Raw genomic sequence first — 144,179 nt, forward strand, 5'->3', positions numbered from 1 at the left:
GTCCCCTTTACTAGCCGGTCGACCAGGTACTGGAACACATGAATGGAGCTGCACCCTGGTGCACTGGCACAGTGGCTAGACATTTGGTAAATCCTCTGGGGACTGTCAGGACCTCAAATGGTAATACTTAGAACTTACCACAACCCTGATATACTGGTAGTGAGCCTGATGTTTTGGGACATGGCAGAAGGCACTTGAAATGGTTGGATGTAATGTAGCAATCGAGCTCTTGTAGGTAGAGGATGGCTTCATTGTTTCATCCTTCTTGGAGACTAGGAAGTGCATAGAGGAGACTACTATCCTTTCTGATGTGCTGGGAGAAAGTGTACAGCTCCTTTGAGTAGGAATGCTTTTACTTCTACCAGCAGCGGCCGGTGGTGCTCATTGCGGATGGTGTGGGGTGGAAGATCTGGAGGGGTGGTGTGGAAATGTATGAAATAACTATGGGCAGTTGTGGAGAGCACCCTTTGTTCTGAAGGTATTTGTTCCCATTTAATGAGATATAACCCCAGTCTTCCCCCTAAAGGTGCTGGGTGGTCAACTGGAATTATGGTTGTGCCACTGCTTGTTGACAGAGGTGCCTGCGCCTTGGTCACCTCTGGTTTATGCAGTCACCTGTCCCTCTAGCACAGTCCTCATCTGCTCTGCTACTGACTTTCCTGAAATGACTGCTGTTGCTGGCATTGCTGTCCAGGCAGAGTGGACAGTGCTGTGGATACAGCACAGTTTGTGGTTTCTGAAATCTTGCTCTTTGGACCTTTGTTGTGTCCATGTCTTTTTTGATCGTTTCAACCATTTCATCCACCTTGGGGCCAAATAGCTGTTGACCATCGAATCTAAGGCTATAAGTTGTTGGTAGACTTCTGGGATGATGCCTCACACCCTGAGCAAATGGTACCATAATAGGATGCTGGTATTGACCTGCCCAGAGGCAGCATCTGCAGCATCGAGGGCACATCTGATGTTTATGTTTAAGAATACTTTCCCCTCATGTACGATTTCCTATGTACTCTTCCTGCGTGCCTCTGGGACGAGTTTGAGACGTTGTTCCATCTCCTCACAATGGAAGTGGCCATACCTGGCAGCGAGTGTCTTGAAATTAGCAATGTTCCACTGTGTAGATGCATCCAAAGTGATAAGCTTTCCTGCAGCATAGATCATAAGAGTTCTCTTTCATGCTGTGTGAACCACAGAAGGGCCTGGTAGTACATGCCACTGCATGAACAATGGGTTTTGTGGTGCAGGTCTCACTTTCTGTTCTAACTTGGGGGTGACTACTCTTGTTGTGGCAGAGCCTTGGAAGTTCTCAGCAACACTTCAGCATAGATTTGAGCATGGATAAGTTGTGGGGTATTGGACAACATCTTTATGAAACAATCCACCCCTCCACTTCAATATATATGGACTATTACTACATGATAAGCATCATATGCTGTGCATCCTCCTTCCCTCTAGTGTTGAGCTCAGACGTATACAACTTGTTTTTGATCAAATAAATCTTTCGAGTCACAAGTTACAGTGACTCCTCCCATGACTGGTAATGGGCATGGGCTCCATGGTTATTGTTTGCACGGAGGGCGAGGATGGAGATATAGCAATAAAATACAGAATGATGACCATGCAGAGGGAAAGGTATGAAAAGAAAACAGAAAAAAAAAACAAAGGCTTCCAGGCAGGAGGGTGTGTGCATGTGTATCGATATCACTACATGCTATGAACAGATGATAACAGGGTAACATCGTTTTGTGGATTGTGTATCTGTAGCTATACAAGCTCTGCACGGACTGTATTGTAGGGGTGGGCTGGACTCGCGAAGTTTCACTTTGCATAATTCCGTGGAGTTACATGAAAACTCCACAATATTCCATGGAGTTTTGCGAACGGGCAGAAATCGACACATTGTGCTGCTTTTTAGCACCAAGAACTCGTTCCATGCTGAGAAACCAGTGCCAACGGCACTATGTGGCACACAGGGGGCGCTGCTCCTCACGTTGAAGCTGCTGTAGCTCAAGTAGATTTTCTACACAAGTGGCAGCTTTTTCACTGCAAACAGTTGTGACCTCCCATGACCATTCACAGTGAGAAAATCACCAGCTGCCCTCCTAGCTCCCAATAACCATGCTAGAGGACACAAAGTCTCCCTCACACTCGCTAACCCACCATTGGTGAGCCGTGAGTGAGAAAAAAAAAAAAAAACGTTGCCATGCAGCAGTTGGCGGTATTTGGCCTGAACTCCATGGTACAAGCGTGACGCAGAGTGGCCAAAACTCCACCAACTCCACCAGCAGAGTGGAATTTACTGCCCATTCCTACTGTACAGCAGTTTCCCCATGCATGTGAATAGCCAGAGAATGTTGCAAAGGTGTGTAGAATTGTACACAGTACAGCCTGGGCCACTTAAGTATTTTGTCGTGCTGAGACATCTACATAGCTGTTTATGGTGAACATGTTTGGTGTGGTTAGAGAACGTCCTTACTAATACAAGCTATCGGGATGTTACCCATAGAGGCTGCCTTCGTACATGTCGAAGGCGGCCTTGGTGGAGTAGGAAACTGTTGGCTTTAGAATAGCAGCTTTGGATGCACTTAACCAGCCAGAGAGCTACCCCCGCTTTGAAATCACACTACCCTTGTGCAGTGTGGAGTAAGCGGCAAATAAAAAAAAATGTATATGGGTACAACAGTTATCAGCGTAATACATGAAGACCCTTTTTACAACTAGTCTCTGATACTGAATCTGGGTGTTAGAAGAATACCAGCAGTTCTACTGCCTGGTCAAGGTAAAAAGGAGAGATTATCTGGGGTAAAAACTTTCAGTTAGTTCTAAGGACTACTCTGTCAACGTGAGCCTTAAACAAAAGCTGTTCCAGCTTAAGAGCTGATCTCACTTATACACCTTAAAGAAGTGATCACAATCTGCTAAAAAGGTATATCCCGAAGAGAGATCTTATATCTGCTGGGACTTCCTGTGTAGTCATTCCCAGCATAACAAGAGTGCACATGTGGGGAGCTCTTTTAGCTTACTGGCCGTTAAATCCTGTAACTCTCTGCCCCTGGACTTAAAGGAAAGCTCAGAAACAGTCTTCCATTAAAATCTTAAGACACGGTTCTTTAGGCAGGCATAACTGACTGCCTTGGCTCAGTGGGGTTGGAGGGGGCTGCTGTTTTATGCTCCAGCACTGGGACACTCCTCTGGAGTAGCCATTCACTCTATAAATCATTTTATTATTATTTAATCAGGAATGATACTTTTCAAGACAAAAACCTGGAGAGGGCATGAATGAAAGGGTTCAAAGGTGGGTCCCACAAGTCTAGTGAGAACTGTGTTGAGGTACCAGGATGGAATTGAGGTAATCTAGGTGGGATAACCCTCTTAAATCCATCAATGCCTTGATAAATGGCACTTTGAATAGTGTTCCCTGTTTTGTAAATATGCTGCCACTGTAGCTAAGTTTAAATGACTAAATGAGTAAGCTAGTCCCGAACTTTGCAATTGTAGTAGATACCATACAAAGTCCTGCACTGTTGGCTTAAGAGGGCAAAGGTGTTAGGGCAGGCAGTAATGGACAAATGTTTTCCACTCGGCTGTATAGCATGCTGTAGTAGTGAGATGGCAAGAATCTTGGAGGATGGATATACATTCAGAAGGCAAACTGAGATAACCAAATTCGAAGAGCTCAGTGGCCAGTTCGTCAGGTTGAGATGGCTGGGATTGGGAGGCCGGAGCGTGCCCTGAAGTTGTGTGAGACAGTTCTGCCTGTTGGGGAGCTTTTCATGAGGAATTACAGACAACTCGAGAAGGGTTGTGAAACATGGCTCCCTGGCACACGTGTCAGTCACTTGAACGAGGGTGTGGGACGTGTGTGAGGCATCCGAATCACTTCTGGAAGGAGTAGAAGTGGTGGAAAAGCATAGACCCATATCCCTGACCAGTTCTAACAAAGCATTGTCCAAGGTCTGTTGAAACCTGGAAGAGAAGCTTGGGCATTTGCCGTTTTCTGCGGTTGTGAACAGATTTATGTTGGGAAACTTCCAACACTGTACAAGTAGGGCAGGGAGGGTTTGTGGTGGGGTTCCCACACGTGCACTTGTGGCTGCATCCTGATAAGAAGCTGTGCAAAGTCATCTGCTCCCGGGAGGTACTTCTCCAGCAGGTGTACTTTGTGGTGAATCACTGAATGCCAAATGTCCTGCACTAGTGCAGAAGTAAGGAAAAGTGCAGCCCGCACCCCCTCATTTCTGCAGGTTGTACACGGCAGTCATTGTCTTGATCAGGACTGTCTTGTGACGTACATGGCAGAAGTGCCTTCAAAGTTAATTCATCTGCCACTGATTCCAGGTAGTTGATGCGACAGGTCTGTTGAACAGGTGTTTACAGACTCTGAACAGTCATGTGCTGTAGATGTGTCCACCCCATGGTGTGAAAGAAGCATCTGTGATGATGATCACTTGGGGAACCGGATCTAAAAAGTGCCTGCCCTGCAACAAATTGCTGCTGTTCCTTCACTGCAGAGCGCGACGGGTGCTGGCCCAGATAAACACCAGATCTCCACATAGACTCCCCACTTGTGACCGCTGTGCTGCTAGCCACTCTTACAACACACGCATGTGTAATCAAGCATGGGGGACAATGACGATAAAGGAGGCAAACATGCCTAGAAGGAATATCACTCTTCTGATTGTTAGCGGATAATTTGGCTGACAAAGTGGCAGCAGTAACTGAAAGGCGTGGACTTCAGTGGGGCTGGGGTAAGCTTTCCCGGTGAGCGAGTCGAGTATTGCCTCAATGATGGGTTGTACTTGTGATGGTTGAAGGTGGGATTTGCCCACATTGATAATGAAACCCAGAATGTGGAGGAGGTGATCTGTGTTTGAGCCAGACGCTGCAACTTGCTTGCACTCTTTATCAGCCAGTAATCAAGATGAAGGAGAATATGGACGCTGCTGATTTGTAGATGATCAGCTACCGGGGGTTCCTGAACTAGTGCAAACCTGATTATGCGAGGAGGTCACCAAAGGTGCTCTTCAAAGCAGTCTGGTGGCACTTAGAAGCCACTCCATCCTAGCCCTTAGACACCTAATACACAGGGAGAGGGGGGGGTCACACCTCTCCCATGCAGAAAATCCTTTGTTCTGCTTCTCCGGCCCGAGCCTGGTTCGCCAGCAGCAGGGCACAACAGTACCTGGGGTCAGCAGGAGCCTAGGCTGGCAGCTAGACCCCGTAAGGCTCCACAGGCAGAACTGGGGGATCATCTAAGGAACTTTCAAAGTACATGGTATGGAGCAACAAACACTGGAATTGGTGTAGTGTCATGATTCCAACATGTTTGATACCAAACATGCCTAGGTTCGGAGAAGCCATTATGTAGTTGGATCACTCACATTGACCAATGTCCACTACATACCTCAAAATGGCTTCTCCGCACTTATAGAGTCCAGAAATTAGCCTGGGGTCTGTAGGGGCACCCTCACACTTAGAGCCCTGCCCTTGGGCTGAAAGGCCGACCAGAGGGGTGACTTATAATGTATAAGTGCAGTGGTCATGTTCGGTGGTGAAAGAGTGCATGCACGATTTCACGCCGGCTGCAGTGGCACGCCTGCAATCACAGTTTGTATAGTCTCCCATGGGTGGCATAATACATGCTGCAGCCCATGGGGGACCCCTGGTGAACAATGCCCTGGGTACCAAGGTACCATATACTAGGGACTTATATGGGTACACCAGTGTGCCAATTGTGGGTGTAAGAAGTTACCAGCAACTAAATTTAGGGGAAGGAGCACAACCACTGGATTTCTGGTCAGCAGGATCCCAGTGACCTACACTCCGAACACACTGACATCAGGCAAAAAGTGGGGGTGGGAACTGTGCCAGAAAGATGGCATTTTCCTACAATATGGGCCTCAGATACCCCAGATTAGAAAGTACGAGTACATCTTTTTGAGTGTTCTTGGGGCAGCACTGGCAGCACTGGCTCTATGGCTCCCGTGAGCAAGAGAGGGTGTACTTCCTCTTGTAGGAGCCTTTGGTGTTGGAAGTGAAAGGGAGTGTTTGCATGGGGGTGGTTTGGTGTTGGGGCAGTCAACTCCAGGAGGTAACCCTGTTCTAAAATGGACAGGACATGGACAAGAGGTTGTGGATGAAACCTCTGCAGACATCCCCTCGAAAGGGCTAATCTGATGGTGAGGGGGAGTCACTGTTTAGGTGGTGCAGCTCCCTTGGTCGCTGCGACCCAACCCCTACCTTTGGTGCCGTTTCCTCGAAAGGCATCCCCAGAATATCCTTGTGAGGCTTAGGATTGTTGCTCTTGCCTCTGGAATGAGGATGAGGCATCTGTGGAGGTGGTTTTGGCAGCACCACGAAATTGTGTGTAACGAAAGGTCGCCGGGGCGATGGCGACAGGAGAGCTCCCATTGGTTTGGTGCATCCGTATCTTTTTTTTTTTTTTTTACAAACAATCTCATAGTATCTGATCAACTTGAGGCCCAGAGAGGTGTCCCCCATGTTGGGGCATGCTGATGAGATGCTGCTGGTCCCCTGGCTTACATCCAGAGATATGAAGCCAAGCATGCCTACGGGTTCACAGGCTGGAATGTATGCCCCTGGGGGGGGGGATGTCTGTGGCATGCAAAGCACTCCTGAGGGTGGTGTAAGAGAGTGTGTAACCCCCCCGCCTCCTGTGCCCTCTGCTTGTAATGATCCGCAAGATGACGCCATTGCTAATGTATGAAAAACACAATCATAAAAAACACAAATAATACTAAGTATTTATTTAGAAATGTAAGAGTTGGCTCTTTTACAAATATTATATTGCTACAGACGATGAGACTGAACATTTTTAATGTTTTCAGGTGCTTTCACGTCACTTCCTATTATATTATTTGACATCACTTCCTTCTGAGCTTGTCCTTTTAGTCTTTAATGTGACAGAAAATGGCCAGTGCTTCACTTTCAGCAAAAACACACATGTAGTGCACATCTTTATTATCATGGGTGAGAATTGGTATTTGAGGACCAAAGATGCCGAAATCCCGTCCTTCAGCTAAGTGTAGAATTCCTGCTGCATGGGGGGTAGTCTGTTGCCGTAAAACAAATTCTAAGAACGTTGTCTTTAGCAGGTGGGTCCATATGATGACATCACTTCTTGTGAAAAGCTTAGTCAGGAATTTCACCCACTCAGCCCGGTGTACACGTCACGACCTCACTTCCTGTTGTCACGAATGCTGATTGGGGGTCGTCTTTCACTTGCACCGTCATCTCATGATCTCACTTCCTGCTGCAAAGTATACACGTAAAAGGATGCTGGTTCTCTGCTGGCTGTGGGTACGACGACATCACTTCCTGCGACAACACATGCAGCTGAAGCACTGGGTTTGGTCAGACCGGAAGAAGGGAAGGGAGTGATGCTCGGATTCCATATGCTAGGGCTGTGTAATAGGCACATGTACATTTATTTACAAGTTCATAAATATATAAATATTGCTGTAATACAAAAATAAATACATATTTTCTCTGAGTTTTCTTATTTTACATAAAAAGTCTCTGGGCGGCGTCTCTGGGGCTGAACCTTAACTTGTGGGGAGCTCTGGAGAGCAGTGCATTGTGGGATTGCTGGAGAGTCTTGGTCCTGGGTCTTGATCCACGCAGGTGATGGCTACTGTGCTTGGACAAAGTTCATCCTCATTGCTTCGGATGGAGTTTGGTCTCTCAACCTCTTCTACTGGTGGCAGGTCAATGCAGAAGACAACACCTATTGGGGACATGTGCGAAGAAAGCCAACATTAGCAATGCGAGAAGGCAACTTGTTTCAGATGTCTTCGTTTATCAGAGAAGGGCTAACGCAAGCAGTCAAAGGAGACGGGCAGGTCAGATATCAGCGTGTAATGGACAGCCATAACCCTAGACGCAGTCACAAAATGGGGCACGCCTTTAAATTTGAAGTTTTGAGTGAGACCTGCTCCTTCTGTCATATCCCAACCATAATCAGTAGGAGGAAGCAAGGCCAACAAAGCTCAAAGCAGGCACCTGGCCAGACTAAGCAACCCGGGAGCAGAGCAGCTCATTGGGAGATACACCAGGAAAGGGAGCGATGCAGAGGAGAGGAACCCAGAACCTGATCCTGGGCCTGAATGCATGTACCAAGGGTTAAAGTCGACAAAGAACTTTTGAAAGGAAAACGTGGGAGACTTTGAAGTGGTTTCTGACATTCTGTAGGATCAGATCATCCACCATTCTCCCTCCCACCAGCAAGAAGTGCGCTTCCAACTTGGTCCACAATCAATGCACACGAACATGCATCGAAGCGCCCACCCCCACTTCTCTCCAGTGAATGGACCAGGCGGGCATCTTACCGCTGCCTTGCATCGCCACAGCACTGGGAGGACAGTCTACAGTCAATATGTAACCATTACTGTTCCCTGTATGGTGAGATCTTCACTCGAAAGAGGACACCAGCCTGTACTCACCTTGTTGAACAAATTCGCCGACACCTGGGTTGGCGAGTTGGGTTGCCTCCCCGCGCTGCGGTTCATGTCGACACGGCTGTTGCAGGAGGTGGCTCTCATGAGACTGAAGCAGCTCTTGGGCAGAGTCATCAGGGCAGTCAGGCAAATAGCAGCTTTCCTGGGACCTCTGTAGAGTGGATCTGAGGAGAAGGCAGAAGGAAAGATGAGTTCACCGACATTGGAAAATAATCGACACAGCAGTCAGTGGTGAAAAACACAGGTCTCATGACGGCCTGGTCTACAAATCAACAAGATGGTAGATTCTTAAAAGCAAAAAGATCACAACTGCCCGCCGAGACCACACCGCATGAAGCCACATGGTCAAATGGACGTGCTCAACCACTGGGTTACCAATTTGTCCCTTAAACCACTCATTATGATCGAAGTAGACTCAGGGAGCAACCTCTAGCAGTAATTGCTTCCCACCCCAATAAAAGTGATCCCAGAGCTGGTAACTTCACTATCTGCCTCTTTTAGACAGTGCCCAAAAATAATGCCAATAAGAGGGTTAGAACTTAGCTTCAGGAGATCCCATTACCCAGCTCAGCAGTACTTTTTTAAGCTGACCTAAAAAAATATCAATGACTGAACTAACTCATCTGGTCGCCACATCATGTCACTCTGCCAACCGCCACCTCACGGCCGGACCTACGAAGCGAAGACGTTGGACGTATGAGAATTGGTATTGAGAGTCCACCCCATCAACTTTGAGCAAGGACTTCTGTTTTACAAATGTATGGCAGCTGTGGAGCACTCATGAGCACACCAAGCAGCAACCGGGCTCCATCTTCCTTGCTGAGCCAGCACTAGTATATAAAAACTTCCACAAGGACAAACCATTGCAATAGCGCCGCGAGGCAATGTACGTCTAACATTTTCTGACATTTTGTGAACAGCCATCAGACTGGAAACAGGAAGTGACGTCAAGAGAAATCTGGGTTGTAATTTGTTAACTGTGGCAGCAAAAATGCAAAGCATTTTCTTATTTTTGTAGCGTAAAAGAAAGTGCACTCTGAAATGTACACCTCTGTTTCTGTAACAGATTACAACAGTGCAGCTGCTGTCCTGCTGAGGTCATATCCTGTTTGTAAATAAGGTATAGATATGGAAGGCAGTTTTTAATGAGAATTCTGGTAAATTAAAAAAATGAATGGTACTGAACATATTTAGTTTCTGCAATAAGTGTTTCTCAGCTGAAACTCCAACTGATGAATACAGAAAGATTGTATCTACTACACTTCCTAGGCAAGGAGTGGCTTTTTTTTTTTTTTTTTAACACTGACGTAAAGATGTATTGATGGTGTGTTTAAGATTATTGGGGGGGGTGAGGGGATCTGGAACTCAACTAACAGGCGTCATTCTCCATAACCAACATACGTTTGTGTGCTTTAATATTTCACATTAAAACGTAGAATGGATCATTTTCAGCTCAGACATAAATCCCACATAATTACTGTGGATTAATTAAACTTCGAAATAAAAGTCATACTCCTCTGTCTTTTATTTTACAGACCCAGGCGGTGCTTTGAACTTTTATTTCAGAGTTACAAAACTCCCCATGTGCACACACGCGAAGCTGTGGTAACCGAGGATCTCTCTGGTTTTAGCAGAAGAGGCTCTGCGCTAGAGTAATTTCTCACTGTGGTGTACTCCGAAGGTGAATGGGAAACTGCCAATTTCCTCCCTTGTTCTCATTTCTAGCAGAGAGAACATGGAAATGCCTAAGATGGAAAGCTCCCTATAAGATGATTAGAACTGAAATGCCCCCTTCCCCACTTAACGAAATGTGTGAACCTGGCCAGTTTGGGGCTACGCGGAAGTTAGAAATGGCCTTTGGCCAGGATGCGTTGCTATCACCACCATGTTCTTGTGGAAGCTGCAGCGTAAACGGTACATATACCGATACGCTTGCAATTCACTAACTCGTGCTGCTGAAGCAGTTGCTGCAAAAAATGCCATTTTCCAATAATGTTACTTATAAGGTGTTACAACGAGCATCATTAGCATGGGGAACGCTCAATGCTTCTCCCTTGAAGGCAAGAAAGTATCCTCGATTACCGTCAGACAAGGTTCCACGAAAGCGATAACTGGTCGTTGACAGGTTGAGCGGTGGTTGTGTATGGGAGAACTGGTGCCTTCTACAACATGCGCAGTAACAAAGTAACTGTGATCCTTACCCTGACCCTTGGCGGTCGCTCGCCATCAGGCTTCCCAGAAGTGACGCGCTGGGCTCATTGTCTCTCACGAGCACCCCCTGCAGTAGCGTGTTGGGATCTGGATTTTCTGTCAAAATTCCCGGCAGTAAGGAATTTGGATCAACGCTCCCAGTTAGAATCCCTTGTAGTAAGGCGTGCCCCTCTTCCGACTGCTGAAATAAAAGAAAAAGAGTAGTGAGACACAGTGCAGCAGAAGTCAAGACCAAGAATTATCGCGGCTTCTCCAAGTCGAGAAATTTGAGAACTTCACCCCAGGAATGAACCAAGACCTATCCCAGACTGTGTGTAACTTCATCTAACTTTCTCTGCTCCCTCCTTCTTGAATCCCCACTCAGTTTCGAGTAATCCCCAAGCTGAGTGTAACTGGAAACCTTCTTGATGCATTAGTTTACCCAGTCACATTTACCGGGTCAGATGCAAATGTCTCATTCATTTTCAGCCTGGTAATCGCTCCTCCTCTTGTCACATACAGTGAGCAACATGAGCATAACTAGCACCGTAACACTGCTCCACCAATCCTGTGCTTGGACTGCCACTAGCCTGCACACCCTCAAATCTGCAACTGCAAAGTCCTCAATTCTTGTACACACCATATCCTCTCTCATCACTTCCGGGTCCGTTTCAATCCAGACTGAGTTTCTCTGTTTTTGTTTTAATTATGCACATAGTTCAACAGGGTTTCTATGTAGCCACCTCCCCATCTCCTGTTCCATAAGTCAGCACATTTCCAGACTGAGAGATGCAGGCACACCTGTGCCAGTCATTACCTGGACAGTGCCATCGGGGTGGTACCCACTGTGCTTTGCAGCCAGTCCGCTCAGTTCACCGGGGAGACAGCTTCCATTGGCATAAGGAAGCCCGTTGGCCTGGCCGGTAGAGACCCCTCGAAGTGGGACCATGGTGTACTGGCAAGAGGACGTCAGGAGCCCTGTCCGGGGGAATGCCAGATCTGTACTTTGCTCTGTGGGGCGGAGAAGGTGTAGTTAGAAGAAATAAGCCCTTTTCTCGGCCAATCAGAACTCAACATGATGCAGCCATCTACCTCATTTCATACCAGATCTCACAGTCAGTCACTGTCTGTTACAGAGGAAGTCCTAGGTGTTAGTGAACAGGTACACATCACAAGCCAGTGAATGACCCTATATTCACACTTGCACAACAGGTGGAAATGATGAAACTGATATGGGGTCAGGCGCTGTCTGCATTGTGACACAATGGATGACTTCTGTGTAGCTCATTTATCTCAAGTCAGCTGCCTACTGTAAAACTTTACGTCCACCACTGTCTACATTACTCAAGCTGGGGCTCTGCATGCATCAAACCCACCATTAACAGCATTCATGCCCCACTCAGAGCATTCCCATGGTTCTCTGTGCTACCAATCATCAGTCACAAAGTGCATTCAAGTTTACATTTTGTATATTTCCATCCTACCAATCATGTCAAGGTTGAATAGGTTCAAAGCTGCAAAACCACCAATCACAGCATTCCTTGAGCTCAGGTCCAATAGGCTTCACATACACCAATCGGAGTATTCAAGAGACCCAGTATGCTTTAGTCACTAATCATATAATTCCTGTGATCAGCTCCACAAAAGGTGAATTCCTTTTTACCCACTGCAGCATTCTGCCTGCCTCACATGAACCAATCACAGCATTCCTCTGTCCCTATATGCACCAATCACATCCCTCAAGCTCTGCAGGTCACATAATGCAAACCACAGCATCCCCCAGACCCTCAATGATTCATATACATTAAGGGCCACAGTGCACCTAGTCTGTGCACCATTCTGCCCACACATGCAGCCCTCCTGCCCCAGAATATTTGGAGTGTCACTTACTCTGTTTTGACCAAGCCCTCCAGAGGCAGCAGGGGATGAAGGCCACGATGATGAAGACGATGGAGCCCAACACAACACCTACGATGAGGTATGGCAGGTCACTGGATCGGGCTACCTTGGCGCCGATGCTGGGTGGCCCTGATTCACCCTTCGCGGGTGGCGACTGGGAAGGGACCAATGAGGGAGGGAGGCGCCCCGGTTGCCCGGAGAACTTGCGGGCTGCAAAGTAAAAAATAAAAAGTGAGAATCTTAAGTGGTGTTCTTTAAGCAAGCATGCTTTCCTACTTTCAGTCACTGAAAAAGCATCAGTATGCAGTTGTAGAGCTTTCAGTGAAAATCTGGCTTCAGTGAACTTGCCACATAATCCACTCTGCACTGCATTACATGTAGATTTCAGGGTATACAACTGTTTTACATCAAACAAACCAAAAATCACTAAAGAAATTAGGATACGTAGAATATAAGAGGCACACCTTTTATTATTTGAATTGTGCACAAGCAGTCTGGAGCTCTCCTGTGTGACACTTTGTATCTTTAATGCAAACTATCTTAAAGAAGGAGTTAGAAGAGACAATGTTACTGGGGTTCCTGTGCTTCGATGCAAGGCAAACATCAGGATGTTGGTCATTAAATGTTCACTCAGACCTTGTGAATTTATATAGTTTTTTGTATAAAGAAACCTTTATATTTTACACGGCGTTCGGATCCCTTATGCAACACTATGTTAAAACCACAAAACATAGAGAATAAATTGGCTGCATATTTTGCTTTTTATTGCTCTATAATTTAGGCGTCACTGCCACATAATTTGGTACTTCATGCCTGTGCAATTTCATTGGCTCTGTCCATATCCGATCTGCCCATGTGGGATGGTTGTGATGTTGTAATGAAATGTGGCCGGAAGTTATAAAAAAAGAAAGGGAATGTGCCGCATAAAAGCGATGAAACGGACAGCGCTTCGAGTGTTTCAAGACGCTACATAGAGGAGCTATAGGGAGCGGAGGGATCCTGGAGGTGAGGTAAGTAGGTCAGTGAAAGTTTCCTATCAACAACTTTAGGGCCTTTTAAGCACTTTATGGAAACGACACTGAGAGGATACAAAATAGAAAGAGTTTTGTAGTGTGTGACTGGACAATCTAGCAGGTGAGTGGAGAGTCGAGCTTCTGAGCCTGAGAAGGGTCTCATGTTGTAGAAAGGCACTATCTGGGGACGGGGATAAATCGTCACAGCACTGAAGCTTCAAGTCCGGGTCTCGCTGCTGGGGTTGTGACCTCATTCCCCTACAGTTTCACGTCTAAATCAGGGTCAGGCCTGATTTGCACGTGGCGGGGGGCAGGCTGGAACGGCTTGGCAAGCAAAAACACAATGGATTTAGGCCCCGATCTGTGACCTAGGGGTTAATGTTTGACATTGTTCAACAATTCGCCCATGTCTTCTTTTTGCAATTCATCACACAATGGACCAGAAAGTGCAGAGGGGGTAAGAAAATATCCATACAGGTTGCAGTAAACACGGACCCCGAGACGGCCGAGATAGTGAAATGCCCACAGCAGAAGATATTAGAATAATTTGCATATTACATTCATAACTGGCACTGCCGGCTGGCTCCTCCCCCGAAGATCTGGGCACGCCCCCTTACCTCTGGTTTCGCAGATCATGACGTTGCTGAACTCGCTCTCGCCGCCCTCGTTGAAGCATCGCATCTTGATGTCGTATGAGGTCTCAGGCTGCAGGTGGGCGATGGAGTGCCAGTAGCGGTCCCCTGGGAGCAGAGATGAAAAACACGTCCTCGTCAGTCAGTGACACTGGGTGCAACTTGGGATAGTCCTGAAAACTGCAGGAATGAAGGGGCGCGGCCCAGCAAGGAACGCGCATAGCCACAGTGCTGAGCTCCGAGTGGGAGTGACTGTACTTAAGGCATCAGTGCCTCTACATGCTGGCACGGACTGTCATTAGCTGCTGGGTCATTCTCTGTAGTGGGATAGACTACCCCTACAGCCCAAGGCCTTCTCTGTGTGAGACCCCCCCCCCCCCCCCGTGCCTAGGGCATCAGTGCCTGTACATGGTGGTACTGACTGCACGGACTCCTCAGCCCTTCCCTGTACTGGGATACACTATCCTGCAATCTTAGGCCTTCTCTATGTGAGACCTCTTCTGTGTCTAGGACATCAGTGCCTGTACACGGTGGTACTGACTGCCACTAGCTCCTCAGCCCTTCTCTGTAGTGGGATATACTACCCCTAGAAGCCAAGGCCTTCTCTATGTGAGACCCGACTGTCCCTATTGCATCGGTGTCTGTACACTGCGGTACTGACTGCATTGACTCCTCGGCCCTTCCCTGTACTGGGATAGTCTATGCCACAGTCTTGGGGCTCTCTATGCGAGATCCCTTCTGTGCCTAGGGTATCCGTGGCTTTATATGGTGGTACTGACTGCCACAGGCTCCTCAGCACTTGTGATAGGACAAACCACCCCTACGCCCTAAGGGTTCTCCCTAAGTGAGACCTGAGTGACTGGCACTAGGGTTCGGGACTCTCCTAGGGGGTCTGACTCTACTCTGTGGTGAAACAGATTGTCACCAGATCCTCAGCCTGCCCTAGGGTCTCAGCAGACAAGACAGACATGCTTGAATCCACCAGAACCTCTAGTAATTGTTCTGAGATCATTTAAATGTATTGTTTAGAGTAAATATACAAACAGGAATCCGCCATCCAAAATTCAGCCTTGGTGCTGCCACAAGGTAGAGTCACCCTAGGGTGCTGGTCCGATCTGAACAGCACCACAACCTGCGCCCAATCAGTGATTTCAGAGTTTCTCTTAAGCCTTATTCCTGCGCCTTGTGGCACAGGAACCCTGGGGCCCACATATGGACATTCCCATCCCACCGAACATCCCTCATTCTGAGAGCCCGAATGTGATGAGGAGATATTTAAATCAATTTAGACCCCTGGTAGATATTCTGGGCAGGCTGAGGGATAAGCAATTGTGTTGCTATTCAGAGGCAATGAAGCTTAACTGCTCAGGCTTGACTGTTCCTTTAACGGTTGAGCTAAGACTAAACTCCACATGGTTGGTCCCCACCAGTAATGGCACAATTAGTCAAAGTCAGTGGAATGGAATGTTGCTCAGAACAATTGCCAATAGTTACAGAGAATTCAGACATTTCCATTTACAAGGATTTGTTTTTCTCCTTGTCTATGATGGGACTCGGCTAGCACTAAGGGCCCTGCCCTCCCCTACGAGGAGGCTGCCTGCTGTAACCTGGATCGATGGGCTTCGGGGCGCTATGTCTCACGACCAGTGTTAAACATCAAGCATCTCTCTAAGGCACAGCTTTGAGGATGTGGTCTTCTCACCTTCCACCACGTCCTTCTTGTAGTCGCCGTCATTGTCGCTGTCCGTCGGTCGGTAGTAGATGTAGAAGCCGTGGATAGGTGTGTTGTTATTGCTGGACGGGGTGTACTATGACGTGGAAACAAAACAGATATTAGAAGAAGGTCCAGTTGCGTCCTTAAGTACTTTGTTGTCAATTGTGTCCCCCACGCCAAATGCCGCATCCACCCACACCAGACTAACTCCACCTTGTGCTGATTCCCACCCCCAGATCCACTGCACCTTTTGCTGCTGAGTCATACTCGGAGTACCCCAATTCCTCTTCTCGAGCCCTTCTAGACAACTTCACGGGTCCCCCCCTAACGGACCACAATCTTTCAGTGCCTCAAACCAACTCATCTCATTTCCTCAATGCCTCAGACCACCAGGTTCCAAAACTTCAGTGCCTACAAACCACCAAACAGCTTCCAATCCTTCAATGCCTCAAACCACCAAACATCTTCCAGTCCTTCAATGCCTCAAACCACCAAACAGCTTCCAGTCCTTCAATGCCTCAAACCACCAAACACATCCCAATCCTTCAATACCTCAAACCACCAAACACATCCCAATGCCTCAAACCACCAAACACATATCAATCCTTCAATACCTCAAACCACCAAACACATCCCAATGCCTCAAACCACCAAACACACCCCAGCCTTCAATGCATCAAACCACCAAACACATACCAATGCTTCAATACCTCAAACCACCAAACACATCCCAATGCTTCAAACCTCCAATAACATCCCACCCAAGCCTTCAATACCTCAAACCACCAAACACATCCCAATCCTTCAATGCCTCAAACCACCAAACACATCCCAATGCTTCAAACCCCCAATAACATCCCACCCAAGCCTTCAATACCTCAAACCACCAAACACATCCCACTCCTTCAATACCTCAAACCACCAAACACATCCCAATGCCTCAAACCACCAGACACATCCCTAGCCTTCAATGCCTCAAACCCCCAAAACAGATTCCAAGCCTCCAGTGCCGCAAACCACCAAACAGATTCCAAACCTTCAATTCCTCAAAGCACCAAACACATCCCAGGCCTTTAATGTTTCAAACCACAAAACAGAGTCCATGCCTTTATGTGAGCCTTCAGTGCCTCAAACCAGCACACAGATTCCAAACCTTCAATTCCTCAAAGCACCAAACACATCCCAGGCCTTTAATGCCTCAAACCACAAAACAGATTCTATGCTTTTAACTGAGCCTTCAGTGCCTCAACCCACCTAACTTGCCAGAGTCCCTCTATGTACAACATTTATCCAGTTGCAGAACATTACCAAATAAATACTTACTCGCCCAGACCAGCCCGACTTGCTTAGGAACACCAATGTTTTCACTCACCTAATCAGTCCACTGACTGTCCACTATCTGGACACGCTTCATTATCATTCACACACCTGGTATGTGATGTTTCAATGTAAAGTTCTATCACTAGCAACCATCATAACCTGGTTAACAAACCACATATTCTACCTGGTACTACTAATGACCACCCTCTCCAACCCCACCAAGCGCCTGTGAGCACAGCATCCATCACAGTGCTGGTGACATCATTCACTTTGGCCAAAGGAAGATAAAACATCAAAACCACGAATGCACCCCATGCACGGTTCAATTCACTTTTCCCATTTACCCGTGTGTCTATCTGGACAGTCCTATAGACAAGCAACATTTATCTCAAGATGAGCGAGATCCCTTTACAGGTGTCAACAACACTTCTTAAAAAGTCAAATTCCCTTGTATAATAAATGTGTAAGTATCCTGGCTAATACCCCTGCTGGATTAGTGTTAACCTACATCACAACTGCCGCTTACCATCCACTTTAGCATGATGGTGGTCTCATTGACTGCCTCTGTGAAGGTGATGTATGGTCCCGTCACAGGCCGCTCATACACACGGTTGCTGTAGCCAGACACCGCATAGGGCCTTGAGGCGGCGCTGGGCTGGCTCTCCCCGAGGATGTTTAGCGCTCGGACACGAAAGCGATAGGAGGTGCCTAGTGGGGAAAATTAAAGCACCAGAACTTACAGAGGGCACGAACAATACATTTGCAGCATTGAACTAGTTTAGATTCACACGTATTGCACCAAGCCACTCATCTAGTAATGTGGTTCGTAAAGCATCTTGCCGACAGGTATTAAAGACTTTGGGATGCACAGATAGGCGCAGTCAGTATGACTTTATGATAAACCCGAAGCCCACAATGCCAAATTCTCAGATTTAAACATTAACCAGGCCACCAGGACTGTAGACCTCAATTTAATTCAACTAGAAACTAGAACATCAGTGTTTGGCTTCTCCTGCACTCAGGTATTCAGACTTTCACAAGAGGTCTAAACCTATGACCCACCATGAAAATCCACACCTCACGCTAAGAGGATGGATGTCAACTGGATTTTCTAAAAAAAAAAACAACTTGTGAAATATCTCCAATCCATTCGCTAGATACCAAGAATATGTGCAGCTTGTGAATCTATAACAGATTCACACGATAGAAGTATAACTTCATGTAATAGCTGTCATCTCCCCGTCTGTCTTCACAAACATGTAGAAGACAGGAGAGACAGATTAAACAGCCAAAGTTGGGAGGAACTGAAGTTTTTTTTAATCCTGTTCGAGGATAGATCAGCCAGCCTGGAGATCCACCGGGCAAGGTACCTGCAGGAATAGCTATGTTTTACCACACTGAAAATGTTGGGGGGGGTGGGGGGGTGGGGGGGGTCGATGAAGGTCTACACTAGAGAAACAACGAAAACATTAAAAAAAAGACACCAAAGAGAAACGATAATAGGGGGAGTTAACTTTCCAATGTGACCATATAAAACCAAACGTGACAGCTGCTCATCAAACTCAGAAGTTCATAAATAAAATACATAGGGAAATGCAAGTTATTTAACAGTTGAAGAAGATATCTGATAGGAACAAGCTCAGAAATATTTTCTGAAAATCCTGAAGGAGTAGAACGTCACCAGGGAAAACAAAACTAGCAACAACAAATTTGTAAACTGAAACTCTTCCAGATTCCCACGCTGTTCATTATTCCGCTACATAGCGATGGGGTCTGGTAAAACTACTCAAAAATGTTCCCCAGCGTCATGCTTAATTTATCGAGTCTTGTACTGAAAAGCCTACAGTACCGCACTGGACATCCCATCCACCTGGAAGCAAAGGGCATTTAAATTCAAAAAACATATTTTCAAGTCTTTATGGAAAACGTTTTGCAAAATTCTACATTATCTTTCTGAAGAACATCAAAGACAGAGATTGGCTGTCTGGAATACAAAGGTATCAAAGGCTGCTGGAATCCATCCTCTTCTAAGGTGGGACCCAGATCCCTGGTGGTGGGGATGAGCATCTACACTCGCTCTTTCATGCATTCAAGGATCCCCATGAGAAGGCCAGGACTGAGTATATGCATAAGAGGAAGAATGCAGGGAAGGCGATCAGGGGTGCCAAAAGACGGGAACACAAAGGAGACAAACATTTCAGAGGCGTATTAGTGATCAGAGGTAAGAGCAGGCAGAATCAAAGTCAGGAGACACAAGTGGAGTTTTGTGTAGAGAAGATCCAGAGCTGAATTATTGAATTACTGCCAATCTGCAAACAATGCACAGGTGCAAATTTGACCAACATCCACAGGTGAATGGCCAGCATTGTGATCAGTCTTCTGCACGGCGACCCAACAAGAATGGTACTGAGTGTTCACTGGACGCCCGGGGGCCTGTCCTCAGAGTGTACAGAGGTGGACACATGAAGAGGGATGCAGAAAAATAACATAATTCTAAAGAAACTCGAGTCTTGGTTTGTAACTTGGTGAGCGGAAGGTCATACCTTTCTCCAGCTCTGGGATCTCAACGGAGAGACGAGACGGGGGGATGTCGGAGGTGGCCAACATCCAATCTCCTGCCTGCTTGAGTTTCTTGAACTCCACCCGGAAGGACTGGATTGGGAAGCCGCCATTGCCACGGGGGATCCACGTCACATAGACGGAGGTCTCCGAGGCTGTGGATATTGTTGGTCGGTCAGGAGCCTCCGGAGCTGTAGGGAGAAAAGAAAATAGACAAATATATTATACATTTCAATGAAGATAACTCTCCAACAACGTGGCCTCCCTACTCAAACCCACTCTGACATACCAGTGGGGAAATCTCCAAACTACATATACATGAATGAATGAATGAATTGAATTGTAAAGCACTTGGCTACACATTAAATGTGTTATATTTAACAACAAAGCTTAACACTTAAGTGCCTTGACAGATGTTAAGATTCTCAGGCACTGCCAGAGCGCTATGAGTCATAGTGGTGGTAAAAAATTCAAGTGAAACACAAGAAATTCAATGTAGAAGAAAATTGTTGGGTTGAACGATTTTTCACAAATGTATTCTGCTTGGCGGATTTTGTATAATTTTGCAGACTGTGGAGAATTCTGGGAGCTTTCTTGCCACCTCTGAAAAAATCTGCACTTAAAGGACCCTGCGTGGAGTCCCTCACAGTGACCCTCCAGGTCTTCTGCTGCAGTATTTACGGGGTTAAACCATCAAGGAGGTCTCCCTTGGTTGCATTTCCACCCTGTGTCTCTCTAGGTACTCTTAACATGGATCCAGAGGTCTACTGCCCTTGGGCCCTTTGCTGAGACCCTTGTCGCACTCTATCCTCAAGCCTTTCAGAAGTTCTGCCTGAGGGATTCCTTCCTTGAGGTGCTCCCCTCTAGGACTTCCTTCCCAGGGATCTTCCACACACTTACGGGAAAGGCGGTTGTTGTCCGACTGGTTGACGCTCTGCGTGCTGGTGCCTGGGTCATCCCTCTGAATCTGCTCCTTACTGGCGATGATCTCTGGCTTGGGGCGGCGTCCTGTGGAGAAGCAAGAGGGAAAGACCTCAGTAAGCAAGAGACTGACAGACCGGCCCAAAACAAGTCCACAGCAACTCTCCCCAGCTCTGACTCTCTAACCGCCTCTTCTCACACAGTCTGCCGCATACGCGCCCACACCTGCCCAACACTGGAGACCCACTCATGTCTCTCACTGAGCTGTCAGAAAGCCTTCTCCAGACCATGACAGCTGTGGGATGTCCATTCACCCCTGAGCCACTCTACCCCAGGGGCACCTGCATCACCACAGGCTCCCAGACCATGACAGCTGTGGGATGTCCATTCATTCTGAGCCACTCTACCCAAGGGGCACCTGCATCACCACGGGCTCCCAGACCATGACAGCTGTGGGATGTCCATTCACTCCTGAGGCACTGTACGCCAGGGGTACCTGCATCACCACTGGCTCCCAGACAATGACAGCTGTGGGATGTCCATTCATTCTGAGCCACTCTACCCAAGGGACACCTGCATCACCACAGGCTCCCAGACCATGACAGCTGTGGGATGTCCATTCACCCCTGAGCCACTCTACCCCAGGGGCACCTGCATCACCACAGGCTCCCAGACCATGACAGCTGTGGGATGTCCATTCATTCTGAGCCACTCTACCCAAGGGGCACCTGCATCACCACTGGCTCCCAGACAATGACAGCTGTGGGATGTCCATTCATTCTGAGCCACTCTACCCAAGGGACACCTGCATCACCACAGGCTCCCAGACCATGACAGCTGTGGGATGTCCATTCACCCCTGAGCCACTCTACCCCAGGGGCACCTGCATCACCACAGGCTCCCAGACCATGACAGCTGTGGGATGTCCATTCATTCTGAGCCACTCTACCCAAGGGGCACCTGCATCACCACTGGCTCCCAGACAATGACAGCTGTGGGATGTCCATTCATTCTGAGCCACTCTACCCAAGGGACACCTGCATCACCACAGGCTCCCAGACCATGACAGCTGTGGGATGTCCATTCACCCCTGAGCCACTCTACCCCAGGGGCACCTGCATCACCACAAGCTCCCAGACCATGACAGCTGTGGGATGTCCATTCATTCTGAGCCACTCTACCCAAGGGGCACCTGCATCACCACAGGCTCCCAGACCATGACAGCTGTGGGATGTCCATTCATTCTGAGCCACTCTACCCAAGGGGCACCTGCATCACCACGGGCTCCCAGACCATGACAGCTGTGGGATGTCCATTCACCTCTGAGGCACTGTACGCCAGGGGCACCTGCATCACCACTGGCTCCCAGACCATGACAGCTGTGGGATGTCCATTCATTCTGAGCCACTCTACCCAAGGGACACCTGCATCACCACAGGCTCCCAGACCATGACAGCTGTGGGATGTCCATTCACCCCTGAACCACTCTACTCCAGGGGCACCTGTATCACCACAGGCTCCCAGACCATGACAGCTGTGGGATGTCCATTCATTCTGAGCCACTCTACCCAAGGGGCACCTGCATCACCACGGGCTCCCAGACCATGACAGCTGTGGGATGTCCATTCATTCTGAGCCACTCTACGCCAGGGGCACCTGCATCACCACAGGCTCCCAGACCATGACAGCTGTGGGATGTCCATTCATTCTGAGCCACTCTACGCCAGGGGCACCTGCATCACCACAGGCTCCCAGACCATGACAGGTGTGGGATGTCCATTCACCCCTGAGCCACTCTACCCAAGGGGCACCTGCATCACCACAGGCTCTGTGCGGGTGCAATCACATATGCACAGTTGAGGCTACTTCAGTGTGGCTCCTCTACCACGGGTGGTGTGCAAGTCTTCATGAAAACACCACAAAAGCAGCAGTGTCTCAGGGTGGGAGCTATGTGGATGGGAAGCAGTCAAGGAAAAGGGCTCTGTGGCGTCTTTATGTCTTATCAAACACAGAAGATGAGGGACTCCGGAGGGTGAGGGCACAGCAAGGGACAGGTACCCGTGTCAAGCTATCAAACCAGAAAACGCATAAGCTAATGTATCAGTTTGTACAGCGCACACAGGAGAACGCGTGCATCTGTACAGTGCATCAGCAGGTTTAGGGGTCTGGGTGGTAGAGAACATGCACATTTCTAAAGCAGGCGAGCTCCTACAGGGTATTGACGGTTAGGCCGAATGCAGTGAGCAAGCTTGCACAACGTGAAAGTGAATGTGCCCATTTGCACAGTACAGGAGCTGCGTTAGGGGGCTGCACTGTTTTCACAGTATAGGAGCTTGTGAAAAGTGCAAGAGTGTGCATAAGTATAAAGCAAGCATGTACACATAGGGTATTGGCGATTATACTCTTTGCGCAAGCTTGCACAAGTTGTAAGTGAATATGTCCATTTGTACAGTGTAAGACCGTAGTGAGGTTTTGAGAAGCTCGCTTGTGCAGTGTGCACACTTGTTTTGCAGGTTTTCAGCAGAAATCTGAGCTGGTGCATCACTCAGATCGTGCAGCATTCGCCGAAATATGCGGGTCCAGCATACGAGCCGGCTTATAATTCCTAATTCGAAAACTTTGGTCTTTCTGTGCGCGTGAGATCACAATATACGGTTCAGAGTCCAGACTCAATAAGAATTGCCCACAAGTAGCATCGCAAGGGCATTCAATCAGGATCGAGTACACAGAACTACTGTTATCATAAAGGCCAAAAAAGGCATTTGGTAGGGTGCAATAGATTTAAGCAAAAAAAGACAACAATGGCACTACCGAAGAGTGTCAGCAATGCAAGCACGCCCATGTGTGTGTTGGCCAATGTCTGGGAATGCAGCTGCTCCGCAGAGACTTCTTTCTGCAATGGAAGACTGTAATTCATGGGGTTTCCCATGGAGCCCTAAACACCTGCACGTTGTGCCCCTGGGTACCACTTGTTATAAAGGATCAGATGATCTCCATCAGAACATCTAGATCTGTAAGATCAGGCTCACAGGGGGTGTAAGCACTTATCTTGTGACAGGCGTGGGGCACAGACCCAAAAGCACTTCTAGGCCCTTAAAACTGGTGCACATACAGGTGAAATGTGTGTTTCAAGATAAAGATTTAAAAGAGGAAGTGTTTTCTAGTGTACAGGTCTTATGGTTTCCCCTCCTTCCTTGTTTTTTGTTTGAGAAATGGAAGAGCATTGTTCCAGGCAGCACCTAATTGCGTCCTGAGGGCGCATCAATAGCTGTAGGGGAAGAGTTTGTACTTCCTAGAACAAGTTGTTTCAAGCAGTACATAAGAGAGGACACGTGTGACCCTAGGGGTGGCCTGTGGTGGTAGCTTGACCCTAGGGGTGGCCTGTGGTGGTAGGTGGATGGAAAGCTGCTGTGATGGACATTAAAGTTTTTATTAATGTTAATTTCCACACATCATAACCAGAAGTAAAAACATTACAAGCCCATGAGAGTAAGAGCGGTGGGCAGATGACTAAAGAAAACCTTTACACTTTGATACCCCTCATTTTCAGCCTATCAAAAGGCAAGCGGCCATTACCAGTTCGGAAAGTCACCATGGCTGTCTGGCCCTCGCCGGCACAGTTGAAGGCCGCCATCTCCACCTCGTAGAGGCTTCCGGGGTCCAGAGGCGCCAGCGTCAGGCGGTGCTGGGTGCTTGGAACACGCGATACTACCCAGTCCTCAGAGGAGTTTGCAACCTGCTACAAAAAGAAACAAAGTTACAGCTGCTCCCCACTCCAATTGAAACATCTTGGTAATCGCAACTACGCTAAGCAAAGATCAAAGCCTTTGGGTCGAACAGCAAGTCATTCATGGGTCATCAGGTATCACCTAGAAACAGTGATATGAGAGGACCAATCCACTCGCACATCATAAAGTTAACAAAACGTAGTAGACCGCATCAGTTACTACAGACCCCAGCTTTATAGATACATAGACAGGTGGATGTAAATAATACCATAAAAATAGAAATCAGAGCAGCAGATCAACTATGGCTAGATTAGTACTCAAAGATGTTGAATACCTTGCGGTGTTTGACAACATAGTGAAGGAGCGGAGCACCCCTGTCGTGACGGGGCTTCCACACCAACTCGTAGAAGTCCATCTTGGACGTCCTGGGGGAGCTGAGGATGATGGGAGCCTCCGCCAGAGCCACGGGTTCCTTGAGGGAAGCGCACTGTGGCAGAAGAGACATGGAGGTGGTTTTCAGCTTTGGCAGCCCGCGGTCCTTGAGGAGAACTGAGGAACCGACGGGTCCAGAAGGCAGCAGTGTCGGAGGGAGCAGTGGAGGGGAGATGAGGTCCTGAGCTGGTTTCAGGGTGGCTCCTGCAAGATAGCAGAGGGAGAGAGAAACAGCTGAGTATGCTAAATAGTTCAAGCTCATAACAGCTACATCTTACAAGAGAGTGCTGGCAGCTTACCAAAAGGCCAACCACAGACCCAAACCTTCACGTACTAACAACTAGGCAATACAGGATCTCAGGAGGTAGGATTTCCTCAGTTTTTCAGGCTGCTATACTCATAATATTTATAAAAGAAACACCAATTTTGTAGAAGTAAACACAGCAAAAGAGAAAACTAGTTCGAAAAACAAATACGGAAGCCAAAACCTGTGGTGCTGTACCCTGCAAAAGACTTCTAAATAGACCACTGCACACAACCACAAAAAACATGGAAAACACCAGGCTAGCACCCATCTGAAAACAAGGCAAAAAAAAATACGTTCAAACACAACACCAGGAAGCACCCTGAAGGCAAGCGCTAAGGCATAGGGAACGGTTAGTGAAATTAATTCAACTCTGAGACTCAGCTCACGCACAGCTCAGCACCTCTACAAGTCGTTTGGTTTTCCAGATATCCAGTTTTCTAGGTTTTAGCCTAAAGATTGTTTTAGTCATGTTTTTACTTTAGCCACATTTATTTGCGTGTCAACAGCTCCCGCCTCTGTCTTGATCCAATAGGGTGGGGAAATGGACGAGTGGAGAGACGGACAACCTGCAACACACACGACGCATGACATAACCCACACCAGCCGCCATGTTTTGTGTTTGGTAGTTGGTCTTTTTTTCTCTGCGCCATTTTTAATTGGGTGTTTAGTGTTTTGCATTTTCTGCATGGCAGAAAACACAGCAAGCCATGTACTGTGTACACTGAATACCATAGAAAACAATTTTTTGTGATTTTGCAATTTTCAGCCTGAATCATAATGAAAATGTCACTTACCCAGTGTACATCTGTTCGTGGCATTAGTCGCTGCAGATTCACATGTTTGGCACAGTCCGCTGCCTGGTGTTGGGCTCGGAGTATTACAAGTTGTTTTTCTTCGAAGAAGTCTTTTTTGGTCACGGGACCGAAGGACTCCTCCCTCTTTGGCTCCATTGCGCATGGGCGTCGACTCCATCTTAGATTGTTTTCCCCGCAGAGGGTGAGGATGGAGTTGTTTGGTATAAATAGTGCCCATGCAATGGAGTGAATATGTATGTATGATAAGAGTTTCTAATAATTATTTACAAATGTTCAGATGTTTAAGGTTTATGATCTACTTCTAAACGGCTACAGGCTTCCCGGGGAGGTGGGAGGGTACATGTGAATCTGCAGCGACTAATGCCACGAACAGATGTACACTGGGTAAGTGACATTTTCAGTTCGATGGCATATGTTGCTGCAGATACACATGTTTGGCATAGACTATAAAGCAGTTACCTCCCCTAAAAGCGGTGGTTTAGCCTGTAGGAGTTGAAGTAGTTTGGAATAATGTTCTTAGTACAGCTTGGCCCACTGTAGCTTGTTGTGCATTTAGTACGTCTACACAGTAGTGTTTAGTAAACGTATGAGGCGTAGACCAGGTTGCAGCCTTACATATTTCGCTCATAGGAATGTTTCCTAGAAAGGCCATTGTAGCACCTTTCTTTCTGGTTGAGTGTGCCTTTGGTGTAATAGGCAATTCTCTTTTGGCTTTAAGATAGCATGTTTGAATGCATTTGACTATCCATCTAGCAATGCCTTGTTTAGAGATTGGATTTCCTATGTGTGGTTTTTGAAAAGCTATGAACAGTTGTTTTGTTTTCCTGATTAGCTTTGTTCTGTCAATGTAATACATTAGTGCTCTTTTGATGTCTAATGTATGTAGTGCCCTTTCAGCCACAGAATTTGGTTGTGGGAAGAACACTGGCAATTCTACCGTTTGATTTAAATGGAATGGTGAGATTACTTTTGGCAGAAATTTTGGATTTGTTCTTAGAACTATTTTATTGTTGTGTATTTGAATAAATGGTTCTTGTATGGTAAATGCCTGTATTTCACTTACTCTTCTGAGGGATGTGATTGCAATGAGAAATGCGACCTTCCAGGTTAGATATTGCATTTCACAGGAATGCATGGGTTCGAAAGGGGGACCCATGAGTCTTGTTAAGACGATGTTAAGGTTCCATGAAGGAACTGGTGGTGTTCTTGGTGGTATAATTCTTTTTAGCCCTTCCATGAATGCTTTAATAACTGGTATTCTAAATAGAGACGATGAATGAGTAGTTTGTAGGTAAGCAGATATAGCTGCGAGGTGTATTTTTATAGATGAAAAAGCGAGATTTGCTTTTTGCAAATGTAGTAAGTATCCTACTATGTCTTTAGTAGAGGCATGTACTGGTTGTATTTGATTGGCATGGCAGTAGTAAACAAATCTTTTCCACTTAGATGCATAGCAGTGTCTAGTGGAAGGTTTTCTAGCTTGTTTTATGACCTCCATGCATTCTTGTGTGAGGTCCAAGTGTCCGAATTCTAGGATTTCAGGAGCCAAATTGCCAGATTCAATGATGCTGGGTTTGGATGTCTGATCTGTTGTTTGTGTTGTGTTAACAGATCTGGCCTGTTGGGTAGTTTGACATGCGGTACTAGTGAAAGGTCTAGTAGAGTTGTATACCAAGGTTGTCTTGCCCATGTGGGTGCTATCAGTATGAGTTTGAGTTGGTTTTGACTCAACTTGTTTACTAGATATGGAAGGAGAGGGAGAGGGGGAAAAGCGTACGCAAATATCCCTGACCAATTCATCCATAGAGCATTGCCTTGTGATTCGCGGTGTGGGTACCTGGATGCGAAGTTTTGGCATTTTGAGTTTTCTCTTGTTGCGAACAAATCTATCTGGGGTGTTCCCCAAATTTGAAAGTACTTGTTCAGAACTTGGGGGTGAATTTCCCATTCGTGGACTTGTTGGTGGTCTCGCGAAAGGTTGTCTGCTAGTTGGTTTTGTATTCCTGGAATAAATTGTGCTATTAGGCGAATGTTGTTGTGAATCGCCCACTGCCAAATTTTTTGTGTTAGGAGGCACAATTGTGTTGAGTGTGTTCCTCCTTGTTTGTTTAGATAATACATTGTTGTCATGTTGTCTGTTTTGACAAGAATGTATTTGTGTGTTATTATGGGTTGGAAGGCTTTTAAGGCTAGAAATACTGCCAACAGTTCTAGGTAATTGATATGAAGTTTTGTTTCGTGTATATCCCATTGTCCTTGAATGCTGTGGTGATTGAGGTGTGCTCCCCACCCTGTCATGGAAGCATCTGTTGTTATAACGTATTGAGGCACTGGGTCCTGAAACGTCCGCCCTTTGTTTAAATTTTTGCTGTTCCACCATAGAAGCGAGAGGTATGTTTGGCGGTCTACCAACACCAGATTTTGAAGTTGACCCTGTGCCTGTGACCATTGTGATGCTAGACACTGTTGTAAGGGTCGCATGTGTAGTCTTGCGTTTGGGACAATGGCTATGCATGATGACATCATGCCTAGAAGTTTTAGCGCAAATTTTGCTTGTATCTTTTGGTTTGGAAACATAGCACTTATTAGCTTGTGGAATGCCTGCACTCTTTGTGGACTTGGAGTGGCAATTCCTTTTGATGTGTTGATGGTTGCTCCTAGATATTGTTGTGTTTGACACGGTTCTAGGTGTGATTTTGTGTAGTTGATGGAAAACCCCAGTTTGTGAAGGGTTTGTATGACAAAGGTGGTGTCGTTTGCGCATTTTTTTACTGTGTTGGTTTTGATTAGCCAGTCGTCTAGGTAAGGGAACACATGTATCTGTTGTCTCCTGATGTGTGCTGCTACTACTGCTAGACATTTTGTGAACACTCTTGGTGCAGTTGTTATTCCGAATGGCAACACCTTGAATTGGTAATGTATTCCTTTGAATACGAACCGTAGGTACTTTCTGTGAGAAGGGTGTATTGGTATATGAAAGTACGCATCCTTTAGGTCTAATGTGGTCATGTAATCTTGCTGTTTGAGCAGTGGAATGATGTCTTGTAGTGTGACCATGTGAAAATGGTCCGATATGATGTAGGTATTTAGTGTTCTGAGATCTAATATTGGTCTCAATGTTTCGTCTCTTTTTGGGATTAGAAAGTACAGGGAGTAAACTCCTGTGTTTTTTTGTTGTACTGGTACTAATTCTATTGCATCCTTTTGCAGTAGTGCTTGAACTTCTAGTCCTAAAAGTTCTAAATGATGTTGTGACATTTTGCGTGTTTTGGGGGGGATGTTTGGTGGGAAGTTGTGGAATTCTATGCAATAGCCATGTTGGATTATTGCTAATACCCAATTGTCTGTTGTAATCTGTTGCCAAGATCGGTAGAATTGGCTTAGTCTTCCCCCCACTGGTGTTGAGTGAAGGGGTTGCGTGACTTGAAAGTCACTGTTTAGGTGGAGGTGTTTTTGGAGTCTGGAATCTTCCCCTACTCCTTGGGAATTGACCCCCCCGATATCCCCTGAAACCACCCCTTTGGAAGGAACCCTGATATGGTGTGGTTCTTGTTTGTTGGCTGGTGGTGTCTGTGGGTTGGCCACGAAACCCCCCTCTAAATGGAGTCTTTCTGAAAGAGCCTCTGCTCTGCGGGGAGTAGAGTGCGCCCATGGCTTTGGCCGCGTCTGTGTCCTTTTTAAGTTTTTCAATGGCTGTATCCACTTCCGAGCCAAACAGTTGTTTCTCGTTGAAGGGCATATTAAGGACAGCCTGCTGGATTTCAGGTTTGAAGCCTGAAGTGCGTAGCCAAGCGTGTCTCCTTATGGTGACAGCAGTGTTGACTGTTCTTGCTGCAGTATCGGCTGCGTCTAGTGAAGAGCGGATTTGATTGTTTGAGATCGTTTGTCCCTCTTCCACTATTTGCTGCGCCCTTTTTTGGTATTCCTGGGGAAGATGGTCTACGAGAAGTTGCATCTCGTCCCAGTGTGCGCGGTCATATCTGGCCAGCAGCGCTTGTGAATTTGCGATGCGCCACTGGTTGGCTGCCTGTGACGCCACTCTCTTCCCTGCCGCGTCAAATTTTCGGCTTTCTTTGTCCGGAGGTGGGGCGTCGCCAGATGTATGTGAATTTGCTCTTTTGCGAGCTGCCCCTACTACCACAGAGTCGGGTGGTAACTGCGAAGTAATAAACACTGGGTCTGTGGGTGGTGGTTTGTATTTCTTATCCACCCTTGGGGTGATGGCTCTTGATTTTACGGGCTCCTCAAAAATTTGTTTCGCGTGCCGTAACATCCCTGGTAGCATTGGGAGACATTGATATTGGCTATGTGTAGCCGAGAGGGTGTTAAATAAGAAATCATCCTCTATAGGATCGGAATGCAGTTGGACATTGTGGAAGTCTGCAGCCCTAGCCACCAGTTGCGAGTATGAGGTACTGTCCTCTGGCGGTGACGGCTTTGTGGGGTATGACTCGGGATCATTGTCCGGCACTGGGGTGTCATACAGGTCCCAGGTGTCTTGATCCTGATCGTCATGACTTATGGTAGTTTGCGCTGGTGAGTGCATTTGTGGCGGTGTTTGTGCCGGCGATGCCTGTGGAGGAGAGGGCGGAGGCGTGACTTTTTTAACCACTTTGGCTTGTGGTTGTGTGTCATCCTTTGGAAGTCCGATCCTTCTTTTCCTCATGATTGGGGGAAGGGTTGATATCTTCCCTGTATCTTGCTGGATGCACAGTCTCTTTTGTGTGTAGTCCGAATCTACACTTTGGAGTTCTTGTCCAAATTTGTGCATTTGGCCACTTAGTCCTTGTTCCTCTGAGTAGGATGAAGGTGTGGTATTTTTCGGCGCCGAGAGAGAATCTTTTTTCGGTTTCGGCACCGACAGAATTTTTGTTCCTTTTGGCATGGATTCTCGGTGCCGATGTTTGTCGGTGCTGGTATCTTGTTTTTGTCTCTCGGAGCCGCTTTCTCGGCTCCGAGGTTGCTCCATGGCGGTCCCTCGACCGGAGTCGGGTGTCTTCGCTATGGGCGTGCCCTTTTTCGGCCCCTTCGACGGGTCGCCTGATTTATGGGTCGAGCCATGGCCTGTTGGCAGTGGCGTCCCCTGGGCTTTCGGTTTGTCGATGGATTTACTTTTCGACGTCTTACTCACAGTTTGTTGCTGTTGTTCGACGTCGGAGTCTCCGGATTCTGATTCCGGAACCGAGAATGTTTCCTCTTCGTCGTCGAAACGTTGTTTTGTCGACGTGGACGCCATTTGGTGACGCCTGGCTCTTCGGTCCCGGAGTGTTTTTCTGGACCGGAAGGCTCGACAGGCTTCACAGGTATCCTCCTTGTGCTCGGGGGACAAGCACAAGTTACAGACCAAGTGCTGATCTGTATAAGGATACTTACTGTGACATTTTGGGCAGAAACGAAACGGGGTCCGTTCCATCGGCTTCGATGTCGCACGCGGTCGGGCCGACCAGGCCCCGATGGGGGATCGAAACTGCCCCAAAGTGTTCCGATGATCGGTGTCGATGTACCTAACTATCCCGATACCGAACGGAACAATACCGACGCTTTCTTCCGAGATCCTGACTAACTTTCCGAACCGAAACACGGAGCGAAAAGGAATACGTCCGAACCCGACAGCGGAAAAAAACAATCTAAGATGGAGTCGACGCCCATGCGCAATGGAGCCAAAGAGGGAGGAGTCCTTCGGTCCCGTGACCAAAAAAGACTTCTTCGAAGAAAAACAACTTGTAATACTCCGAGCCCAACACCAGGCAGCGGACTGTGCCAAACATGTGTATCTGCAGCAACATATGCCATCGAACCTCAGTTTTTAACAGTTTTTTTCCAAGTGATTCATTTTGATTTTACGCAATGGTCAACCCGCACTAACAATGTTTGGTGCTGAGTGTCCAGTAAACATTTCTCGCCTAAACATAATCTTGGGAATTAAACTATGGAGTCCATGTTTTCCTGTTACCGTCTGTTACATTACTTAGAGGACATTTTATACTTTAAAACTTTTACAAGAGAATTGGTTGTCGAGTATAGACCAATAGAAAGTGCAAGAACATATAGTGCACAGCATCTGTATCTGCAGCTACACATGCCATCGAACATATACATATACACACACACACAGTAATAACATCTTACATACCAAGCCTTCAGAAATTGTAATTGTATTTATATAGTGCTTATTACCCCTGGCAAGAAGTCGGAGTGCTTTTCGGAGAGTAGCACGCTACTCCGGAACCCAAAACAATTAATGGTGGATCAGTATAGAGAAATACAAGTACAGTATTAGAATTAGTATGAGTTGATGTGAGCAGAGGATATGCGAGTTTGTTAGCTGGATTGACTAGAGCAGTGGATCCCAATCTGTGGTCCGGGAACCCCTGGGGTCCACGAAGCCTCCTCAGGGGGTCCACGACTGCTTAGAAAATGAAATAATATTAACAGATTAGGTTCTTAGCTTTCAGTAATGACTCAGCGGGGTCCCCTAATCCCAATAATGATTCAGTGGGGGTCCCTGGGATCCAGTAATGGTAAAGTGGGGGTCCACAGAAGTCAAAAGGTTGGGAACCACTGGACTAGAGTAATGGAGGGATAGAGGAGGGAAGAATCCAGAAGTGTTACTTGGGAGTTTATAGTATAACAATGTAACAGTATTTATGGTGACACAAAGAAATGTAAAGAAACAAAACAATACCAGTATAGAAAGACAGGATAAAAGGAAAACAGTTAAATAATGGAAAAATGAAAGGAAGACTAGAAAAAAAATTGAAGGAACACAAAAAAGAAAGGTAAGGCTAGGATTAAGATGCTGGCGCCTTCTTACGAGTGGAGGGTTTGCGGGGTGGGGCTTACCTGGCCTCATGGTTCGAAGCAGCATCATGGCTTGCGCACTCCCCACCTCGTTCTCCGCCATGCACTGGTACATGCCGTCATCTTCTGGGCCCACATTTATCAGGCGCAGTGACTTCCGGGAGAGGCGGTGACGCTGGCCCGCAGTGAGGGGCACGGCGTTCCGCAGCCACAGAACGGAGGGCAGCGGGTTCCCACGGACCTCGCAGGTGATCCGGGCATTCTGGCCCCAGGGCACAATCTGCTGGGCCAGCTCCATAATGACCTCAGGGGGCTCTGTGGGGTCCAAAGATAAGGAAATCACCAAACCATGATGAGGTTCAAGAAATTACTGCAAGGCCTACTAAGTGTGGTTAGACAAACTTCACCGTCTACACCGGGTTTAAGCCAGGACAGTGCAGGCTGGCTACATCACAGAAAACAGGCTTCTAGGCACTCCTTCAAGCGCCAAACAGAAGACCTCCCAAGTAAGTTTTTACTTCAGTTTTGAGCAATACATAGACGCCCTTTTCAGGAGCTCCACCACTCAAAGTTACAGACACAGATTGACACTGCACCCAGCCAATACAGCAGTACGATCATCCGTGCAACTACATACAGAATTCACCAATCAGCTGCATCCCAAGGCATCCGCCCACCTACTTATGATCTTAAATAAAGGAAGGAGTGAGAAATCACCAACCAGAACTCTAACAAGTAATAAAAACTGAGCAAAAGTCAACCATTACCAACCCAACAGCTCTCTGTGGCTCAAGCGGTCACGCAGAGGCATGATTGGCACTTCTCTAGTCCCAGACAAGAGGCTATCCACCAGTGGAACTGGACACAATTTGGATGTGACAACCAGAGGCCCACACAACTCCAAAGCCAATAAGAGTTCCATAACCTTCCTAAACCAGCAAAATGTAGACACGAACAAGGGCAGCTTGACTGAAACCTTCCCTGGCGCGCCAAAATCCACCCAACGTGTAATTCAGGGATGCCTCCATAGCATCATAGATAGGACAACCTGGCAGAAATAGACTTAAGGGGCCTCTGAACTCTGTACTCACCAAAGACCTGCACGTTGTAGGAGATGAAAGCAGCACCGGCCTCTCCAATGCCATTACTAGCCATGCAGCTGTACGTCCCGGAATCCGCCTCCGTGGTGGCGTCAATGAGAAGGTTGCTGAGCAGAAAGCGCGTCTTGTTGTAGCCAACCACATCGGCCCCATCCTTTGCCCAGGTGATACGTGGTGGCGGCATCCCGCTAGCCACGCACTCCAGGATGAGGTTCTGGCCTTTGGTCACAATGATGGTCTGAGCGGCTGGTGGATAAATGATACGAGCGGCTTCCGCCGTGGAGCCTGCAGGAAAGAAGGAAACACATATGGGAACAAGAACAGAAACAGAAGGCTCCAGCGATAGGTCATACATCCCCTCAAAGTTACAGCAGGTCACAGGAACAAAGAGCAAAACTATGAACCCAAAACCTTGCTGTTGGTTTCATTTGTGGCAACCAAGAAAGTTGTCCATGTATGTGAGGTCTATGGATCCTGCCTCCATTGCGTGATGTCCACTTCTTCCTCTCAAGCGGTACTGAAGAGAGAGTGGGAGTCAAAGTTCAGAAAGTGTTATGAAGAAGGATGTGCAGGACCCAAGAGGTAAGATCAGACTTCAGGCACCAATTGAACAAACACTGGCAAAGCCAATAGGACTGGCGTTCATGCAGTAACTGCAACTAGTAAAGTGATGGAAGAAATGCTAGAATGAATATCAGACACTGGTGAACGCTCCAGCTAGTCCATCGTTTTACACCTGCTGTCCCATTTTAGACAGAGACCAGCCATATGTAAATCAGCGTTTGTCCTGCTCCAACAGAAACAATCCACCCAGAACTGCCAGGCCTGGTCCCCTCCAGCTGGGAAGACAAAGAGCCCCAGACTGGTTTTGGCCTACTTAAACCTCGACAATGATGTATAGCTTGAGTCCTATGGCACAATGAGCACAGGACACGTCATATGCAAAGCTCTTAGGGCGTGAAATGCAACAAACAACAAAGTGATGGAAAGAATGCGGTAAAGCCTGGAAGCTCAGGCATTCTCAAAGGATGTGGTGGCGGTAATGATGGTGGTAGTAATGGTCGTCACAGTGATGGCGGTGGTAAAGACGCTCGAGTCCTAACAAACACACTTTGAAAATCCTACTGCATTAAAACATATTAAAAGGGTCTGCTTTTTGTATACACCGATTTTGTGATGAACCAGTGTATTTTTCCAGGTACAGAGTAGCCCTTTAAGCATTACAATGCAAGCAGGTGGCGAAATGACATAGAAAAGAGCAAAGGGCATAATTTGAAAGAGTACAATTAGTAAATTGTTGAAGAATGACAAAAGAATTGTTAAAGAATTTATAAAAATATGTATTACAAGCAACTGTGCTACCAAGCCACACCAAAAGAGGGTGATGGACTAACCCTGAGAATTGAGGGTCTTGCACATGGTCAGAAAGTAGTGAAAATAAAAAGACAAAACAAAACAATTGCAAGAGTTAAATAAATACCCGAAGAAGGCGGAGGCCAGAAGATGACAAGGCGTAGAACAGAGAATGGCAAAAATACTGAAAACATCTAGATCAAGGAGAAAGCATCGGCTAGCAAACCAGAAGAAAGTGGTGGCCAGGAGACTGAAATTGTGACAGACAAAAGACAGCAAGAATGTGTATCAGGCCACAGAAGAAGGCCATGGCAGATGAACAATGGATGGTGGTGCTACAAGACCAAAACAAGGCTCTGGTCACCAGAACAGTTAAGGACCACGAACAGAAGACCAGATCAACATGAGGCCGAAGCGACGATAGTGTGGAGATGGTGAGGTTAACAGGAGAAAATATTGGTCAAGAGATGAGAAGAGTGGCAGCCAGGAGACAAGACAAAGATGGTGTCAAGGAGACCAGAAGAAGGTCAGAGCCAGAAGAGTTGAGCACTACGGTTAGGAAACCAGAGAAACACCATGTTCAGGAGAGCAGAGGAAGGTAACATGGTGAGTCACAGATGAGCGGGGCAGCCAGGAGGCGAGAAGAGGGTGGTGAAAAGGAAACTGCAAGAAGGTAAAGATTGAAGGCATGTAATCAGGTGAGGACCAGGAAATCTAGAGAAAGTTAGCAGCCAAGGAATCAGATGTGGTCGCCAGGATTCGAGCAGAAGTAGTACAAGGGGTGAAGATCAGGAAACCAGACTCAGGAAATGACAGAAGACTTTAGAGTGACTGCAGAAGCACACTTTGACCTCAGAGGATCAATGGTTTTACATAGAGTTTCCGATCGCCATGGAATGTCTAAACAGGAAAAGAGCATTCCTTTCAGATGGTGGGACTCTTTTTGATAAATACAGCCTCTGTCGGCCTGACTTTGTTATGTGGTTAAGTTACAAAATGCAGAAAGAGGAAAGCCTATAGAAGTGGCAGCCATTGTATAGGGCCAGCTTGGAAGCGCCATGAAGCTTGGTTCCAAAGCCAAGCCAATGCTACTGCTTGGTTGAGACCACAGCACACACAGGATCCAGGGATGTGGAACGAACAATAATACTTAAGTAAAAAAGATTCTTACGTCGCACACGCAGCCTATCGCTGGAAACCGAGGTCTTCACTTCCTGTGTCACGGGGTTGTACGCCGCACACTTGTACGTGCCCTCGTCCTGCTGGGTCGCATTGACTATCTGCAGGTTCCCGGATGGCATGATCAGGTAGTTATCTGGGGAGAGAGAAGGCAGAGGTGTGTGGGTGAAGCGTTCCCTGTGGAGGAAGGAGGACCCCAGAGGCCAGACTGTGACAGCTCTCACCAATGGCCACCAGGGGCAGAACCTCATATAAAACTTTACTGACAAATGCATGTCTGCTAGAACCTTAGGCACATGCACAATCCTGAACATGCACCGTCAATACATATAGGTGTGTGTTTGTGTGTGGGAGAGTTTGGGAGCAAAGTAACAGGGATGTTGGATAATCTTCAGGTTTAGATCATAGGTGTACAGGTGTGTGTGTGCTTGTGTACATGTAAGTGTATGTAAGGGTGCAGAGGAAAAAGTGTGCATGTGTGCACAACGTCTTTATGTGGGTTAGTGCACGTCTGGTGGCGAAGGTGCACATGTACACGCTTGAGAGGGATGGTATGCTTGCATTCCCTGAGAACAGTGCTTGTGTTTTTGGAGTGCACGAATGTGTGTGCGCTAAATGGAGGGTGAAGCGGTGTGAAGTGAAACATAAAATCTTTCCAGTGAACTCTGAGAAGACTGGTTCCAAAATCACAACACTGCATTCCACTAAAACGGGCCGGAGGGTCTGTGTGCAGGAGTGTGTCTGTCTGTCAGTGAGTGAGTGTTGGAGGATACAACGCCCCTCCATCAACCATCCTAAAATATCCGACCCGCAGGCAGCCACTGCACTGACCCGCCAAGGCGCCCTGTTTTCCCTTCTCTAGTTTTATTTTTGTAAGTGATCGCAGATAGCGCTGCCTGCCGTCACTGCAGCTCCAGGCACGTCGGGCTACACGCAGGTGTGTGCAAGTGCTTACGGAACCCTGATGAAAGGAATCATGCTCATCAGGGCTGGTGGTTAACTCGCTGGGACACGAAGAGTATGCAAACACATACCCCGAAGACCGGGGTCAGTACTTTCAAGCAGACCAGTGGTGGATCCTTTAACAAGCCACGCCCCCTGTCAATCATCAGACACCTGGCACCACCTGACCCAGGCCGCCATGCTCCCTTCGGAAGCCTCTGGGGCTGAGCATTGCGTTGCCCTTTCCATTTATTTTAGTGTGCCTGGTCCCTTTTTGCAGTCCATAGACAGAGGCCATTTTGTTTTGGGGTCATACTAGTGCCTGGTTCCTTTTTCCAGTCCATAGACAAAGGCCATTTTGTTTTGGGGTCAAATTAGTGCCTGGTTCTTTTTTTCCAGTCCATAGACAGAGGCCATTTTGTTTTGCGGTCAAATTAGTGCCTGGTTCTTTTTTTTCCAGTCCATAGACAGAGGCCAATTTGTTTTGGGGTCAAACTAGTGCCTGGTCCCCTTTTCCAGCCTACAGACGGCGGCCATTTTGTTTTGGGGTCACACTGTGGCACAGTGTTAGAACTGTGAGCAAACAAGCAGAGAATGGGGCTGGCTGGGTGAGAGGGCAATAGGGTCTGAGCCTCACGGTTCAGATGTGGAATTCTGTCTGTACTGGAAAGGGCTCAAACCATAATGTGAGACCCAGGTGCCAGGGTCTTGTTGTACTCTGAGGTTTGGGCAGAAGGACCTCTCCATCATTTGTACAATTCTGTTTACCTTACTTCTCACAGCTCTTGATGAAGAACTGGTGTATGGAAGGCCCTTTTCAGATGATCTCAGTGAGTGTTGCTTGCTGGGGTTTAAGAGGGTCGCATGGCAGAGGAGGCTCAAAGGGGTAACTTCAGCCAAGTCAGCAGAGATGGAGACCCATGAACATTGAATAGATGTGACACATACTTGAAATCAGAGGGTGGAACAGAAGTCCCTGGCTCTACAGGTGCGCTCCAACTCTACAGACACCTGGCGAAACCAATGCTCATTGTTTTTATGAGATGTGTTCGTGTACTATGATGGATATACAGCACATAAAGTTATTATAGATAGGAACAAACGTCCTATTGGTTACAATAACATATGCATCCGATGTATAGGTTGTTTGGCAGTCGCCCAATGATGTGTATAGTTTTGGTGTAATTATTTATTTGATATATATTTTAAAAATCATAAAAAAATAAATGAGAGATACAATTGATAATTGCATAGTTGTTTTTGCTATGTTTAACCTGTGACACTATTATAAGAGCATATTGTTGGAGGTGGATGTTTTCCTGAAGTTTTGTCAATAGTTGTGGACAACACCTCCACATCAGTGACTTTCTTGAGACCCAAGAGGGTGAAAACTGAAGCCACTGGTAGAAAGGCTCAAACGTAACTTCCACGGTTTGAGATAAAAGCCCCTTGTGAAAGAGGAGTCATTGATGTGCCCTGCTGGAGTCAGGACAGCAGGTCATCGACCCTCATGGGATCACCTTATCGGCTGTCATGGAGTCCAAGTGGCTAATTGGAAGACTCTTGCCAAAATAATGCATTGGTTGTTACTTAATGGTGCCCGAAGGGAGTAGACGTCATGAGCCGCAATGGAAGGACTCTATAGTAGTTAACTGCTTAAACCAAGATGGAAGGGGGCTGTAACCCCCCCTGTTGTAGCACAGCTCACAGATTACTAATTTATGGTTCCTTCCACTTGATTTTTGTAATCGCTTCAGCCCAAACAAGGCTGCATGCACACTCCTAACAAGACTCATTAGTTAGGCCCTCGAGCTGCAGGGAAGCAAGACACAAGATGCCTGACAGAACAGCTCATCATCAGAAACGGGTTAATTGTTGGGAATTAGCCCAAATGAACTGATGAAAGAGCTGCTCGGCCCCATGGGTTTACCTATGGGTCACTAAACACCGTGAGATTAATCTCGGGTGATGACTCTTGAACGATTAGGATCTCAGCCCTAGTTTTTAAATTATTTTTTCATTATGAATTTTTAGTTTAACTTCAGATTTGTTTTTTAAGAATACTCCCATGTCAGTCTTTCCTTTAACTTACCTCTTTACCCTGTTTTTATTTTAATTCATTTGACCCTTCGTGTTTCTTTTTTTTAAATAATTTGATAATATTACTATAATTAAAATACCTCCCATTTCCTTTTCAGGTCTGGGTTTTGACAGTGCAGCTGTAAAATAGACTTACTGCCTACGATATAAAACAGTACAGTTTGGGTCCTTACTGTGAACCAGTGCCTTTCTTTAACCAGCCTCTGGCTTGAAACTTTGCCAATCAGTCTCAAATCAGCTCCCTGGAGAATTAATTTCTCACCTAATATTAATGGCTGTTTGGTGTGCTTCTTGGCGCCTTGCAGCAGCATCTCCTAAAAGCTGCCAGAATAGATATTTTTTCCAGTTTCATAGAAAAGGAAAGACGGACTATACTGAAGGCTCTCGTCTTCAATATTATTCTATCTGTTTCTTTGTCAAAAAAGGCTGGATACCAAGGGGGCATCGGTATAGTCTTCCCCATCTTTCTACATAATATGAACTATAATGAATGTCTACCTTGCCATCCAACCATTGGTTGAAACAGAAACAAAACTAGATTGTATTGAAGGCAATGAAGCCTTTAACGCAGCTCGTCTTCTATTTCTTTTTTGGCTTTGATGTGCTTACACTGCATGGAGATAGCGCCTTAAACCCAGACCTATTGGATATGCCAACTTTTTTGTTTGTTTGATTTTAAATTATACCAGTCCCTATTTTTCATTTATATATTTTTTCGGTAACCCTAACCCTTAGCCGCTCACACTCGCCTATTTCAGTGTTTTTGTTTCCGTTGACTTTAGTTCCTCAAATTAACTACCTAGATGTTTCCCAGGGTGGCAAAACAAGAAAAGCGCATCACCGAACGAACCTAGCGCCTAGGGCAGCCACTGGCAGATAGTGGTGCTGAGGCGCTCCACGGGGAAGTCACTCCGCCTTGATTTATAGGGTGGCAGGGCCTGGCTTGGAGTTCAATACTACAGACCACATCACAGCCTAAGAATACCGCCATAAGAAGAAATATCACGCCTTGGCCTCAAGTACCCACAGACGCTGCCACTCACCTCTGGATGACTCCAGCCACTCCTGCTTGACGCTGTAGCGCACCTGGGCCTTGGGGTGGCTCTCCGGCAGGTTGCAGGCGATGACCGCTGTGTTCCCCTCATCCACCTCGATCACATGCTGGGCGTCGAACTTGAAGTCCTGGAGGTCTGTGGGAGAGCAAGAGGCGGGCGCATTAGGAGTTGGCATTGAGGGGCAGGTGTGTCAGCTTGTCCCGAGGAGCGCCTCGAGGGCAGAAGTTATCCTCAGGAATCAGGATGATGCAAGTGCATGCTGCTTCACCTTGTCCTGAGGAGCACCAGACACTTGAGTGCAGAACATAACATAACGTGTATTTGTAAAGCGCACATTCACCAGTAGGCCTCTTGGCGCTGTATAACAGATGTTTACCCTCAGGAATCAAGGTGATGCAACGACATGTTGCTTCAGCCTGTCCTGAGGAGCACCAGAGGCCCTCGAGTGCAGAAGTTATCCCCAGGAATCAAGGTAATGCAAGGACATGTTGCTTCAGGCTGCTCTGAGGGGCACCAGACACTCGAGTGCAGAAGTTACCCTCAGGAATCAAGGTAATGCAAGGACATGTTGCTTCAGCCTGTCCTGAGGGGCACCAGAGGCCCTCGAGGGCAGAAGTTATCCCCAGGAAACAAGGTAATGCAAGGACATGTTGCTTCAGCCTGTCCTGAGGGGCACCAGACACTCGAGTGCAGAAGTTACCCTCAGGAATCAAGGTAATGCAAGGACATGCTGCTTCAGCCTGTCCTGAGGAGCACCAGAGGCCCTTGAGTGCAGAAGTTATCCCCATGAATCAAGGTAATGCAAGGACATGTTGCTTCAGCCTGTTCTGAGGGGCACCAGAGGCCCTCGAGGGCAGAAGTTATCCCCAGGAATCAAGGTAATGCAAGGACATGCTGCTTCAGCCTGTCCTGAGGTGCACCAGACACTCGAGTGCAGAAGTTACCCTCAGGAATCAAGGTAATGCAAGGACATGTTGCTTCAGCCTGTCCTGAGGGGCACCAGAGGCCCTCGAGGGCAGAAGTTATCCCCAGGAATCAAGGTAATGCAAGGACATGCTGCTTCAGCCTGTCCTGAGGGGCACCAGACACTCGAGTGCAGAAGTTATCCCCAGGAATCAAGGTAATGCAAGGACATGCTGCTTCAGCCTGTCCTGAGGGGCACCAGACACTCGAGTGCAGAAGTTACCCTCAGGAATCAAAGTAATGCAAGGACATGCTGCTTCAGCCTGTCCTGAGGAGCACCAGAGGCCCTCGAGTGCAGAAGTTATCCCCAGGAATCAAGGTAATGCAAGGACATGTTGCTTCAGCCTGTCCTGAGGGGCACCAGAGGCCCTCGAGGGCAGAAGTTATCCCCAGGAATCAAGGTAATGCAAGGACATGCTGCTTCAGCCTGTCCTGAGGGGCACCAGACACTCGAGTGCAGAAGTTACCCTCAGGAATCAAGGTAATGCAAGGACATGTTGCTTCAGCCTGTCCTGAGGGGCAGAGACACTCAAGAGCATAAGTTACCCTCAGGAATCAAGGTGATGCAAGGACATGTTGCTTCAGCCTGTCCTGAGGGGCAGAGACACTCGAGAGCATAAGTTACCCTCAGGAATCAAGGTGATGCAAGGACATGCTGCTTCAGCCTGTCCTGAGGGGTAGAGACACTCGAGTGCAGAAGTTACCCTCAGGAATCAAGGTAATGCAAGGACATGTTGCTTCAGCCTCTCCTGAGGAGCACCAGAGGCCCTCGAGGGCAGAAGTTATCCTCAGGAATTAAGCTGATGCAAGGACATGTGGCTTCAGCCTGTCCTGAGGGGCACCAGAGGCCCTCGAGTGCAGAAGTTACCCTCAGGAATCAAGGTAATGCAAGGACATGCTGCTTCAGCCTGTCCTGAGGAGCACCAGAGGCCCTCGAGTGCAGAAGTTACCCTCAGGAATCAAGGTGATGCAAGGACATGTGGCTTCAGCCTCTCCTGAGGAGCACCAGAGGCCCTCGAGGGCAGAAGTTACCCTCAGGAATCAAGGTGATGCAAGGGCATGTTGCTTCAGCCTGTCCTGAGGGGCAGAGACACTTGAGAGCATAAGTTACCCTCAGGAATGAAGGTCCTGCAAGGGCACTGCCAGGAGGGTTCCAGAGTGCTTCAGATTTACGATGAGACAAACAAGCACATCTACTTTCTACATGCTTATGCCAACCACCATGTTTTTGGCCAAGTTCAAGTTACACGTAATTCATGGTTTTAGCAATAAAAAAAAGCTTTTGAGGTTTACTACAGGGAAAGCCCAGAATGTTTTATTTCCCTTGGACTAACCTTGGACCGGGAACGTGTGACTGCCAGTACCCTCTACTGTTTATGAACCCCACCATCACCGCCTCCAACCAAATATATAAAATGTTTGTTTTCAAAGGCAAGAACTGACCAGCCTCTCCTCATAAAATGTAAGAAATTAATTAAAAATGGGTGTCAGGTAAGATTGAAAAACCTTTCCACCCTTTTAGATATATTTTCACTGAATAACAGAATTTTGTTTGCAACCCAACTTAATGGCACACATTTTATCCACATAGGGAGCATGAAGGGCTGGGTGCACCTGTCCGGACTAGAACCTGTAATCAATTATTCAAGCACCGATACCTTCATACTTTAGTCCACACACTCACCAAGCACAGAAGAGGCTATAAATCCAGCTTGTCCACCCTGATCACCTACAGTGATATAGATTACACACGGCCACTGGTATTATGCGGCAGTGGAGTACCAAATTATGCAGCAAGGTTGACTAAAATACGCAGCCAGAAAAAGGCAAATTATGCCGCACATTTTTTGATAGCATTACTTCATTATTTTGTAATGTTTACTCATGGTAATACTGTCTGGGCAAAGATTTCAACTCATTACCAGTTTATCAACCAAATACAGAAATAAGCAGCTGACAGATGACCAGTTAACCTTTGCGAAGGACGTTCCACTTTGCACGAACAAGTCGTCACGTTTTTAGTAACTTTTCATTCATTGCTACTAGATATTTTTTTTTTTTTGCTAAAATCTACAGATAATGCAGCAGATGATTGATCATGTGGCAAATGTGGCAAATCCATAATTTGACGGGAAAAAAAAGAAGATGCGGCCGCAGAATTGCATGATTCCAGCGGCCCTGATTAGAGTGCAATCGGTCCACCCTGACTCCCAGGCAAGGATGTAAATTCTTTGGCACAGGTTGTCCACACTCTGACCCTTGGGATAAAACTTATCCACTGACCCTGACAGAGATAAGATTCTAAAATACAGCCTGTCCACTCGGTCTGCCAGACTGAGATTATTTCCGATCACAGCTTGTCCGGACTTTCTCCCCGGGGTGGAACTGGCGCACATTCTGTCCACACTCATCCCAGATTTTGAGACAGATAAGAGCACATCTTGTCCACACTCTGACCCTTGGAGTAAAACCCGAGCACAGCCTGTCCACACTGCCCTCGACTGAGAGATAGATATGAGCAAAGCTGGACTTCACTCTTGCCCATAGTGCGGAATTGGGGTGCAGCCTGTCCAGTCTGATAGCCTCTCTGACGGAGATGACTTCTAGATCACAGCCTGTCCCCACCGTGACCCTTCAGGAGGCACTAGAGCCCAGCTCGTCAATACTAAGAGAGCCCAGCTTGTGCATACACCGAGCCCTGCACTTTGATAGACTGCAGAGTGCAGCCTGTCCAGTTTGACCCCTGGGGTGGAAGTGGGGCCCAGCTGGACTCCATTACCATCCCTCAGATCTCCTTCTGAGTTGTTTGGGGTTGGACAGGGGATGAGAGGGGGTCCTCCTGGGGCTGGAATGAGTGAACCTCCAGGCCTGTCCGGCGCAGAGAGGCGGCTCGGGTTTCACGGGAGGGGGTAGGTAGTGCTCCTGACACCTACCCCTCCCCCTTTACTGCTGGGCGCCTTTCACAGGCCCATTAGCGGTTGTTTTCACAGTAACTCCCCTGTCTGCATTCCTTCTTTCCAAGCCATCAAGAAGCCTGCATCCATCATGTGGAGTGCTGTCACTGGGGGGACCCCGTGGGCCCCCACCTCCCCCAGCGCACTTATCTAGTCCATGTCCACTGCCCCCAGGCATGTGACAACTCCCAACAGGGCTCAGAATCCACCGGTGGGCAGGAAGCTCTCCCTCTCCTGGACTTCCGGCGATGGGTGGGACTTCCGGGTTGCCTCCAAACCCCTGATGTGGTTTCCCAGCCTTGGCCCCATCCTCAGCCACCCGGTCGTGATCTCTCAATTAGGGGGACGGAGGGAAGGCTAAAAGCCCTCCCCACTGGGTACCCTCAGGAAGGGGCCTCTCTGCTCACCAGAGGAGTACCTGCTGGGGCAGAGGAATGGGGCAGTCTCCTGTAGTTAATGCTGCTTGGGTGGGCAACATGTTTTTGGGCCACTGCTGCTGGGACAGTGGAATAGGGCAGTCTTTCAATCAATCAAGTATTTGTAGAGCACGGCTTGTTACCCATAAGGGTACCCAGAAACTTGGAGCAACTCTCGGTCGAGCCCTTTTCTGAATTTGGTCAGCATAGGGGAGGTATTGGGGGGGGGGGGGAGAGGGGATGGCGAGATGGGAAAAGGAGCAACCACTGGCGCGGCAGCGGAGTATGAGAGCGATCTGTGCGAGGGCCAGGTGTGTGGAGCGGAGTTTCCTGAAGGGGTGGTGGAAGTGCAAGTAGGTGGGTCCTTGGTCATGGAGGGCTTTGTGAGCACGGGTAAGGAGCATCTCTTCTGGACCGGTAGCCAGTGGAGGTCTTTCAGGTGCTGGGAGATGTGGGCTGTGTTGGGCGGGTAGGATCAGTCTGGCGGTCGCGTTCTGTATGGATTAGAGGCTTTGCACGAGTTCGGTAGTGGGGACTGCATAGGGTGCGTTGCCAAAGTCGGGCGGCTCGTAATGAGGGCATGAGTAACTGTCTTTCTTGTGTTGCTGGGGAGCATTTAGTTACCAACTCATGGGCAGTTTAAGATGGCAGTCTCCTCTATTTAGGAGAGCAAAATAGCGAAGGGATTTGACAGGAGAACAGCACATGAGGGAGAGAGCCACACGAAGCTCGAGTATTTTGTAGCGAGGCCCACACGAGGAAGAGAGCTGGAAAACACATGCACCAATGACCAAAAAAAGCCAGTTTCCCCAAAAGAGAGAAGCAGAAGGCTAGAAGTTAGAGAATCGAAAAAAAATTAAAGAAGCTATGCTCCAGGGGAGGGCCAAACCCCAGAAGAGGAAGGAAAACCATCAAACAAGAAGCAAGAAAACGAGAGTGACAAGAATGCCAACCAATGGAAGCGTCGGGCAGGATCCAAGCCCACCATGTACCATAAGTCTTCAGCAAACAGCAAAATGCCTCCTGTAGGGAGACCGAACAAAAGCAGGGTGTGACACTCAGAGCCAGGCACTACTTGGCGAGAATGTGAACCTAATGTAGTGGTACATGGCTGAAACTAGGCCCAGTTCCAGCGGGTGGGCCAGGCCCACCCAAGCATGACCTTTGGCGCTCCCAGTAACAGCAAACGAGGCCACAGAGAAAGCACCTGGTAAGTGCTTCCTACATGTTGGCAAATATGATTTTTTGTTTCAGTTTTCTTCACTTTAATTATCAGTCAGGGGTCAATGAGAACTCTCTAGAATACATTGTATAATGCATTGTTTTAATAATAGCTGTTTTTCTTGTTTAATGATGGAGAGAGCTGCAGTGGGGGGGGGGGGGGGTGCTGGGGAAGAGGAGACGGGGCTTTACCTGCCAATGATGCAGCAGGTGCAGTGGCACCAGAGCCCAAGTTGTAGGCTACCTCCAGAATTGTCGAAACGCACATTGTCCACCCAAGCGCCCCCTTGGCCCCTCCAGATATAAATTCCGGGCACCGGGCCTGGCTGAAAGAGCCAATGCCCTTAGCATGGGCTAAACCTCTGCGCCTCCATGCCAGACACCCGGGGCTCATGAGCACAACACTGACTCACTTCTCTCTCGTATATAGCGTCAAAGGTTAGGCGCAACAGGGCTCCAACTTTGGAACATTTTAATGTGAGGCCAGGAGCTAACATCACACGGCTTTCTTCACCTCCCACCGGCAGTTTATGGGCAGGAGAAAGTCGAGAATCCGACCCTGTCCAGAAAAAACAGTCGCAAAAATCTCAAGACGCCACAAAAACAGTGAGAGTTGGCATATTACAAATTCACTCCCCCTCGGCCGCCCTCCTCTGCCGGGAAAGCGGACCCCACCTTCTGCCAGGGGTTCTGCAATGATTTAAGTGTCAGCAGGTAGCCTGTCCCCCTCCACTGCCCCCGCGCAGGCCTCTCCGGAGGACCCGGGGAGGGGCAGGGAGTTCACTTTCCAGATGTGGCTTAAGTGGGGAATCAGTCATCAGTCCTTGGGGGTTCCCGGGGCCTCCTTTCAGCTGGGCTGGGGAGGTGATAACTCGGGGCCTGCCGGGTAGGCCAGCATTAAGGCCTCGAGACCCAACCCCATCCCCAAACACACGTCAGCACCCCTTCAGTGTGCCACACCCGCCTAGCTCACTGAAGCTGGGCTGCAGGGAGCGTAGTACGCCGGAAGAGGTGCTACGTGTGGCTGAGCAGCCGGGGTTCAGAAGGTCCCTTAGACCCACCCAGGGCAGTCCCAGCCATTTCACTGCCCAAAATGGACTCCGAAGGAAATCTCGCGGACTGTCGAGTGTAAATGCAATGCGCACCATATATATTGTGACACAACAGTGGTTAGTGGTGTGTGCGGTTCGGGTAAATGTAGGGTAACCACCTCCCTCCAGGACACTGGTCCTACTCCTGGACTTGAAGGTTATAAACTAATGCATTCTGGGCGTTGTGGTTTTGTTTTGTTTCCTTTCCACTAATTAGACTAATACACCAGAAATCAAGGAGCTATAGGAGAGAAGTTCAGGACTGGAGACAGCGTCTGTAATGACCTGGAGTGCGGTAACTGGGGGGGGCTCGTCCCACCCACAGACCATTGGGTAATGACCCATGGTCCACCTAGCTTTTAGTTTTGCAGTTTTCGATAATACAAACGTGGCCCAAGGGTGTTAGCGCGTTGCACACAAGATAAAAGAAAAAAAATTGCAAAAATAAGTTTAAGAAGCTGCAAAAAAAAAAAAAAAGCGAAAATGCAACAAAAACTGCAAAAAAAAACCTTGTAAAAAATGTAACACCAAGGAATAAACGAGACAAGGCATAAATGAATACTCAAGTGATATCCTGGATCTGAACAACTTTACAGAGTTGCCCTCAGCGTCCCATTTTACAGACCCTCGGGAGCTTCCACGCCACGTGCCTAGTACAGACCCTCAGGGCTCCATGCAAGTGATCCAACTGGGTATCTGGGGAAGGCGCCATGTCAGAGCTCCAATGGATGCCTAGAGTGCCCCATGTAAGAGTGCTCAGATGCCCTAGAAACACCCTATGGTGTCCCAGGAACGCCCCTGGCCAGAGCTGCCCATCCCAGAGCGAGGGATCCAGGTTTGAATCTCGGCGTCCGCTCGACATCCCGTGATTCTAGGCAGATCACTTAATCCCCCTGTGGCTCTCGACAGCGCCTGGATAACCTCACAGGTGATTAGCGGCACTATACATGTCCGAGTATCTCTCAATCTGTCCAAAGAGCCCCCACTAGGCGCCCAGGATGACCGATGGAAAGGCCCCACCGAGCGGCCAGAATGGTAAGTTATGGCACACCTCGAGGTCCTTGCATTGGCCAAGGCTTCTTTCTTGGAGCTTTTCATTTACAAAGAGCCCAGCCCCTCGCCACCGACCGCCCATCCTCGAACCCTCGCTCGGCCTCCCATCACTCCCGGGCCCTCCCCGGCGCCGGGTTCTTCTTTCTTGGGGGAGTCGGAGAGGCAGGTTCACGGAGACATAAACATGATTTGCGGCGCATATGCTTAATACTTCAGGAATGTCTTGGCATGGCCCAATTAAGAGAAAAAACCGAAGTTCAGAAACGTGATTAATCCGCTAAGACAGGCAGACGAAAGGAGCCGTGGTTTTCCACTCGGTATTAAAGCCAGATGGGGGTTAACTCCTTCGTGCCCTGCGCCTCTGGATAGCCCGTCTCCGGGCCAGGAAAAGTTTTAGAGTTTTTTTCCCCACCACATCACGCATATTCTGTACCAGACGAAGAAGAAACTGCCCCAAAGATACGCAGCCCAAGTTCATCGAGCAAGATAACTCAGTGGGTTGGGCATTGCCAGTGGAAATGCGTGTGTAGATAGTTTAAAATTTCGCAGGGCAGACCCCCTTTCATCTTTCTAAGGTCGGAAGACTACATCCCCTTGAACATTCAAGTAGAAGAGAAACAGTCATGAAAAAAGTTCGAGGGCCCGACTTTGAGTCAGTAGTAATTCCCAAAGGAAGTTATATGCATGGAGGAAAATCCACTGTGGAATTTCCATGCTGGGTTTTGTTTAGTGACTTGCTTCAACCCTGTGGCTCGGTGTACCAGGACCCTAACCGGTGACAATGCATGCAACAGGATTCAGGTGCCGGTGCCCTTGATTCAGTGACCACAAGGTGGCAGTCTCTTCCCGGCGACAACGTTTTTGTTCCCTAGTTTTACCACAAAACAAAAATGATGGACGGAGTGTTGAAACTTTTCAAACACTCACCCCCAGTCAGAGATCTGAGTTTAACCCATTGTTATTTTTCTCGTCATGTCACCCAGTTCGTACCCAGCCATATGCAAATCAGTCTTGACCCTGTTCCTCATGGGAACACTCCAGCCCGAACTGCCAGGCCAGGTCCTCCCTGGACCGGAAACAAGCATCCTGGGACCGTTTTCAGGGTATCACCCTTCATCATTGCTTGTTTCTGGTCCAGGGAGGACCTGGCCTAGCAGTTCGGGCTTGACTGTTCCCATGAGGAGCAGGCTCAAGATTGATTTGCATATGGCTGGGTCAAAACTTGGGTGGTTTGGTGAGCAAAAGAATTGATGGAATAAACCCAGATCTGTGACTGGGGGTGAATGTTTGATTGGTTCCGTCCATCTTTTGTGTTTCTTTGCTTTTGTTGCCATAAGTGCACCGGGTATGTCCAGACGTGGGTCCCAGGCTCACTGTGCCACTGGATTCAAGCTAGCCTGGCTGATGAAGGGGGATACCCTGAAACTGGTCCCAGGATGCCTTTTTCTAGTCCAGGGACGACCTGGCCTGGCAGGTCCGGCTGGACAGTTCCCATGGGGAACAGGGTCAAGATCGATTTGCATATGGCTGGGTCCAAACTAGGGTGGTATGGTGAGCAAAATAACCTATGGATTGAACCCAGATCTGTGACTGGGGGTGAATGTTTGATTTGTTCTGCATTCCATCCATCATTTGTGTTACTTTGTTAACTTGTTCCCTAGTTTTACACCAGTCAGATCAGATCTACCAACGTTTAATCTTTGGCACATGGAGTTCAGAAAAGAGGTGTTTTAGGTTTTCTAAAAGGAAGTGGTGAAAAGGTTGTGCTCAAATCCAAGTGATGGGGGGCGTGGAGGCGGATGGGTCAGAAGTACCTCAGTCTGAGGACGACCAGTGGAAGGACAGCTATAAGGAAATCCATCAGTTCTTGGTCCATGCTCCATCGAAGGGAGAAGCACACAAAGACAAAGCAACACCGGCCGCAAAGACCAATGAGAAGCAACGAAACGAGAGTGACGACGAAGCCAACCAATAGTAAGTTATGGAGACTGAACGCCCCAACAATGGAAGGGAATGATAGATAAAAGGAACAAAGGGACCAGCACGATTACTAGAAAGTATACACAGACTTAAATCAAAGAAACGAGTTCCCGGAACAACAAAGAGTGAAAATGGAAACTGATCAACAAAATGCAAGAAGAAGCAAAAGAGAAATTAACTTAAAAATGAAGAAAGATCAAAAGAATAAATATGCAAACAAGAAAGGAACTTGAGTAGGAAAGAGGAACAATACAGGGAAAGAAAACAATGAAAAAATAAAGAAAAAAATGGGGAGAAAAAGAAAGGTGCAAAGGATGAAAGAAGGAACAGGATGAAGGAAGAAAATTAAAAGGATGGGAAAAGAAAGGCAAAATGGAAAATTAAGAAAAATGATCGAGGAAAAAGGAAAATAACAGAACGATTGTAAGAAATGAGGTGAGAAATAAAGGAAGAATGACGCACTGAAACCTAAGGTAGTAAGGTAAAAAGAAAAAGACGAAGGAGGAATAAAAATACTTTAAAAAGAAAACAGGAAAATGGAACATCTACACGGGGAGGGGTGAATAACGAGGGTGATATGAAATATATGACATCTTGTTGTCGGAGCCACGGGCATGTGTAGTCGGGGGAGGGCGCAGCGAGCCCGGAGCAGACCAAAAGAGGGTAAAAATGGAAAGCGGGAGAAACCATTCCCGGACCGCCCCCGCCCACCACATATTTTCCTGATGGAGAGAATATAAACTCGCAGAAAGAAAATTAATTTGTGCTGCGGTGGTCCGGGCCCCTGACAGCCAAGTGCAGGGATCCGAGCCAAACTCAGGCTCCAGAGGGACAAGGAGAAGCAATTGGGGGGTGGGGAGGCCATCGAGGAGGGGGGCGGAGCAAAAGACTAGGGGAAGACCTGAGCAAGGAAGCAGGATGGAGTCATTGGGGTCACAGGCGAAGAGAGATTTTTTGGGGGGCAGACATCCGAGAGAGAGAGTTGTTCAGACAGAACTAGGTAACATATAGAAGACATTGGTGAAAATGGGGTAACATCTGCCCGAGAAAGGGGTGTGGGGGCATTGGGGTGTTCCACCCCCTAATGTATTTTGTGATAAATATTGGGGTGCAGGTGCTTTCAGTCGGGTATGGTGAGGTCTCTGTCGGATTTCACCAGGAATGTTTACACACAGACCAAAATGCACCCCCACACTACCTCTCTCTGTATGGAAGTCCTTAAAAATGCTGTTTTTTCCACAAATAATATGCTTCTCTCACTTGGTACCCCCCATCAGTCCGCATTCCTCTCCCTTTCCATTCCCTCTTAAAAGTTATGTGCCACCCCCCAATGGTACCGGCCAAGCTACGCCCCTGAAGGAGAGTCAGAAAGTGGAGACCAAAGTGGGGGGCTGGTTTGAGACTGTAACAGAGAGGGGGGAAAACAAGCATTGCCAAAGCCAATGACTAACACCTTTGACACATCAACACTCTCAGTGCCTTTTGTTCATGTTCTACAAGATTCTACAAAAATCTGAAACCCTTCAGCTCTGATCGTCAGACACGTGCTAGAAGCATCACGTAAGAAAAGCTAGGGAGGGAGCATGCTCTATCAGTGCTTAATTTGAGCCACTGCTTTCCGGTGCTCAGAACCAGCCCTTAATTGTCAAAGCTGGGACTTATGACAGCCAGCCACCTGGTGGCGCTCTTTGCCTGATTTTGTGATGAACACAACAACAGTTCTTTAATAAATGCTATATGCATTAAAATGACTAATACCGGCCACCCAAAGTTATAAAAATAGCTTGAGTGGCAGATATTAGTAATTTTCAATGTATAAAAAGTCAAAAATGCCGTTAGTAGCGCGATGGGTGGTTCAAACTGCAGCGGTCTCCTGACAAGGGCCCCGGCACATTTCTTTACAAATCAAGTATGGCGCTCCACGAACAAGAGGACTGTGCGGGACTCTGTGGTGCGCAGCCACTGCTCCACGGTGCGCCATGGACCGCAGCCACTGCTCCACGGTGCGCCATGGAGCGCAGCCACTGCTCCACGGCGCGTCCTGGTGCACGGCGCGTCCTGGTGCACAGCGCTGCTCCACGGTGCGTCCTGGTGCGCAGCCACTGCTCCACGGTGCGTCCTGGTGCGCAGTCACTTCCCCACGGTGCGCCACGGTGCGCAGTCACTGCTCCAGGGTGCGTCCTGGTGCGCAGTCACTGCTCCACAGTGCGTCACGTGCGTCCTGGTGCGCAGTCACTGCTCCACGGTGCGTCACAGTGCGTCCTGGTGCGCCACGGTGCGCAGTCACTGCTCCACGGTGCGTCCTGGTGCACAGCCGGTGCGTCATGGTGCGCAGCCACTGCTCCAGGGTGCGTCCTGGTGCGCAGTCACTGCTCCAGGGTGCGTCCTGGTGCGCAGCCACTGCTCCACGGTGCGTCCTGGTGCGCAGCCACTGCTCCACGGTGCGTCCTGGTGCGCCGCCACTGCTCCACGGTGCGTCACGTGCGCCGCCACTGCTCCACGGTGCGTCACTGCTCCACGGTGCGTCACGTGCGTCCTGGTGCACAGTCACTGCTCCACGGTGCGTCACGGTGCGCAGCCACTGCTCCATGGTGCGCAGTCACTGCTCCACGGTGCGTCACTGCATCACAGTGCGCAGCCACTGCTCCATGGGGCGCAGTCACTGCTCCACGGTGCGTCACAGTGGTCCTGGTGCGCAGTCACTGCTCCACGGTGCGTCACGTGCGTCATGGTGCGCAGCCACTGCTCCACGGTGCGCCACGGTGCGCAGCCACTGCTCCACGGTGCGTCACGTGCGTCATGGTGCGCAGTCACTGCTCCACGGTGCGCCACGGTGCGCAGCCACTGCTCCACGGTGCGTCACGTGCGTCATGGTGCGCCGTCACTGCTCCACGGTGCGTCACGTGCGTCATGGTGCGCAGCCACTGCTCCACGGTGCGTCACTGCATCACGGTGCGCAGTCACTGCTCCATGGGGCGCAGTCACTGCTCCACGGTGCGTCACGGTGGTCCTGGTGCGCAGTCACTGCTCCACGGTGCGCAGTCACTGCTCCACGGTGCGTCACGTGCGTCATGGTGCGCAGCCACTGCTCCACGGTGCGCCACGGTGTGCAGCCACTGCTCCACGGTGCGTCACGTGCGTCACGGTGCGCAGCCACTGCTCCACGGTGCGCAGCCACTGCTCCACGGTGCGTCACGTGCGTCATGGTGCGCAGCCACTGCTCCACGGTGCGCAGCCACTGCTCCACGGTGCGTCACGTGCGTCATGGTGCGCAGCCACTGCTCCACGGTGCGCCACGGTGCGCAGCCACTGCTCCACGGTGCGTCACGTGCGTCACGGTGCGCAGCCACTGCTCCACGGTGCGTCACGTGCGCCATGGTGCGCAGCCACTGCTCTGGGTAGGAGGAGGAGGCCAGGGACACCACAGGGCTGGAAGGAGACAGGGCTGGGAGAACAGGAAATGGAAGGCGGCTGCTCCAGCTGAGGAGCTCGGCAGGCGTCTCCCTCCTAATCCCGGCCTTGGCTCCAGGGCTCAGAGGCGGCTTTCAACGGATTTCTGCCCAATATGAAAAATGAGAGGTGAAACATGAGGAACAGACTGGAGCCATTGGCACCCACGGGCTTACTGGCAGCCAAGGCCTCAGAGCAGACTAGTGCTGGGGGGAGGGGGAGGAGGACGGATAATCAATGCTTTAAGCAGCCTCTGAGGGCAGGAACTGCCCTGCGGGTATGGAGGACCCCTTGTGCTACGATTGCTTGGAGTAAAACGGACCCTTAGATTGTGAGGCCTGTCGCCAGATGAAGGCGACTAGTGCCAGCGGCAGAAGCTGAACTCGCGGAGTGGACAAGGAGGGCACAAGCCATGGCCCAGCCCCACTGTCCTGGGAAGAAACTGCCCTTCCAGAGTTGAGCATCTCATCCCAATGCCCTGGTAAAATTCCTGTTATGGCTGTGGAATTTGGCAAATTTTGGTTTACGCGTGTTATACGAAATTCACCAAATTATGCCACCGAATGGGGAGTGGGGCGAGATATTTTAGTGTTAGAACAAGGCAAAGGATCAGAACGAGCCCTGTTTTTTGCAGGACACATTTTGAATAGCGCTAAACACAGTTTTTGCATTCCACACCATGTTTTGTAGAATGTTGCATAATTATGCAAAAGCAAACTACTAAAATTTCCCTCAACACTATTCATCTCAAGAAAAGACCCAGCAGCATTTATCAAGGTAGATGCTGACCCCCACCAGAGCCTGGACCAGGAGGTCTCCTTCAAGTGCCCACTGCTCATGGAAAGGAGTGTCTCCTCCTGGTGTGTAAAGTCCACTAACAAGGACAGGCACTCCCACCACAGTGTTGGACGACGTATCACGCCGAGTCCTGGCAGCCAAACTGGTTGGTGTGGATTAGAACTTCTCACGCCAAAACCTGGTGCCCGTTGCTGAAGGCAGACTGTGCCAGCACAGTGGGTAACAAGAGGCCCCACGTCCAAGGCCCAGAAACAACAGCTCAAGGCAGACAGGCCCACCCCAGTCTGAAATGTGGGACCCAGCATGATAGTGACTGTGGGAAGAAACACACCAACGTTTAACTCCACTGCGTTGGGTGTACCCCCCAGTTACAACATATGCCCTCCGACCCTACACCCCAACATCCAGGGTCCAGCTGGCACTGCCCGTCGCGCACTAAGCCCCAGCAGCCATTAGCGTGGGCAGACACACCTCTCACAGGTTGGTGTGCAGCGCTGCAAGGACAGCTGGCCATTTCTTGGGAGAAGGCGCTATATTACAGCGCCTTGACAGTCTATGGTATAATGGTGGTGGGGGGGGGGGGGGGGAATGCCCCCTGCAAAATATGGTTGGAGCTCATATTAAATGTACTCACTCAGGCCAGGTTATTGATTATGAAAAGGCGAACAGTCTCGTGCTCACGGGGTGGGAAGAGAGGCCTCACTTCATTGGCCAGTGAGTGAGCACCACCCACACAGTGTGGGGTGCAGCACCGAGGCCTGGGGACCAGTGCTCTAGCAGCGAGGGGTGTCTCGCACTAGCCTTGCTCGGGGTGGGCTGTGCACATTCAATCCGGGGCACTCTCGTGGGCCCGACAGCTACCAGAGCGAGGGATGTCTCGCACTAGCCTTGCTCGGGGTGGGCTGTGCACATTCAACCCGGGGCACTCTCGTGGGCCCGACAGCTACTCGTAGAGACGGCTTCTTCAATCACAGTGCTGGGTGTCTCTCGCCAGCCTGCAACCACCTTCGATTAATACATATACAGCCATCACAGTGTGGAGTGTCAGCCACAGGAACAGCGGGCTCAGCCTTCACAGTGTGGAGTGTCAGCCACTGCTTAGAGCGGACTCAGCCATCCAGTGTGGAGTGTCAGCCACTGCTTACAGCGGGCTCAGCCATCACTGTGAGGAGTGTCAGCCACTGCAATGTCAGCCACTGCTTACCGCACACTCAGCCATCACAGTGTGGAATGTCAGCCACTGCTTACAGCGCACTCAGCCATCACAGTGTGGAGTGTCAGCCACTGCTTACAGCGCACTCAGCCATCACAGTGTGGAGTGTCAGCCACTGCTTACAGCGGGCTCAGCCTTCACAGTGTGGAGTGTCAGCCACTGCTTACAGCGGACTGAGCCATCACAGTGTGGAGTGTCAGCCACTGCAATGTCAGCCACTGCATACAGCGGGCTCAGCCTTCACTGTGAGTGTCGGCCACTGCTTAGAGCGGACTCAGACATCCAGTGTGGAGTGTCAGCCACTGCTTACAGCGAACTCAGCCATCACAGTGTGGAATGTCATCCACTGCTTCCAGCGGGCTCAGCCTTCACAGTGTGGAGTGTCAGCCACTGCTTACAGCGCACTGAGCCTTCACTGTGAGTGTCAGCCACTGCTTAGAGCGGACTCAGCCATCCAGTGTGGAGTGTCAGCCACTGCTTACAGCGGGCTCAGCCATCACTGTGAGGAGTGTCAGCCACTGCAATGTCAGCCACTGCTTACAGCGCACTCAGCCATCACAGTGTGGGATGTCAGCCACTGCTTACAGCGGACTCAGCCTTCACTGTGTGGAGTGTCAGCCACTGCTACAGCAGGCTCAGCCTTCACTGCGAGGAGTATCAGCCACTGCTTACAGCGGTCTCAGCCTTCACAATGTGTAATGTCAGCCAGTACTTAAAGCAGGCCCAGTCTTCATCAAGTGGAATCTCCCCCACTGCCTACAGTGGGCTCAGCATCCACTGTGGAATGTCAGCCACTGCTTAGAGCGGGCTAAGCCTTCAGTGTATGGAATGCCAGTCACTGCTTAGAGCAGATTCAGTCATCACTGTGTGGAATATTGTTGCCATCACCAACAACTGCCCTAGTATTATAGGACCAGCAGGCGTGGGAAGCCCCTTTCCACCCGGGCCTGACAGTTATCACACTGGGCAGAAACAGTACGCACGGAATATGGCCGAACCACAGAGGTAGCACAGACCTCTTCTAGAGCAGTCAGTCCATGGACGCATCAGGCGCATCAACAGTGGCGGAACAGTAGTGCATCATGGCGTCCAACCAATAGCAGGGAACAGGAGAACCTCATGGCGTCCAACCAATAGCAGGGAAGGGAGCACCTCATGACGTCCACTGCAAAGTATCCAATAGCAGGGAACAGGAGCACCTCATGGCGTCCAACCAATAGCAGGGAACAGGAGTACCTAATAACGTCCAACCAATAGCAGGGAACAGGAGCACCTCATGGCGTCCAACCAATAGCAGGGAACAGGAGTACCTAATAACGTCCAACCAATAGCAGGGAACAGGAGCACCTCAAGGCGTCCAACCAATAGCAGGGAACAGGAGCACCTCATGGCGTCCAACCAATAGCAGGGAACAGGAGCACCTCAATGCGTCCAACCAATAGCAGGGAACAGGAGCACCTCATGGCGTGCAACCAATAACACAGAAGACAGCACCTCCTGGTGTCCACCCCATTGTGTCCAACCAATAGCAAGGGAACAGGAGCACCTTGTGGCGTCCACCTCATAGCGTCCAATCAATAGCAGGGAACAGGAGCACCTCATAGCGTCCAATCAATAGCAGGGAACAGGAGCACCTCATGGCGTACAACCAATAGCAGGGAACAGGAGTACCTAATAACGTCCAACCAATAGCAGGGAACAGGAGCACCTCAAGGCGTCCAACCAATAGCAGGGAACAGGAGCACCGCATGGCGTGCAACCAATAACACAGAAGAGAGCACGTCCTGGTGTCCACCCCATTGTGTCCAACCAATAGCAAGGGAACAGGAGCACCTTGTGGCGTCCACCTCATAGCGTCCAATCAATAGCAGGGAACAGGAGCACCTCAAGGCATCCAACCAATAGCAGGGAACAGGAGCACCTCAAGGCGTCCACCTCATAGCGTCCAATCAATAGCAGGGAACAGGAGCACCTACTAACGTCCAACCAATAGCAGGGAACAGGAGCGCCTCAAGGCGTCCAACCAACAGCAGGGAACAGGAGCACCTCAAGGCGTCCAATCAATAGCAGGGAACAGGAGCACCTACTAACGTCCAACCAATAGCAGGGAACAGGAGCACCTCAAGGCGTCCAACCAATAGCAGGGAACAGGAGCACCTCATAGCGTCCAATCAATAGCAGGGAACAGGAGCACCTCATGGCGTACAACCAATAGCAGGGAACAGGAGTACCTAATAACGTCCAATCAATAGCAGGGAACAGGAGCACCTCAAGGCATCCAACCAATAGCAGGGAACAGGAGCACCTCAAGGCGTCCACCTCATAGCGTCCAATCAATAGCAGGGAACAGGAGCACCTACTAACGTCCAACCAATAGCAGGGAACAGGAGCACCTAAGGGCCTCCAACCAGCTCGCACTTGATCCACTGAAGGAGTGAAGGAGTGCCTCGGCCTGTGAATGGCAAGCTCGGCCCATTGTCAGGTGGATGCTGGTGGGGCGGAAGAGGAGCGGAGCAGACACTGCAACCGAGAGCGGCGGAGTGTTTTACCAGACATCCCCCATCCTGTCTGGACCGTGGTCTCTTGGCAGGTACACGCGTCCCGGGAGGGCAGTAACTCTTCAGTGGTACCCAGGCCTGGGCCGGACGCACGGCCCATCCCCCACAGCCCGCCTGGCATCCCAAGGCTCCCATCAGAGCTGGCGGCGGCCCATCTTGTACACAGACCGCCGCAGGGCCAAGAATAACAAGAGAAAGTTGTTTTTGTGCGGTGTATGCAAACGTGGAGGTCTGAATGGTGTTCAGGCTGCGCGAAATAGAGAGGCTGGCAATGGTACTTTCTAAAATACAAATGTTTGCACTTCTGTGAATAGGAATTTTGTAAGTTTGTGTGGTTCTTTCTAAATACAACTGTTAGCACTTCTGTGAATAGGAATTTTGTAAGTTTATATATATATATATATATATATATATATATATATATATATATATATATATATATATACACACACACACTTTTTTTTTTTTAACATTTGTACATTGTGCTACTTTGTTACTGTTACACAATCATATAATCAAATCAAGGAAGGTTAATTTTAACATCTTTTGGACATTCACACCGCATCCCCCCCTCTCCCCTTGGCTGCGCGCCTGCGGATGCCGCACCATCGACGGAGCCAACCTGTTTCTGATCCTGCCCATCACCGGACCCAGCTCTCAGCTCCCCACGGTCCATCTCCCCTGGGATTTACCCATCACTGGTCCACTCTGCCCCCTGCTGCTACCAACAGAGTTCTGCCGCTCCTGGGGTTACTCCCCGGTCTTGCTTACCAGCTGCCCCAGCTGCCCAAGCCTTCCCCAGCACCGCCCTTCCTGGATTTAAATATTTTAGGTTTCCGAGCGTGATTTCCTACGTGGTATTCAATGGTGGGGGGTTGGGCTTCCTGTTATTTTGATATCAATTGCATTTTCCATTGCTTGGTGTCTCCTTTCTAAAACAAATTTAAAAAAAAATGTTATTAAGTTTTGAATGGATTGCAACAAGAGGGCCGCCGTATGGCCCGCAGGACATCGGCCAGCAGAAGTGTAAGATTAAACTGAGCTGCAAGGGGACACGAAACACAGTAAGAGTCCACGGGCTGCAGCACATCCGGTCCAACATTACACGGAAATGCAGAGACTGTGACCCTGGACATAACACAAGCGGACCATCACAATGCAGTGAACAAGAGGAACTCGTGGCCTGAAGCATCGCGCGCGGCACAGCATTAATGGAAGAAACCACATTCCTGGTGAGCAGGGGTGAGAGGCTACAGCTGGGTACCGCGGGCTGAGGCCCATTGCCAAACTGATGGCACGAGGTGCAGCATAAACCGGACGCTGGTGCACTGCGCAGGGGGGGGTGCACTGCACACAGGGGTACAGCCGAGAAGGCACAGCACAGGGGTGCACTGCACACAGGGGTACGGCCAGGAAGGCACAGCACACGGGTGCACTGCACACGGGTGCACTGCACACAGGGGTACAGCCGAGAAGGCACAGCACAGGGGTGCACTGCACACAGGGGTAGGCCAGGAAGGCACAGCACACGGGTGCACAGCACACGGGTGCACTGCACACAGGGGTACGGCCAGGAAGGCACAGCACACGGGTGCACTGCACACAGGGGTACAGCCGAGAAGGCACAGCACACGGGTGCACTGCACACAGGGGTAGGCCAGGAAGGCACAGCACACGGGTGCACTGCACACAGGGGTAGGCCAGGAAGGCACAGCACATGGGGTGCACTGCACACAGGGCAGATAAGAGTATAAACAGGACTTTGGTGCACTGCACACAGGGTTACGGCCAGGAAGGCACAGTACGGGGAGGGTGCACTGCAGACAGGTGTACAGCCGAGAAGGCACAGGGGTGCACTGCACACAGGGGTAAGGCCAGGAAGGCACAGCACAGGGGTGCACTGCACACGGGTACAGCCGAGAAGGCACAGCACAGGGGTTGCACTGCACACAGGGTTACGGCCAGGAAGGCACAGCATAGGGGTGCACGGCACAGGGGGTGCACTGCACACAGGGTTACGTCCAGGAAGGCACAGCACAGGGGTGCACGGCACAAGGGGTGCACTGCACACAGGGGTACGGCCAGGAAGGCACAGCACACGGGGTGCACTGCACACATGGGTACGGCCAGGAAGGCACGGCACAGAGGTGCACTGCACACATGGGTACGGCCAGGAAGGCACGGCACAGGGGTGCACTGCACAGGGGTACGGCCAGGAAGGCACAGCACAGGGGTGCACTGCACACAGGGGTACGGCCAGGAAGGCACGGCACAGTGGTGCACTGCACACAGGGGTACAGCCGAGAAGGCACAGCACCGTGGTAGAGTGGGTACAGCACAGACCCAGCCCTCCCCTAGAGTCCAGGGGGTGGCTGTGGTGTTAGTATGTGTTGCTGTTAGTAGAAAGGGCACCGGGTACAAACCTAGCTATTACAATTGCAGCAGGTGCAGTGGTACCAGGGCTGGGGGGTCCCTTGTTTGCATTAGGGTGATGGGCGCCCTTGCTACGCCTCAGCCACGGACCCTTACAGCAAGCAAAGAATATGGCTCCATCACCACACCCCTCCCTCGATAGGATGGTAAAACAGCCATAACTGAGATGGCCTGGGGCCCTCACGTTCCTGGGAACCCGGTGCCACTGCACATGCTGCACTATTCATCGCGACATCTTACTGTACATAAAGCTACCGACTTTTGGGACCCCCTTACTGTACATGAATGTACTGATTTTGGGGGCTCCCTTACTATAACGACCCTTCCCTCTTCCAAGACCCTTTTTATCTCCATGTTTCTTCACACAGGAGTCTGCTGAGTTCGAGCCTCGTGGCCCCTTCCATGTGCATTACAAATAACTAGTTAAAAATACAGATGCGTCATCGTTTGAGGGCAGTGTCAGTTTCAGGTTGAAACCTCCAGCAAACTTCGGGGACAATTTTGTGTCCAAAGAGACCCCCCACATTCCTCGTCGGGCAATTGTAGCAACTGTTACTGTAGCGCTTGGATAACAATTTAATACCCAAATGAGCCTAAAATAAGCGCTATTATCTGAAACGAGATCCATTCGGGCTGCTGGCGGGGTACCAAGGCTGGAGACCTCCACCCACGTCTGACCTTATCCATTTTCCCATCTACTCCTGCTTTTGGTTATCCTATCTGCCTCCTCCACCACGGCCCCACCTTCATGGCGCTACATTATTAAAGCGCCCCGCCTCCCGGGCTGTGCGATATTAAATTAAATCCAAGGCCGGGAGACACAGGCCCCTTTCTCCTGTGGAATGTTTTTTCAAGGAGGTAATGCAATCCTGGGAGCCCCCCTCCCGCCCCCCCCCCCCCCCCGCAGCGTCCACAGTGCGGGCGCCCCCCCCCTACATTTCCAGGGTTGAGCCTCCTGCAGTCCCACCTGCCTCCTCCGCCCCCACCCCCGCCGAGGCCCCAGCCTGAACCCTTCACGTCTGATTAATGTCTCGATGACATGGCCCCATCGCTCTCATATTCGCTTTTTTTTATTATTATTTTAAGGAAAACAAGACTGCGTTCCTCCGGCTTCACTTTCCAGCGCCGGCTGCTCTCCGGTTACCTCGACGCCCACTCCTGGGCCCGGTCTAGAGAGGCGGGGGGGTACTGAGCCGGGGGCGAGGGGGGCTTTACAGAGGAGTCTGGGGGCGCAAACTGCACCCCTCGCCCCAGGGGAGAGCCGGATCCCCAGGGTGAAAAGAAGAGAACAAGGCCATGCCCAGCATGGAGCCACCCACAGGATGGACGAAAAAACACAAGATTGTGCCCACCTGTAGGAGACGGACCGTGCCCACCTGTAGGAGACGGACCGTGCCCACCTGTAGGGCGCAGAAATCCCAGGATGGAAAAACACAACCGTGCCTAGCTATAGAAGACAGACTGTGCCCACCTGTAGGAGACAGACCGTGCCCACCTGTAGGAGACAGGCCGAGCCCATCTATGGGTGGGTAGTACCCTACAACCTGAGAAGGGAAACAGCCCACCCCTACCTATAGGGGCGCACCCACCCCTAGGGTGAAAACAACAGACCAAGGCTATCTATAGGGGAGCAGTCATACCCATGACGGGAGGAGACAGATCGTGCCTAGCTAGAGGAGATGGACCGTGCCTAGCTAGAGGAGACGGACCGTGCCTAGCTAGAGGAGACGGACCGTGCCTAGCTAGAGGAGACGGACCGTGCCTAGCTAGAGGAGACGGACCGTGCCTAGCTAGAGGAGACGGACCGTGCCTAACTAGAGGAGACGGACCGTGCCAAGCTAGAGGAGACGGACCGTGCCAAGCTAGAGGAGACGGACCGTGCCAAGCTAGAGGAGACGGACCGTGCCTAGCTAGAGGAGATGGACCGTGCCTATCTACAGGAGACAGACCGTGCCTAGCTAGAGGAGACAGACCGTGCCTAGCTAGAGGAGACAGACCGTGCCTAGCTAGAGGAGACAGACCGTGCCTAGCTAGAGGAGACAGACCGTGCCTAGCTAGAGGAGACAGACCATGCCTACCGATAGGGCGCAGACACTCCTAGGAAGGGAAGAGACCGTGTCTACCTGTAGGAGACCGGCCGAGCCCATCTATGGGTGGGTAGTACCCTACAACCTGAGAAGGGAAACAGCCCACCCCTACCTATAGGGGCGCATCCACCCCTAGGGTGAAAACAACAGACCAAGGCCATCTATAGGGGAGCAGTCATACCCACGACGGGAGGAGACAGCTAGCCCTATGACAGGTAGGAGAGACCGTGCCTACTACCTACAGGAGACAGACCATGCCCATCTATGGGAGGTAGAGTCATCCGCATGGGAAGTAAGACAACTCAGAATTAACTCTATGGGCGTAGCCACCCCAGGGTGAGAAGAACACACCAGGCCTACTTGTGGGAGGGGCGCTACTCACAGGATGGGAGGAACAGACCATGCCCACCTGTCGGACTGAGCTCACCTACAGGAAGGAAGCCTTCTCCGAAACAGGAAACCGCTCGTGCTTAACTACAGAAGGGAACCCATCTTCAGGATGGGGAGGAGAACAGCCCAAGCCCATCCATGGGACCAGAGCTCACGTGACCCAAGTCCTACCTATAGGAGGGAACAGCCCAAGCTCATCGATGGGACCAGAGCTCACGTGACCCAAGTCCAACCTACAGGAGGGAACAGCCCAAGCTCATCGATGGGACCAGAGCTCACGTGACCCAAGTCCAACCTACAGGAGGGAACAGCCCAAGCGCATCGATGGGACCAGAGCTCACGTGACCCAAGTCCAACCTACAGGAGGGAACAGCCCAAGCGCATCGATGGGACCAGAGCTCACGTGACCCAAGTCCTACCTAAAGGAGGGAACAGCCCAAGCGCATCGATGGGACCAGAGCTCACGTGACCCAAGTCCAACCTAAAGGAGGGAACAGCCCAAGCCCATCGATGGGACCAGAGCTAACAGGACCCAAGTCCTACCTATAGGAGGGAACAGCCCAAGCCCATCGATGGGACCAGAGCTCACATGACCCAAGTCCTACCTGTAGGAGGGAACAGCCTGTAGGAGGCTGGACTGGCTTGTAGTGAGTACCAAGGGGTACTTGCACCTTGCACCAGGCCCAGTTATCCCTTATTAGTGTATAGGGTGTCTAGCAGCTTAGGCTGATAGATAATGGTAGCTTAGCAGAGCAGCTTAGGCTGAACTAGGAGACGTGTGAAGCTACTACAGTACCACTTAGTGTCATATGCACAATATCATAAGAAAACACAATACACAGTTATACTAAAAATAAAGGTACTTTATTTTTATGACAATATGCCAAAGTATCTTAGAGTGTACCCTCAGTGAGAGGATAGGAAATATACACAAGATATATATACACAATAGCAAAAATATGCAGTATAGTCTTAGAAAACAGTGCAAACAATGTATAGTTACAATAGGATGCAATGGGGACACATAGGGATAGGGGCAACACAAACCATATACTCCAAAAGTGGAATGCGAACCACGAATGGACCCCAAACCTATGTGACCTTGTAGAGGGTCGCTGGGACTATTAGAAAATAGTGAGAGTTAGAAAAATAACCCTCCCCAAGACCCTGAAAAGTGAGTGCAAAGTGCACTAAAGTTCCCCTAAGGACAAAGAAGTCGTGTTAGAGGAATAATGCAGGAAAGACACAAACCAACAATGCAACAACTGTGGATTTCCAATCTAGGGTACCTGTGGAACAAGGGGACCAAGTCCAAAAGTCACAAGCAAGTCGGAGATGGGCAAATGCCCAGGAAATGCCAGCTGCGGGTGCAAAGAAGCTTCTACTGGACAGAAGAAGCTGAGGTTTCTGCAGGAACGAAAAGGGCTAGAGACTTCCCCTTTGGTGGACGGATCCCTCTCGCCGTGGAGAGTCGTGCAGAAGTGTTTTCCCGCCGAAAGAACGCCAACAAGCCTTGCTAGCTGCAAATCATGCGGTTAGCGTTTTTGGACGCTGCTGTGGCCCTGGAGGGACCAGGAGGTCGCAAATTGGACCAGGAGAGAGAGGGGACGTCGAGCAAGACAAGGAGCCCTCTCAGCAGCAGGTAGCACCCGGAGAAGTGCCAGAAACAGGCACTACGAGGATGCGTGAAACGGTGCTCACCCGAAGTTGCACAAAGGAGTCCCACGTCGCCGGAGACCAACTTAGAAAGTCGTGCAATGCAGGTTAGAGTGCCGTGGACCCAGGCTGGACTGTGCACAAAGGATTTCCGCCGGAAGTGCACGGAGGCCGGAGTAGCTGCAAAAGTCGCGGTTCCCAGCAATGCAGCCCAGCGAGGTGAGGCAAGGACTTACCTCCACCAAACTTGGACTGAAGAGTCACTGGACTGTGGGGGTCACTTGGACAGAGTCGCTGGATTCGAGGGACCTCGCTCGTCGTGCTGAGAGGAGACCCAAGGGACCGGTAATGCAGCTTTTTGGTGCCTGCGGTTGCAGGGGGAAGATTCCGTCGACCCACGGGAGATTTCTTCGGAGCTTCTGGTGCAGAGAGGAGGCAGACTACGCCCACAGCATGCACAAGCAGGAAAACAGTCGAGAAGGCGGCAGGATCAGCGTTACAGAGTTGCAGTAGTCGTCTTTGCTACTATGTTGCAGGTTTGCAGGCTTCCAGCGCGGTCAGCAGTCGATTCCTTATCAGAAGGTGAAGAGAGAGATGCAGAGGAACTCGGCTGAGCTCATGCATTCGTTATCTAAAGTTTCCCCAGAGACAGAGACCCTAAATAGCCAGAAAAGAGGGTTTGGCTACCTAGGAGAGAGGATAGGCTACTAACACCTGAAGGAGCCTATCAGAAGGAGTCTCTGACGTCACCTGGTGGCACTGGCCACTCAGAGCAGTCCAGTGTGCCAGCAGCACCTCTGTTTCCAAGATGGCAGAGGTCTGGAGCACACTGGAGGAGCTCTGGACACCTCCCAGGGGGAGGTGCAGATCAGGGGAGTGACCCCTTTCCTTTGTCCAGTTTCGCGCCAGAGCAGGGCTAAGGGGTCCCCTGAACCGGTGTAGACTGGCTTATGCAGAACTGGGCACATCTGTGCCCAAGAAAGCATTTCCAGAGGCTGGGGGAGGCTACTCCTCCCCTGCCTTCACACCATTTTCCAAAGGGAGAGGGTGTCACACCCTCTCTCAGAGGAAGTTCTTTGTTCTGCCATCCTGGGCCAGGCCTGGCTGGACCCCAGGAGGGCAGATGCCTGTCCGAGGGGTTGGCAGCAGCAGCAGCTGCAGTGAAACCCCAGGAAGGGCAGTTTGGCAGTACCAGGGTTTGTGCTACAGACCACTGGGATTGTGCCAACTATGCCAGGATGGCATAGAGGGGGCAATTCCATGATCATAGACATGTTACATGGCCATATTCGGAGTTACCATTGTGAAGCTACATATAGGTAGTGACCTATATGTAGTGCACGCGTGTAATGGTGTCCCCGCACTCACAAAGTTCAGGGAATTGGCTCTGAACAATGTGGGGGCACCTTGGCTAGTGCCAGGGTGCCCTCACACTAAGTAACTTTGCACCTAACCTTTACCAGGTAAAGGTTAGACATATAGGTGACTTATAAGTTACTTAAGTGCAGTGTAAAATGGCTGTGAAATAACGTGGACGTTATTTCACTCAGGCTGCAGTGGCAGGCCTGTGTAAGAATTGTCAGAGCTCCCTATGGGTGGCAAAAGAAATGCTGCAGCCCATAGGGATCTCCTGGAACCCCAATACCCTGGGTACCTCAGTACCATATACTAGGGAATTATAAGGGTGTTCCAGTAAGCCAATGTAAATTGGTAAAATTGGTCACTAGCCTGTTAGTGACAATTTGAAAGAAATGAGAGAGCATAACCACTGAGGTTCTGGTTAGCAGAGCCTCAGTGAGACAGTTAGGCACCACACAGGGAACACATACATATAGGCCACAAACTTATGAGCACTGGGGTCCTGGCTAGCAGGGTCCCAGTGACACATAACAAACATACTGAAAACATAGGGTTTTCACTATGAGCACTGGGCCCTGGCTGGCAGGATCCCAGTGAGACAGTGAAAACACCCTGACATACAGTCACAAACAGGCCAAAAGTGGGGGTAACAAGGCTAGAAAGAGGCTACTTTCTCACACAGCCCAAGCGCATTGATGGGACCAGAGCTAACGTGGCTTCCAAGAAGAACAAAACAAAACAGACAAGGCCTACAAGACTTGTGGATAAAGCCATACAAATCTGCTAGGAGTCACATATCGACACCTCCCAGGTGGTGCCATGATGCCAGCCATGCTATTGTTGTGGTTATGCAGGCAGGGCAGACAGCCACGGAGAAGTCTCAAGAACACTGTTGCCCCACTAGAAATATAGCAACCTGCTTTCTAAACACTACTGAACATCCTTCTGCAGCCCCTTGGAGAAGCACAGGTGTGGCCTTCGTGCTAGGGTGACCAGGCCTCACGGATTTGCCGGAAGAGACCCAGTTTTTTTTACCACCTGTCCCGGCAGATTTTATGGAAATTCAGCTCATGTCCCGGTTTATAAAGGGTGGACTGAAAATGGTGGGAGGGGCCTTTTTATGTGTTCCAAAGCAGAGATAGTCAGCAGCTGTTATAAGAAAGAAATGTAATTATCAGGCATGCTACTGGCTTAAAAAGAGCATTTTATTTATGTTCTAAGTGCCTCTACTGTAATTCTCTGCTGATGAGTGCGGTCATTCTGCATGGTTGGTTGAAGTAAAATTGTAGTCCCTTTTCTATTTTTATGAAATGTCCCGTTTTTTTAACTTTAAAATCCTGGGCACCCTATTGGATGTCCATCAACTACAGATGCATGATGGTATCTGTGTCCTTGCAGTGCACTGAGCCACTCTCTGCCGCTTCCGTGTGGGGCTATGCCCACTCATGCCTAAAGTTCCATCATACTCAAACTTTCTTTGCCTAAAGTTCTGTCATCACTGGTACCCCCTAATGGTGCTGTGCTTGCAACTGTCTGGATAATTACAAGCATTGGTAAGTCCAATAAAGCTCACCTTTCAATGGTGTTACTTGCCTTTTTGGCTTTGCCAGTGCTTTTGCAAAAACGATTCCTCATCAGCATAAAAAACTGCTTGCCAATGTGAAACACCATCAGCAAAAAAAAAAAAAAAAAAAAAAAAAAAGCTCCTGCAGCGTAATGACGACTATATGCATCATGACAGTGCCCATTTTTATTTTATTTTTTCAACTTTTAATTTACCATTCCAAGATGGTGGACAGCAGTCTTAGAGCAGTAAATTAAAAACAACAAAAAAAATTATTAAACAAGAATGAGTCAGTGAGGGGGAAATGGAGAACCGGTAGGTTAAGACATCAGTTCCTGCCAGAGCGGCGGCGGGGGTGAGTAACCATGCACCTGTTCCCGCTTTCTCATGGCTATACGTGGCACCTGGCAGACCCTCTGGGCGAGATACTGATGTCCTTACTATAGGACATCAGTGTGTCACCCAGGATCACCCACGTCTCTCCCTGTGCAGCCTCAAGAGATCTGAGATCTTGTAGATTTCATGGAGTTCTGCAGGAGAGTCCCAGGTAAAATATCTTGTGCTATAGGTTGACAGCTGAAGAATGGAGCATGAACTTCGTAAGTCCCCGATAAACAGGGGTGGTCGAAGACTAGTTGCCTCTTCCCAGGTTCTTAAGAACGTAAAACTCAAGAAAATTTCTATCAAATATTGAAGAAAGAAAAAAAATCAGCAATACAGAGATCCGCTTAAATCACAACAACACTGTGCCAGAGAGGATAGCCCTATACCAGTGGTTCCCAACCTTTTGACTTCTGTGAACCGCCACTTTATCATTACTGGAACCCAGGGACCTCCCCCCCCCCCTTCCACTGAATCATTATTGGAATCAGGGGTTCCCACACAGTCATTACTGAAAGCTGGGGACCTAATCTGTTAATATTATTTAATTTTCTGAGCAGTCACGAATTCCCGGAGGAGACTTCATGGACCTCCCCCCCAGGGGTCCATGGACCACAGGTTGGAAACCACTGCCCTAAACATTCTCTGCATGCCACAGCAAATCAGAAATATTGAACTCGCAAACACATCTCGGCCAGCGCCCTTTTCACCCAGCCTTCCCTATAGCTTGGGCCTGGCACTGTAGTATCATATCAAACATTAGGCGGTGCCGAGGTCAAGCATGGTACTCACTGGCCAATGTGACTATGGCAGGGACACTGGCAACCGCTCCCGCAGGCGTCTGACCGATGCACTGGTACCGGCCCGCCGTGTCGTTCCGCAGGGCCGCGATGACCAATGTTCCACCTGCAATGCGGATCCCAAGAGCGGTCTGATCTCCATCCAGCTCCTTCCCATCCAGTCGCCAAGAAACATTTGCCCCCGTGGGCTCCAGCACACAGCTCAGGGTGACCGAGCCACCGTACTTCTGAAATGTCGACAAGGGCTGGACGGCAAAGCGTGGCACATTACCTGCAAATTTAAGATGCAACAAGTAAGTAAAGAAAACACTGAATTTGTGAGAAAGTGAAACTCAATGTTACTTCCATCTTAGCATGAGGTCCCCATTTCTCTTGCCTTCTAATCATTTCAAAGGTTTCTGTTGCATTGGACTGTCCCACAGTACCTTGTTAAGCTTCCCCAAATCATCTCTTCCGTTCTTCTCTTGTGACCATTACCCTGTTTTCCAAACCATAAACCAGCTGTGCAAAATCTACTACACAGGTATCCACAATAAAAAAACGTGTTTCCTTGCATTGAGACACGGTGGGGAATAATTCTACAGCAAAAATAAGTTGGGGGACTTTGGCAAGTTGGGTCAAGATTTTGCAGGAAAGCTGCACACCAAGAATCTCTCACTGAACATGCTTTGATATACAGTGGGTCTGCGGTCCGAACACATTATAATCGGTGACCATTATTGGATATTGATGGGGATTGGTCTTTTAACCTGATCAGCAATGTCTGAGAGATGTGAACTTAATCACAGAATAATGAAGTTTGGGCATTTGAGCATTTTTGCTCCAGGAAATTTGCAGAATTAATTATGTAAAGTATTGTATCTGTCAGGATTTTTTGCAAAGTATTTACTTCCTGACCAAAGGTTGACATTTCTTTCCATACGAAGTCACTCTGAATTCTAAACAACGGATACAAATATACATCAAATTCCAAACTTTGTTTTGAACATCTACTTAACTTTTGCACCTAAAGAAGTAAAATGCAACAACATATTCGCAGGTTCATAAAAGGTTGGGCTGTACGTAAAAGAAACTCACGATTTCTGCCAAGATACAAAAATAGATGGACATTCAATTTTAATGACAAACCTCTTTCCAGAGGCACGAATTTATTACAAAACCAAAAATTCAAGAAATTACAGTGCTACAAGTTATACAGAACTGTGCCATCAAAAAAACCCTGCACATCTCTAATTAGGTGTACCCTAAAGCAACTTTGTGTACTTCTGACATCCGGATAACTTCTTGTTTGGGATGGAAGGGGTTGCCATGACAGCCAAGGTGAAGTGGTGGTCACACTAGCCAGAAGAGTATTTATTGGTGGTCATGTCAGCCAAGGTGGAACAATCAACAGCCTTGATCTTAACGATGAGTACTGGACGGACTTGACCATTAAAGATTTCGGAGCTTAGTAGGCTATTACAGAAGTGGCAGAATTTGTCGGCCAGGACAGAGCTGGCAGCTTAGTCGACCTTGACAGAACTAGCAACATCTGTCAGCCATGATGGAACTGGAAGCTTTGTCTGCCATGACAGAAGTGGCAGAATTTGCCGGCCATGATGGAACTGTCTGCTTTGTCGGCCATGACGGAACTAGCAGATTTGTGAACTATGAAGGGATTAGCAAACATACTGGGACTCGATGTCATGTTAGCCACGATTGGTTGGTTGTCTTGTCACGAATTGCTTACACGGCCATAACCTGGTTTTCTCTGCCATCCAATACATCTTTTGTTCTGTTGCACACACTGAATACAATGTGCCCTAAGACAAGCATCACTATTCACAACCAGACTGAGAATTAAAACACACCACACACTCCCTCAAGGAGCCCGCTGTAGAACTTACCCATGTCTGCCAAGCAGCCGCAGGTGGCAAGGACCAGCCAGGCGATGGCGGCGGTGCCTCTTCTCCATGCTGGCATCTTCCTCCGGTGAGCTGAGGTCTGGTGGAAGAGGAAGTGGAGAGGGCTCCCATAGGGTGTGCTGCCCATGTCCTGGAGGCGGGGTTGCGCCCTGCACCTGTGCAGATCAGAGAAGAAAGACTGGTCAGCAGAATGCACCAAGCAGGACTTTAACTCTTCCCTACCGGGGCCAACTGCACCTACCGCTGTCTGCGGAAGACATGTCTGCCCGCTACTTCCCTGGCAGGCCTGGGCCATGGGATGGAGGTGGCCAGGATGCATTGGTTGGTAGAGTGCTAAAGGTGTATTGGAAACACAGGCAGTGTTGGGAGGTGTTCAGGGCTTGCAGACCAAAGGGTAAGCTGGCCCAGGTTGTTGTGATGGGCACCAGGTGGCATGGATGTGCCAACCACTGCATGGAGGGAGGCAAGGATGCTTTGCCCGTGGTGGGATGGTGCACAACATTAAATATTAGTCTTTTTGATAGGGTTGTCTGCAGTGCTTAATTTGTAAATGCAATAGTGCAAGTACCCAAAAGAGAAACACAGTTTGTGCAATTAAATGCGCGCGCGGAATTTCAAGGTTGTGTAGTCCTAAATCCACCTTGTTCGTCTTTAATTCGCTAAGAGACACACCATTCGCCTTTATCAAACTTCTGCAAGTTCCTGCTGTCTCCCTTTGTAGTGGTTTTTAGGTCTTTCTTTCTCTGTCTCCGTCTTTACGCTTTATTTCTTTTACATCTGTTGCGACGGGTAGTCTCATGCAGATAAATAATTGCTGGTCCAAACAAATAAGTGCCGGTGGTCCCCACCGGCAGCCACCAGCTCAAATTAAGCACTGGTGTCTGCATGTGAAGGCGGACACCTGAAAGTGGCTATTAAGCAGTAGCGGTGTTGCGAAGGTGGGCTGAATGCACCTGTGTGGGGGGGCAGACTGTGGCCAGGATGTGATGATGGTGTCTGTGGAGAGTGGCCAGGATGTGATGATGGTGTGTGTGGAGAGTTGCCAGGATGTGATGATGGTATGTGTGGAGAGAGACCAGTATGTGATGATGGTGTGTGCAGAGAGTGGCCAGCATGTGATGATGGTGTGTGTGGAGAGGGACCAGCATGTGATGATGGTGTGTGTGGAAAGGGGCCAGGATGTGATGATGGTATGTGTGGAGAGTAGCTAGGATGTGATGATGGTATGTGTGGAGAGTGGCCAGGAAGTGATGATGGTGTGTGTGGAGAGGGGCCAGCATGTGATGATGGTGTGTGGGGGGTCCTGGTTGTGATGATGGTGTGTGTAGAGAGTGGCCAGCATGCGTTGATGGTGTGTGTGTGGAGAGGGACCAGCATGTGATGATGGTGTGTGTGGAGAGTGTCCAGGATGGGATGATGGTGTGTGTGGAGAGTGGTCAGGATGTGATGATGGTGTGTGTGGAGAGGGACCAGCATATGATGGTGTGTGCAGAGAGGGACCAGCATGTGATGATAGTGTGTGCAGAGAGTGGCCAGCATGTGATGGTGTGTGTGTGTGTGTGTGTGTGTGTGTGTGTGTGTGTGTGTGTGTGTGTGGGGAGAGTGGCCAGCATGTGATGATGGTGTGTGTGGAGAGGGACCAGCATGTGATGATGGTGTGTGGGGGGTCCTGGTTGTGATGATGGTGTGTGTGGAGAGGGACCAGCATGTGATGATGGTGTGTGTGGAAAGGGGCCAGCATGTGATGATGGTGTGTGTGGAAAGGGGCCAGCATGTGATGATGGTGTGTGTAGATAGTGGCCAGCATGTGTTGATGGTGTGTGTGTGTGTGAAGAGGGGCCAGCATGTGATGATGGTATGTGTGGAGAGGGGCTAGCATGCGATTATAGTGTGTGTGGAGAGGGGCCAGCATGTGATGATGGTGTGTGTGGAGAGGGGCCAGGATGTGATTGTAGTGTGTGTGGAGAGGGGCCAGGATGTGATGATGGTGTGTGTGTGGAGAGGGGCCAGGATGTGATGATGGTGTGTGTGGAGAGGGGTCAGCATGTGATGATGGTGTGTGTGGAGAGTGGCCAGGATGTGATGATGGTGTGTGTGGAGAGTGGCCAGGATGTACTGGCTGTGTGTTAATGGCGGTCGTGTATATACTGGCAGCGTGTAAGAGTGTGACCTGGATATCTGAGCTAAGGATGGTGTGAGTGGGGCACGGGGGGGGTTTACAGTGACCCAGTCATGCTGGAGACCTTCTGGTGAGCCTCCTCTGATTGATAACTAAGGTTCACAATTATTTGCAAACAGAAAGAATGAGGTACGCACACAAACTGATGTAAAGCACAACTGTCTCATTATGCGCCTAGAAGCGGCCACTTATGACTAGAACACTACTCTGGTCGTTCACGCATTACACTGAAAAGCTTCCTACACAGCACATGTTGATATTCCAACCACCCCCCGCCCCCACTTTGCAGTGTGCTGCCTGTCCACCACCACACTCCAGCAGCTTGACGCGGGTCTCAGCACTATATAAATCCCACTACAATACAATGCTTGGAAGGACTGGTATAAAATCTTGAATGCAAGCACCCTTTCCTAGGCCCACACCTGGACCTGGGGGCTCAGGTACATTGGTTTCCGGCCCCGATCTCTGCGCCAGGTGAGGCGTGGAGGCGGCAGGGGCCGGGAGGCGGGGCGCCGGCTGGCTGGGTGGAGAGGGGCCAGGGAGGGGACAGGTAGGAACCTGAGACGCTGAGCCCAGATGCACAATCACGTCTTCAGCTTCAGCCAGGCGAAGCAACAAAGCAGGCATTCAGGGGGGGGGAGGACTGGCCCCCCATCTCACTGGAGCCGGGGGTGGAGGGTCCCAGGGGCTGCAGAAACCTGAGGAAACAAGCAGAGCCTTGAGGAGGAAGGGGCCCCCTCCCACCACTGATCCAGGAAGGGCTTTTTTCCAAACAGGCCCTGGTGGGAAGGAGGTTCACACACCAGGTTCTCTTTTCCCTCAAAGTTCTTTTAATTGACTAAGAAATTACAGGATCTTGGTGAAATGTGTTTACTTTTCTTAATCAATTACATCTTAAATTTAATTTTCATCTTCTCCAGCAGCAAGATTGCTTCACACCACCTTAGTGAAAATATCGGTCATGATTTAGAGCTTGGAGGATGGGTTACTCCATCACAAACGTGGCCAATACTCAGTTGAGCGACCACCTGCCTCCTAGACACTTCTTGAATTCCAGTAGACACTGGCGATCTTACTTTTTGACTAGTCCCACTAGGCCCTAGGTTCGGCTAGACTCACACCTGCTTAGCACCAAGATACCCTCCTGGATAACACCACACATGAAACAACACACAAAACACAACACACACACCACAAAACATAAAACACAAAACAAAGTGCACTTATAATACAGCAGACAGAGTCACAGTCACCATTGTGATGGGGTGACCAGCCCGCTAGACTCTAAATCCAACCAACAGTCTTTCAATGGAGGATGCGGGGGGCTCAAGGGGTGAGAGACCACCTCTGGGGACGGTGTCCCACACTCCATTGCCAAAGAGGAACATTACTAAACACCGGAGATCAGAGACCCACAATTGCCCTACCTGCTCCAAGGCCTACAGACGCTGTCTGAGGGGCACTGACCGGTGTGCGAAACTGGAAGAACCTATATATCTGGCCACATGTTGCCCTAACAAGCACAAAAATTCGGTGGGTCATTTTCATCTGGACATGAGAAGCGAGTTGCGCTCTAAGATTTTATGGAGGTTTCAACAACTGTGTTAGAAGTACACTTTCTGTACACACACAACAACCACAACCACAGGCTATACTCCTTTTGGCCTGTTAGCTCTTGTATAAAGTCGATGATAATCCTCGTTCTGTATTTTCTTTTTTTCTCATCCTTGTGCACTGTGGTTTATTTGAAAACTTCAATTAAATATGATTTAACAAAAAAATAGTAGTTTGGTCCTAAAGTGTTAGGAAAACTCAAGACACTGCCTACTGTCTAAAGTATTATCATTACTGTTGTATTTTTTACTTTTGGTACTGCAAGGCCTAGCTGACCCATCTGGAGAGCTCCTTGGTCCTGTCCACTTGAAGGGAGACAAGACCTGGCTTGTGCTTCTTAGAAAGGTTCCAATTAAAGTAAGTCAACAGAGCCGAAAACAAGGTGGGGGGATAACCAGGACAGAGACAGGTTCTAATTATGAAAAAGGACTTTACAACACCATCCACACATTGCCAGCGATAAGACCATGGAGTCAGAGATACCAGGCATGCAGCTGCAGGGGACCATGCAACGAGGTTATGCCATCAACGAACCAAGAACCAAGTGACGTTGAAGCACACACCACAATCCACTCCTACACCGAGCGACGAAGGCACAAACAGACTAACTCAGCACACCTGCCCAGGTGGTGGAAGGGTGAAAGATGAGACGTCTATGGAAACATCGTTGTAGAGAACCACAATCAGAAGCTAACAGCTAGTGGAACCGAGGCATCATGGAGGGGAGAACAATATATCATATTATCCTGAAGAAGGCACCAGGACCACCGAAACATATACACACTATCGGGTAATAGTCTGACAACACGCGCACAGGTCATGGTGGATGGTCTTAAGCGGCACCAATGGGACACCCCCAGTAGGACAATCTATCAGCAGGTGCTTCAAGACACCCAACTGCAGCAAAGGATTATGTGAACTTCAGCCAGATCTATATCAAAACATCTGTGTAACAAACTTTATCTGCATCAGTCTATCTTGATTGCAAGTCGTCCTATCGCCACACCACAAAGAAAAAGATACGCAACAAAGCTTCAACACCAACCACCACTGGAAAGAACTAAGATCAACAATCGAGTCACAAGATTAACAAGGGTGGGGAGCTCTAGGTCACCAGGCAGTGAGTAGTCACCCACCAGTCCTCCACATTCACCTACACAAGCGAGGACACGAACCCCTAGGCCTCATTACCACACTCAGATGGGTTAACATGAAGTTGCAAGACTAGTACTCCTATGGAAGTACTACAGACCTCGATGTGGGTGTTTTTAAAGGGGCAAAACACAGTAAACACGTTTGCGTGCTTACATCGTATTATTAAATATGGCGGTGTTCTTTTTTAGGTCTGGCTGGAAAAAAAAACAACTTTTTGCTCCATGACGAATTAGAATTGTAAAACTCTATGGTAAGACTCTATGGTCATGCTCAATAAATAAAGGGAGACTCACTCCCCTAGGCCGCATCCTAGGTGACTGGAGGCTGGCGGTCTCTAGATGGCGACCTTGTACTAGTAAAGCACTCTTGCTGACAAAGCCAGTCTTTACCCCCTGAAAGTCACTTTCCACACTCCCAGAATGCAGCGCAGCAAAGACTGTTTTGCATAATGAAAAGTAATCATTGTCACTGGGGGATGCAAGTTCTCGCCTTTTTGGTCAGTCTAACCAAATCTCTAACACTGAAGAGACGTTTGCCCACGTCCAGCCTCAGCCACGACCTTAATGGAATCGCACTCGCTCCCAGGAGGAGGGTTCACTCATGCAATGAGCTTCTGAGGGCACACTCAGTCACCCTCTTCCCTAAGGATAGATCATCACCCACTTTACCCTCAACTGCTACCTCTCGCAGAGCCATCTTTTTATGTCACTCATTTATGGGATTTGTTTTAGGGACAGCTCACGCAGAAAGGTTGAGTGAAGTTACAGCAAACAGTGCCTTGAAGCCTGGCGGTAGCCGGTAACAGCCTTTGGGAGGGACTGAAGTTAATGAAACCAATTTGCACAAAGACTGCAATAAGTACAGACCAAGTCAACCTGAGTGTGTCAGTCTCTGAAGGCATGAGCAGGTAACGTCAACCTTAAAGACACTCCATCGACTGCCAGAGGGAGAGAACGTGTTACCTGTACCTTTAAAGAAACAGGAAGGAGGAACACTCTAGGGTACATGAAAAATCCTACCCTGCAGCATCCCAACTCGGACCTTACACAACAAACCTTCAAGAGATTCAACCACTAAGGCACCTCTCTAGAAGCTGAAGGGCCAGAGCTCTAGACTGCTCTGGGACATAGCTCTAGGACTGACCGGGCCAGAGCCCTAGAAAGCACGTGCAGGGGCCAGAGCCCTAGAATGCACGTGCCGGGGCCAGAGCTCTAGAATGCACGTGCCGGGGCCAGAGCTCTAGACTGCTCTGGGACATAGCTCTAGGACTTACCGGGCCAGAGCCCTAGAAAGCACGTGCAGGGGCCAGAGCCCTAGAATGCACGTGCCGGGGCCAGAGCTCTAGAATGCACGTGCCGGGGCCAGAGCTCTAGAATGCACGTGCCGGGGCCAGAGCCCTAGAATGCACGTGCCGGGGCCAGAGCCCTAGAATGCACGTGCCGGGGCCAGAGCGCTAGAACGCACGTGCCGGGGCCAGAGCGCTAGAACGCACGCGCAGGGGCCAGAGCGCTAGAACGCACGCGCTGGGGCCAGAGCGCTAGAACGCACGCGCTGGGGCCAGAGCGCTAGAACGCACGCGCTGGGGCCAGAGCGCTAGAACGCATGCGCTGGGGCCAGAGCGCTAGAATGCACACATTGGGGCCCTGGGGCCAGAGCCCTAGATTGAATGTACTGGGGCCAGAGCCCTAGAATGCACATGCAGGGTCCAGAGCCCTATAATGCATGTGCTGGGGCCAGAGCGCTAGAACGCACGCGGTGGGGCTAGAACGCACGCGCAGGGGCCAGAGCGCTAGAACGCACGCGCAGGGGCCAGAGCGCTTATAAAAGGTAGCAGGAGGGAGCTCTAGAATGCCCCAGAACAGAATTCTAGAATCCACTGAGCCAGACCTCTAGAATGCACCGGGCCAGATTTCTAAAATGCACTGGAGCCAGAGTGCCTGAAAGCACTTGGACAGAGCTCTAGAATGCACTGGGATGGAGCGCTAGAATAAACGCACTAGGGCAAGAGCACTAGAATGCATGCACTAACGTAACAGGGGTAACAGCCCTAGAATGCGTGCCATAGGACTAGAGCTCTAGAATTCTTGTGCTGGGGACCAGAGCTCTAAAATTGACAGAGTCAGATCTCTAGAATGCCCCGAGACAGGGCTCTAGAATGCACTGGGACAGACCTCTCGAATGCACTGGGACAGACCTCTCGAATGCACTGGGCTGGACCTCTCGAATGCACCGGGCCAGACCTCTAGCATGCACCGGGCCAGACCTCTAGCATGCACCGGGCCAGACCTCTAGCATGCACCGGGCCAGACCTCTAGCATGCACTGGGCCTCGGAAATGCACCGGGCGGGTATCTAGAATGCATGGGGCCGGATGTCTAGAATGGACCTCTAGCATGCACCGGGCCAGACCTCTAGCATGCACCGGGCCAGACCTCTAGCATGCACCGGGCCAGACCTCTAGCATGCACCGGGCCAGACCTCTAGTGTGCACCAGGCCTCGGGAATGCACCGGGCGGGTTTCTAGAATGCATGGGGCCGGACCTCTAGCATGCACTGGGACGGACGTCCAGAATGGACCTCCAGCATGCACGGGCAAGACCTCTAGCATGCGCCGGGCCTCGGGAATGCACTGGGTGGGGTTCTAGAATGCATGGGGCCGTACCTCTAGCATGCACTGGGCCGGACGTCCAGAATGGACCTCTAGCATGCACGGGCCAGACCTCTAGCATGCACTGGGCCTCGGGAATGCACCAGGCGGGTTTCTAGAATGCATGGGGCCGGACGTCTAGGATGGACCTCTAGCATGCACGGGCCAGACCTCTAGCATGCACCGGGCCAGACATCTAGCATGCGCCGGGCCAGACATCTAGCATGCGCTGGGTCTCGGGAATGCACCGGGCGGGTTTCTAGAATGCATGGGGCCGGACCTCTAGCATGCACTGGGACGGACGTCCAGAATGGACCTCCAGCATGCACGGGCCAGACCTCTAGCATGCGCCGGGCCTCGGGAATGCACTGGGTGGGGTTCTAGAATGCATGGGGCCGTACCTCAAGCATGCACTGGGCCGGATGTCCAGAATGGACCTCTAGCATGCACGGGCCAGACCTCTAGCATGCACTGGGCCTCGGGAATGCACCAGGCGGGTTTCTAGAATGCATGGGGCCGGACGTCTAGGATGGACCTCTAGCATGCACGGGCCAGACCTCTAGCATGCACCGGGCCAGACCTCTAGCATGCACCGGGCCAGACCTCTAGCATGCGCTGGGTCTCGGGAATGCACCGGGTGGAGTTCTAGAATGCATGGGGCCGGACCTCTAGCATGCACTGGGCCGGACCTCTAGCATGCACCGGGCCGGACATCTAGCATGCACCGGGCCGGACATCTAGCATGCACCGGGCCAGACCTCTAGCATGCACCGGGCCAGACCTCTAGCATGCACCGGGCCAGACCTCTAGCATGCACCGGGCCAGACCTCTAGCATGCACCGGGCCAGACCTCTAGCATGCACCGGGCCAGACCTCTAGCATGCACCGGGCCAGACCTCTAGCATGCACCGGGCCAGACCTCTAGCATGCACCGGGCCAGACCTCTAGCATGCACCGGGCCAGACCTCTAGCATGCACCGGGCCTGACCTCTAGCATGCACCGGGCCTGACCTCTAGCATGCACCGGGCCTGACCTCTAGCATGCACCGGGCCTGACCTCTAGCATGCACCGGGCCTGACCTCTAGCATGCACCGGGCCGGACCTCTAGCATGCACCGGGCCGGACCTCTAGCATGCACCGGGCCTGACCTCTAGCATGCACCGGGCCTGACCTCTAGCATGCACCGGGCCGAACGTCCAGAATGGACCTCTAGCATGCACGGGCCAGACCTCTAGCATGCGCCGGGCCTCGGGAATGCACTGGGTGGAGTTCTAGAATGCATGGGGCCGGACCTCTAGCATGCACTGGGACGGACATCTAGCATGCACGGGCTTGAGAGCAGGACCCAGCTATCCGAAAGTCCAACAACTCTTAACAATGAAGATATTCAAACTGGCACCTGACGAAGCTTTGACGGGCCTTGTGGTGCCTCGCATTCGAGTGTACTCCGACCACCCCACAACTGCGGCAACTTAATCTGAAGTGTCCAGAGCTGTACATCCAGGGAGTTCCTTTTATCCGTACAGCTGTCCGCCTTGCCATGCATTTATTCACAGTGGTGTGCCGCCTGGCCACTTCTGAGCACGTGCGGTGCCCACTTCATCGAACTTCGTATAAAACTTTTGTTCCCTGTCCGGGTCTGGAGGAGTCATAATTCCCCATTGTACGTCTGGCCTTAGGACTCTGAGTCAAACGTGCTGCTGGTAAGAAGTCAGGGCCGGCCGAGGGTGTCACAGACCACAAGTGGCCACTTGGCTGCCACGGGTCGGTCCTTTCAAGGGAGACCCGCAGCCGGCTGCGGTCGGTGGCCATGCCAAGCTCTGCTCGAGGGTGCCAGTTTTCACCTACGTTTCTGCGGGTTTGTTTTATTGGCACCGCTGGGCTTTGATTACCTGTTTATGCTCTGAAGTTGTCCTAGATTCTCAAGGCTATAAACAAACCGTATGTTTTTGTAGAATAACCGAGGGCGTCAAGATTGGTTTCACTGGCTCAAACCACCGCTGGAGAGGGATGAATTCTGTATTTGCACAAGCCCAATGTTTACCTGCGTGTGGGCTCTGTAAAGGCGGAGGTAAGTGGCCCGTCGGTTTACCGCTAGAAAATGGCCAATTTCCACTCCTGTAGAGGCCGAGGCCCCAGCAAAGGGTGGCTCTGGTCACCTGATAACATGACCGTCTATATAGGGCTCTGCATCAAAGCCCCCATCTACCTTTCAGCTGTCACTTCTTAATTGGAAAATTAATTATTACTTGATCACAGCCCCCGCCCCTCCCCTTCCAGATACGATCTGGTGGTTGTCACAAGCTTATTATTAAGTCTGGGCATAAAAGGCTCTTTCTTAAATAAATACTAGCAGATGTTGAATGTTAAATCACAGATATTTCTAGCAAAGTTTATAGTCTGAGAGCCAGGTTATAATCCCAGTTTTGTCACTTGACACAAATCTTTGCCAAAGCTAATAGGTCTCGCCTACACGAGGTAGTGTCTTCGTCAATGGTTTTAGCGCCGTGTTTTACAGCTAAGTGGCAGCTGTGTGACAGCTGAAGGTTTAAAGAAAAATTAATGACGTCAGCAGCACTCGCCACGTCATAGCGCTTTTTTAGTGCGGGGGGGGGGGGTGTTGGGAGGCAATAGACGATGAAGGAAGAGTGGGTGGGGGCAAGCAACAACACAGAAGACTGAAGGAAAGAGGGAGGCTCTCAACTCTCCATTTGGGAGATTATTAATTCTTATTCACATAGGCTAAATCATATACTTATAGGTATCGATAACAATTCTATCTTCCCCTTCCAGAGCACCAACATAGAACAACAGGCTGCTTCAAACCGCTTGGTAGCCATGTGGAGGCTAAACAGCCAGGGATTAATCAGAAAGGGAACAAGCACTGGTAAAACAAATAGGTCTGACTCCATAAAGCTGCAAAATTCTATTCTTTTAGTTCCTTTTTTTGCAAACAAAGACATTAAAAGTGTAAAAGGAATAAAAGATAATTTTGACACTGCCTAATGGTGGCATGCATAGGTTTGCATAAAACAAAGCAAAAAAGTAGCCACACGAAAATTTCACAAATATTAAATGAAATCAGATATTGACCTACCAGCCCTGTAACTGACCTGGAGCACTTGCTAGGTCAGGGGTCTTCAACCTGGGGGGGGGTGAGGGGAGTGGGGGGGGGGGCAGGGAGGCCTCAAGTGATCCCAAGGGGGCGCCATGCTCGGGCCAAAAGAAGCATTATGCAGATAACAGTGCTTTGTTTTAAGCAGAAAAAAAGTTTCTCGCATTTTTAAAACTAACAGAACTTAACTGCAATGTTCAAATAAGTCTAGATATATTTAAACATTGCCAACTTAATCAGTGAGGAGATCCAATGGCTGAAATGAGCTGATCCGCTGCTGTAGGCTATGGCGGGTTAAAGCAGAATGTGACTGACACTTGAATAGACCAATGGATGAAGCAAGCTGATCCTCTGCCCACTGTGGTGGGTGGAAGCAGAATGTGAATGACACTTGTACAGACCAATGGATGAAAAGGGTTGAATGAAAGGCCCGCTCTATGTACATGTATTTTATTATGATTTTGTTAGACAACACAAGGCTAAATAAGTCTGCAGGCCACACCTATAATATCTGTCAGAAAAATATATTCTTTAGGATTTTGTGCAAGGTGGCATGTATCTTTAATTCATCACAGCTGAAGAACATTTCAGAAACTATGAGCAGAAGTTTTATTTCGTATTTGGGACTGAAAACCAATTATTACAAAAGGACAGGAAAAAATGTTTTTTTCCCAGTGCAAGAGAAACGCTCCAGAGGGCAAAATGCTAAAATGGCAGGACCTATGGTGGAAGAATTTGTAGTCTCGATCTATTTTTCAATTTTCAGCTCCCTCAACTGAACATCGTGTCACCTCTCTCAGAAGGACGTGTTCATCATTCAAGGTGTGAAAGTGAAGGAAAAATGTATGCACCAGTTCTTCTAATTTCATGGTTATTTGTATTGCAGATGATCCAATTCAAATTTTAAGAGAAAAAATAAAATAAAAAAAATACAAAAACAGAAGTGTGGGCAATACCCCCACGAAACAAATGTGTGGCTAAATATTCATATTTTAACAGACTACGTGGTGGTTCTGTGCAATCCCTGCATGACTGCCCTATGACAAGTGAATAATGTCATATTAGCATCTGAATCACAACACACCAACAGGACCTATTATAAACAAGCCCAGGTTAACACACCGAGGATTTCCGTCTACAGGTTTAATGGCGAAGTTCTATAAAACAGGTTTCTTTCGGTATATAATTTCACCCAGTACAGAATCCTAGAATAATCCAGTTTTTTTATTTTTAGGCCTGACTTGACAGTGCAGTGCATGCATCTGCGAGACTAAATGTTGCCAATTCTTTAAAATATACACAGGGTGTCCTTTGGCTCCGCCCAGTGTAGTATTTTTCGCTCACCTTCAGCTATTTGTTGTTTTGTGTATCCTTCTGCCTACTATGAAGGGCTTATGCCTCCATGACTGAGGGACTATTTTACAACCCCAAAGCACAAATTGTCACACATAATATTCTTTACCACAAAGTGGCAATATTAGTTTGCAGATTTTTTTTTTCTTTGTCTTTTCACTGCAGCCAGCTTTTTTAAATGTTTTAGTCAAGACTAAAGACGTAAGCCAGACCTATTGGCTTTGCCAATGCATCTTCTGGCCATTTTTCCCCTTTTTTCAACTTCAACAGCTGAACTTTATTTCAGCAGCCACCATTGTTCTCCCGCCTTGCTATTCTCCAAGACAGTTCCAGTGAAAAAGACACAAGTCACTACTTTATGTAAGTGCATTTGTATCTGGATGCCACATAATAAAACAAAGTACACGTGTCTATGTCAACACAGAATGTGTCTAACAAGGAGAGTGAAAGGCAGTGCCTGCTAAGTGTTAACTTTCAGCTATTAAACTTAGTAAATAAGGTCAGAAATTGGACTGGAAAATTAAAGAGGATCATTCTGGGATTTTGCATTGTGGGTCATCCAATGTCCCAGAACCATCTGGGGTGAAAGATACCTATACAACCTTTGCAGATAGATAACATTTCAGCATACAAAGGTGTTCCCAGCCCAGGCCGCTGCAGCAAGGAACTTTTAGATGAAGCACCATGCACTCACAGCATGTCTTTAGCATGCACTTAAATAGAATTTAGACACGGTGTGCCCCATTACGAGTCCGGCGGTCACTGGAACGCCAGATTTGCGGGCAGGGGTCGGACTGCCGTTAATGCGACGGTCCGAGCGCCACATTACAACACAGGTGGTTGGGCAGCCAGGGAACCGCCAGCTCTGCCAGGATGGGAGATCCCAGTGGTCTCGAAGTGGAGGTAGTCCTAATTCGCCAGCACTGCCCTGGGGATTACGACCCTCTTCTCCGCCAGCAGTTTCATGGTGGTACCACTGCACTTTGCGATGGTGCACCCTGCACTCTACAGCATTACCGCCGGCTCAATTACGAGCCAGAGACAATGCTGTAGGATGTTTCCCGCTAGGCCAGCGTGAAGAATCTCAGGCTTCCGCCCGTTGACCTAGCGGGAAACTCTTAATGGCGCAGGCGGGGAGGTAGCCAGTATGGCGGCGACCTCCTGTCGGAAGTTCAGCAGACGTTGTAAACCGCCCACTGAATTCATAATCAGCCCCTGTGTCTTTGGCTCCTCATTTGATCATCGTTTTCTTTGATAATTTGTGATTAAAGTGTAAAACCTGTTTTGAGATGTAAAGAAATCATGTGAATTGCTTCTTGGCCAAATGTGAATAAACTTTTTCCACTGCTTGCAAATAAAAATGTGTAGGGTGGAACATTTAACTCCTTCACCTCAAGTTTTAGAAAGGAAAAGATTTTTGCAACCTAGTTTTAAAAAGTTTGTTCCATTATCTCAACAAAATAAAAGCTACAAGCGTGTTTTTCCCACAGATTGAATGGATATCAACCTGGCACGCAAGGGGTGTTTCTTGAAAGAAGACCACCACCCCTTGAAGGATCACCTGGGAGGTGAAGAGGGCAGTAATGGGGTAGTTTTACTCTTTGTCCAGCTCACTAGCCTCCGAGCATCCAGACTCCCACACACTGATGGGCGCACTCCTCCCCCGCCCCTCACCCCATGATGATGAATCCAAGGTCCTACGTTTGCAGCAGGACGAGCTGATGAAGTCTGGAAACTTGGCTCGCGAGAAGGAAATTCGTCTCTTTCAAGTTATGCTGTAACCCCCTTTTCTTTTCTCTCTCCGTTTCAAAACTTGGCTCACACTTTCTATTTTTTCTGGACTTCACCAGACGCCCACCTGACAGCAAGCAAGGAATATCTGCCCAACTTCAACAACTGACTTGATTTTTTTTTTTTGATGTAGATCACTTGCAAAATGGTGGTGCCTGCCCTAGAGCGTACAGACACGGGTAACACTGTGTACTTTTCATACAGCGCACAATGTGAGCTGATCCACCTCTAGGCGCTTGTTTTTTTTTTTTAGGCTTGTGGGAGATGACTAGTTGAGGGTGCTGCAGGCCTCCATTGGAGTGTGGGCACCTCACACTGTCTGTAGCGGTCTTACATCACGCGTCACATATGGTTCTTCAGTTTCTGTGGCAGACCCTGCTCTCCAAGCATCTCACCCTGGCTGTCCATGTGCCCCAAGCACCCCACACTCACCGCCTTCCCCTCAATCTCCCATGTTGTGCCCATGTGCTCAGAACTCACAAACCATCCATGCGCCCCACGTGATCTCAGATGGGTGAAGGTGCACTCTGGCCACTCACAATGTGCCACCCCTCTTCACCCTTGCCCTACAGGTCCATAACTGTAAAATTCTGAAGGCCTGAAATCAGCCACTATCTAAACTCATGGTTCTTCCAGTTGCAATCATTTATTTTTATTTTTTTTATAATAAACACGCTGGGGGTTATCCAGGGACCCACATCGTTGTTTCACGAAGGCCGACTCCAAGGCATATCTTCAGAATAGCAGATAGATGTGTTAAAAAATAAATTTTAAAAAAGCACATTTTTTTTTCTTCCTAAAGCACTTGTTTGCCCTCAAGAATCCACTGTGCCCATCTGGTAATGAACCGTATACCAAACTTTCTGACAGGCAGAGCCATAGGAGAATGGCCATCATCTCAGCAGCTTGGAACATCTGACGTGACCAGTGGTGGAACTCGTGGGCAGAAGAAAGTTTGTGCCAAACCATGGGGGCAAGGGCGGAAAAGGAGCAACCTATTCCCCCTACCTTTCAAAGTGTAGAATCTTACACAGAGCTTCTTGGTTGGGCAAAAATGGCAACCCACCAGGGAACTACACCAACCAAGACTTGCAGAAAGCAGGCGCTTGATCAATAAGGCACACAGTCGACTGTGTCAAAGACTGTCGGCAAATCTGAAAGGATCAGGGAGTGATCTCCACCAGCTTCCCTCTCAGACCTTCTCGGACTGCAAGAAGGTCCAATTCCCTACATCGGTGGAGGCAGAAACTTGCAGGTGGTCATCTGAGGAATTTCTGGAGTCAACAAAATGTGACCAAGGCATGGATTCTGCTAACATGGAGCATCCATTTCAGATCCTCTAGACTGGGAAGCAGAACAAATTCCTTAGGTGGAGGCAGAAACTTGCTAGGTGGTCATCTAATGAGTTTTTGGATTCAAAAAAGTACTAACCCGGTCATGGATTCTTCCAACATTCCTTTCACACCCTCTAGAACGATAAGCAGGACCAATTCCCTACCTCTGTGGAGGCAGGAACCTACTAGGTGACTTTCTAAGGAATTTAACAATTCAACAAGACCCTGTACTTGCCCCAAAACTTTTGTATGTCTGGAGGAGACCCACCCAAGTGACAAAGGAGCTCAAACAAATTTTGCAAAGGGGGTTGTTGGGAGGGTTATTTCACATTACAGTTTGCAAAAACTGGTCTCACCCAGACCCTACACGGCTTTATTCACTCACGTTTGAGACACACCAACCACAACAGAGAATATTCTCGGTAAAGCTATTTGATGTGTTTTGCATCCCGGTCTAGATTACATCACATCAAACACATACAATTCACATAAATAAAAGTTGGAAACACCTAAGCCAGACCCTGTACAGCCCGCACCAGGCAAAAGGCTTTAAAGACCACCAGCAACGAGAGCAGGTCTACTTGGGATTCTGAGTTTTTTTTACCCGAGCTGCGCCTTCGGTACTTTCTGAAATTCAAAATCACTACTTTTCAACCCTTTCTAAAAATATTTGGGAAATGTACAACTTTACTCAAAATATTCTGGAGCTAGAATAGCAAAAAAGCCTCCTGGAATATTTGTGGGAAGTTGCCTTTTTCCCAAATTTTCTAGGACTGGAGTTAGGATGGTTAATTTGACCTCCCAGTGTCCACGACGCCCACTGCCACCCTAAGAGAGCAATTTAACTTAGCCTAGGGAAGGCTAATTTATATATGTAGTGGTACTTGTGTAGGTAAAAATAGCTCGAGAGCTCTGAAAAGTGGGGGAAAGAGCCCAGAGGCGTGGCTTCTGTGGTTCCAAGGAGGCAGGTAGTGTGACTAATACCGGCCACCCAACCCATTTTTTATAGATTTGGGTGGCAGGTACCCATTTTAATGTACATAGCATTATTAAACACCTGTTGTTGTGTTCATCACAAAATCAGGTGAACGGCGCCACCAGGTGGCTGGCTGTCATAAGTCAGGGTGTTGGCAATTTAGTATCAGTGCTGAGCACTGGAAACCACCAGCTCAAATTAAGCACTGCCCATCTGTTAGGGTGATCGTAATCTTTGAAGAAATGTCAAACTTTTTTCTCAGCTGCAGGAGAGTTTGAGCCAGTATAATGTTAAGGAGGGTGGTGATCCATGTCGTGGGAGTGGTGCTGGAGAGGCAGATGGAGGTGGAGACAGAGGAGAAAGATGGGTAAGAGAGATGGGGAGAAACATGGGAGCTGGAGAGCGAAGGTAGGAAGGGGGAAAACTGGGTGCAGATGGGTGACTGGGAAGTGGGAAGAGAGGTGGGGAAAAAAAATGGCAGCTGGCGAGACAGACGGGGAGGGGAGGGTCTGGGCCAGAGAAGTGGAGGTGTTTAAAGAGATTGAGTGGAGGTAGAGAGGATAAAGGTGACTGGTGGGAGGGGAGAGGCGGGTGAAAGGTGGAGGGATGGGAAAAAGGTTTAGAGATGAAGATGGGTTAAAAGATGGAGAGATGTCTGACAGGCGGAGAGGTGAGCAATGGGTGAAAGGTGGAGAAGTGAGAGATGAGTGAAAGGTGGAGAGGTGAGCGATGGGTGAAAGGTGGGTGAAAGTTGGGGAGGTGGTGGGAAAGGTCGAGAGATGAGATGGGTGAAATGTGGGGAGGTCGTTAAAGGTGGAGAGGTGTAATGGGTGGATGGTGAAATGCATGTAAGGTGGAGAGGGTAGAGGTGGGTTAAAGGTAGAGAGGTAAGAGATGGGTGTAAGGTGGGGAGGAAGTGAAAGGGAGAGGTGAGCGATGGGTGAAAGGTGGAGAGGTGAGCGATGGGTGAAAGGTGGAGAGGTGGGTAAAGGTGGGGAGGAGGTAAAAGGTGGAGAGGTGAGATGGGGAAAAGGTGAAGAGGTGGGTGGAAGGTAGAGAGGTGAGAAGGGTGGAAGGTGAGATGCATGAAAGGTGGAGAGGGGGTATAAATTGGAGAGGTGGAGAGGGGAGATATGGGTGAAAGGTGGAGCGGTGACAGGAGATGAGAGATGGGCGAAAGCTGGAGCGAGATGGGTGGCGAGGAGAGAGCGTGGGATGTAAAGCAGAGAACAGGACAGGCAGGGGGGGTCAGCCGAGGAGCGAGTCACGGGCGGTCGACGTCTCTGCTACAAACTCCAGATATTTACTGCAGGCGCCCTTCAGAGGCGGAGAGGAGCTGCCGCCCAGGCGGAGATTAAATACACGGGATCCTGCTCCGGGCCTGTCTAGTGTCAGAGCATCACCACCCAGAGGGCCTGGGGGAGGGACCTGAGAACAGGCCCCGCCCTCCAGGCTGTCACTCACCCTAGCCCGGCCCATCCCGACCCTCCAGCCATCCTGTCAACTACTCTACAGGGTGCCACATGCCACTGAAGTTAGAGCAGCGGTCTCCTAACTTTTTAATGCCCCCCCCCCAGTTGAAAAATAAATCATTGCCCCCCCCACCTCAGAATTTTTCACAATTATTTTATACAGATGGCACTGTTTAAATAGGGCTAGACCTATTGAAACATTGCAGTTAAGTACTATGGCCTTTTTAAAAATGCAATAACATGCTTCTGCTTAAAACAACGCCCTGTTATCTGTAGATCACTTCTTTTGGCCAGAGCCTGCCCCCGCCCCCCGGGACCACTTTAGCCCCCACCCCAGGGGGGTCCGCCAGAGGGTCAATGGCCACCGGAGAAGCATGGCCACCAAAGGAGAGCCACCGACCACTGTAGTCACAGATTCAATGACTCCCACAGACACTGGGGAGACAGACCACCACTGCAGGCAATGGGTCACAGGCCACTGCTAACAGTGGGTCACAGGCCACTACAGACAGTGGGCCACCAATTACTACAAATACTGTGCCAATGACTACTGAATGCTGGACCACCGACCACTACAGACACCTGATTCACTTGCAAGTCCTGGGACACAGACCACCAGACACAGGACCATCGGCCGCTCCATAAACTCTGCCAAAGACCACTGCGCAAACAGCGCTTCCAACCACCAAAGAGACAGGACCACCACCAATGACCACAGACAATGGATCCCAGACCACCGCTGACACTGGGTCACAGGGCGCCAACCACAGCAATCACCGTGCCAGTGACCACTGCTGATACCAGATCACTGGATGCTGGACCACCGACCACTGTAGACACTGGCTCACCTGCCACTGCAGGTCCTGACAGAAAGAACAGATGATGGACGGAAGGCGGAACAAATCAAACATTCACCCCCAGTCACAGATCTAGGTTTAATCAATCGTTTTTTGCTCACCATGCCACCCCAGTTTGGACCCAGCCATATGCAAATCAGTCTTGACCCTACTCCTCATGGGAAGAGTCCAGCCCAAACTGCTAGGCCAGGACAAAAACAAGCATCCTGGGACTGATTTCAGGTATCAGCCACGCTAGCTTGAATCCAGTGGCACAGTGAGCAGTGGACCCACACCTGGGCATACCCGAAACACTTAGGGCAATAAAAGCAAAAATAGCAGATGATGGACGGAATGCGGAACAAACATTCACCCCCAATCACAGACCTGGCTGATGTGGGGTGATTCCCCTAAACCGGTTACCGGTCCAGGAAGGACCTGGCCTGGCAGTTCGGGCTGGACTGTTCCCATGGGAAGCAGGGTCAAGACTGATTTACACATGCTGGAGGCAAACTGGAATGGCGTGGCGAGCACAAAAACTATGGATTTAGCCCAGATCTCTGTACTGGGGATGAATGTTTGTCATTGTTCAGCACTCCGTCCATCACTTGTTCTTTTTGCAACTGCAGGTCCTAGGGCAGAGATCAAAGTAAACACACGAGACCACTGCAGGGCTCACCGACCACTGCAGACAGTATCACTGGGCCATGTAAACACACAACCAGTCACTACTCCTGGCCATGGCTAACACTGGCCCACCGAACCCAAAAGACACCGTGTCCAAGACCACTGCAGACCATTGGTACGCTGATGCAGCACGCACAGGGGCCACTAACAACATCATGCTCTTGGACCCTAACCATCTCAGACACTTAACTACCACTGCCTGCAGGCACATGGCCACTGGCCACTGCCGGCCCCGGGGCCATCAACAAGGACTCCACTTCTGACAAGCCACAGATAGGGCCACTGGAATTATATGGCAGGAGAAGGCTAAATTATGCAACAGGTTTGGGTAAATTATACGGCCCGAAAAGGCAAATTACGAGGCACATTTTCTAATAGTATTACTTCATTATTTCATCTCTAATGTCTTTTTAACCTAGTAACACTGTCTGGGCATTGGGTGCACCTCCTTAGTATCAGTTTAATGCCCAAAAAGAGCAACAGGCAACACAAAGGTGACCAGTCCAGATTTGCAAAGGGCCGTCCACTGTGCAGCAACATGTTGCTGTGTTTTTAGTAACTTGTGAACCATTTGAGTTAGAAACATTTTTTTGTAAATCTGCAGATTATGCGGCAGGTAATGGATTATGTGGCAAATCTATATATAATTACGGGACAACCAATGTGGCCGCACAATCGCATAATTACAACAGCCCTGGCCACAGATATGTCTCCGACTGCAGGTACAGGAGCCACAGACAGCTTCACTAATGGCTGTGTCCACTAATCACAGCTAACGAGATGGAGACATCATGGCCACTGGTGCCACGAGGACAACTGACACAGGGACACAAACCCACTGCGGACAAGACACAGGGGTCACCAACAAAAAAGACACATGGCCAACTGAGGATAAGAGAGAGACAGCTACCACTGTTGACACATGGACCACAGACCACTGACAACAATCACTTGGGGTACAGTGGCCAATGACCACCCCTGAACCACTGAGCCTCAGGCTACACCAGGCACTTGGGAAAAACACTACTGTGGACACAGAAGCCTCTGAACACTACTTACACAGGTGCCACAAACCACTCCTTGGAAGGCACAGGAGCCTCGCCTGCTGCAGGCAGGAGACAGATCCACTCACTGTCCGCGGAGATAGGTTCATGAACCACTGTGAACTGAAACATGCAATGTACTCACCGAAGGCAAGGAGCCCATAGTAACAAACCCAGCGTAGTCGCGCATGCCTTGCTAATAAGCAGAGATTTTTTATTTTTTTTTAAAGGAAATACATAAAGTTAACCTGCATCATTTGCCAGCATACCAGAAAAAAGTTAGCTACCTCTAACAATAGCTTTGGAAGCTTGAGCCCATTCTAGCGCAAGTGTTTTGTAGAATTCCGCCATCTAGTGGCTGGGCATGGAAATTTTCTTCATATTTTTTCTTTTTAAAAGTCTTCAATTTTGTGGGTTGACAACTCGGATGTCGCTCTCAATAAGTCACAATGTACTAGGACGCAAATAGGCTTAGCCGGGACTTAAGAGCCCTCTCAGAGCCTCCGTTTGTGCCTTTAGACACTCGGTGCTTCAGTTGAGCTACTTATGGAAGTTTTCAAGGCCAAAAATAAACAAACTTCCAAATAGAGAAATCAGAAAGTCAAACAATTGTTAGACTGAGCTGCGTTTGGAATCCGCTTTCAAGTTTTATTCAACCATCGGACATCTATTTGTCCATTCAATGCTCCCACACAACCCCCAATTACCAGTTCCTCAGTCAACTTGGATTTTCACAAACCCCACTGGCGGCTCTGCCATCTATCTTGATCTATTAAATTGAGAGGACAAGGCTGGAGAATTCGAGCTCACAGACCAGTTAAGGACTCGTACTTTTTATAATAAGAAAGCAACAAATCTAAAAAATTCTAGGCTTCGGATTATTTGGCATTTTTAAAACTAGAAAGGGCTTCCAACGTGTACTGGGCGCTTTTGTTGTTGTTATATATTTTTTCCAGAAATAATTGCTTGAAGTTCGGAATTTAAAAAATAAATAAAAAAATACAAATCTTTCTTAGACGGTTTGTCCAAAACCTAGAATTACATCCTGCCACAGCGAAGAAACACCGCCTCGTGCACTGCTTTTAGTAAGAAATGTAACATGTCCCACCAATAGAGCGCTCACTCATTCGGTCAGATTTAGGATCTGAAACACTGGCTAATATATCTATATAAATTACAAAAACATGCTGGGATTCACTTACTTCGTGTAACCTGCATGTAAACTCTTAATAATTTAAAATACACATTTAACCGTTTATTTGTTGTTGATATGTACATTCGCTAGAACGCTTTTGAATACAAGGAAGCAGTTTGTACAATAACATGTTTTAACTTACAAAGCGCTCAAAAGCCCGCACTGTGCTCGGCGCTAGTGAAAACTACAAAAACGATAATTTTGTAGGCAGGGAAGTGTATGAGTGTCTCCCCCTCAAAATGCAACTGATCTAAGTTCTGTCTTCAAATTGCACGCCCCCCACCTGTCCCCCAAAGCTGTACGTGTCCACACACCCACCGCCTCTCGTCGCAGCATCACACAAGACTCCTTAAAACTAATCGCATTTCTGCCTTGCGAAGAAAAGTGAGCGATTCACAAAAAGAAAAGAAAAAACAGAAAAGAAGAAAATAAAAAAACCACAAACAAAAGGAAAAAGAACGGAAAAAAGAGAGAGACTTTTCTCCCCATCGGCTTAATTTTTTCGCCTGTTTCTGTATAAATTCAAATTGACAACCTTGCTAATTGGATAAATGCAGTTCCCGCTCTCCCTGGAAGGGCTTTCTCTGGGGTTTTGGAAGGACGTCCACTTGGAGGGGGCCGAGGCCTGTGAGAAGAGATTGAGGGGTGTGCGGGGGTACGCTGCCGTTTCTTTAACATGAATTCCATCTGCTTTTTCTCCCACTCCTATTCAAGAAGGCCTCCTGCATATTCATGAGCCCAAACTTTTTTTTTGACCCTCCCCCAGCTCCCCTCTGCCTGTCCCTGCTGTCCCCTCATCCAAAGCCCCCCGAAGCCCCCCACCCTCTCTGGTTCTCATTGCACAGGACAAAGCCCTTCCAAACGGCCCCCCTCCAGGCTTTAGATAAACACAGGCAGTGTCAAGTGTGAGGAGGGGGGGTCAGCTGCCACTCAAGCCCGGGGCCCTCAATGTGGCCTCGTCGCCTCCTGTAATATACTGCATGCTGTCCATATGGGGGCTGTGTTGCCCCGGGAGACGCTAACAGGCAGAACGGGGCTTAATAGAGTCCGCATTCATTGTAAAGCACCGGGCTGGCTCAAGAGACTACTGCCCCGAGGGTCGCCCCCGTTTATCCCCTCTGGCACCCCCGCGCTTTCTGCCTTTCAAAGGGGAAGGTCGCGCCGGGGTCCTCATCTGGAGAGCCCTGGGGGCCGAGGGGGCTGGAAGTTGAGGGCCTAAGAGCCCCGGGGGCTTGAGGGGGGCAAACCGCATGGAGGCCCGCAGGGGTACCGGCTGGGCACAAGGATTTTCAACTTGGGAGATGTGGGGAAGTCACCCGGACGGACCTCGTGGCACCGGGCACCCCGCCGGGGGCTCGGCCGTCTGTCCAGGGATGAGGGGCTCAGACTGCTGATAAGAGGTGGACGGTGGATTTAGACCCTTGTACACCACACCCAAAAAGCCCAAAACACCCAAGTATTGTCTCACGGACCAAAGCAGGACGACATTTGGCTTCACATTCTGGCTATTCTTTTCTCTAGGCGTTTCAGTTGCATTTATTTCGGCTGTATGAGGGTTTACCACTCACACCTGCTCATCAACATACTCCGTACATAAGCAGTAAACTCCAACCCACAAATTACAACTCACCCACATTCTTTAGTCCAACAATACGCAATGCAAACTTTGCAGTTTTCAACACAACCTATCGCCCCAATAACATGATGTGTTAGGCAGCAACTGCCTAAAATCCACAATTAAGATTCAAACGTGAATACACCTGCATGCAGCTAAAGGCACAATTATTTTTGATCTACAAAACGATATAGAATTGGTGCAGTTAAAATAGTGGTAAATTTGAACCTACTGTAATTTTCTTACTTGATTCCGTAAATGTGCATGCTCGTGAGACCCAATTATGCTCTACCTTGTCTCAGCATGGACAGAAAAGTAATACAATCTGTCAGAAAGTCAAAAATGCCATTTCTATGGTGGCGCACATATCATTCCATAAACCCACTGTTCTCCAAAGCCTATTTTCCAAGACACTCTTATACAGTCAATTGGGTACAAAACTATACAGTCCTGTTAAACCTTTCTAACGTCCCATTCCACTACAGGTTATACTTATTAAGCCGTGTGCTATGTTACCAACCTATCAGCAGGCAGAGTGCCATCAACCTTAATCTCTAGACACTTCAAGAAACATTCCTGGTAAAATACTTCACGGATTCATAATGTCCATTGGTATTTCAAACCTAGTGGGTAGTGTTTGCTACTATGCCTCTGAGAATGAGATTGGTGAATTTCAAAAGTACCTTGCACACCTGTTCACAGTTGTGAGCACCTGCCTTTTAACCTTGAGCCGGGCAATACTGAAAGGCAGAACTTGTTTGCATGTGACATAATAGCATCTTCATTAATGAAGGCAGACTTTTCTTAAATATATGTTGGGATGCACTATCGCAGAGATGACAAACACATTTACTAATACACTCCTGCACAGTATTTGCTATTTTGCTAATCCCACAGTCTCACGACTGGAAAGCAATGGGTACTACAGGCACAAACTTGTAACTAAAACAGGCTACTATCCTCACTGTCCGGGTGAGTAGTACATACACATATATTACACACAAACAAGGCAGCTAGCCCAGAGTAAAGCCTGAGCAGACAGGACGTGAAATATTTCAACGTTATAGCAATATTTCCAACATCCTTGTCGCCAAAATGTATTCAGAGCAAAGTTGTAGAGAGAGTTTACACTTGGAAAACCACAGGCACTTTCCAGTGACCGGTCTACCACCTCTAACCAACCACTCCTTATCCACATTAGACATTTCAAACATCACGTGTAAAAGAGCACAGACTTCTAAAAGTTTTGGAGAAATGTAGTCATGTGTGGTAAACATGAGTCCCTTTGTACAGGGATTTATCCTGCATAGAGACCCACTGAGCACTAAGCAGCACCTGTTGCTAACCCATAGTAAACACTGTTTTTTAGATGTAAACATTTAGGGAGGTAACAAGGGAACACAGTGCTCACCTTTTGGGTGCACAAGCACGATTATTAAGTGTGATTTGGTGATCTGGTATAGCACTGTCCAGTACAGGAATCTCGAAAAAAAGCGTCAGATTCACCCCAGGGTAACTTACCACCAAGAAATGCACCCTTAACCTGGATGGGGCAAGCACTGCAAACTGCAACCAGTATTTTTTGCAAACGGTGTGAAATTTTGTAAGGCGACTCATATAGGTTGAATCAAAAAACAACAAAATTGAATCAGAATGGGTCTCAATTTGACCTACCTAATCAATATTCATTAGGAAAGTCGTAAGCAGCAACTTACAACTGGTGGCCGTCTTGAATCAGCGGAATACTATGTTTGTATTTTATTTATTTATTATTTAAATGGAGCTTATTTTCTTAATTGCCGAACATAAAAAAAAAAAAAAGAACTCAACTTTTTTAATGTTTGTTTGAGAGTAGACACTGGTCCCCTGTATCATAGTCTATTGCCCAATAAACTACATATATATTTTTTTTTATATAACATTCACAAAAGGGGAATGGATTCCAGTGTGGGATTCCACCTTTTGCATGGGGTTAGTAAGTTTCAATGGCTTGTAACCACTATTTGTGTCCAAAGCGATTGGTTCATATGGACAGGAACCGCTATTTGGAAGGAATACAGGGCCCTTAAAAAAAATTAGGAGTCTGTAAAAAGTTACTGACTCCTAAAATGGGTTTAGTCCATTGCATAAAGCATTTCTGCGATCACAAACTCTGAGGCATGATATTCTGAACCATAAAGATGCTTTCTACATCTGGCCCCTGGACCAGTTTCATATGGTCACCACGTAGCTGTGCGTCTCAACGCCCCCAATATCCCTAATATGTCCTTTAGCACTTAATGCTCAGGTTTGTAAACAGAAGCTATCACTGTAACCATGCTGCTCCAGTGACATATATTCATCTAACATCCCTAATTCTAACAAAAAGGTTAAGGCTACACAGAAAAGTTGACGATCTGTGACATCTCACACTTCACCCAGAAACATCAGATTTTGGTCAACCATCAAGTGCTATCCTGATCCCAACCACTAGATGGCAGAACAATGCACAGCAAGCGAGTCTGGGTTCGGTTCGCTTTGTAAAACTCACAAGTCTCTCAAAAAGCAGAACATTTGGTTAACCCGGCTGATACGAAGTATTTCATGCAAACAAAATACAAATATTTACACAGTTGCTAGATGTGTGAAAAGTTGTGTTTTTCCTCCAACCAAGTTCTGCGGCTGCCTTTCGCAGGAGTCAAGTTTTACGCACAACTGCAAATGATTTTCACAGGACATCGAGCTAATTTTAGGAAACTCTGGAAAGCTGGAAAAAGTTTGTAAAGTATTTGAGAGTTCACCGTTTAATTGTCTTTTTACGCAGACTGGTGGACGGTGGCCGAGTTGCCCTGTTAAGTTTACCCTAAGCTTTTCTACTCACAAGAGACTGAGGTAACCTGAAAAACTTGGCCAAGAGTTTGAGTGAGTCCCCCCAGGCTCCCTCCTCCCCGGCTCTTACGCGCTGGCACGCTTCACACCCTCACTCCAGGCCGGGGCTCCCCTCACACACGCACCGCACAGGCCTCGACGTTTGCTTTGCTCCGCAGAGTTTACTTTCGCCCTAAAGATCTCTCAAACAAGGCCTGAGCTTTAAACAAACAGAGGCCCTGGGAAGCGCCAAAGGACCCAAAGCTCTGCTGTCCCTCCAGGGCCCACGGCCTGCGCTTGTTTACTCGGCCCCGAGGCCTCGGGCCTACGCGCTCCAGGCGGCGTGCCACCAGCCCCCGGCCCCCGGGTTTGCTTTGGCCCGCGTTGTTTGCGGAAAAAAATAAATACGAGTGATTTAGTCAGAGTGAGACAGCAAAGGGGCGGGTGGGAGGGCGCCCCCAGACCATGGCAGAGCACCAGGGGAGGAGGGATCTGGGGAGGGGCAGAAAACGGCTTCTGAGGCAGTAGGCCCAAGTGACACCTTCGTGGGGACCCCGGAGGGCAGCCTCAGGGTCCTGGGCCAAAGGAGCACCGATTTCAAGTTTCACTGGAATGCTTAGATCTACTTTTGTAATGGGAAACCAGGACTACAAGTCCCAGAATGCAAAGCAAAGATCCAGGAACTGGATCAGCTGCTCATGCACGGACCTGGGAAGCTTGAGCGCGCTGAAGGAGGTTTCAGAACCAGACTGTTCTGTCATTTGAAAAGCAGAATTATTGGCAGGGCGCAAAAACTCTAGGGTGGATCGCCAAGTTTGCTGAAATTAGACAAATGTCAGCTCTCCCTCACCAGAAGCCTCGTGTCTACCCCCATTTCGTTTTCGCTTGTCAGTCTTAAAATGTTTTGCTTTGTAGGACACACCTAAAAATTGGTGTGGCGTAATGCATTCCAGGGGATAAGCAGGGCTGAGTCACATGTACTTGCCCGAGAACGCCCGAGTCAGGCACATTTCATGCTAACATACAAGGGAAATATGTTAACATCTGCCTCTGGTTCCACTTTGTGGATTTGTAAATCTGCTGCAGGGGTTTTCAACATACCTTTTAATAAACTGCATATTTTGTGCGGGTTAACCCCTTCTCTATTCACTACTTAGCAGACTTAATCTGATGCCAGTTTTAATGCTTTTGAAATACACATATCCCTAATTAAATATGCATTTAATTAATGAAGAAGAACCTCCTTTGAAAGGTTGACATTTCTTATGTTAAGTGAATTTGCTAGAAAATGATGCCCCTGATGGAGTGTTTAACAAGGTGCCCCTCCTTGGGTGATGCCTTTCCAAACACTGAGGCCTGGGTTACAGGTTGCTCGGGAATTTTCCCACTCCATGAGACCCCGGTTTGTCCAGGGTTTGGAATTCCCAGTTCGGTGATATTTACTGCACCCGGTAATTACTGGGTGAGTTAAATAACTCTCGTTCATTAAATTTGAATAGGTCAAACCTGCCGGAATTTAACAGGGAAAATGTACGGTATTTACTGTACCATGCAGAATTAAGTGCAGCAAGAACAAAAATCTGCAGGGTTTTTCCCAAAAACTCTTGATGGGTGTTATTTATCACACATCACACCCCGGAAATAACAAACTCAGAAACAGACCTTAGGGGGCTCTTGTGTGTGCAAAGTCGTCCCTCCACGGAGCATTAAGACCTAACTCACAGGATACCACGACAGTCTACCCCAGTGGCTCTCAAACTTTAATGCCACGCCCCCCCAGTGGGGAAAAAAAAAAATAATCTCCGGGGCCCCCCTAAGAATTTTTTGCAATTATTCAATTAAGTTGGCAACGTATAAATATGTCTAGACTTATTTAAACATTGCAGTTAAGTTATGTCACCTTTTTAAAAATGCAATGTTTGTTCTGCTTAAAAAAAAAAAAGCAGTGTCCTCTCCATAATGCCCCTTTTGGCCAGAGCCTGGCGCCCCCCTGGGATTACCTGAGGACACCCTAGAGGGGCCCGCCCCTCGAGTTTGAAGACCCCTGGTCTACACTGTTGCAGCTCCAGGGCACTCATTGTAGGACATCCTTACAAACAGCCCTAATGAGAAGAAGAGACCTGTTTCATCTCATCCTTTGAGGATGCTGGCTTTGTTACTGAGCTGGGTCCTGTGCACACTGTCACTAGAACCAAGCTGTACCCGGCTGATGAGCCTATAACGAGAGCGAAACCGGTCCTGGGTTGCGGAAAGGATGCCACCTTCTTATTCACTGCATATCACAATAAATAAATATTTTTTAAAAACTATCAGCAAAGACAATAGGCCCCACCTTGGCAACTGTGTGCTATTTTTTACGGAAAAATTGTGATATGCAAAGTAATGGCAAATAAAGGAGGGGTGTTGCAGACATTGCACTGAAGTGCACTCCTTTTTAGGGGCTCAGCATGGGAGAAGGCAACATGCCAACACGCATAGTGCAAGACAGTCAATGGTTGTAATGGGATGAGCCATTGCCCTATTCTGTGTGGGGGCAGCAGCACAATGTGAATGACACTTCAATGGACCAATGGGTGAAGAGCCTGACTGAAAGCCCCTGGTCATGTGCAAATATGTATATCTTTAATTACGATTTCTTTGAAAAACAAAAGACTGGCAAGATAGCTAAAGGCCACATCTTAGGGATAAAAAAAAGACTTAAAGGGACCACCCAGTGAATGGAATTAAAACCATTTTTCTTTCCTAGTCCAACATCTCTAACAATCACCAACACCAGACAACCTAGCATGTGTTTGAAGACGTCAGCATGAGTTTTGAGCCCTCCTGACATCATTCTCTCCCTCATTTGTTTAACAAGATCATTTAAATCCTCAGCCCTGTCTTGCTTCTGCGACGCCTGAACATATCTTTGGTCCCGGGCACATTTGACACGTTCTCCAAAATTTTGCACTGCAGACATTAGACAATCATAATTAGGGCTTCCGGGTTTACGTTTTTTTTTTTTTATAGATTTCCATCTGTATTTATCCATATGTACTGTTTGGCCATCCTTTTGGTATTAAGCCATATTTATTTTGTGTTTTGAGAATAAACGGAGTCGTAAAATGGTGTATTTCCACATTTAACTGATGAAAATGCACGCAAACTTTTGAAGCCTGTTGCGTTTTAGAAAATTAAGCAGCCAAATAGTACACAGCATTATACCCACAGGAAAATATTACCATTATGCTTCATTTGTATGTTAACATCTGCTTATATGTATGATCCTGTTTTTAACTTCCTATGCTGTCTATCTGCAGTTCTCAAAAGGCACCACAAAAAGCACAATTTTCACTATGTTTCCGCTTTTATAAATAAATAGAATCAGGAAACACGTTTATTTCTGTGTGCATTTATCTGTGAAATTCGACAAAAACGGAAAACCGGGAGCCTTAAATATAATGTCTAGTTAACCAACACCCTGTGCTTAATGGAAGGTCGGATCCATGCCGGATTTCCAACATTACCTCTGCCTCTGTAAAGGAGTTCTGTTTCGATGAATGTTGGGGTCTCACGCTGGGAGAGACTGGCAGGCTAAGGTCCAAGGCTGAGAGCAGGTGGTCCAAGGCCAGTCCCAGGGCAGGGGGTGAGGGCGGGGGGGGCGGGAGTACTGCTGCCATAGGCTGAATGTTACTACCATCACCACCTCCCTTCGTTCCTGGCTGCTAAACAAAGGTACTCAGGTACCCCCCGCATGTGCCGCCCATTGTGGAAGGAGGTAGAGCTAGTCCTCCGACTGTGAAGTGTCTCCATGAACTGTGACAACTTCAGCCATGGCTGGCTTTAAAGTTAACATTACTGTGCATTCTGGTATTTGTAGTTTTTCCAAGAGTGGGGTATTACAAGTGAAAGCAGGTCCTGGAGTAGGGTGCCACAGACGAAAGAGGGTGATTTGTCAGATGTGTGTTTGAGAAAGAGGAGACCACAAACTGCACCCAAAAGATTCCAGTTTCAGTCTTAGGAATCCGCACCGCGGCTTTCCTAAAATGGAAATTCCCAAGTCCACCTGAGCCAAACAATCACGACGGCACGCTGTGATGCTTAAAACAATGAGGGTGTGTGTAGCGCACAATAGCCCTCTTTGCTGGCAGCGGAGCGCTAATGTGGGACGGTATGCTCATAGCGCCTCAGGCAAGCAGAGGGCACGCTTCCCACCCCCTTGCCAATGAGATGGCAGCCTCAAGGCGCTTGCTCACAAATTAACACTAGTCAGGCCTGAAAGCTATCCAAGACCACATACAACACGGCAGTGCGGCTGGCATCTGGAGGGCGCTTCCTGGCAGCATCGAGGCGACGCAGCGCTGACTCCGGGCTCTATCTTGCGAATCAAACGTAAAACAAAAATCTGGATTAAAAAAAAAAATCTCAACAGCTGCCATTATTATGAATCCTCTCATTACCAGGAAGCCAGCACCCCCTGACTCAAAAGAGGTGCCTTCTAATGTCCGCACTGCAGTCCAGGGGAGACAGCCCCACTCACCTAGAATACAAACATGGCATCTGCCCATAGAAACATTCATTATGGTCGACTACCACAGCCGGCACCAATAACAGGACACCATCAGTCACGTGACACAACAACGAAGTTAGCCCTTTCCTTCTTCCTTCGACCAAACTTCCCATCTTGAACTTTTAGTTACTAGCTGACACCTTCCTAGCAGGAGGTTTATGCCGCTCCTGGAGCCCAACACGGAAGAGACCACACCGATGCCCACCCATACTGCAAGTGAGGCTCACCCAAAAGCTGCCCAGCCTTGGGGTGTTGTAGAAAGAGAAGTAGGACTAAGCCCCCCCCTCCAGGTCACGCGCCGTGCGGGGTTCGAGTGTATATTTAACCCTCAAGCACGTGCCCGGCTGGGGTGCGAGCAGGGTTCATTCTTACACAACCAGCAGCACCCCCTTAAAATAAAACACAAAGCGCAACACCGAAGAGAAATAAACGCTTTCTCACAAGACCATCACATGAACCTGAGCTCTAATATCCAAGCTTAGTAAACCCCGAAAACTGGTCTCAAGTTTACCTATTGCACTGTTCATTCCACATTTATTTTTTTACGTGTCACACTAGCGAGAACTTTAAGGTTCCAGGCTTCAGACCTTAAGGAGGGATGCAACATATCTGAACTTGGAGCGCCTTCTTGAAATAACTGTTCCTAAGATAAAGTGCAAAGCACCTGCTGCTCAGGGTACAGGGTGTGTGATGCAATCAGAAACGGACATGACTAACAATACAAAACGTTTTCACAACAAATGAGAAATTGTTGGTTTTATGTTGTATGGCTTGCAGTTCCTTTTTTTCTTGATGCAAATAAAATCCCCTCAACCAGTTCACGAATAGGGGATGTTAATGCCATCTGGGCAAAGACACATTATCAATGACTGAATGCATCAATGCACACTCGAGGTGAACAGTCGACTTTTGCCAAGGGTGTGCGGTGACATATCTATAGATCACATTTTGAGAATCAACTCATTTTGTATTTAAAAATCAGCCGATTGTGGGATCTGGAGTAAGGACAGGAAATGGACCATTTTATGGCACGTGCCACAGAATTGCGTCATCCCACCCTCACCCACGTGTGTCACCAGGCAGTGAAAACAGGAAGGTGGGCTTGATTTTCAACTGCAGCATTCTCAGTCGCTCCACGCTTGGGGGTCCCCCAGCATCCTTGCCACAGCTCCCCATTTGAACCCAGGTAATTGTATGGACGCACACGTGGTGATGTCATGAAGACAGCAGCATGCACAATGGAGCATGCAGATGGCTGACAGCACACGCATGGTGGTACAAATACACCGCCATGTGACCCGGAAACGCTCGCCAACTGGAAGGCTCCAGGCTGGTTTCCAAAACATCTGTCCCTGGGCCGTGCAGACAAGCAGAGGACCATCGCACACCAGTCCCTCCCAGACCCCGGAGCATGGACCGGGGAGGCGGAGGACCAGGGAATCTAAAATAAACAGCGGGTCCAGTGCCGAGCCAGCTTCTTCTAACAGAGCTGGGAAGCAGAAAAACACCCCTTCGTGCTGTGGTAGCGTCCTCGCCTGCTTCCCGTACAGATGTTTCCCATGAGCTGTCTCTGCTCCCCCTCTTGCAGCTGGAGAGAAACTTAAGAACAGGCCCAGAGCTACTGGGTCAGAAGTGCTCCTCGTGTGCTGCCACTGCACTGGAAAAAATACAGCAAAGTAGTCCTTGTGTACCTCATGAACTCAGTGACAAGTGTTGAACGAGTCAACCTAACCAATCAAACCATGCCACGTCACGAAGAATTTATGAAAATTCCCAGTTATACCATTGGCCATGACTGCAACTGAGAAGCCACAGTGAGGTACCCTAGCCCACTCTGAAGGCCACTGCCAGACCCTCTAGGTAGCCCCCACTAGAGTCTATAGGTATTCACGGCACCTACAGACTCTAGCCTGTAGGTGCCACTAAGGAGCCACGGTGGGGTGCCACTAGCTCATTCAAAGGTGGCGCTGAAGGCCGTAGCCAGAGCCTCTAGGTAGCCCCTCTACCAGCGTTCCTGGGTCACAGCACCTATAGACGCTAGCCTATAGGTGCCACTAAGGAGCCACGGTGGGGTGCCACTTGCTCATTCAAAGGTGGCGCTGAAGGCCGTAGCCAGAGCCTCTAGGTAGCCCCTCTACTAGTGTTCATGGGTCACAGCACCTATAGACTCTAGCCTATAGGTGCCACTGAGGAGCCATGGTGAGGTACAGCAAACCTCACCGCCTCATGGTATCCCCCATTAGAGTCTATAGGTGGTGTCTAGGGTAAGTGACTGGGTGAATGGACATTGAAGAGTTGGTATACGGAGGAAATTAATGTAATTAAAAATTGTGTTGGTTGTGAATAGAACCAAATTACTTTAAGTTTCTGAATGCATGACGACATGCCCGCTAACCTATGAACATCCATCCCCACAGGTTAAAAAAAAAAAAAGAGTTATTCAGTGCTTATATTTTTGACAGGGAGAGAAAACTCCAATTCCAAGGCCATACGCCATTTATATATTGGCCTCTCGGGTTAGTTTTAATCTTTGGCGAGCCCACAGCAGCCAATGTTCAGCTATAACACTCTTATGCCACGTGCTCCAGGATGTTCTTCAGATCAGTGGATGGCTATGGTGTGAAGGTGAACCGTGTGACCTTGTGAGCTTCTGCACTCTAAGGTTTTGCATTTTATTTTCTGTGTTTTCTCTACTGACTGGTCACCATGCCAGATGCCACCTCCTGAACTCCTGCCTGCCCCGGATGCCTTTGCATTGACTTGGGTTATACCGCTCTCTTACTGTGGTGAACATGCTTCTTCCAGTGGTCACAAAGGGGTTGAGTCATCGCCGCTGGTCAGCTCCAGACCTATCTGAAGGACAACAGTTAAGGACTGTGGCCAGGTAGGATTTGGTCTGCAACACAAAACCCAACAGTTTACGTGTGACCACCTTGGACACTATGGAGGACCACGGACAACTGCGGTCCGAGCCCCATCCTTCTCTGAACTCTATCAGCAGTGCCAGAGTCTCTTCTACCCCCTCATGCTACTGGTCAGGAAAGTTCAGGGGCTGGTCAGGTCCTCGCTCGTTGAATACGACTAGGGGATGTCCCTTGTACCACAGGTCTAAGCCTCACCGGGTGGCTTGTAGTGTTCCCAGGAGTCCTTATTATCACTCAATCGACTTCATATCAATGTCGAGCCCACGGTGTCAAGGTCAAGTCTTGTGGCTTCCATTACTATACGTACGTAGAGAATAACCAGAACCTCCACTATCTGGATATGCATCCATAGGTCTCATGACCTAGGACCAAGCCCAACAGCAGTAAAAGTTGTTAAAAATATGACACACGATCTGGATGCCACCCTCTTCTCAAAGTCTCAGATAGGACCAGTTTCTTCAGTTCTGAAATTCCCATAGCTGTTGAAGAAAGAAGGATCTGCTTGACTTAATCAAGCGGACAAAATGGACCTGGTGCCTGGCCAAACAGAATCAAGGCAGATTATGGGAACTCGCTGTACCCAGGGGCTGCCAAGATACATTGGTCCCTCCTCCAGGTCACTCATATTGCCAGGCCTCATCAGATCCTGCATGACCGCAGATCAGGTTGCCGGTAGAACGAGCAAGTGGCACCCCCTAAAACAGCTTGACTATGAATGGACACCATGGGAAGGTTTGAGGCTCAGTTCTTCCATTGAAATCTCAGCAGTAATTATTGCCCTGAGGAAGTCTCCTTGTAGGGACGAAACGTGCTAGCTGGGCCATTGAAATAAGATCTACATTATGGAAAGATTTTAAGAAGAATGAATAAATACGTTTAAAATTTCTTGAGCTCAGACATTTCATTCATTTCGACGAATTGATTGTGGAATGACACCGGACCATCAATACATGATTCATGGGTGGACTTTTGATTGAATAGAAGGTGATTTTAATCCCCTGTCTTGGCTTGAACAGAAATATGTTAATTGAGGTTGGATGGCAGTCATACCTCAGGGATTGTGTAATTTTAGAATAAGGTACAGACGTGTGGTGTGGTGGTGTCACAACTATCACCAAGTCCGATTATCTGATGATCGCAAGTAAGGCTGTGCAAAGCCTTCCCGCGGGACCCTTCTGTGGCCACCATCTTCAGAAAGGGTCACACTGAAGAACTGTGTCATGTAATCCAGGAGTAAATGGACCGATGCATGGATTCCTAAAGCGCCCAGGACTCCGCTATTTGCAAGCTTCAAATCCTTGGAAAGGGCTTGTGGAAAGCACATTTCCAGGAGCAGCATGTGGGTTTGTTGATGGGTCTAGGGATGGCAGTTGTGAGATCAAGATTGGCTCTCATGGCCTGAAACCATGTGCCTGCAGGGCTGCATCTCACCACAAATCTTAGCTTCAAAAAGGATCTCCAAGCTATTTATTTCTGTGAGCCTGGATAAGGGCCCACCAATGAGCTTGGCCCAACAAGAGCAGGCTAGGGTAGTGAACTTTTTAAGGGTGTAAATCAGCCCCAAAATATGTTTGAGCACCTGGGAATTCCCACTTTCCACTTCTCTGGAGCAGGACATTCTGTGTCCAAGAAGTTTGGCATGTGGCTGTTCGCAAGCTATCCACCCATGTCATAGGTAAAACCTCAACAACGCAGGTTACACCCCCTCAGTGGGCAGCACCACTTCTTATGAGCCCCCCCTCAACCACCCACTCAAGAAAAGCTCCGGGGACTGACAGCTGCAGGTGTTAAAAACCTGTAATCACGGCTCGTGCCCCGCACTCCCTGCGAGAAGCATCCTAGGTCCTGCAATGCAAGAATACCGAAGATCTCAGTAAGGGGGGTGGGGGGGGTTCCACTTGTTTCTTCTCTCCCTCTTAACTTCGCCAAACTCTCCTAAAAGAATGTCTACTCCTGAAAAATTCCAAACTGAATCAAGGAATTCATTAATATTAATACATTTATTTTTGTAGGAGTTCATTGCCATGGCCAGAAATAGCCCCGGAAGCTGGGAAAACGGCACGATGGACGCATCTTTTTATTGAACCTGAAGCTACACTGTAACAGTGCAGGGCTGAGCACACCCTCGCCCCCTCTGTAATAAGAAAAGCAGGTTACAAATGTCGCAAGTGGCGTCATTTTTACTTAACGGGAGCCTCTGGTGAAAATGCACAAATCCAGAAGGTTGACGAGGAAAATAAAGGGTGGACAGACCTCCTCTGTGCCGGGGCTCAGTCCTTGGTAATCCGCCTGTGAGGTGGCCGAGCCCACCTGGTGTGCCTCCAGGGTGCTCCCCGACCCGGCTGGCTAGTCTCATCCGCGCCCCCCACCCCCATGAAAAATGTATGAGGGTGGTTAAAACCGCCCCCACAACTGGAGAACAAAGCTCGGTTCTACTAGCCAAGGGTTCCGTAAAGTCGGTCCTGGAGAGCCGGGTCCATGCCAGGTTTTTAGCACATCCACATTTAGAAAAAAGATGTTTCAGAAATCTACATTTTTCTTAATGTGGATATGCTAAAAACCTGGCATGGACCTGGCTCTCCTGGACCGACTTTACAGAACCCTGTACTAGCCACTTTAAACCCTAAGGGTGTCCAGGGTGTCCAACTTGGGTTCATGAGGGAAAATCCGTACCGGGTTTTCCGGATATCCGCCCAAGGTATTTTTAGGTGGGTGGCCATTCAGCAAATCTGGCGTGGATTCGGCGCCCCCCGCACCTCGTTGACATGTTTAAACTGTGTGCAGAACTTTGCAGTGAAACAGGACTATCTCTATACTGTGTAGTTCTGCTGAATCATCAGCTCGGTGGCCCCAAACAAGGGCAGAGTGTAAACACAAGATAATACGCAGATGTGTGACCGGCACACAAACATACTGCAGTATTTGTGCCGTGATTGGGGCCAGAGCAAGGGTACCCCACGTCTCCATCCTCCCCCTGCGGAAAGCCCAGATTTAATGTTTCTAGGCGACAATATGGAGCCCACGTAGCACCGCCTTGCTATGGCACTATTTATTTTAGTGTAGCAATAAAAGGGGGTGGGGGAGCACCAGAGAACTTCCTCTCATATTAACATCAGATTTATAACTTCCTGTCACGTGATGCTCAACCCGTACCCTACTTAGTAAGTCTTAATTAGCTTAGCTATTATAGCAATGCTCACACTAGCCAGACCTAATGTATCACTGACTAGAACCCAGCCCTTTGTTATTTCAGGGCTTCCTCCAGCCTGGCACCTTTCATTCCTCACTCTGGGACAGGTTACTGCTGATCCGCCCCTTGGGCCTCCTGTGGCAATGCTCACACTAGCCGGACCCAAATGTATCACTGACTAGTACCCAGCCCTTTGTTATTTCAGGGTTTCCTCCAGCCTGGCACCTTTCATTCCTCACTCTGGGACAGGTTACTGCTGATCCGCCCCTTGGGCCTCCTGTGGCAATGCTCACACTAGCCAGACCTAATGTATCACTGACTAGAACCCAGCCCTTTGTTATTTCAGGGCTTCCTCCAGCCTGGCACCTTTCATTCCTCACTCTGGGACAGGTTACTGCTGATCCGCCCCTTGGGCCTCCTGTGGCAATGCTCACACTAGCCAGACCTAATGTATCACTGACTAGAACCCAGCCCTTTGTTATTTCAGGGCTTCCTCCAGCCTGGCACCTTTCATTCCTCACTCTGGGACAGGTTACTGCTGATCCGCCCCTTGGGCCTCCTGTGGCAATGCTCACACTAGCCAGACCTAATGTATCACTGACTAGTACCCAGCCCTTTGTTATTTCAGGGCTTCCTCCAGTCTGGCAGTCTGGTATTTGCCACCTTTCATTCCCCGGGGAGACTCTGGGACAGGTTCCTGCTGGTCCGCCCCCTGGGCCCTGTGCATGCCAGCACACCTTCTGCACCACAGGAAGCACTCTACCCAGGGGCACAAGGGCGATGCCAGGATTCCTTCTACCGGAAGTACGCCGTGAACCTGGGCCCGGAGGCCCCTGGCACCCAGTGGGCCTGTCTGAGCCGGGTGGGAGAACAGAGCTCTTCTGTTCCACAGGGAGGGTGGCCCCTGGCTTCCAGGCGTGGAGTCAACCAGACCTGGCATGACTAGCCTGGGCTTGACACTGTTCTCCTGTGGGTGCATTTGTATAGTGCCTCGTACCGCTGCAGAGGCCGCGAGGCGCTTTTTAGTACATGGGTAGCAAGCTACTCCCTTGATTCGAGCTGGGCTGGGGAGTGTAGGGTCACCCTGTGGCCCATATGGGAAAAGTGTTGTTGTCATGTGTGAGGACCAATGGGACTCCGCTTAACCAGTGGGCGGAGCTTAGGGGGGCAGGATATACCCAGCCTTGTCTTAGATGAATCTCAAAATGTAATCTTCAATTTAACTCAACACATACTTTCTTCCTACCAATTATCTAGTTGCTTATACATGGCTATGTCACAGAAAGTTTTTTTTTGTTTTTTTTATGTCATATTTCATGCCGGGTAAGGAGGCTTCTCTCTTATTTTCAGCTTTATTTAAGTTGCTATGTTCCCCGTAACCCTTCTTTCAGTTCGTGTCAGCTTGTGGTTCGTAATAAAACGTTTTGTATTTATTTACTTACCTCAAATGCGTCTTCTGACAGCCACTAAAATCAAGCCCTTGCTGCTGCAGGAATAGCAAAGGAAAGTCACTGCAGGTTGGGTTGAGGAGGCCTAGAAACCTTTTACTGTTGAGGAAACAGCAGCTGATCAGTTCTAGGCCAACTCTTGAGTTGCATTACGAGTATTCGCAGGATTTCTTTAAAAACGTGGTTGTCAATACTGCTTCCTCGTGCAGGGAGTTATATATATTTTTTCTGTCAGATTTTTTGGGCACTGGGCCAACACAGCAGCAAAGACAGACAGGTTGCTGTGCAGGACTGTTTTGTGGCAGGAGAGTGATGCCCATAAGCGGGCCCCTCTCATGCTGTGCCACTGGACCCAAAGCTGCACTGAGGAGGCCAGTAAGGTCCTCTCTTGCTGTGCCACTGGACCCAAAGCTGCACTGAGGAGGCCAGTAAGGTCCTCACTTGCAGTGCCACTGGATCCAAAGCTGCAACGATGAGGCCAGTAAGGTCCTTGCTCACTGTGCCACCGGATCCAAAGCTGCACTGAGGAGGCCAGTAAGGTCCTCACTTGCTGTGCCACTGGATCCAAAGCTGCACCGATGAGGCCAGTAAGGTCCTCACTTGCTGTGCCACTGGACCCAAAGCTGCACCGATGAGGCCAGTAAGGTCCTCACTTGCTGTGCCACTGGACCCAAAGCTGCACTGAGGAGGCCAGTAAGGTCCTTGCTCACTGTGCCACTGGATCCAAAGCTGCACCACTGGATCCAAAGCGGCACCGATGAGGCCAGTAAGGTCCTTGCTCACTATGCCACCAGATCCAAAGCTGCACTGAGGAGGCCAGTAAGGTCCTCACTTGCTGTGCCACTGGATCCAAAGCTGCACCGATGAGGCCAGTAAGGTCCTCACTTGCTGTGCCACTGGATCCAAAGCTGCACCGATGAGTCCAGTAAGGTCCTTGCTCACTGTGCCACCGGATCCAAAGCTGCACCGATGAGGCCAGTAAGGTCCTCACTTGCTGTGCCACCGGATCCAAAGCTGCACCGATGAGGCCAGTAAGGTCCTCACTTGCTGTGCCACCGGATCCAAAGCTGCACCGATGAGGCCAGTAAGGTCCTCACTTGCTGTGCCACCGGACCCAAAGCTGCACCGATGAGGCCAGTAAGGTCCTCACTTGCTGTGCCACTGGACCCAAAGCTGCACTGAGGAGGCCAGTAAGGTCCTTGCTCACTGTGCCACTGGATCCAAAGCTGCACCGATGAGGCCAGTAAGGTCCTTGCTCACTGTGCCACCGGATCCAAAGCTGTGCCACTGGATCCAAAGCTGCACCGATGAGGCCAGTAAGGTCCTTGCTCACTATGCCACCGGATCCAAAGCTGCACTGAGGAGGCCAGTAAGGTCCTCACTTGCTGTGCCACTGGATCCAAAGCTGCACCGATGAGGCCAGTAAGGTCCTTGCTCACTGTGCCACTGGACCCAAAGCTCCACTGAGGAGGCCAGTAAGGTCCTCGTTTGCTGTGCCACTGGATCCAAAGCTGCACTGATGAGGCCAGTAAGGTTCTTGCTCACTGGGCCTCCAGACTGAAAGCCGCACCTCACCGATGAGGCCCAGTAACATCCTCGCTTGCAGCGTCACCTGACCCAAAGCTGCACTGATGAGACCTAGTAAGATCATTTGTTGTGCCACCAGACCCAAAGCTGCACTGATGAAACCTAGTAAGATCCTTTGTTGCGCCACCGGACCCAAAGCTGCACTGATGAAACCTAGTAAGATCCTTTGTTGCGCCACTGGACCCAAAGCTGCACTGATGAAACCTAGTAAGATCCTTTGTTGTGCCACCGGACCCAAAGCTGCACTGATGAAACCTAGTAAGATCCTTTGTTGTGCCACCGGACCCAAAGCTGCACTGATGAAACCTAGTAAGATCCTTTGTTGTGCCACCAGACCCAAAGGTGCACTGATGAGGCCACTAAGGCCCTTGATTGCTGTGACCCAAAGCTGCACCTCACTGATGAGGTCCAATAAGATTGCAACTGGTCTGGGTTGTTTTTGTTCCCATTCTGCGAGGACCTGGCCTGACAGCTCTGCCTGAAATGCCTCAATTGGAGCAGGGAGAGGCTATGGTTGGTCCTCTCAAGCAATGGCACAGACCGGTTACAAATAACATTATACTAGGTTCAGATTAATTCCATCCACAATGTTTGATCTAAATCTCAGCAGAGATACAAACTGCTAAATCCCAGCAGAGATACAAAGTGATAATCAACAGACATGCATACTGCTAAACCACAATGGAGATACACATCACTAAACCTCAGCAGAGATACACACTGCTAAATCTCTCAGCAGAGATACACACTGCTAAATCTCTCAGCAGAGATACACACTGCTAAATCTCTCAGCTAATCTCTCAGCAGAGATACAAACTGCTAAATCTCAGCAGAGATACATACTGCTAAATCTCAGCAGAGATACATACTGCTAAATCTCAGCAGAGATACATACTGCTAAATCTCAGCAGAGATGCAAAGTGATAATGAACAGACATGCGTACTGCTAAACCACAATGGAGATTCACATCACTAAACCTCAGCAGAGATATATTCTGCTGATTCTCATCAGAGATACAGACCTCAGCAAGGATACATTTGGCTAAAATCTGTGCAGAGGGACACCGCTAAATTTCTCCAGAATTATGTGCTGCTGAATGAGACGGGGCTACATGCTGCCAAGTAATACCAGAGATAAACGATGTTAATAACTGAACAGATAAACTGCAAAACTCCAGAGGCGGTTTACTAGTGAAGCTAGCAGCACATACGTGCTCCCACATCCTACAGGAGATGAGCTCTGCTACAGCTCACAAAAGGCTGCGCATTCCTTGCTGATTGGGCATTAGTGCCACCCTAAACCCCTCCAGCACCCTAGGATGAGGGGAGCCCAGCCGGCACTTGGAATCAGTTCTAGAGACCTCAATCGTTTTGGGCATAAGTTTGTACTAAGTTATGTACATGCAGAATGCTAGTTAGCACCGGAAGTGCGCACACAAAACATGCAAGAACACACACACATGGGCCTGCCTTTGAGGATGGGGCGGGGGTGCAGCATTTGAGGCTGGGAGGATAAACCAGGGTACCAGACAGGGTTAGGAGAATGGCCAGGGCACACGCTGGGCATGCGAGGCCCTGATATGGGCCAACAGTGAGGATAACGCAGTGGGCGAGATGGAGAATTTGGACAATTAGTGGCCCCAGACACGTGGTAACGGCCTGCTGAAAAAACACACATGCAAAACAAGCATAAGCAAAGCCAACAGACCTATTGGCTTTGTCAATGTTTGTTTTGTTGTGTCATGCTTGATCTTATGCATGGCTGCTTTGTGTCTGCAGTTCTTCCCACCAACCCCGATGCCCACAGGTTCCTAATCGGTGCTGGCATACCTGTTGCTGCAAAACGTTCTCCTTTGCACCTCTGTGCTGTCATGGAACTAGTTTACCGATGCACGCGTGAGTGTGCAGGTTACACTAATAATTGTGCTGCCTGTCAGTTGTGAAGCTTCTCTGCTAGAGGTGAGATGTTGCTCTCACAACTGGGACGTGCTCACAGGAAAACTGCACTATTACCGAGGATTTTCCTGGTGCACACATTTTTTGCCAGGAATGGGGTTGTGGATGGCAGAGGGTGGCTTCACACAAACTACAAAGTTCGTGGGTATTAAACAAATGTGTGTGTGTGTGGGGGGGGGGGGGGGGGGGGGAGGGACTTACAGAAATACATTTCCCTGAAACTTTTGTGACTGTGGGCAGTTTGCTTTAAACGTCTCTGTGGTGTTGCCACACATCACTCCGCATGCCTAGCGGTGTGCTGCTACAGGTTACATTTCCAACACCAATATGATACACAATCAGTTCTACAGCTCACAAGAATCTCAAATATTTTGGGTCTCGTGCAACAGGTGCAAATATTTAAATTCATGGTACTCATTTTATCAACCAGGAAAGGATGAAAGGCAGAGGACCAGGGATTGCGGAAGTGACAACACACACCTGTGCGCCCCCTCGCCCAGAGGTAAGAGGTGCCTGCTTGTCCCACCCGTAGCCCCTCAACAGGCCCTCCTCTGCCCCAGAAGGGGACCAGGAGCGACACCTGGAGGAGCTGGTGGCCTCGACCCACCCTGCGCCCACCCTTGTCTCCACCACCAGGAGCGGTAGATTCACTGCCAGTGACAGCAAAACGCGGAGGCGGGAACAGCTGCCCCCTAGTGGGCGTTCGTGGCATCTGCGGAGTTTCAGAGCTGCAGCCGGCGCTGCAACCCACCGGACTACCTGCAGCCAATGAAAAAGGTGGATGTTCTGGGGGACTCTGTGGTCCCGTGTAAGTAACTGCTCAGCTCCAAAACCCACCGAACAGCCTGTGGCTTCCTGTGCCCCCCCCCACACACTCCACCTGCTACAACACACTTCCTGGGAGGGGTCTGGGGACCCGGAGTGCGGCCACGCGCGGCTCCCACCGGACCAGGCCACATGCAAGGAGGGGCGAAGCCAAGAACAAAACCAGAGGTCCCTGCAACACTGGCAGCGACTGGCTGGTGCCACCACGTTCACACAAAGACTGGTGTAAAACAACTTGTGACCCACAGCCCAGTGCTAAACAACGCTTACACACAAAGACGGGTGTAAAACAACTTGTGACCCACAGCCCAGTGCTAAACAACGCTTACACACAAAGACGGGTGTAAAACAACTTGTGACCCACAGCCCAGTGCTAAACAACGCTTACACACAAAGACTGGTGTGAAACAACTTGTGACCCACAGCCCAGTGCTAAACAACGCTTACACACAAAGACTGGTGTGAAACAACTTGTGACCCACAGCCCAGTGCTAAACAACGCTTACACACAAAGACGGGTGTAAAACAACTTGTGACCCACAGCCCAGTGCTAAACAACGCTTACACACAAAGACGGGTGTAAAACAACTTGTGACCCACAGCCCAGTGCTAAACAACGCTTACACACAAAGACTGGTGTGAAAATAGCAACAGCACCGACAGTCCAGTACAAAAGCAACGTGTGTACAGTTAGTTCAGAGCAAAGACACATTTTGTCGGACAATTTAGTGCAAAAACAAGTTGTGTCCGCCAGCCAAGTGCGAAACCAACTTGTGCACCGAAAGTCCAGTCCAAAATCAACTTGTGCACCGAAAGTCAAGTGCAAAACCAACTTGTGCACCGAAAGTCCAGTCCAAAATCAACTTGTGCACCGAAAGTCAAGTGCAAAACCAACTTGTGCACCGAAAGTCCAGTGCAAAATCCAACTTGTGCATTGATAGTCCAGAGGAAAACCAACTTGTGCATTGACAGTCCAGCGCAAAACCAACTTGTGCATTGACAGTCCAGCGCAAAACCAACTTGTGCATTGACAGTCCAGCGGAAAACCAACTTGTCCATTGACAGTCCAGTGCAAAACAACAACATCTGCACTGGGCAAAAACAACTTCTGTATGGTAGTCCAGTGCTAAAACAACGTTTACCCCAAAACATTAGTGTACACGCAACATATTCACAGACAGCCCAGTGCAAAAACAACGTTTACACAGACAGAGCAGTGTAAAAAAAACATTTTAGGCGACAGTCCAGTCCAAAATCCACATCGGCACCGAGTGTACATTGTAAAAACAAACACTTGCAGTGGTCCCAGCGTGGGGGGCACTTAGAAGGACCGGCTGGCACAAACAACATCTGCACTTCCCAACGTGTGTAAAAACAACCCTGAACCAGCATTTAGCAAGTCATTCTGATGTTTTAGCGGCCGATGGCTCGTGCAGAAGTGACCTGTATCATCAGGGAAAGGCCTCTTCGGGAACAGGCTCCGTTGTGCATACACAGCGATGCTGACATCCTCGGAACACAATGTTAAAATTGTACCTTAATTGACCTCTCGGTATTTGGGACAGTCTGTGGTTTCAAATATTAAAATCTGATAAGTGATAGATTATTTTTTGCTATATTAACGCGTTGAATGAGAACCAGGCGATCTGTTCTGCACCCTCACAAGTTAACCGAATTAAAAGCCTGTCTCCTATTTTGGAAAAGTATTTCATACTGGAAATAAACGGCAGCGTTGCCTAAACGACGACGTTTCTGGTAGAAGGGTCGCTGTTACTAAATCTTATCAATAAATAAATATGCGCTTTCGGTTTTTTTCGGATTTGTTTTAACTCTTCCCAAGTAAATGCCCCATAAACTGTAACCTGCTGGCGGGACAAGATCGCTGTTGCTCGCTTTTTGTAGGAATATGTGCTGCAGTGTTTTAAAGTTGAACATACTCAGGGGCTTCCCACCCCGAGCGCAATACACAAATGTGCCCAGGATCACAAGAGGGGTCACATTCTCACAGTTTTCTTTCCAGAAGAATTAGGGGCTGCTGGGGGTATCTCAACGTTACACCTCAAGGGTGGACTTTAATCGCCCAGCATCACCGGCTCTGGAGTTTATCTCGAGATGTCTGGACCACCCGAGCCGCGCGCATCTCAATGGGCGCTGGACACATGGCAATGATTTCTTCTAGCAAAGATTACCTCCCCTGACTGATGCTGGGCACGTTACCTCGAGAAGAGGTAAAGAAAACAGCTGTCAGAATGATTCATGTCACGAGGGGAATCTTCAGCGAACAGCACTAAGCATGCTGGGACTTGTAGTTTCGCCATCTTCACTCAAGGTTATACGACATGTTCTTTCAGGATTAGAATGGTTACCTGCGTTCTGCTGTTGGCACAGTCCGTATACATGTCTGAGAGCCGCCCCCATGGCATGGGACCGTTTGACAGGTGAGACAAGATGCAGAACTAAACAGGAATCGTGCCCTCTGGACGTGCTGCAGCTTGCGGAAGTGGTACAGGTCTGATGCGCGAGAGGCAGACCCCGATGTATTCCAGGCCCGTGCCACCCGGACAGATGTGCCCAAGTGGAGAAGCCGGGATTAGAACCCGGGTCCTTGGCCCCGCAACTCTTGAGTCAGCCCCCTACCAACGAGCTTCGGGGCACCTCAAAAGTGGGAAATTAGTGAGTGCTGAAAACAAACCCCAATCTCTGCCCATGTGAGCGGATTCCAGCCAGCCTGGCACTCACTGAGTGACGAAGACAGAGTTGGCACAGACTTCCGGCTCATCCTCTGCTTTTAAAATGCAGGCCCCACTATGTCCCCAGCTCTACACTTCACGTGTCTGCACCATTTCTGATCTTTATGAATCTGGGGTGTTTTTTTTATTTTTTATTAATCCACTGTGTTGTCCATTGGTATTTAACTAGCGGAGTTTTTTTTTTTAAAGGATCGTATACATTATAACAGGTTACACACAGCACTTGCTTCTAGCGTCTTGCGAATGCGTGGCGCTTTACAGAACACGTTCAGTTACCACCCAACTCCGTGGCAGTTTATATATCTTTATGGACAAACGAGAGAAAGTGTGCAGTGTAGCTCAAAGTCTGCAGTGGAAGCTGAGCACTGCGTTCCACAGACGTCTGCCTTTGTGGCATCTTGTGGACTTCACAGACCGTCAGGGCAGCCTCCATGTTAGTCTGGAGTTCATTTCTGCACATCTGTCACACTGCGGCAGCGTTGTTGAATTGTACTCAGAGGTTAGCAGCGATTCTCACATACGTTTTCCACACAGCCTGAAGTAGATAAGTGACGTTTACACATGGGGAGGGCACTCAAATATGCATTAATGCCCTGTGATGGCTGCTGAGTGCCATGTGCCTAATTTAACAACTGTCAAACTAAGCACTAGAGCGCATCCCCAGTGGTGCACAGAAAAACAATCCGGACAGGCAAAGCACTGAAAACATGCACTTGATCAATCCTCGGCAAAAGTCGAAGAGAGAGATGCAGAGGAACTCTGGTGAGCTCTTGCATTCGTTATCTGCAGAGAAACCCACAGGAGAGACCCTATATAGCCCTCAGAGGAGGATTGGCCACCTAACCAGGTAAGCACCTATCAGGAGGGGTCTCTGACGTCACCTGCTGGCCTACCTGAGAGACACCAGCTCTGCACCTGTTTCCAGCACATCTGCACGTTGATTATTTGAGGATTACAGCTGCCTTCTTGCCAAGCGCCCTCCTTCAGCCAGTTTTAGCTTTGGAACCAGCAGCATGTTGCCTGCTGGGACTTGTAGTTTCTAATCTGCCATTCAGCAGGATGGCTTTCCAAGCCCTTAAAAGTTGGGAATGGAACACATATTCTCCAATCACAGCAGGCCACCTGGCAGCTGTGAAACAAATAACACCGATAGCAAATATCCCCTGTCACCTGTCCTCGTCTCCCAGATTAAAAACCATCCCTTCATCCCTGTACTGCTAACGAAGAAGAGTGCACCAGACCCTCATTTCCAAGTCAGGCTCCCCCAGCACATCTAACGCACCTTACCTAGCTGCCCAATGGCCTCTGGGCACCTGGTTTGTAAACCAGCAACTCCGATTTCTGGGACTTGTAGTCTCATTTTCCCCATTTTAAACACAGGCCTGGGAGAGGATTGTGTCTGATAGCCTCGTGCCGAGGTCCCCAGTGACAGCTATGCTCCGGGACCCGAGGCTGCCATCTACCCAGCTTTTTAGGCCGACTGATCAAGTTTTCTATCAAAAATCTAGCTTGGCCGAACGGCTTTGAAACTCAAATATAAGGCTTAAAGTGCTACGGCTGAGTTTTGAAGCAGGATTAAATTCCTGGGGGTTCATACGTTTTCTTATTTTGGAAAATGCAGGACTACAAGTGCCAGCATTCAAAGGGAAAGCACCCGAGATGACAAGCAACATGCACTCAACGGGGAGCAGTCTGACATAACTAACACAGTGTCCTAAAAAATGCACTTCATGACCACTCCAGGGCCGAACTTATTCTCATGTAAGTCGCTCATCAACAGTGGGCACAGAAACAAGGTAGTAATCAGTGCAGGAACAAAAAAAGAGCGCTGGTCCCGAGTAGCGCCTGCGGTGCTGTAAAAAGCCATGGAGTGATTATTGCATGTGCCCGTTTCCAGCATTTCCCACCAAACCAGTAGCTGGTCAAAGCGCCGAGATGATTTTTGGTGGCGCTTTACAATTTGCTACAAGATGTCACTGTGGTAGGGGTGAGCAGGGGGACTTTCAGATCACAAAACCTCAGCACACGGAAGTCTTCACTGAGCATTACAGCAGACTTTGGCATTGAAGCTCCCCGATGCCTGCAGCGCCGTGAAACAGCACAATGCGGTGGGAAGCACTATATTAAAAACAACTGATTAATGACCCTAAATATCTCAATTTTCCCAATGCTGGGCTTGAGCAGCACATGTAGTCTCGTGTTTTGCATTCCGCCCTTGCAGCCGTGAAATGACAGCGGGAGGAATCGGCCTACAAGTACCAGGATGCAAAGCGAAAGGACCCGTTGACAAGCGAGAGAGCTGGGATGTCTCGCATGCTTTTACCGGGGATACACACACCCCCTGTCACACTCTACAGCTGTCCTGACAAAACCTACAACTTAACCTCGTGACGCGTTACATAGTAAAGATGTTTTAAATTTGTCTCTCCAGACAAGACGTGTACCACTCTAAACACACACATTGAAGGAATAACTTTAGCAATTCCAGCGACAGAGGGAACAGCCGCAGAGGAGACACAAAAACTGCCCAGTGAGCACGAACAATACACATTTCACACACACGGAGCACAAACACACCCGTCCCTCCTCACGGGGTGCACGGCGAGGGAAGGGGTAAGCACCCACTCTAAAAACTCACAAAAAATAAACTTTTTGTGGACTTCTCAGGGGCCCGGTGTGCGCCTGCTCGTGTTTCCTGCACCGGGCAGGCTCTGGGGGCCAAACTAGGCCTCTCCTAACACAACACAACAGAAAACTGCTCTACAGGGACAGTTAACAACAACACACATCGGCCCCGGAGGCACAACAACTTATCAGGGCTGTGTGCGTTCATCACATCACAAACAACAAATAAACAGGCCCAGCAGGGGTAGAAAAGTGGCAACATTTAAAGCGCACTAAGGATGCAGGCAAAACACACCCCAAGAGCGCGGAGGACGCAGCGATTTCACAGCACAAAGCACCTAAAAGCAGCATCGAGGCGCCTGGTGTACACCGCACAACACACACCTTGAAAGCGCCCCGCCAGGCATCCAACTTCAGATGCTCGCTGCGCAGAAAGAGCCACCAACCACCCTCCTCCATGGGCCACTCACCGGGCGAGGATCGGATTGCAGCCCCGAGTTTCACAAGACGCAGCGAAAATAGCCTCACAATCCGTGTCCCAAAGCGGCGAGGTGTGCCGGGGGGCAAATGTTGTTGTTTGTCGCCGGCCCCCTCAAGCCTCAGACATCTTGTGGCGAGGGGCGAGCTGGGAAAGTAGCCACGGAACAACAGGCGTCTCTGGGTGACTGAACTCTCTCACACAAACCCCTTCTTTTGGTTTTTTTCCCTCTGCCTGGTGCCTCCCAGCTCTGAAAGGAGAGGGGAGGGACAGGGGGAGGGGAGGAGGGATGCCTGCCCTAAACCAGCCCTAAAAGAGCGGGGAGAGCCCAGTTTCTACAGCTCGGACGGGAAGCCACTGCTCTCCCCCCACCACTGCCCCAGCCGGTGATTTGTAAACTGCTCCGGTGTGGGACGGATGCTCCCTTCCAGGGAGAGGAGGCTTTAGAACCAGAAACTACAGGTCCTGGAGGAAATAGAAACTTTTTGGGTGGGAAGAGCCGGCGGCCCCGCCCCTGGGCCTGTGCGGAGTTTGGTTTGAGCCTGTTCTTTAGAAGAGGCCCGGGCTCCTCCTGTGACCCCCTATTCATCACCAGGGAGGCAGCAGCTGCATAGCTCAGGCCTCATGGCCAAAGGGGGAGGGGGCCTGTGCCAGGCAGAGGAGGACTGGAGGGAGGATGCAGGCAGGGGTATCTGAGAGGGCGTGCGGGCGAGGCAAGAGGGCCAGACAGCCGAGGATGCAGGCAGAGAGATGCAGGCAAGGCAAGAGGGCCAGGCACCCGAGGATGCAGGCAGGGAGATGCAGGCAAGGCAAGAGGGCCAGGCAGCCGAGGATGCAGGCAGAGAGATGCAGGCAAGGCAAGAGGGCCAGGCACCCGAGGATGCAGGCAGAGGTAGCAGACAAGGGGATACAGGCAACAAAAGGGGGCCCAGCATCCGAGGATGCAGGCAAAGATATGCAGGCAAGAAAAGAGGGCCAGGCAGCCGAGGATGCAGGCAGAGACATACAGGCAAGGCAAGGGGGCCAGGCACCCGAGGACGGAGGGAGAGGGATGCAGGCAAGGACAGGGGGCCCAGCAAATGAGGATGCAGGCAAGAAAAGAGGGCCCAGCAGCTGAGGGTACAAGAGGGATGCATGGGCAGGCAGCCGAGGATGCAAGCATGAAAAGGAGGCCCAACAGCTGAGGATGCAGGCGGTGGGATGAAGGCAAGGCTAGAGGGCCCAGCAGCAGAGGGTGCAGGCAGGGGGTGCAGAGATGCAGGACAGGCAGAGAAGGATAATGGTAGAGAGGTATCCCAAGGGGTACAGCAACAAGGCCCAACAACCAAAGATACAGGCAGGGATATTAAGGGGATACAGCTAACAAAGGTATCACAAAGTGGTGCAGGCAGCAGCTGAGGTGCAGGGCCTGGGAGCAGAAGATGCATGCAGGGGCATTAGAAGGAGGTGCAGGGCCTGGGAGCAGAGGAAGCAGGCACGGGTATTAGAAGGAGGTGCAGGGCCTGGAAGCAGAGGATGCATGCACAGGTATTACAAATAGGTGCAGGGCCTGGGAGCAGCGGATGCTGGCACAGGTATTAGAAGGAGATGCAGGTCCTGGGAGCAGAGGATGCATGCACAAGTATTAGAAGGAGATGCAGGGCCTGGGAGCAGAGGATGCAGGCACAGGTATTGCAAGGAAGCGCAGGGCCTGGGAGCAGAAGATGCATGCATGGGTATTAAAAGGATGTGCAGGGCATGTGAGCAGAGGATGTATGCACAGGTATTAGAAGGAGGTGTAGCCCGTGGGAGCAGAGGATGCAGGCACAGGTATTGGAAGGAAGAGGACGGCCTGGGAGCAGAGTATGCAGGCACGGGTATTAGAAGGAGGTGCAGCCCCTGGGAGCAGAGGATGCAGGCACAGGTATTAGAAGAAAGTGCAGGGCCCGGGAGCAGAGGATGCATGCACAGGTATTAGAAGGAGGTGCAGGGCCTGGGAGCAGAGGATGCATACACAGGTATTAGAAGGAGGTGCAGGGCCTGGGAGCAGAGGATGCATGCACAGGTATTAGAAGGAGGTGCAGGGCCCGGGAGCAGAGGATGCATGCACAGGTATTAGAAGGAGGTGGAAGGCCTGGGAGCAGAGGATGCATAGACAGGTATTAGAAGGAGGTGCAGGGCCTGGGAGCAGAGGATGCATTCACAGGTATTAGAAGGAGGTGTATGGCCTGGGAGCAGAGGATGCATGCACAGATATTAGAAGGAGGTGCAGCCCCTGGGAGCAGAGGGTGCATACTCAGGTATTAGAAGGAGGTGCAGGGCCTGGGAGCAGAGGATGCAGGCACGGGTATAAGAAGGATGTGCAGGGCCTGGGAGCAGAGGATGCAAGCACAGTATTAGAAGGAGGTGTAGGGCCTGGGAGCAGAGGATGCAGGCACAGGTATTAGAAGGAGGTTTAGGGTCTGGGAGCAGAGGATGCATGCACGGGTATTAGAAGGAGCTGCATGGCCTGGGAGCAGAGGATGCATACACAGGTATTAGGAGGAGGTGCAGGGCCTGGGAGCAGAGGATGCATGCATGGGTATTAGAAGGAGCTGCATGGCCTGGGAGCAGAGGATGCATAGACAGGTATTAGAAGGAGGTGCAGGGCCTGGGAGCAGAGGATGCATTCACAGGTATTAGAAGGAGGTGTATGGCCTGGGAGCAGAGGATGCATGCACAGATATTAGAAGGAGGTGCAGCCCCTGGGAGCAGAGGGTGCATACTCGGGTATTAGAAGGAGGTGCAGGGCCTGGGAGCAGAGGATGCAGGCATGGGTATTAGAAGAATGTGCAGGGCCTGGGAGCAGAGGATGCAAGCACAGTATTAGAAGGAGGTGTAGGGCCTGGGAGCAGAGGATGCAGGCACAGGTATTAGAAGGAGGTTCAGGGTCTGGGAGCAGAGGATGCATGCACGGGTATTAGAAGGAGCTGCATGGCCTGGGAGCAGAGGATGCATACACAGGTATTAGAAGGAGGTGCAGGGCCTGGGAGCAGAGGATGCATGCACAGGTATTAGAAGGAGGTGCAGGGCCTGGGAGCAGAGGATGCAGGCACGGGTATTAGAAGGAGGTGCAGGGCCTGGGAGCAGAGGATGCAGACACGGGTATTAGAAGGAGGTTCAGGGTCTGGGAGCAGAGGATGCATGCACGGGTATTAGAAGGAGCTGCATGGCCTGGGAGCAGAGGATGCATGCACAGGTATTAGAAGGAGGTTCAGGGCCCGGGAGCAGAGGATGCATGCACAGGTATTAGAAGGAGGTGCAGGGCCCGGGAGCAGAGAATGCATGCACAGGTATTAGAAGGAGCTGCATGGTCTGGGAGCAGAGGATGCATACACAGGTATTACAATGAGGTGCAGGGCCTGGGAGCAGAGGATGCATGCACAGGTATTAGAAGGAGGTGCAGGGCCTGGGAGCAGATGATGCATACACAGGTGTTAGAAGGAGGTGCAGCCCCTGGGAGCAGAGGATGCATGCACGGGTATTAGAAGGAGGTGCAGGGCCTGGGAGCAGAGGATGCATGCACGGGTATTAGAAGGAGGTGCAGGGCCTGGGAGCAGAGGATGCATACACGGGTATTAGAAGGAGGTGCAGGGCCTGGGAGCAGAGGATGCATACACAGGTATTAGAAGGAGGTGCAGGGCCTGGGAGCAGTGGATGCATGCACAGGTGTTAGAAGGAGGTGCAGGGCCTGGGAGCAGAGGATGCATGCACAGGTATTAGAATGAGCTGCATGGCCTGGGAGCAGAGGATGCATACACAGGTATTAGAAGGAGGTGCAGAGCCTGGGAGCAGAGGATGCATGCATGGGTATTAGAAGGAGGTGGAAGGCCTGGGAGCAGAGGATGCATAGACAGGTATTAGAAGGAGGTGCAGGGCCTGGGAGCAGAGGATGCAGGCACGGGTATTAGAAGGAGGTGCAAGTCCTGGGAGCAGAGGATGCAGGCACGGGTATAAGAAGGAGGTTCAGGGTCTGGGAGCAGAGGATGCATGCACGGGTATTAGAAGGAGCTGCATGGCCTGGGAGCAGAGGATGCATACACAAGTATTAGAATGAGGTGCAGGGCCTGGGAGCAGAGGATGCATGCACAGGAATTAGAAGGAGGTTCAGGGCCCGGGAGCAGAGGATGCATGCTCAGGTATTAGAAGGAGGTGCAGGGCCCGGGAGCAGAGGATGCATGCACAGGTATTAGAAGGAGGCGCAGGGCCTGGGAGCAGAGGATGCATACACGGGTATTAGAAGGAGGTGCAGCCCCTGGGAGCAGAGGATGCATGCATGGGTATTAGTAGGAGGTGCAGGGCCTGGGAGCAGAGGATGCATGCACGGGTATTAGAAGGAGGTTCAGGGTCTGGGAGCAGAGGATGCATGCATGGGTATTAGAAGGAGCTGCATGGCCTGGGAGCAGAGGATGCATACACAGGTATTAGAAGGAGGTGCAGGGCCTGGGAGCAGAGGATGCATGCACAGGTATTAGAAGGAGGTGCAGGGCCTGGGAGCAGAGGATGCATACACAGGTATTAGAATGAGGTGCAGGGCCTGGGAGCAGAGGATGCATGCACAGGTATTAGAAGGAGGTTCAGGGCCCGGGAGCAGAGGATGCATGCACAGGTATTAGAAGGAGGTGCAGGGCCTGGGAGCAGAGGATGCATGCACAGGTATTAGAAGGAGGTGTATGGCCTGGGAGCAGAGGATGCAGGCACAGGTATTGGAAGGAGGTGCAGCCCCTGGGAGCAGAGGATACATACACAGTTATTAGAAGGAGGTGCAGGGCCTGGGAGCAGAGGATGCAGGCACGGGTATTAGAAGGAGGTGCAGGGCCTGTGAGCAGAGGATGCAAGCACAGTATTAGAAGGAGGTGCAGGGCCTGGGAGAAGAGGATGCAGGCACGGGTATTAGATGGAGGTTCAGGGTCTGGGAGCAGAGGATGCATGCATGGGTATTAGAAGGAGCTGCATGGCCTGGGAGCAGAGGATGCATACACAGGTATTAGAAGGAGGTGCAGGGCCTGGGAGCAGAGGATGCAGGCACGGGTATTAGAAGGAGGTGCAGGGCCTGGGAGCAGAGGATGCATGCACGGGTATTAGAAGGAGCTGCATGGCCTGGGAGCAGAGGATGCATACACAAGTATTAGAATGAGGTGCAGGGCCTGGGAGCAGAGGATGCATGCACAGGTATTAGAAGGAGGTTCAGGGCCCGGGAGCAGAGGATGCATGCTCAGGTATTAGAAGGAGGTGCAGGGCCCGGGAGCAGAGAATGCATGCACAGGTATTATTAGGAGCTGCATGGTCTGGGAGCAGAGAATGCATGCACAGGTATTAGAAGGAGGTGCAGGGCCCAGGAGCAGAGGATGCATGCACAGGTATTAGAAGGAGGTGCAGGGCCTGGGAGCAGAGGATGCATACACAGGTATTAGAAGGAGGTGCAGCCCCTCGGAGCAGAGGATGCATGCACGGGTATTAGTAGGAGGTGCAGGGCCCGGGAGCAGAGGATGCATGCTCAGGTATTAGAAGGAGGTGCAGGGCCCGGGAGCAGAGGATGCATGCACAGGTTTTAGAAGGAGGTGCAGGGCCCGGGAGCAGAGAATGCATGCACCAACATTAGAAGGCGGTGCAGGGCCCAGGAGCAGAGGATGCATGTACAGGTATTAGAAGGAGGTGCAGGGCCTGGGAGCAGAGGATGCATACACAGGTATTAGAAGGAGGTGCAGCCCCTCGGAGCAGAGGATGCATGCACGGGTATTAGTAGGAGGTGCAGGGCCTGGGAGCAGAGGATGCATGCACGGGTATTAGAAGGAGGTGCAGGGCCTGGGAGCAGAGGATGCATGCACAGGTATTAGAAGGAGGTGCAGGGCCTGGGAGCAGAGGATGCATACACGGGTATTAGAATGAGGTGCAGGGCCTGGGAGCAGAGGATGCATGCACAGGTGTTAGAAGGAGATGCAGGGCCCAGGAGCAGAGGATGCATGCACAGGTATTAGAAGGAGGTGCAGGGCCTGGGAGCAGAGAATGCATGCACAGGTATTAGAAGGAGGTGCAGCCCCTGGGAGCAGAGGATGCATGCACGGGTATTAGTAGGAGGTGCAGGGCCTGGGAGCAGAGGATGCATGCATGGGTATTAGAAGGAGGTTCAGGGTCTGGGAGCAGAGGATGCATGCACGGGTATTAGAAGGAGCTGCATGGCCTGGGAGCAGAGGATGCATGCACAGGTATTAGAAGGAGGTGCAGGGCCTGGGAGCAGAGGATGCATGCACAGGTATTAGAAGGAGGTGCAGGCCCGGGAGCAGAGGATGCATGCACGGGTATTAGAAGGAGGTGCAGGGCCCGGGAGCAGAGAATGCATACACGGGTATTAGAAGGAGGTGCAGGGCCTGGGAGCAGAGGATACATGCACAGGTATTAGGAGGAGGTGCAGGGCCTGGGAGCAGAGGATGCATGCACGGGTATTAGAAGGAGGTGCAGGGCCTGGGAGCAGAGGATGCATACACGGGTATTAGAAGGAGGTGCAGGGCCTGGGAGCAGAGGATGCATGCACAGGTATTAGAAGGAGGTGCAGGGACTGGGAGCAGAGGATGCATGCACAGGTATTAGAAGGAGGTGCAGGGCCTGGGAGCAGAGGTTGCATGCACAGGTATTAGAAGGAGGTGCAGGCCTGGGAGCAGAGGATGCATACATGGGTATTAGAAGGAGGTGCAGGGCCTGGGAGCAGAGGATGCATGCACAGGTATTAGGAGGTGCAGGGCCTGGGAGCAGAGGATGCAAGCACAGGTATTAGGAGGTGGAGGGCCTGGAAGCAGAGGATGCATGCACAGATAATAGAAGGAGTACAGTGCCTGATGGCAGAGGATGCAGGCAGAGGTATCCAAAGGAGGTGCATGGCCTGGCAGCAGAGGGTTTGGTCAGAGGTATCAGCTGGAGGTACAGGGCCCTGACAGCAGAGGGCCCAAAGAGTGGTATCAGATGGAGGTCGGTGCATGCCCTGACAGCAGAGGATACAAACAGGTATCAGTAGGGCTTGCAGAACAGGCAGTAGACGATGAAGGTGGGGGTATCAAGGGCAGGACCTGCCAGCACAGGATGCAGACAGAGGTATCAGGAAGGGGCGCAGGGTTCCAGCAGGCATATGAGAAGTGTGTGCAGGGACAGACCGCAGGGGTATCAGAAGGATGGTCAGGAACGAGCAGCCATGAAAGTACCAATAGATGGATCAGAAGGGGTGCACACATTAACCACAGGGGGACCAGAGGTATCGCTCAGCCCCAGGGCTCTGCTAGACTCAAACTTTGGGGAGGGCTAACATTTTGAACTATAGGGTGGGGGCCATATTCAGAACCGGGGCCAAAATATCTTGTAGGGGCTCTCTTCACGGTTGTCATAAGGTGAATAATATGGGGAGCATTTTTCTGAATAATATACATTAATTGGTGCATTTTAAAGCATACTTGACCAATAAAACTGGTCTCAGTTTAATATCTTTTAGTAGGATTTAAGGGTTCTCCATCAAGAATTTTAGGAGAATGAACAGTGAAAGCTGCATTTAATTGCACAGTAGACCAAGCAGGATGTGCAGTTCCAGGAACAATAAAAAGCAAATAATGCATCCCAAAATGCACTGGGCCAGTTGAATCGGTCCTAACCTATTGGGACGTAAAACAAATACATGATATTTAGGCACATTTCCACAAAGGAGACTTTTCAATATTTGTGGCAAATGGTGCAGTTTAAATGCATTAGTTTCGTCATTGTTCTGTTCGTAACACATTTCTCAACACAAATAGTTTTATGTTAGAATACAAGCTTATCAGATACAACAACTCTCTTGCAGTTCCTTGGAAGATTGCCCCACGTCCAGGCACTGTAACTTAGAATATAGCGAATCTATCTTCAGAGGTAGTAAATTTGCAATCTTGAGTTCGTCTCTGTCATCAAGTATTCATTGTTTTGATGCACTTGGCTAGGGTCATTGCCTGAAATGCATGCATCATTTAGAAGGAATTTGTTAGCACATGGAGGGCAGACACTGATCATTAAGTGTGATTATAAATGGGGCCTCTAACCATACAAATTAGACTTAACTAGCAATAGCATATCAACAGGTAAACCTTGTTTTGCCATTTACAAGCGTGCACTGTACTGCCAACTTCTGGTTTTGAGGTTCATAAATGCAATGGTAAGATAAGAAATTAACTCCAGTTCAAATATTCTTTGGTTCACACTCCTTTTCTTTTATTTAGAGGATTCACTCCGAGACTGATGAGAAACTCAGTGTGGCTGAAGGACTCAACCGTGAATAGTCATTTGTGATGAACGTGTTTAATGTCACTTCCACTTTGTTATTTTAGTCATTTGAAGTCCATAGCAGCAAAGACCCAACACCCATACATGTATCACATACGTGAATATTATTACCAGGAGAGGGGTGAGTAATAATACTTTCCAGAAATATGCAGCAACAGTGCATGGAGAAAAAATGCTACAACTTAAAATCTTACGCCTGTGGAATATGTGCTTTGCACATAGCGTGGTGTGTATATTTTATTGGAATCCTTGTGTGGGGCAAAAGGATCATGAGATATGACATCTTTGGGTCATGTTCAGAAGAAGAATACAAATGTACGTGTAGATCAATGGTGGACTGACTTCCAACAAAAGTGATGTGTAGAAATTCAGAACATTTTAGAAAACAGTTTTGGATTAACATGGCTAATGATCACTGCTTTGCCACTTAACCCATTTGCTCACACCCCTTAAACAATTGTAAAAAAAAAAGACCTAATACATAACCTTGATGCCCTCTCTGCCCCCCTGGCACCTTAGTTATGTCTCCAAAACTTCCTTCATCTTCAGCAGTTGGTACACAGTGAAACGTTACAATTAGGAGGAGGCACATGAGAGGTAAGCTTGTAATTACTGCAGAGCGGCCGAGCAGTTTCCTGCCTCAATGGGACACTTTCTGAATTACCTTTGCATCACTAATGGTAAACCATGATTTACAAAGCACTGTCAGTATCTGAATCCTCTCACTTTTACCTCAAAAACCTACTTCCCTTCCACCATCCCTCCTGCAACCCACTGTATCTCCTTTTCCTCACTCCCTACCCTGCTGTAAGATGCCTTAGGTTGGTTACCTATAAATCATTGTTGCCTATCCAGTGAGATCAGTCGCGGATCCTCCGCTAGGGTGGGGGAGCATCACCCCCGCCGGCAGCAGCACCTGCAAACCTTTTATTATAAAACAATAATAGACTATGTATATTATCGTTTTATAGTAAAAGGGGCGGGGTCACAGAGTATGACAGGGACGGAGAGGGCGTGCACAGCACTCCCCCTCAGTGCGTATGTATGTTTGGCCGGCTGTCTCGGGCCGGCCAAACACACATGCGCACTGGGTTCTCTCCAACCCGGCACTGTGTTGCTGGGTGGGAGAGAGCAGGCAGGGACTTTCACTGTGCTTGGGAGTGCCCTCGCAGAGTGCTCCGGGTAATCCGAATGCTGCTGTTATGCTTGCAGCAGCATGACAGCAGCGTTTGGATTGGCCACAGGACAGGCTGGAAGCTTGTGCCTGCAGCTGCAGCAGAAGGGTGGCATAGTGGTGGTGGTAGCGGTGAGAAAGGCAAGTGTTTTTTAATTAAAAAAAAAAAATAATTCTCCCCCCTCCCCCGCATGCGCTGCCCCACCCTTCAAAGCGCCGCGAGCTGCTCCTGAATGAGATACCAATATCTTGGGCAATACCTGCTTCACCCATAAGTATCCTTTCTTGTTGTCTCTGCCTTGTCCATGTATTCTTCCTCCAACTTTGTGCTTTTACATGATCTTATCTGCCTAAAAAGCTACAAAAACAAGCCCTGTAACATCTTAAGACACAAACAACAACTGAAGTCCCTTCGGTCTAAAAGCGTAAGTAAACATAAGCATCAGCTAATAGTTTCTTTACTTCACCACTAATACGTTTCTCTCTCTTCCTCTTTGTGTCTCTCTGGGTATCTTAACTTAAATTTTCCCTTGGTTTTTGCCACTTTCTCTGGAGCCCTCTATTTTTAGGCTTCTTTCAGTACCTCTATCTCTTGCTCTCTCTCTCTCTCTCTCTCTGTCTCTCATTCAGTGCCCCCTTCTTTAGATCTCTCTAAAGTGCTCCACATCGACAAGTGCATAGTAACAGTGTAGAGAACAAGAGTGATTCAGGAGACTTTGAGCATCAATATGCAATCTCTGCTGTCCTCCTCTCTGTCATTCCCCTCCAAACAGCCCTAAAGTCTCTTCCACAAAGTGCATCATCCTTTTGTCCAAGAGCAGCAGGCCCTTCTGAACCGTTCTGAGTCCCTCCTCTGCTCCTCATCCTGCAACCACTAGGCACTTCTTCTTCCTTATCCATCTCTCCCCAGCGATTGGCCCACTCGTGATTCTTCCTTCCGATCTACCACTGAAATTTTCCTCCTCCTTCTCCGCTTAGCCATACTCATCCTTTCACTGTCCACATCCTTTACTCTTACACATTTCTCATCTTCCACTACAGTCCCCTCTACTCGTCTCTCTTCTGACCTTCCTGCAGCCTTATTCCCCATTGGAAAATATTTTTGCTCCCTTAAGCAACCTCCCTTCTCCCCCATTCCTCCACCACACTGCACTGCAAGTTCTGCTACAAAGCATCCTGGTAAAGAGGATCTCCTGGGTCAGGTGCAAGTGGTATTGACATCAAACAGGTCGCACAAAATCAGAAACCTGACCACCAAACTGGACGGATTGCTTGCCACTAGATGGTCACCATGTTTCCTGCCGCCAGTCCTTTCACAGCTGCGTGGCTTTTTTCGATGGTGGGACTCATGGACCACAGCATGTGTCAATGGCCTGGATACCTCTTTGGCAATGCTGTTCCAAAAGCGTGAACATTGGAATGTTTTTAAAGTGGCAAAGGGCACACATTTTAATGCAGTGACTTTTTATACAGAGCCGCCCTTGAGGTAAAAATATTTTGGTACAATCCCCGCCCCATGAAGCAAACTGATAAAATGTTTAACAATGTGTTGGAAAGTGCCACTGTTGGCATGCTTACCCCCCACGTTTTGCCTAGTGTTGATGCTAGTTATGATTGAAAGTGTACTGGATCCTGCTAACCAGGCCCCAGCACCAGTGTTCTTTCCCTAAAACTGTAGCTTTGTTTCCACAATTGGCACAGCCCTGGCACACAGTTAAGTCTCTTGTAAAAGGTACCCATGGTACCAAGGACCCGGTGGCCAGGGAAGGTCTCTACGGGCTGCAGCATGTATTATGACACCCTAGGGGACCCCTCACTTAGCACATGCACACTGCCTCACAGCTTGTGTGTGCTGATGGGGAGAAAAAGACAAAGTCGACATGGCACCCCTCTCAGAGTGCCATGCACAACAAACCACTGCCTGGGGCATAGATAAGTCACCCCTCTAGCAGGCCTTACAGCCCTAAGGTAGGATGCACTATACCACAGGTGAGGGCATAGCTGCATGAGCAATATACCCCTACAGTGTCTAAGTCCATTCTTAGACATTGTAAGTGCAGGGTAGCCATAAGAGTATATGGTCTGGGAGTCTGTCACTACGAACTCCACAGCACCATAATGGCTACACTGAATACTGGGAGGTTTCATATCAAACGTCTCAGCACAATACACCCACACTAATGCCAGTGTGGGATTTATTGAAAAATCTTAGAGATGCCCTCTGTATGGTTGCCCAACTGCTAGTGTAGGACTGACCGGTCTGTGCCAGCCTGCCACTTTCAGACAAGTTTCTGACCACTTGGGGTGAGTGCCTTTGTGCACTCTGTGGTGAGAAACAAAGCCTGTCTTGGGTGGAGGTGGGAAAATTAGGGAAAACAGGGAGTGACCACCCCAGCCACAACCACCCCTAAGGTGTCCAGAGCTGAGGTGACCCCCCTCCCTGCAGAATCCTCTTTCTTGGTTTGGAGGACAGGGACCAATAGGGATAGGAATGTGTCCCCCTCCCCAAAGGGAGTGGGCACAAGGAGGGTGTAGCCACCCTCCGGGACAGTAGCCATTGGCTACTTCCCCCTGACCCCTAACACGCCCCTAAATATAGGATTTAAGGGCCTTCCTGAACCCAGCTCACCAGATTCCTGGCGACCTACAAGAAAAAGGATTGCTAAGCTGAAACCTCCAGCAGAGAAGAAGGAAGATGACAACTGCTTTGGCCCCAGCCCTACCCGCCTGTCTCTTGCTTCAAAGAACCTGCAAAAAGACCAGCGATGCGTCCAGTGGGCTCAGCGACTTCTGCCAACTCTAGAGGACTGCCCTGCACCCAAAAGGACCAAGAACTCCCGAAGACAGCGGCTCTGTCTGAAAAACCTACAACTGAGGACTCCCACCTCACTCCAGATGAGTGAGTCCTGACCCCTGTGCACCTGACACCCACGGCCAGTACCCAGGTGGTCCACCCAGCAAGAGAGGGTCCCGAGGCGATTGTGAGCAAGTGCCCACCCTGGGTTGACCTCTCCATGACGACACCTGCAGACGGAATCCCTAGGACCCCCCTGCAGACGGAATCCCGAGGACCCCCCCTCGGGTAGGTCGCTTCCCTGCTCACGCAGCGCCACCAGTCCCTGACTGCCCTCCTCACCGTTCTCCTCCTGTGAGTGTGTGTGAGTGTGCTCCTTCTTTACCCGTGTACCCCGAGTGCTTGTGTTGCCGGTCTGACTGTAATCCTCTTTTTCCCGTGTACCCCGTACGTGTGCCCCCTGAGTGCCGTGTGCCCCCTCTCGCCGTTCTTCTTATTTTCAGCCCCTCCCTCTTAGGGTTTTTCTAGGCCTTCTCGCCATTTTTCCAGGCCACCTCGCTGTTCTTTTTGCTGCCTTTTTTCCCAGGCCTCCAGGCCTCCTCGCCGCTCTTTTTTTCCCGCCTTCAGATTCCCCCGCCTACCCGCCCGCCTCCCGCCTCCCAGCTGACCCCTCCTCCCCGGCTACCCTTAAATAGCGGCCGCTGCGAGGCAGAGGTAGCGACCCCTGACCCTCGGGTAGGTCGCTCCCCTGCTCACGCAGCGCCACCAGTCCCTGACTGCCCTCCTCACCGTTCTCCTCCTGTGAGTGTGTGTGAGTGTGCTCCTTCTTTACCCGTGTACCCCGAGTGCTTGTGTTGCCGGTCTGACTGTTATCCTCTTTTTCCCGTGTACCCCGTACGTGTGCCCCCTGAGTGCTGTGTGCCCCCTCTCGCCGTTCTTCTTATTTTCAGCCCCTCCCTCTTAGAGTTTTTCTAGGCCTTCTCGCCATTTTTCCAGGCCACCTCGCCGTTCTTTTTGCCGCCTTTTTTCCCAGGCCTCCAGGCCTCCTCGCCGCTCTTTTTTCCCACCTTCAGATTCCCCCGCCTACCCGCCCGCCTCCCGCCTCCCAGCTGACCCCTCCTCCCCGGCTACCCTTAAATGGCGGCCGCTGGCACGCCAAAGGCGCGCCTAAGGCAAGCCCGTCTGCGCCCATCCGCGCCTGGACCGCGGCCAGTGCCACAACCCCTGGCCCCCGCGACCCCCACCTCCCCTGCCGCTCCCGCCTGACCCACAACTCCGCCGTCCTCACCGCTCTCAACCCCGGCCGCACGCCGGGCTGCTGCCGCGCCACCCCGAAGCGGACCCACGGACCTTTCACCTGCCGCAACTGCCATTTCACCTGCCTACGAACTCACATCGCACCCAACAGGAACGACTCGCCCGGAAACAACCTCGACTGCATCCTGGTCAACACCCGATCCGTCCACAGGCACGCCATCGAACTGTGGAACCTCATCGACTCTACAAACCCGGACATCGCCTTCCTCACCGAGACCTGGATGAACCCCTCCGCGGCACCCGACATCGCCATAGCCATCCCCGACGGCTACAAAATCATCAGGAAAGACCGCACCAACCGCACCGGAGGAGGCATCGCCATCGCCCACAAGAGCTCCATCCGCATCGTTACCTACACCGACGACTCACTCCCCGACGCCGAGCACCTCCACTTCTCAATCCACAGCGACCCCAAGACCACCCTCAGAGGCACCCTCATATACAGACCACCAGGACCACGCACAAAGTTCAGCGAAGACATCGCAGACTTCATCAGCCCACACGCACTCCCGTCCACCGACTACATCCTCCTAGGGGACCTCAACTTCCACCTGGAGAACCGCACCGACAACAACACCACCGCCTTATTGGACAACCTCGCCAACCTGGGACTGAAACAACTAGTCAACACCCCCACCCACTACGCCGGACACACGCTCGACCCCATCTTCTCCTCCAGCAAACACATCTCTTTCAGCCACACTACCGAACTCTCCTGGAGCGACCACAGCTGTGTCCACCTCAGCTTCAAGAAGACCAACGTACACCACCACGCCCAACAACCACCAAGAAGACAGTGGAACCGAATCTCCACGGAACAACTCGCATCAACCCTCTCTCAGAACCCACCCACCAGCACTACAGACCCCAACGAAGCCGCCAACAACCTCACGAGCTGGATCTCAGACTGCGCCAACCTCCTGGCCCCCCTGAAGACCCAAGCAAACAAAAACAGCCACAAGAAAAACTCCTGGTTCACCCCCGACCTCAAGGACTCCAAAAAAGAATGCTGCACCCTCGAGAAGACTTGGCGCCTCAACCAGACCGACGAGAACATATCTGCTCTCAAAAACGCCACCCGCAAACACCACCAACTCCTCCGCGCCGCACGAAAATCAGCCTTCCAGAACAGACTAGACAACAACGCCCACAACAGCAAGGAACTATTTGGCATCGTCAAAGAGCTCTCCAACCCCGATGCCGAAAACAACTCCATCCCTCCCTCACAGGACCTCTGCGACTCCCTCGCAGCCTTCTTCCACCACAAGATCACCGACATCTACAACAGCTTCACCACAACCAACACGAGCCCTCCACCGGAACCCGCCACCGACAACACCACCATCCACACCTGGAACCCAACCACCACCGAGGAAACCACCCGCGTCATGAACGCCATCCACTCAGGATCACCATCCGACCCCTGCCCGCACCACATCTTCAACAAAGCCGACAACATCATCGCACCCCACCTCCGAGACGTCATCAACACATCTTTTACCACCGCCACCTTCCCGGAGAACTGGAAACACGCCGAACTGAACGCCCTCCTAAAGAAACCAACAGCAGACCCCACCGAACTCAAAAACTTCCGGCCCATCTCGCTCCTACCGTTCCCCGCCAAAGTGATTGAGAAAATCGTCAATGCTCAACTCACCACCGCCCTGGAAACCAACGACTCACTCGACCCCTCACAGTTCGGCTTCAGAGCTAACCACAGCACCGAGACCGCCCTCATCGCAGCCACGGACGACATCAGATCCCTGACCGACAAAGGAGAAACCGTGGCCCTCTTACTCCTGGACCTCTCTGCAGCATTCGACACGGTCTGCCACCGTACCCTGATACGTCGCCTCAGCAACGCCGGCATCAGAGGGAAGGCCCTGGAATGGATCATCTCCTTCCTCTCCGGAAGAACTCGGGGAGTCCGCCTCCCCCCCTTCAGATCCACAGCTACGGAGATCATCTGCGGCGTCCCCCAGGGATCCTCCCTCAGCCCCACCCTCTTCAACATCTACATGACCCCCCTGGCGAACATCGCACGTAAACACGGACTCGACCTCATATCCTACGCAGACGACACCCAGCTCATCCTATCCCTCACCAACAACCCCACCTCAGCAAGAACCAGACTACACGAAGGCATGAAGGAAGTAGCGAACTGGATGACAGACAGCCGGCTTAAACTGAACACAGAGAAGACGGAGGTCCTCATCCTCGGCCCTACACCCACCGCCTGGGACGACTCCTGGTGGCCCCCCGCCCTAGGCAGCACTCCCCAACCCACCGACCACGCACGCAACCTCGGCTTCATCCTGGACTCATCCCTCTCCATGACCAGACAGGTCAACGCGGTGACCTCGGCATGCTTCAACACTCTCCGCATGCTCCGCAAGGTCTTCCGCTGGATCCCCCCCGATACCAGGAAGACCATCACCCACGCCCTCGTCACCAGTCGCTTGGACTATGGGAACACTCTGTACGCCGGCATCACCACCAAGCTGCAGAGGAAACTTCAACGAATCCAGAACGCGGCCGCACGACTCATCCTGAACATACCCCGCCACCACCACATCTCCGGACACCTGAAGAAACTTCACTGGCTCCCAGTCAACAAGAGGATCGCCTTCAGACTCCTCACCCACGCACACAAAGCCCTGCACAACCTCGGACCAAAACTCATCAACCACCGCGTCTCCTTCTACACTCCTCCTCGCACCCTACGCTCGACCGGACAAGCCCTGGCAGCCGTACCTCGCATTCGCAAAGCCACCGCCGGAGGCAGGTCTTTCTCTTACCTAGCAGCGAAGACCTGGAACTCTCTTCCCAGCTACCTTCGCGCCATACAAGACCACCTCCCCTTCAGAAGGCAGCTCAAGACCTGGCTCTTCGAGCACTGACCCCCCCGCACCTTGAGACCCTTACGGGTGAGTAGCGCGCTTTATAAATGCAATTGATTGATTGATTGATTGACCACGAGCTACGGGCGAAGATATCTGACGCCTAAAGAACACACTGCACCCGCAGTCCCCGAGCCTTGGAGAAACCGACCCCTGGTGCCTCATCGTTCAGCAGGCGGCCCTCCTCCCTGTCCAACCAGTGGTGTGCCCGAGACCTCCCTTGCAGCCTCTGAGCGACCCCGGGGTCTCCTCATAGACCAGCATTGGAAACCTGACATCCTGTTTGCACCCTGCACCCGGCCGCACCTGTGCCGCTGAGGGTTTGTGTTTGGTGCTTACTTGTGGCCCCTCTAGTGCTCTTCTAATCCCCCCTGGTCTGCCCTCTGAGTCGTGGGTACTTACCTGCTGGCTGACCGGATTCCGAGTACCCCCTAGCTCCATAGGAGCCCATGTTAAAATTGCTCAACTTTGACCTCTGTACCCGGCCGGCCCGTGTTGCTGGTGGTGGGTGTTTGGGGTTAACTTGAACCCCAACCTGTGGACTTCCTCAAACCCAGAGACTGAGACTGTAAGTGTTGTACTTATCTGTAAACAGATCTAACTCCCCGCGCCCCACATCCCCCGGGAACTGTTTGGAAATTGCAGTGTCCATTTTTAAAATAGCTTTTTGCCAATAATTCAAAAACTGTATTATTTACCTATTTCATACAAAGTGCTGTTGAGACATGTGTGAAATACAAAACCTTTAAGGTACTTACCTGCAACTTGAATATTGTGGGTCTAAAAATAAATTAAGAATATATATTTTTGCAATATAAAAACCATTGGCCTGGAGTTAGTCTTTGAGTGTGTGCTTCTTCTATTGTCTGTGTGTGTACAACAAATGCTTTGCACTACCCTCTGATAAGCCGAACTGCTCGACCACACTACCACAAATAGAGCATTAGTATTATCTACTTTAGCCTCTGGGGAACCCCTAGACTCTGTGCACACTATGGGGGTCGTTCCAACCCTGGCGGTCGGTGTTAAAGCGGCGGCCAACCCGCCAACAGGCAGGCGGTAAAAAAAATGGAATTCTGACCCTGGCGGAAACCGCTAACAGAGACCGCCACTTTAACACTCCGACCGCCACGGCGGGACAAACAAACAGCGCAGCGGTGACCGCCAACAGACAGGCGGGAGACAATGTACCGCCCACCCTATCACAACCCACCAATCCGCCACCTTTTCCGGGGTGGTAGCCCCGCCGATAAAAACACGGCGGAAACAGACATTACGAACGGAAAACGCTCACCTCTACACACTCCACGAGGAATCTGGACAGCATGGAACCCGAACTACACATCCTACCAGCTATTGTCTTCCTGCTCCTCTACCAGGAGCACGAACGCCGGCGCAGAAGACAACGGTGAGTACTGCACCTACGACACAGGGGAGGGGGGAGGCAAAAAATTACGGGGACACACATACGCGACACACCCACCCTCACCCACAACTACATACACATCAATGCAGAGCAATAACTCAGAGTGACACCCCCAAACCCCCCGGAAGAATGCAACGCCAAAATAAAATGACCATGAAATTTGAAGTATATTGTACGGCTAAGTTAAAAAATATATCAAACATCTATAACTATATATACATATGTAAATTGTCCTGTCCAAATTGGGTATCAGTCATTGTTCGTGGGCCAATGGGCCTAAACACATGGGCAAAACCCACACAGGATACCCGACTCCAATGGAGAGAACACTGCAGGGGCATCAGATAGCAAAACTACAGGCACCTCAGGGGGAAGGGAAGGGGGGGCACCTCAGCCAGATGAGTCCACGACGCCAGATCCACGAGGGGCCTCCATGGCCACTGTTCAATCCTGGGGAGTGCAAAGCCACAGTCTCACAAGTCTCTACAGTGGGTGGATTGCCCACTGTGCCATCCTGGGGAGTGCAAAGCCACAGTCTCACAAGTCTCTACAGTGGGTGGACACTACAGTGGGTGGATTGCCCACTGTGCCATCCTGGGGAGTGCAAAGCCACAGTCTCACGAGTCTCTACAGTGGGTGGATTGCCCACTGTGCCATCCTGGGGAGTGCAAAGCCACAGTCTCACAAGTGGATTACAGACTCCACTGGTTCTGGAGGAGGCATGGTGCCCAGAGTGCTTCGTGCAGCCCTGCCCGACACAGATGCGGGCCTGCCCCTTCTGCCAATGGGCCAGCGGTGCTTGAGACGGCGGTGCCCAGCGGAGCTGTGCTTGAGTTGAAGGGCCCAGAGGAGCGGTGCAGAGACGGCGGTGCCCAGCGGAGCGGTGCTTGAGTTGAAGGGCCCAGCGGAGCGGTGCAGGGACGGCGGTGCCCAGCGGAGCGGTGCTTGAGTTGAAGGGCCCAGCGGAGCGGTGCAGAGACGGCGTTGCCCAGCGGAGCGGTGCTTGAGATGAAGGGCCCAGCGGAGCGGTGCAGAGACGGTGGTGCCCAGCGGAGCGGTGCAGAGACGGCGGTGCCCAGCGGAGCGGTGCTTGAGATGAAGGGCCAAGCGGAGCGGTGCAGAGACGGCGGTGCCCAGCGGAGCGGTGCTTGAGATGAAGGGCCCAGCGGAGCGGTGCAGAGACGGCGGTGCCCAGCGGAGCGGTGCTTGAGATGAAGGGCCCAGCGGAGCGGTGCAGAGACGGCGGTGCCCAGCGGAGCGGTGCTTAAGTTGAAGGGCCCAGCGGAGCGGTGCAGAGACGGCGGTGCCCTGTTCAGCGGTTCTTGACTTGAAGGGCCCTGTTCAGCGGTGCTTGACTTGAAGGGCCCTGTTCAGCGGTGCTTGGCTTGAAGGGCCCTGTTCAGCGGTTCTTGAGACGGCGGTGCCCTGTTCAGCGGTTCTTGACTTGAAGGGCCCTGTTCAGCGGTCTTGAGACGGCGGTGCCCTGTTCAGCGGTTCTTGACTTGAAGGGCCCTGTTCAGCGGTTCTTGACTTGAAGGGCCCTGTTCAGCGGTCTTGAGACGGCGGTGCCCTGTTCAGCGGTTCTTGACTTGAAGGGCCCTGTTCAGCGGTTCTTGACTTGAAGGGCCCTGTTCAGCGGTCTTGAGACGGCGGTGCCCTGTTCAGCGGTGCTTGGCTTGAAGGGCCCTGTTCAGCGGTTCTTGAGACGGCGGTGCCCTGTTCAGCGGTTCTTGACTTGAAGGGCCCTGTTCAGCGGTCTTGAGACGGCGGTGCCCTGTTCTGCGGTTCTTGACATGAAGGGCCCTGTTCAGCAGTGCTTGGCTTGAAGGGGCCTGTTCAGCGGTTCTTGACTTGAAGGGCCCTGTTCAGCGGTCTTGAGACGGCGGTGCCCTGTTCAGCGGTTCTTGACTTGAAGGGCCCGGTTCAGCAGTTCTTGACATGAAGGGCCCTGTTCAGCAGTGCTTGACATGTGTGTCCAGGTCACCAGATCTGGCCATTACATGGATTTCACTCGCCGCCTGACATGTGGCTGCCGGGCCCTTCGTGCACATCTGTCTTCTCGCTTGCGGGGCCCTCCTGTGCTGCCGTCCCGGGCCCATGGGTGTCCTCCTGCACACCTGGAATGGGGCTGGTGGGGCCCTCCTGGGCAGCTCGCCTGCTGCCGGACTTGTCGGGCGTGCTGCCCTTGCCACCCTTCCCTGCTCGTCTGTGGCCCTTTCCTCCCTTTGGCGGTGTGCCAGGTGGCACCCCACTCCCTGACGGTGCCAGGGTAGTGCTTTTGGAGCCTGCTGTCTTTGGCCTCTCGCGCCGGGCACTGGCTTTCTTGGCTTTTTTTTCAGGGGGTGGGCTGGCCGTCTCTTTACTCCTAGCCGAAGTAGCTGGCCTTGAAGGTGGTGGACTCCAAAATCCTTAGACTATTGTCTTTGTAGGACCAGGTTTTGTGGTGGCTGAGGTGCTGGTTGGAGTCTTATGAGATGGAGGGGGTGGATCAGTTGTTGGAAAGAGGTCAAGGTTGGAAAGGAAAATCAATTTAGAAAGACAGGGACGGGTAGTTGTAGTGGGTATGGGAGTGGAGGAAGAGGATGTAGTTGTAGGAGAGTGAAGTCTGGTGTCTTTGGGTGCAGGTGCTTGTGCTGGAGGCTGTCGTGAGGTGGATGGCTGTTGGGTGGGTGACTGCCTGCATTTGTGTGGTTTGGAAGAGGGGGTGACAGACACACTGGGAGAGGACACAGGGGACGTGTAAATGGTAGTGGGGGTGGTGACTGCACATGTGCGGAGTGTTCTGGTGGGTGTGCTGGTGATGGACGTAGTGGCTGAAGATGTTGTGCATGCAAGTGTGAGTGGAGACGTCACAGGGAGGGAAGAGGGAGACGAGGAGGAGGGGGACACAGTGGAGGCAGTGGCTGTTGGCATGTCTGCATGTGGTTGTTGCTTGTGTGAATGCTTGTGTGATGTGTGGTGCTTATGTCTGGATGAGCTTCCCTTGGGTGTTGAGGTGTGTGCAGGCTGGTCTGTAGGTGTGTCTGGGATAGGCAGAGGTACCGGGGAGTGGGACTGGGTTGAGGAAGTTGGAGGAGGGAGGCAGGAGACAGGGACAATGGCTGCCGTCAGTGTTGAGGCCAGAGCGTTGAACGATCGCTGATGGGCAGCCTGACCCGAATGAATGCCCTCCAGGTATGCATTACTCCGGTGCACCTCCCTTTCTACACCCTGGATGGCATTCAAAAGGGTAGACTGCCCAACAATGAGCGTCCTCAGGAGGTCAATGACCTCCTCACTGAGGGCAGCAGGGGTAACTGGGGCAGGGCCTGAGGTGCCTGGGGCGAAGGAGATGCCCACCTTCCTGGGTGAGCGGGCACGGGGCGAAGGCTGAGGGGCTGCTGGGAGGGCGGAGCTGGTGCGCTGGGTGGCGGCTGTACCTGTTGTTGCGGTGGGCACGGATGTTGCCGCCACCACAAGGGAGCTCCCTTCAGAGGACGTGTCTGTGTCGCTGGTGTCACCACGTGTCCCCGCTGTGGATCTCCCCTCGCCCTCCGTCTCACTGGTGAAATCCGAGTCAGTTGCATGGCCCTCCATGGCCATGTGAGATGCAGCTCCCTCGTCCTCCGATGCCACTTCTCCTCCGCCTGATGATGCTAATGCACACATGAACAGGAAGACCACCAAAAAAGGGGGGGGTGGAGAAACAAAGACATGTTGAGTGCATGCATTGGCGACACCGTTGGCGGAGAGGACAGACACAGAAGCCCCCTGCACTACGCCGCGCACTTGGGGTACACTACTCAATCCGTGGGACATGGCCTACAAGCCTATGGACAACAACTCCACACATAGGTGACACAGGGCCATGAATAGCTGTACTAGGCAACCTACAGAAGTGGGGGGCGGGGCACAGGGCCATGCCTAATGGAGGGGCCTAGCCTACAGAAATCGCCCTGTCCTAGGGATACCCACAGCCCTCCTCCCCCACCCAGACACCTCCAATGTGCGCAAAATCAGCAGAATGTGCTTGTACTCACCCCCTTGTGTCTGCTGTGATGTCCTCACGCGCCCATCCAAATCGGGGTAGGCCACCGCCAGGATCCGGGACATCAGGGGGGTCAAGGTACGACTGGCACCCCTCCTACGTTGGGAGGCCATCCCCAGCAGAGCCTCCGCGGTCTTCCTGCTCCAGCGGCGGATGTCCTCCCACCTCTTCTGTTGTGGACCCCCAGGGTCCGGACGTCCTTGGCGATGGCACGCCAAATGTCGATTTTCTGATGGGCGCTGACCTATGTGACATGTACAGGGGGAGAAAATAAAAAATCATCACCTTCTGCATGCTCGATGTGAGTGGCCCCCCCATCCCCACCCTTGCCATGTGGCACATGCTCTCATCTGTCGTTTGATGCATGCCTCATTCGCTCCCCTCCCCACCATCTTTCATTCACCCCACTCAACCCAGGCATTGGCCACAAAGCATGGTCCCAGTGTACTTACCTGTTGGTCTGGAGGACCGTAGAGTAGCGCATACTGGGGGAGGACCCCATCAACGAGTTTCTCCAATTCTTCAGAAGTGAAGGCCGGGGCCCTTTCCCCAGTCGCAGCAGCCATTGCCTCTTCCAGACCGAGGTCACAGCAGCACTTGCAGTATAGGTCCTCTCCTGTGGATGATCAGGTATCGAGTGATTAAGCAGATAGAAAATGGCGGTCACGCCCGCGGCGGTGCGTACCACGGCGGGGCGTACCGCGACCGCCAGCGCACATTGTCATTGGCTCCTGAAACCCATAGGGTTCAATGTTAACCGATGTGGCTTTGCGCCGCGGTCTTTGACCGCCTACCGCCACGGTGTGCCACGCCAGCGCATTGACCTCACATCCCACTGTCGCACTTCACAGGTCAGGCAGCCACCATTTCAAGGGCCCCCATATCTTAATTTCTACTGCGTCACACTTGCCTAGGTCTTGCATCAACACTCATCAAGCCATTCAATGCATTGAGAATCGTGTACTGTGCAAGCTGTGGGAACTTACCTGTGGGTTGATTGACTCTGTGCTCAATGTTGTCCTTCCTAGGCACCGTCCGCTGGGACTTGCGAGGAGATGGAGGAATCTTCCCGTGTACAGACCGCTGGTGGACCTGTCGACAATGGAAGAAAGACATGTCATACTGACATACAGGCTTGACAGAGCCACTATACAGGAACTGTGTGCCCAGCTGGAGCCAGACCTGATGTCACCCATCCGCCAACCCACAGGGATCCCCCCTCTAGTGCAGGTTCTGTCAGTACTCCATTTTTTGGCAAGTGGGTCATTTCAAACAACAGTGGCCATTTCATCAGGGATGTCTCAGCCTATGTTTTCCAAGGTGTTGTCCAGAGTGTTGTCTGCCCTGCTGAAATACATGCGGAGCTACATTGTTTTCCCTGAGGTGGGTGATTTGGCTACAGTGAAGGGTGATTTCTATGCGCTTGGACATATTCCCAACATCATTGGTGCAATTGATGGGACACATGTTGCTTTGGTCCCCCCCAGCACGAGTGAACAGGTGTACAGGAACAGAAAAAGTTATCATTCCATGAATGTCCAGGTGGTCTGTTTGGCTGACCAGTACATCTCCCATGTAAATGCCAAGTTCCCTGAGTCAGTGCATGACGCATACATTATGCGAAACAGCAGCATCCCTTACGTGATGGAACTACTTCAGAGACACCGTGTGTGGCTAATTGGTGACTCTGGTTACCCCAACCTGTCATGGCTACTGACCCCAGTGAGGAATCCCAGGAGAAGGGCAGAGGAACGGTACAATGAGGCCCATGGGCGTACTAGGAGGGTGATCGAGCGGACCTTCGGCCTCATGAAGGCCAGGTTTTGGTGCCTCCATATGACAGGTGGATCCCTAATGTACTCACCAAAGAAGGTGTGCCATATCATCGTGGCCTGGTGTATGCTTCACAACCTGGCTTTGCAACGCCAGGTGCCTTTCCTGCAGGAGGATGGTCCAGATGGTGGTGTTGTGGCAGCTGTGGAGCCTGCAGAGAGTGAAGAGGAGGAAGACGAAGAGGACGACACAGACAACAGGGACACAGTAATACAGCAGTATTTTCAATGACATACAGGTAAGAATCAACACCGGCATTTTACATTTACTTAAAGTCTCCTGCCTCTCTACTGTCTGAGTTTCCCCCCAGTGTATGTTAACTGAGTTGTGACTTTCCCTTCCAATTTCAGAGATGTGGGCCCCACTCCGTGACCTCTGCTTTGTTTCCCCATGGACTACAGCTGTGTGACAGTGGTATGTTGTCATCACATTGTAACTGGACATTTTGGCACGGTTCTGTGTAATACATTTGTTCAAAAATACAGGCAGACTCCAGATTATTTTTGTGCAATAAGTGTGTTTATTAAAGTGCTCAATTTTGGGTAATGGTTGCAATTCGGTGATGGGTGATGGTGGAGGAATGTCCATGCCAGAGTCCAGATTTTCAGTCTCACAGGTGCATTGTCCATATGCCTGTGGAAGGTGGAGCAGGGGCAGTTTAAGGTTGGACAGGGTGACAATGTGGGACAGTGGGATGACAATCAGGGGGTATCCTTTCCTGGCGGGGGTCTTGGCATCCTACTCTGTCTTCTTCCTAGATCTCAGGCACCGCTTGCGGGGTGGTTCTCCTTCTGCAGGGGGTGGGGTTCTGGTGGCCTGTTGTTCTTCTGTTGGGGCCTCCTGTCCGCTAGCGCCGGCGGAGGTGGTAGCCTGACAACGATGGTGTCCATTGCGGAACTGATGTTTCTGAGTTCTTCCCTGAACCCCATAAACTGTTCCTCCTGCAGTACCTGGATCTCCTGGAACCTGGCCAGGACCGTCGCCATCGTCTCCTGGGAGTGGTGGTATGCTCCCATGATGGAGGATAGGGCCTTGTGGAGAGTGGGTACCCTGGGCCTGTCCCCCCCTGTCGCACAGCAGCCCTCCCAGTTCCCCTGTTTCCCTGGGCCTCTGTCCCCTGGACCGTGTGCCCACTACCACTGCCCCCAGGTCCCTGTTGTTGCTGGGGTGGTGGGTTAACCTGGGTGCCCTGTAGTGGTGGACACACCGCTGATTGACGTGTCCTGGAGACAGAGGCATGGGCCCGCTGGGTGGGTGCTGTGCTGGTGTTCCCAGAGGGGGGGTAGGTCTGCTGTGGCCTGTGGCTGTCTGAGGGGAACCGACTGTCCTGAGGTCCCCGATGGGCCGGGCTGGTCATCTGGGTCCAGGGAGACAGAGCTGCTGTCATCACTGTGGG

At 50.1% G+C, this 144,179-nt stretch overlaps 1 protein-coding gene across 2 annotated transcripts; it reads right to left on the minus strand.

The window, feature by feature from the left end:
* Window positions 1-6,752: 6,752 nt before the first annotated feature.
* On the minus strand, window positions 6,753-119,216 carry BOC (BOC cell adhesion associated, oncogene regulated). 2 transcript variants are annotated; one of them, XM_069202782.1, is made up of 19 exons: window positions 118,992-119,216; window positions 70,791-70,963; window positions 68,897-69,175; window positions 40,526-40,672; window positions 36,433-36,576; window positions 33,900-34,193; window positions 32,851-33,123; window positions 24,788-25,089; window positions 24,302-24,464; window positions 20,705-20,812; window positions 19,789-19,995; window positions 17,772-17,953; window positions 15,914-16,019; window positions 14,197-14,319; window positions 12,558-12,776; window positions 11,485-11,678; window positions 10,679-10,869; window positions 8,463-8,641; window positions 6,753-7,747 (listed from the first exon to the last, which is right to left on the minus strand). In XM_069202782.1, exons 2-19 carry the CDS (start codon window positions 70,933-70,935, stop codon window positions 7,566-7,568), a joined length of 3,438 nt encoding a protein of 1,145 aa, XP_069058883.1. In that variant the 5' UTR covers window positions 70,936-70,963; window positions 118,992-119,216; the 3' UTR covers window positions 6,753-7,565. The 2 variants fall into 2 exon arrangements, with proteins under 2 accessions (XP_069058883.1, XP_069058884.1); XM_069202783.1 differs by having other exon boundaries at window positions 24,302-24,461; window positions 118,992-119,127.
* Between the last annotated feature and the right edge of the window lie 24,963 nt (window positions 119,217-144,179).

The sequence above is a fragment of the Pleurodeles waltl genome, chromosome 8, assembly GCF_031143425.1.
Source record: "Pleurodeles waltl isolate 20211129_DDA chromosome 8, aPleWal1.hap1.20221129, whole genome shotgun sequence".
Taxonomy (NCBI): Eukaryota; Metazoa; Chordata; class Amphibia; order Caudata; family Salamandridae; genus Pleurodeles; species Pleurodeles waltl.

Coding starts and splice junctions, on each gene's coding strand:
- BOC (XM_069202782.1), bottom strand. CDS start 70,935: ATGGGCAGCACACCCTATGGGAGCCCTCTCCACTTCCTCTTCCACCAG. Junction 17,954..19,788: donor GATCCCAGAGCTGGAGAAAG/GTATGACCTTCC, acceptor TTTCCCCACTAG/GCACCTCCTATCGCTTTCGT. Junction 16,020..17,771: donor CCATCATGCTAAAGTGGATG/GTAAGCGGCAGT, acceptor TCCACGTCATAG/TACACCCCGTCCAGCAATAA.